General features: G+C 38.2%; 8 protein-coding genes across 21 annotated transcripts; 2 read left to right on the top strand and 6 right to left on the bottom strand.

Moving 5' to 3' along the window:
- Positions 1–33,857: 33,857 nt before the first annotated feature.
- Positions 33,858–35,481, bottom strand: LOC102693197 (growth arrest and DNA damage-inducible protein GADD45 gamma-like). The gene is made up of 4 exons (XM_006626827.3): positions 35,359–35,481; positions 34,999–35,100; positions 34,677–34,887; positions 33,858–34,560 (listed from the first exon to the last, which is right to left on the bottom strand). Exons 1-4 carry the CDS (start codon positions 35,409–35,411, stop codon positions 34,447–34,449), a joined length of 480 nt encoding a protein of 159 aa, XP_006626890.1. The 5' UTR covers positions 35,412–35,481; the 3' UTR covers positions 33,858–34,446.
- Positions 35,482–39,377: 3,896 nt separating this feature from the next.
- Positions 39,378–40,624, bottom strand: LOC102693673 (growth arrest and DNA damage-inducible protein GADD45 gamma-like). The gene is made up of 3 exons (XM_006626919.3): positions 40,463–40,624; positions 40,145–40,355; positions 39,378–40,023 (listed from the first exon to the last, which is right to left on the bottom strand). The coding sequence occupies exons 1-3, from the start codon at positions 40,561–40,563 to the stop codon at positions 39,910–39,912; spliced, it is 426 nt and encodes a 141-aa protein (XP_006626982.3). The 5' UTR covers positions 40,564–40,624; the 3' UTR covers positions 39,378–39,909.
- A 3,166-nt stretch (positions 40,625–43,790) lies between these two features.
- Positions 43,791–45,158, top strand: LOC102692997 (growth arrest and DNA damage-inducible protein GADD45 gamma-like). The gene is made up of 3 exons (XM_006626826.3): positions 43,791–44,074; positions 44,186–44,396; positions 44,517–45,158. Exons 1-3 carry the CDS (start codon positions 43,929–43,931, stop codon positions 44,628–44,630), a joined length of 471 nt encoding a protein of 156 aa, XP_006626889.3. The 5' UTR covers positions 43,791–43,928; the 3' UTR covers positions 44,631–45,158.
- A 636-nt stretch (positions 45,159–45,794) lies between these two features.
- Positions 45,795–56,142, bottom strand: creb3l3l (cAMP responsive element binding protein 3-like 3 like). Its single transcript, XM_069187215.1, has 10 exons — positions 56,014–56,142; positions 53,540–53,677; positions 52,851–53,169; positions 52,433–52,530; positions 51,489–51,581; positions 50,900–51,006; positions 49,662–49,730; positions 49,394–49,478; positions 47,822–47,915; positions 45,795–47,570 (listed from the first exon to the last, which is right to left on the bottom strand). The coding sequence occupies exons 2-10, from the start codon at positions 53,675–53,677 to the stop codon at positions 47,176–47,178; spliced, it is 1,398 nt and encodes a 465-aa protein (XP_069043316.1). The 5' UTR covers positions 56,014–56,142; the 3' UTR covers positions 45,795–47,175.
- Positions 56,143–58,841: 2,699 nt separating this feature from the next.
- On the bottom strand, positions 58,842–87,535 carry nim1ka (NIM1 serine/threonine protein kinase a). 9 transcript variants are annotated; one of them, XM_069187212.1, is made up of 8 exons: positions 87,343–87,535; positions 84,298–84,363; positions 84,146–84,199; positions 81,787–81,999; positions 70,488–71,044; positions 68,022–68,378; positions 63,517–63,785; positions 58,842–59,729 (listed from the first exon to the last, which is right to left on the bottom strand). In XM_069187212.1, exons 6-8 carry the CDS (start codon positions 68,311–68,313, stop codon positions 58,986–58,988), a joined length of 1,305 nt encoding a protein of 434 aa, XP_069043313.1. In that variant the 5' UTR covers positions 68,314–68,378; positions 70,488–71,044; positions 81,787–81,999; positions 84,146–84,199; positions 84,298–84,363; positions 87,343–87,535; the 3' UTR covers positions 58,842–58,985. The 9 variants fall into 9 exon arrangements, with proteins under 9 accessions (XP_069043313.1, XP_015221352.1, XP_015221368.1 ...); XM_015365866.2 differs by having other exon boundaries at positions 81,787–81,868; XM_015365882.2 differs by lacking the exon at positions 84,298–84,363 and having other exon boundaries at positions 70,488–70,587; positions 70,910–71,044.
- Positions 87,536–92,921: 5,386 nt separating this feature from the next.
- znf131 (zinc finger protein 131) lies at positions 92,922–109,325 on the bottom strand. Of its 4 annotated transcripts, XM_069187211.1 has the most exons (8): positions 109,232–109,325; positions 106,407–106,545; positions 101,549–101,650; positions 100,458–100,602; positions 96,323–97,005; positions 95,605–95,735; positions 93,811–94,080; positions 92,922–93,201 (listed from the first exon to the last, which is right to left on the bottom strand). In XM_069187211.1, exons 2-8 carry the CDS (start codon positions 106,528–106,530, stop codon positions 93,160–93,162), a joined length of 1,497 nt encoding a protein of 498 aa, XP_069043312.1. In that variant the 5' UTR covers positions 106,531–106,545; positions 109,232–109,325; the 3' UTR covers positions 92,922–93,159. The 4 variants fall into 4 exon arrangements, with proteins under 4 accessions (XP_069043312.1, XP_069043309.1, XP_069043310.1 ...); XM_069187208.1 differs by having other exon boundaries at positions 92,922–94,080; XM_069187209.1 differs by lacking the exon at positions 106,407–106,545 and having other exon boundaries at positions 92,922–94,080.
- A 7,164-nt stretch (positions 109,326–116,489) lies between these two features.
- Positions 116,490–123,233, top strand: selenop (selenoprotein P). The gene is made up of 6 exons (XM_015368034.2): positions 116,490–116,546; positions 118,666–118,857; positions 119,722–119,942; positions 120,506–120,718; positions 120,952–121,069; positions 121,240–123,233. The coding sequence occupies exons 3-6, from the start codon at positions 119,740–119,742 to the stop codon at positions 121,573–121,575; spliced, it is 870 nt and encodes a 289-aa protein (XP_015223520.2). The 5' UTR covers positions 116,490–116,546; positions 118,666–118,857; positions 119,722–119,739; the 3' UTR covers positions 121,576–123,233.
- On the bottom strand, positions 122,977–133,551 carry LOC107079996 (coiled-coil domain-containing protein 152). 3 transcript variants are annotated; one of them, XM_015368045.2, is made up of 9 exons: positions 133,450–133,551; positions 131,615–131,700; positions 130,457–130,562; positions 128,272–128,340; positions 128,050–128,114; positions 127,471–127,573; positions 124,294–124,421; positions 123,989–124,078; positions 122,977–123,547 (listed from the first exon to the last, which is right to left on the bottom strand). In XM_015368045.2, the coding sequence occupies exons 2-9, from the start codon at positions 131,675–131,677 to the stop codon at positions 123,425–123,427; spliced, it is 747 nt and encodes a 248-aa protein (XP_015223531.1). In that variant the 5' UTR covers positions 131,678–131,700; positions 133,450–133,551; the 3' UTR covers positions 122,977–123,424. The 3 variants fall into 3 exon arrangements, with proteins under 3 accessions (XP_015223531.1, XP_015223545.1, XP_015223554.1); XM_015368059.2 differs by lacking the exon at positions 131,615–131,700; XM_015368068.2 differs by lacking the exons at positions 127,471–127,573; positions 128,050–128,114.
- Positions 133,552–144,179: the final 10,628 nt, after the last annotated feature.

Below are 144,179 nucleotides of genomic sequence, written 5' to 3'. Positions count from 1 at the left end.
ACTCTTCTAAATCAGTATTCCCCTTTTTAGAGCTTATTTTTACTACTTGCATGCAAAAGCCTGTACTTGTCGACATTAAACAGTAAATGCCAGGTGCTTGCCAAGTCATGAGTTTTATCTAAATCTTTTTGAATTGCATTTGCTGCTTCTACAGTGTTTGATAAGCCTCTTCTTTTCGTATCATCTGCAACCTTGACTAATTTACTAACTATACCATAATCTAGATCATTGATATACATTTAGTTAGATCCGTTCCCTGTGGTATTCAGCTGATTAAATCAGCCAAATTAAACTTACCTCTTATTATCTGTATTTTCTGTTCTCTATTCATTAACCCATTCTCAATCCAAATACATGCATTTTCCTAAATGCCTACCATCGTTAATTTTTTATCTTTTATAAAGAACTTTATCAAATATTTTTTGAAAATCAAACTAGACTATATTATTTGCTTGTGTATGTCCATTACTGTTGTTGTTATTTCAAAGAAGTCTAATAGGTCTGTCAAGCAACACCTACAGTACTTTTTTTTAAATCCACATTGGCTGTTTCCTTGGATATTGTTTCCATATCTAATTTAGTTTGGCTAATTGTTTCTGTAACCTTACACATAATCAAAGTCAGACTTGGTCGCCAATGACTTGCATCAGTTTGGCCGTCATTCTTCTGAATCGCACTACTTTGTTATTTTGCCATGGTGACACAGTGGCATACCTGTGTTCAATTCTGGACCTAGGGTGCTATCTGCATTTACCTGGGTTTCCTCCAGGTGCTCCAGTTTCCTTCCACAGTCCAGAGACATAGCGGTCAGATCATTGGCCCTGGTGTGAGAGTGCATGTCTATGTGTGCCCTGAGATAGACTGGTGTCCCATTGAGGTTGCACCTGTTGCTTGCCAGGATAAGCTCTGGCTCCTCCACACTGGTGTATTGAATAAAGTGGGTAGGAAACAGACGGATGTAATTTTTCCAGCCTCTGGGTGCTTCCCATTTCTGGAGAGACCATGGCATCAAGGGATTCTGAATAACAGTTCCTTGTCCTTGAGAGATACAGTGCTGTCCAAAATTCAGGCGTGAGACTCGATCCTACTCCTTCTGAAGCCATTATGATCAACAACCTGCTCCTTACAGCAGTAGGTTATCATGTAGTTTAATTTGCACACTGCACTTACTAGCTGTTTGGCTTGTTGGTAATTTGCAGTCATTTTTAACATTCCAGAATCATATGATGCAGTAGTTTTATAAAAGAGGCAAAAAATCGATGAGCCAATATGGACAGACTTAATATTTTATCTGAAATCCCATATATATAGTCTAAAGTTGAATGTAAAAAATACAAGAAGAACGATATGAAGTGGTGTGGGAGAAATTCATTGCAAAAGAGTTGCGTAAATAAAGGCATTTTGATTTTTTCTCTTACTTTGGTGCAAGGGAATTTTACATTGTTGTTAAGTTATTTTCATAATTCACTACAAGCCTCACAAATATGAACATTCTGATGAAAATTTCCATCTCTGCCCGGATTACTTTTTACTGATAGAGAAAAGGCCTCTTGTGCTTTCTTGTATTGTGCTTTGTCTCCAGATAAACATTCCCACATTTACATGGCATGGAAAAAGAACATACGCACAATAATAATAGTTATATTGTAAATGATGGACAAAAGCCTGACCTCTGATACAAAGACAATGTACTGTAATAAAGGCATAGTGCTCAGCATAGCAGTCTTACATAAACTGATCAAAGACAGTAAGATTTTGTCTTGTTTTATATTCATGTCAAGGAAAAAACAACAAACAAATATTCTCAAACAATCAGTTATTCTTTCCTTTCTTAACTGTGCTTTGAGACGTATAAATAAGAATTTAATGATACTGAGTGAGTAACAAAGTGGATGTATTGTTTATTGTGCTTTCTCTTGTCCAATCTTTGTATCAGACACCTATCTGTATATATTATGGTACAATGTAATCCTATCAGAAGAATGTTTTCTTCTAACAAAGTCTTCATTCACTCACTGCTGTCAGTGAGGTTTTCCTGTGATGTCACTCTCTGAGGTACAGACAGGCAGAAGCACTTCAAGATAAGAGAAAGCACTCCTGAATCAATACAGGAACTTCACATCATTTGTATTCCAACGAAAGACTTTGTCAAAACAAAAATATGTTGTCTATCTGGCCTGTACTTCTAAACTGTATTTAGATTTCAAAGGTTTACATTAAGCATAATCAATTTCTAAAACTAATCCACACTCAATATTAACTGTATTTTAATCTTTATTCTACATGGGCTCACTCTTTTTATGGTAGTGGTTAAAAAAAAACTATAATTTTTCAGTTCCAGATGCCTGGCTTGTCCATCACTAATTTTTATAAAATGAAGTGAAAATCAATCTCTCTCTAACAGCTGCTGGTCTGCAACTGGTCATGTTGACAGTTCTTCTAAGGTTTAATTTACTATACATGGCTGTACCTGTTGCACTCAGATTTAAGATTTCAAGCGAGAGGCAGCTGCTACAGCTTTCAAGAAAACGGCCTTTCAGAAATTCTTAAAATTCTTCTTTGGCAGTCAACATGTGGCTTGTAATGTCAATGTTATTTGGGCACATGGAAGCTAATCAGCCATCTGCAGTGATTATTTGTTTGCAGAAGATCATGGGTTTTGTGTGTGGTGTGTGCGCTGGAAACTAAATAAAGTAAGTGCCTTTATGTTAGGAAAGCCTGGGGGCTTTCCCCATTTTATGGTGTGTTAGATGTTTGCTGCGCAGTTCAAAATAAAATTCTTGTGTCTTATATGAGAGACGTGACTTCCTGTGGAATGCATGTCAGAATTTCTAATGTGAGCTTTACTTAGTTTCTTCATCTTTCAGAAAACAAACACCAATTCACGTCTTTCAGTGCTATGTGTTGCCCTGTATGTGCACAGCTGGAATGAGAGTGTGGACTAGGACTCACCTCTCTGGCACTGTCTTCAAAAGAATCTGGATTTCCACAGAAAATAGGGGGATTTTGGTTTTTCAGGGCTGAAGCTTCTCAGAAGTGAAACTGAAGATCTGTCCTAGACCGTTTCAAAACAGACTTTTGTAAGTCCTTTTGAAGAGGTTGTTTTGAAAGTTCAGTGAAAAATGTTTTTTCCCTCACATATTCTATAAATGTATTTAATTGAACCCTTTGATTTTAGAGAGTATGCTGATTCATTTCAAAAGTATTCATCACAGTGTCTTAAATAAAAACTGAACCTTGATTATACTATCATTCTGCTAGTTGAATATATATTATCCCTATTATTATGTTTGTATTATTATACAAATTATGTATAGTGTTGCATCTTTTTGGCAAGAGAACTATGTAACTTATAGAAATGCTGGTATCTAAAAGTAGCGATAACAAAATTATATAACACTGAAGCATTCATATGTCTTCCTAAGAGAATCTGCCCTGTACATTGCTTAGAATACATCAAACTATTAGATATATGGAACAAATTAAAGGTTTATTCCATGCTGAAAATTGAAGAAGGGAAACAACGTTTCAGCTGTGGAGCCTTCTTCGGGTGTGAAGGGAGCAGAAATTTTATGTTTCCTTTCTTCTCTTTTCAACATGGAATAAACCTTTAACTTGTTCCTTTGCAGCCTACTCATGCTGATGCAGCTACCTACAACTATTAGATATATGTGCATGTACTATTGCTATATGTTTTCCAGCATGTATCCATTAATTATCAGAAACCTGCATATCCATGATAAAGGTCAAGGTCTATCAGGACCTCTCCTTGAAGCACAGGGCATGAGGTTGGACTACATCCTGAAGGGGACTCCAGTCCTTCACAGCATATCTTTGGAAGATGGGAGAAAACTGGAGCACGTTGAGAAAATCCATGTGAATCCTGTCTTCATTTCTTTCCCTTCTTTCATCTTCTTATCTATTGCTACTCCTTCTTCATTTTCACACATCATACCAACCACACCTTCATCTCCAGCAATGTATTTCATTTTCAACTCTTTCTTAACATGCATCCACCTATTCATTTTCTGCTGATCCCACAGGAGTCCACTGATATTTCCTTAAATCCCTTCTGTAGGTCCCTACTCCTCATTCACAGCCCTCGGTGCCCTGGAGCTCTTAATGCAGTATCCTGCCTAGGTACCACCAGCAAAAGGTCACCCTTCCCAAGTACAGCGCTATCTGTTGGGGTCGTCAGACTCCAACTTTCTCCCCCAAACAATTGAATTAACTGCAGCTGAGGCATACCAGACTGTCACTCCAGATACCTGTCTTCCTCCTGAACCCCTCTAGTACTTTCCCCCCTGCCTTTAGCACCCATTATCTAACCCTTCTACTTCCATAGGATTTCTGGGAATCGTCCTCAACTGTAATTCCTTCTCTTCTTTTTTATCGCAAGCAAAAGCTGACTGCATTTTCCAGTTTTCATCTCCTGGACCTTGCTTCTACTGTGAGGAATGATTGTCTTCTATCTGCAGAAGACCTCCAACTTTCATCGATACGTCAACATCTATAGACATTGGTGTTTATAATGTAGGAAAATGGTTCATGGTGCCCTGGTCATACAGTTTCTTTCAATTTCCTTTTTGCTTTGCAAACTATACCCTCTCATCATTGGACCTACTTTGGGGTTCCAATTGGAGCCAAAAATTCATTCTCATAGGACTGTATATCTATAGTATACATTGTCAATAGAGGGTGATCCTCACATAATGAAGTTACAAAATCTACCTGGGATACTATGTGCAACCAGTTCATAATTTGCAAAGGTCCAAGTAAAGGTTTATTCCATGCTAAAAAGAGAGGAAAAGCAACAATGTTTCGGCCGTGGAGCCTTTTTCAGATGTGAAAGAGAGGGAAATCAGCAGCTGATTAAACATGGGAGAACAAAAGCCGGGAATGGAGAGGAGGCAGGAGCAGGAGAGAAGCAAAGTGGACACTCAGGTGTTGTGAAGTCAAGAGAAGTGAAGAGAGGTGTGAAGTCAAAACCTGCAAAATTGCAAAATCCTGCAAAATTTCACACCACCTGAGTGTCTGTACTGCTTCTCTCCATGTTCTCCGATGCTTTATCAACTGCCAGTTTTCCTCTCTCACACACCTGAAAAAGGCTCCATAGATGAAACATTGTGTTTCTTTTCTTTTGTTTAAAAATGGAACAAACCTTTACTTGTTCTTTTGCAGCCTGTTCCTATGCAGCTACGTACTCAAATCAGTTCAGTTTGCACTGCTCATAATCCTAGCAACCAAATTGCTGACTTGCCTTGTCATCGCCAATTCCAGAAATCCCAAACCTTAGGAAGACGTTGTAGCACCTACAGGGATTCCTCTCTATTCATATATCCTGTTGCAGTACCTCACCCTCTCTACCACTATACCTCATAGCATTGCACACTAGAATTTCCACTCATAGTGGTCAGCCTGGAAATGTTGCCAAACTTTCCATTAGACCTTTCATATCCCATATGCTTCATTCAGTAGTTATGCACAAAAGGGTCCTATGCCAGCTAAAGCTGTTTTACCGCATAGCACTTTTCCAGTCGTTCCTTTCAGATCGATGCTGTTACGGAAGCCAGACTCCCGCGATGTGTGTAGTGAGGACCCTATGCAGACGGTATAATCCGGAAGTAACTGGAGAAGGACAAAAGGGAAAAGGCATTGAGAATCAGGACGGGATTACAGAAGCGTGACGACGGTTAACTGGTGCTCGGGGGGCGTGGCGCAGGCAAACAAGTCCAAACAGTCAAAGGGGGAATCTGGGGTGCAGTCCATGGTCCAGGTACCAGGTGAACAATCTAAAACAGACGAAGGTTAAAATCCGGAATGGGATCCGGAACAGGAACAACGACTTAAAACCAGGGTAATGAGGCCAGGCGCTCTGAGCCTTGGTCTCAGATGGTCAGGACACCAGGATGAAGCCTATGCTGTTGGGTCTCTCCTGGACCCGCTGGTAGGCGGGCTTCCGGGCATCCATCTTCCAATGCTGAGCCAGGAATAGTGAGAGCGCCAGGCTTAAATAATGACAGGCAAAACAGGGGGCATGTGCACATAATAAACCATGATACAAAAGGGTCAGAGCTCCCTTAAGAGGAGGGATGACGATCGTGACAGATGCAGCATTCCCTGCCACTTATCTAGGTATCCCTATAACTACAATAAAATCCATAGGATGCTTGACTTCCTAAGCCCACAAGGTTTGCATCATTTCCACTTAAAACATATGCACCAAAAAATATGCAATTGAAGGATTGTGTAACTGTGTTATATAAAGTTTCTCTTGAGCTAATGTCAGCCTCGCTCGTATGGTCAAGTTATGTCACTCTCTCAGCCAGGGGATCTAAGCCAATTAATCAACTAATCTAAATCATGCCACTACTCCACATTCTCCTCATTAATTAAGGTTTGGGCCAAAAATACTGAATATATCTTTGTCGCATCACTTGATCCTCCTAATAATGTTCAACTTTTCACCACACCGTAAAGACAAAAGTAAGGTATTTCCCTTAGATATTCGGTGATGACACCTTCTCATTTTTTCATTGCCTTTATTATCAGATTTCCCCATTAACACTGACACATCAATACTTGTTTTAATTAGTGGCAGATAATTTTTGACTGCACCAAGTGTAGCACAAATGTTTTGTAATATGTTCTTGCTACAATAGCGAGAAAAGCTTGATAAGAGTAATTGTGAGAACATTTATCTTTTGTGACAGTGTGAATAAGTGGCAGTGGGTTGTAGTCTTACCTTGTGAAACTTTGACTAATATGCCCGGAGAGTGTGGGGTTTTTGGGAATGTTCTGAAAGGTTTTATTTTTCTCATTTTCTACACATTAGTAGTTAGTCATCATGTTTTATCACAAAAGCTAACGATTTCTGATAAATGGCATGAAATGAGTTTTCGAACAAAAACATTTTTTAGACATAAAAGCATGAACCCCGTAACCTATTTTCTGTCTTAAATTAAGTAGTCAGAATGTCATTTCTTGTTCTCCTGTCTGATCAAATTCACAAATGTTTTGTTTAGGAAATATAAAAATAATATTGACCACACAAAAACATAATGTGACTGATTCTTTTCTCTTAAATTCACAAGGTCAGCTTTAACACTAATACTAATACCTATATATTTTTTTTTTTATTTGAAGCAAGAGCCAAGGACGTCAGAGAGGCTGTCTACAGCATCTGAGGGACAATGGAAGATTTAAGGTGGACATTTTCAAACTGAATTAGGCCATACCTTAGTGATTTTTTTTTCTGTCAACAGATAAATGCAGAGACTTAAAAGCTAAAAGTACCACTTTCATTTACTTATTAATTTTTAAGGTTCTTAGGTTGACGTGTGTGAATATGTTTGGCATAGTGAAGGTTCTAAAATATAAGCTATCGTCTACTGCAATTTATTAAAGGTGTATGAGAATTTCTTTAATGCACAAAAATATTTTGCTTTACACAGGTGTTTAGTTTTTCTCTGATCTTAGTTTTGACTATGTACAGGGACATTGACTGTAACACAAATTTACACTTAAAACTGAATAATACATTCTTTTTCTTCGGTATTTCCCAATTAATTTAACATTTAACAGTCTCTGTATTGCATTTCTGTGAATTTGATGGTTATTTTTCTCCAACTATCATCTTAGCCTCAAATAAGAGGCTGATCAAATTTTATCATATTGCATAGTACTACAGTATATGAAGGCTGAACTCAGTTCCCTTTTTGTTATAAAAGTTATATTGTTTAATTGCTGCTTTGTATGTGAGTCACTTGGAGACAGAAAGTACATTACAGTAGTGTTTTGCCCCTTCAAAAATAGAAAAAAAACTGACATTATCGCCGGGAATGCCCCCTCGCCACAAATATATCACAAATATATCATAATACAGTATATTTCATGTACTGTCATCCAACACATTATACTGAAATAAAGTACAAAAAAGGGCTTTATGTCTGAGTCTGATAGGGGAGGTTGAAAGAGAGCTCTGCTGTGGGAGTTTGTCTTTGCAATGATTGTAGCTGACTTGGAGAAGCGGTGTGGACATTTATGCTTCTGGACATTTATGCTTTGAATATGTGGGTTATGTCTGTAACAAATACTAAGTGCAATTTCAAGCACCATGGCTGCAAGCTTTAAAGCAATAAAATGTGAAAACTGATTAAGGAGTTTCAAAGCATATTCTACAGAAGTCTGTACTATTGCTTCATATATGTATTGTGGCAGTGATAATTTCTGGGGATACTACATCTGAATGTGATAGAAATGAAAAATTATATCCTAGCCAATTATAAAATTCCAGGCATATTTTTGGATTCCTTGCTTAATAACTTAATTCTAAAAATAAGATGCCCAATATAAAACTCCATAGGTGTCATTAGGACTAATTTTAGTTTCTATCTATTAATGCAAATAGCTTAAAGTGTTTCATATAATACATAAATAGACATTTTATCAAGAGTGGCATTCAGGATATGTAAATTAACAAGCATTGCCCTTTAAGCGTTTTGTGAAAAATGTCACTCAAGCTGTGAAGCATGTCAAGAAAGAAAACAAATTTACAGCTAAACTTTGCTATTTCGGGGCATCTATTTATATGAACATTGACTCAGTTGTCTACTATTTAAAGTGTGACAGGCATGGTTATCAATGTCATGTAACATTAGAAAAGCTTATTTAATATTTTATTGGAAAATGGGTACATACAGTACTAGTAATATTATAGAATCCTGTTTTTTGGCAGATTTAATTGTTTTTAAGACAAGATGGGGATTTATATTGTTATTGCAGGCAGGTCTTCATGATACTGTAAAAGTGGTTCATACTGGCAAAATACAAGCTAAGGAATCACAATTCTATGTTTTTAAAGATGTTTTCGTGCAGTTGTTTAGAGTTAATTCTTTGTTTGCATTCACAACACCATGCTGGTTTGAGGTAGATTGAGGCGTTATCTGTCTGCTACAGACTTAGAGCCCTGTTACCTTGTGTCTCGTGCATTGTTGTCACAAAGCACAAGACTCCTTCAACCTTGTCTGCCAAGGATTGCCAGCAACCACCAATGAGAAGAGGTCACTCACTGTGTTTATTAGCCAAAAAATATTTCCTTTAACATACAGTGAGATACACTTTTGTTTCATATTTGTCTGATACATTCATCAAAAGGCAAATTGCAGGGTTAAAGGCCTGACGCAAATATTTTATAGCCCCCTTTCTCTGGCGTCACATGCTACTGGCACTCTAACAAAATGAAATCTCCTACTCTTTCGTTTGAAATTTGTGCTCTGAACTTGACACTCCATATGTTGTCTACAATTCCTTTGTAGAGCCCATTGATATTAAAATACCACTTTTAGAAAATGTTATATTTGCAGCAAAATATCTTTTTTTTTTTGGTCAGATATTTCATCAACTCACTCCAGTTAGCTGCCCGTGGATTTGCTGGAGAAAGCTGGTGGTAGTGAATTCCTCGGCATCGCCCTGTGTTCTGTGTTCCACGGTTTCCTCCCCAGTCTCCACACACCCTGATGTGCTGAGAAAGAAACATTACTCCACTTCCATGAAATCCCCTCCTGGTTTCAGTGAAGAGGTTATGTGATTCCCATCAGCGGCATTGGAGGGTAATCAGGAGTATCTGGCTCTCCTACAACATCAGAAATATGTTCCTGACATAGGTCATCAACATTTGCCACTCAAATTACAATATCAGTATTCAAGCGAAAATGCAATCATGGGGACAAAGATTTAATCTCATACCATAATGTGCGTTTTTAGTGGTTTGTGACAATTTGCACATTTTTTAAATAATTATTGAAAACCTCAAGGGGTCAGAGGTCAAATGTCCAATAAAAATGAATTATGCCATTTCCTGAAGACTGTAAGAGGGCTTTGAGATTGTAGGTGGTGGCTTGGTGAACCTCAATTACAACGTGAGTGAGGAATTTGCAAGGGAATGCTTTTATAAAAGAGTTTGGGATCATCTGAACTTCCCCGGTAAAGGTTAAGGACACACAGAGTTAGTTTTTGTAACTTCTCCATCTTCTGCTGCTTGGCTAAACTTCAATGAATTCTGAGAACTTCATCTGATCCACACCCTGGTGGCATGGGAGATGAGGAAAAAATAATGTTTGGTTTAAAGGTATTTGGTTTTATAAGTTCAAAGAAGTCATTAAAGAAACATGAACAATTTGCCAACTCTTTCATTAGTGTTGAACGGTTCTAGTGTGAAAACAAAAATCACCTCCTAAAGAATCTGTATTTACCTATTGACTTGGTTATTTCATAAATGCATAATTAAAAATGTGGAAGGTGGTGTCAATATGATAAACATCTATGCCCATATTGCTGGTCATCACTGTAAATGAGAATCTATTCTCAGCTTCTCCAGTTAAACATTTTTTAGTAATACTAATGTGATGTATAGTATAAATCTGACCTTCAGTCTCTTCAGTCTAATTCACCACCAGGCCTCTCCTGATAAAGGCAATAGTGGCAATCTCTGTAATTAAATTTAGAACAACAGATATTTACCAATGCATAAATGTATTTTCACTTCTGTTTCACTGATTAGAGCTGCAGTGGTTGTTATCCATCTCACTATTCAAAGGAGTGTGTAACCACAGTGTTCTTGGCTAAATTCCATGCTGGGCTTACACAGTCTGAACTTTCTAAAATTCCCCCTGAATTAAGCAACTGAAGCGATTTATCACTTCTTTACCCAATCTGCTATGTCGCAGGACAGCTGGCATGCAATGGCTGTTGCACATCACTTCAATGGTGAATACAGTCTTAAACTATATTAATGCAAGGAGTTATTATTCTTTGAGTAGTTTTTTTATGGCACTCTTTTTTTTCATGGCTTGCATTCACTCACTCTCACATTAAGAGATGCCAGTTATCTGTGACAGAATGCCTTTGGATTGTGGGAGGAAACCAGAGCACCTGGAGAAAACCCATTTGAGCACTGGGGAAAGTGGTAATTAACCAGAATAATTCCAAACATTTAATTTCGGAAATAATTCCAAACATAGTAAATCAGGTTATTTTTGTGTTCAATTTAACCGAGTTAAAAAGTATGTCCTCCATTATTAATTTACAATAACCACTTGATTAAAAAAAAAATTATTTTCTTCTTTTGCATTTAGTCAATAAGCTGAATTGTTAATGTTTTATTACATAAGTATTTATATTGATAATAATTACTTAATTGATTACTTACATAGCGCTTTTCTGCACACTCCACTCAAAGTGTTTTACACGTGATGGGGACTCCCCTCCACCACTACCAATGTGCAGCCCCACCTGGATGATGCGACGTCAGCCATAGTGCGCCAGAACACTCACCACACACCAACTATCAATGGGGAGGAGAGCAGAGTGATGAAGCCAATTCAAAGAAGGGAACTAATAGGAGGCCATGCCTGGCAAAGGCCAGGGGGGGAATTTTGACCAGGATTCTAGTACTCCTATCCAGGTACCAGTCAGGCTCACACCTGCTTAGCTTCAGTGGGTTGCCAGGTGTAAGTTGCAGGGTGACATAGTTACTGGGCAGTATTATTGATATGCCTCAAATAAATGATAGAGCTATAACCAAGTTCTGTGTCTGTGAATAAAGGTTGCCTGCTATGTTCAGAATTATTTAAAAGATGACTCCAAATATGTCTTCAGTAAAACTGGAATTGGGGAAAATCCTTATCGTCCAGATCTTTTCTATCTGGCATTCTCAGATCCAGTCTTCTACCTTTCTTTACAGCTTTCTGGTATTTTTGCTCATAAGTGGATCTTTCTGAATTTACTTCTCTTCCTGTTAGGCCTTTTAAACACCTGGGTGTGCTTTCTGTTTAGCTCTTATTCTTTTCTTTTACTGGTCTGTAAAACAGTGTGACAATGCTAACATTGTGATAATGCTCGTCATGAATTAGTGGGAGAGCCGAAAACGGATAGCCAAGTTATTGAAGTTATGTGCACTCCATGTCAATGTATAATATATAACGTATAAATAATATCATTTACATGTAATCCACAAAATGTATTTTAAAAGCACCAAAACTGTTACTAGTATTGAATTTGCATTTTAAATCCTGCCATCAGTTTTGAGCAGTACCTCAAAGGCTTTTGGTTCAGTGCAGAGAAAGGCATTATTTCAATATGAAAAGGCAGCTACAATTTGTTGTCCTCACTAATAATGGGGCAGGAAAATAGACCTCCACCTCCTCCTGGGTATGGTTTTGCCGGGCTGCTATTTGTTTTGTGAATCATTGGTAAGGGGCTGTCTCACAGCCAGCATTGTGTCAGCAACAGATACAGATGGCCAGAGCTCACCTGCTCACAACCGCTTAAGCAGGGAAGTCTGCAACAGACAAAGGAAGACAGTGCCAAAAAAAGGCTGATAAGATCAGTCTGCCTCTCTGTGTGCCTCCCTCCTTACACGCTCTAGGAACACACCAAACTGCAGGAAACTCCTGTCTGCAATTGCCTGTTTTAGAAGCAGCCCCCAGAAATTAAAGAGCCCTTGGTGGAAGAGAAGGCCTGAGCTCCACAGAACCTCAGAATCTCAGAGACATTACTGATTACCAAACAAGTTTACAGGCAAAACAGGCTTTTTAAATGAGGAAAAAAAATCAAGACCCAAAAAGTACTTTTTTTCCAAAGTATTCTAATGTTATTGTTATTGTGCAAATGCAAATATCAACTCCTTGCCTTCAGGTTACTCTCACTGACCATATCACTTTATGGTAGATATTGACAATGATTGTCCCCATAATGGCGCAATTCTGTTTTTTTCATTTGTTTATGCAGTTTATGTTTGTTTCAGATGTTACACTTGATGTGGCATCTTTTAAATGTCAAATTACACTGCTGTCCGGGACATGTGAGCATTGTATTTTTCTTATTTTTATATTAATATTAATTATACCACTTCTTCCTCATCTGTGTCACTTATCAGTGAGACGAGCAGTCACAAGTATAGCATTTGTAATTATGAGAAACAAACTTTGTTTTACCATAAGCAATTATTATTTCAGTGTGATCATTATTGTATTTTCCATGTATTGCACATATTGTTGAGTTTAATTGAATTACACAAAAAATAATTGAAATGGATGTTCAAGATTTTACAATAAATGACTTTAACTGGGGAATTTAAAACAATGTTCTGAAGATGGTTTTGATGTTTTGTAGCATCTCCGTGCTAACCAGTTGGAATGGAAATTTGCAGTCTTCAGTGTTAATTTGAAAAACATTAGCAATCTCTGGATCTGTGAGTGTGACATTCTCCTGGACAATAAACCAGTGCCATATTCTAACAAACTCTCAATGCAAAGCAGTGTCAGTAATCCCAGTTCCCTCTAGTGGTGGTCAGCAATGTAGGCCTCACAAATTACACTACCATTCCTACATGAAGTGAATCAGTTTCTTAGTATAGTGATGACTTGAAATTGCATGCAGATGATCACAACGTGGTAAGGCCGTGAACTTGAGAGTACGGGCAAAATGTTGACTATTGCTTCTGCACATTTGCTTAACTATACAGAATTTGAAATGCGTTACACAACCATGCCATTAAGAACCTGAGGTAAGCACTCAAAGACAATTACAATAACACTTACTGGGTTTACGTGAAAGGCACGGATTTGCATGCTTGTAGTTTAATTCACAAAATACTTGCTGGAAATGTAAACGACACATAAAAGAGACAGGCCCATATGGTCCCTGCTTTAAAACCTTTGTGTTGTGATGGATGCATGCATGTAAATTGTTGTCTCTCTTAGGTCAAAATCTATCTAAAGCCAGCACTCAGCATCCTTCCTTTCAATTGCTGAGCAGTCACTTGGGCAAAGTGTGCCCTCTATACCCTTTTCACCTCCTCCCCACTACCCCCACCCCAGCCTCTACCTAACCCCATACACCCACTATTCTTTTTTTAACTGTTGTGTTTGTGAAAGGGACCGGCTCAAATTTCCTTTGCAGGAGCAGCTGTTGCTGGGCCAAGCCGGTCCTTTTCAGAGCACTGGGCCCCTTTTTGATGGAGCTCTCCTGCTTTCTTTGTCTCTGCCTTGGCAATAGCCCCCTCTCGCCGCTACCCTCTCCTGGCAAACCCCCCCCACCACTCCCCTGTGCCGCTGCTTCAGGAGTGAGGCTGCTCCTTTTGTCTGCGCGGCAGGCGAGTTCCACTCTAATTCAGGCATTGTTCAAGCCTCAAGCTGCTAGCACGTGCCTGCATCCCGCTAATCTTTTAATTTCACCCCAGGATGAGGCAGCTGTTAGTGACACAGTCATGGCACAGCTGTCGACCACAGCCCCCTGCCCAGGAGACCCTCTTATTCACCTAAAATAATGGAGCAGAGGGGAGGAGGTGAGAGCGGCGGAGCCACAGAATAGTTTTAACACAGACTATATTTCTGCAACAGTTGGTAACGCGTGCTCTGATATGCTCCTTAGGAAATTAGCACACTCCACTACAGGACGCACACATACATTGTACATTGGTCTAGGAAGTAGATTAATACAGGGGGTGTGCTAATAATGACATCCACCTCATACTGAATTATAGGGTATTATTTGTGCTTCACTGCATGGAAGTGCTCATCAAAGTATCGATTTGGTTTATGATACTTAGTTAACTATTTTAGTCGTCTCGAAAACTGCTCATTATATCTTCCTGACTATTTTAGCAGGCTGCAGACAAAACGATTCCTCATACGATACATATATGGAACTATGATGAATATGTGGTCAATTTGAAATATGTGTTTTATTTTATTTCCCTTCGGTATCTATTAACAAAGGCAAAGCTTTAAGACTCAGAATTAATGAAAACCTTTTAAAAACAGAATAGGAAACAAACCATTCGCACTTTTGAAACTTCATATGAATGTTTAGCTAAATGTCTTGTTTCCTTAAGAAACACCTGCTTAGACGACATGTTGTGACAAGCACACTGTCAAATAACGCTGTCAGAAAAGAAATTATGTGGGCTGCATGCAGCCAGACAGAGCAGTCCAGTGCGCTATTCTTTGTCATTGATATATCTTCTAGATAGCTGGAGTCCTTTTGATTGCGTTAGGCTCACCTGCCTAGTAATTTCCACAATTTGGAAGAAACACTACACTAAGGAGGAACATATGGCAAATGGCACACCTGACTTGTGCCTCGCACCTGCTGTGCGGCAAAGTTTATCTTCTCTAGTGTTACAGGCCAGGAGGCAAAAGTATTTTCACCTATGTCCCCCCGTACTGAATGCAGCCACGTGCCCAGACTGAGGCCCAGGCAGCTACATTTACATACGAATATCCGAGGAAGGAGGCACAAATGTGGGGAGTAATGGATTTACATGATAGAACAGTGCAAAGAGACCTGCTGACCTTTCTAGGATGACAGCAGGCCTGTATTTAATGAGCAATAAGCCAGAAGCTGCAGTAACCTGTGACCGCTTCTCCAAGGCATGCGCAAGTGACTTTAAAAATGCCTCTGTTTTACAGTGTAGAAAGGCAGTCATGACAAAAAGCCTAAGTTTGACAGAAATTAAACACCTTATTGTTATTCAGTGCAGACCTTGTGACTCAGATATGAATCAAATAGTACTACGCCATAGCTGTGTCATCGAAGAGCAGGTTCCAAGCCTTATTTAAACAGACAAGTGTTTTAAACCTTCTCCGACTTGTGCTTAAATCCAGTTAATATTGCCCATGCATTACTAGAAAGCTGCTTAGTGCTGGTTAGGGTCACAGCAGCCCAAGATATAAGCCCTGGAAGGGAAGCCAGTTCATAATAGGACACGCACAGAGTTAAATTAGAGACGCTGATCAACCTCAGCAGTCTGTCTCCACATAGCACGCACCTCAGTGCAGAATCAAGCCCAGTACCCCAAAGTTGGAGAGAAACAGAGAAGTCATGAAATCACATACCCCTATTATTATTTTCCTCTTCTGCTGCTATCATCATCGTCACCATGGACACAGGGGTCCATTTTCTGGGTGCCCCGAATCTTTATGAACTGGAATTTGTTGTTGTTATTTTGCTTGAGGGGATGGGGATTTCTGTTTTTTTTAAGTCTTATCAGAAGATAAACTGTATCTTTTAAACAATACGTGTGTCTGGTTGTGTCCTTTTTCAGATAAACTGCTCTGGGATGAATAGAGTTATCAATGGCTGCCCCAGGCAACAGCCTACACTCTGTCTAACCTAGACCCATCTGCCACAGTTTCTAGGGCATCTTTGCTGCCTGAATGGTGCCGGGGGCTTGAAAAGACAACTCAAGAGGTGGCCATGTGGCAGGCAGCCCTGCATGTGGGGAGGGGTGAGGGGTGCATAGATAATGAAATATTGTGACACTGCACTTAAAGCCCCAGCTAATCAAAGCAGCTGCTGGCTGGAGAGAACTATGCATCCTCTTATATCAATCAGTGCATTCCATCCAGCCTACTCTTCCATCACTAATTCAAGGGTGCCTCCATAATTTTATGCAGGGATTAAGGCCCTCCCTATTTGGGCTATTGTGATCCTTCAGGCAACAGGCAGGCCCTTTGTGTGGCCATTAGCATGCAACAATGGAAAGCTGAAAGGGTGAGCCGAAGTGAATGGAAGAATGAAAGTTGGCTTGTGCCAGGACTGCAGCCCACACCCCTCCGCCCTCCCTCCTGACTCATTGTGCGAGACAGCAGATGGAGAAGTGTGGCCTAGTTGCCGGGTAGAAATGTACCCAACTCAGGGGTTCTGTGGCTGTTGCTGGCTGTCTGGAGTTGGATTTTAATAACAAAGGACACCCAGACACCGTTGCATTGCTCAGCTTTTCATATGAGTTTCCTTTGAAGAAAATACCAGCTAGAAAAGCAGTGGAAATCTAAGGGTTAAGGGAGAGCTGCTGTGGCTAGGCCAATGGCCTAAACACAATCGCATCTATAGCCTTTAAGCAAATATTTAGTAAGCATGGTTTAATCCAGTACTGGTACTTTCAAAATAGTGTCCTAATGGGAATTTGCTGCTAAATATTTTACCATAGTTCATTCTAGCTAGATAATTAACTTTGAAACTTTTTCCTCCAACATAAAATAATCTGCATAACACATGTAATAGATTCTTATACAAACAGATGTTTCACATAAAAGAAAATAATCTTTTGTTTCCTTAAATGCTACACCAGTAAGAGTTAGGAAACAGAAGATCATTTAATCGCAGGATTATCATTGTCATTTAGCTAGAAGTACTGTATGTTTCATTATGTTGGAGTATTTTTTAGAATGAATAAGATATATTTTGAATTCCACTGTATAGATTTCACATTTATTGTATGTACAGTAAGCACATTGAAGGAAAAATATTAATGGAAAATTTGTATTCAGAAGGTACTAGTGGTACTTGAGAAAAGCACAAAAAATATATTCACATTGGCCCATTAATAAACGTACACGAAACACTCTCTGGATGTATTCTACTCTAAGCAATCGGAATGAACACAACGCCCAGCTAACTACAATTTGTGTAAATGAACGTCCTGAAAAATGACCTTGCTGATATGCAACTCTTCGGGGAGCTGGTAGAAGCTAGTCGCCTGAACAGTGTTGAGAATGTGAAAGTGTGAGTCACAACCTCATTGGACCTCTCTTTGGTGATTGGGTGAGTCAGTCCACATTCATCAGCAACAGCCACCTGCTGGGCCAATCACACATTGCAATTATAGTTGCTTAGCGTGTCTTTTAAATTTCAACATGGTGATAGACATAGTCTCAAAAACAGGATTAATTTGAGCTTGTTTGGATAGCGGTATGGTTTCTATGCAAGAGAGGGGGGAGTAAAGATAAACATCAGACAGTGTTCACTGAAGTTGTAAGACATGTTGCCAATACTTAATTTTATAATTTTATGGTATGTACTAAAGCTGAAATGTGTATTAGACACATGTGTCCAGAAAAATGCTATTCTTCCTTAATTCTTAATGTCATTGTGTACGCAACTGTACATAAATGCCTCCAGTAATGACATCATTTCAGGTTCGAGGGCTTCCAAGGTTGTTGTTGCTGAAAGGCAGTATGTGATGGTGGGACTTTGCTTTTGTTTTCCGTGTTTTTGTGAGAGACTCATTCAAGACAGCCTGTGCTGCAACGTCAGTGGCATGCAGGAGGAGGTGTCTGCTCTTAGTACTCAAGCGCTGTGTGCTAGAGAGGGCCAGTTGTAGTCGTCATGATTTTTTGTTGCTAAGTGAATCAGTCACTCGTCAGTTGGCATGACCGTTGCCTTCGGCCTTGCTGGCGGGGCTCAGGGTCATAGTCCAGTTTACTTCAAATGATGTAAGGATTGTGTCATACTATCATATTATTGAATTAGTTTTTATGTTCTGTTTAGAATATACTGTAAAAGCAAAGACGGCATTACTTTTCACTTGGTAGGGCACGTAGTTGTAGTAGTAGTAATAGTAATAATAATAATGCCTGGATAATGCGAAGGCAGCCATAGTGCGTCAGTATGCTCACCACACACTAGCTATCAGTGGGGAGGAGAAGAGAGTAATGAAGCCAATTCATAGGTGGGGATTGATTGGTAAAGGCCATGGTGAAACTTGGCCAGGGCACAACGATTAACATACGTACTCTTTTCGAGAAATGCCCTGGGATTTTTAATGACCACAGAGAGTCAGGAGCCCGGTTTGACAGAAACAGCGCCATTTTACAGTATAGTGTCCCCATCACTACACTGGGGTGTTAGGACTCATACAGACCAAAGGGTGAGCACCCCTACTGGCCCCACTAACACCACTAACCTTAGTTTTTCCCAAGAGGTCTCCCAGGTGATATAGTTGCTGCATAGTGTCAGAGAGGGGACGGTGGTGGCCATGAAAGCTGCTACTGAAGCAGTCAAAGTCTTATTTCAGGAGGTTGCACAGTTCGACTGTATTTTAGGGATCCTTAGGCAAAAAATTGAAAGGGAGACCACAGGTGAAAGGGGAAGGGTGAGGAGGTCATGTGGAGAGGTCAGGCGTGGGGGAGGGGATTTTAATTAACTAGGCAGCAGTGTGACTACCTGCGTGTCTGATCCCAGAAGCTTAACAAAGTTACAATATGGCTGGTTCTGAAAAGGGAGATCTCCCTTTCAGATGAGACACTAAACTGAAGTCCTCACGACTTGTTCATTCAAGATCCCGTGGCATGTTTTGAAAGAAACAGCTGTCAAATCAGGTGTTCTGGTTAAATTCCACTCTAGACTTGCACAATCTGCCCTATCCAAACTTCGCCCTTAATTGGTGAAGCATTGTTTGACTTCACAATTTGACCTGCTGTGTGGTGGGGCTGTTGGCACATAATGGCTACTACATGCCACTTAAGTTGGTGCTGCACTTCAGTGGTGGAAAAAGTGGTTCAATATACAGTGCTTTGGAACGCTCTGGGGTGAAATGTGCCATTGAAATACCATGAACCAATTTTCCTGTTGTATTTTGTTTAGGAAAAAACAAATCAATAAAAAACATTTTCACAAAAAATCCCACTCTACTGCTAATGAAAACAACAACATATAAATGCTATGATACAAATTGAGCCAGACAACCTTCTTAATGCCCATCACACTGTTGTTACCGTCAACAGCAACCAATCCTAATCTCAGTCACAGACCATTCTCTCCTCTGATTGGCTTTCCCCTCCAGCAACAGCCAGCTGTGCTACCATTCACATCAATGGAGACCGAGCAACACATACAAAACAAAAAGAGCTTATTTTGTTTTTCATCAAAAGCAGCCACAGAAAAACACAGACCTGTTTGTTTTGCACATATGAAAATTGATATCATGCACTCAATCTGGAGGCACTAAAAAAGGAAAAGATTATTCTCTTGTTGCTGAGGGCATTGTTTTGTTTGGGGTCAATGTGTTTTAACAGTAGGGATGTTAGCAAAGGGAGCCCAATATGTGTCTAGTAACCCCTGTGTAGACCCTCACTGATATGATTAATCTCTGCAATGCTTGATTTCTTATACGTAAGGATCTAATGCATAAAATAAAGAAGCACATGAATAGAATTGATTTCTTTATTGTGAAACATTTCAGACAAAAAAGGCATTTACTGGTGTGCTATGTTACATAAGCAAAAGTATATCTATTAGTTTCCTTCCAAAATCAGGTTTTACTGGATGAAATGCAAATATTCATTTCAGATGATGTTGCAGTTATACCATACTAAATGACATGCTGTATAATACAGTATTTCAGATGACGTTACAATTACAAACAGCTAACACAGATGAACATTTGAAACCGTGTATATTTCAAAATGCACAAGAACAGACACCAGTAACCTTTTATCTTTGTAAATGTTTGTTTCAGATCTCAGCTTTATTTACAGATGGGTTTTTTTTCTGTCCGGCCAGTGCAGGCTCCCTCTTGTTCTAGTTTCCCACTGTCCCAGAAGCACATGGTCTATTCCTCTGAAGTACAACATCATTTTTATTAGAGAAAATATCCCCCAAAAGATCATAAACATGTTATGATAAAAACACTGGGAAACCAGGAATGTTGTGCTTTCTGCGTTCTGAAAGTGTCCCACCAGCCTGTTGTTGTACAAAGGCATTAGCTGGGCTGTAGAGCAAAGTGCAGGCAAATAAATTGAGGATATTTACTAGACGTACACCAGTGGCACAGTAAAACAAAACACTGGGCTTCACTTACAGATAATTAAAATCAGAATCTGCTTTCTTTAAACATTTCATGTTCTGCAGAAAGGTTTGGATTTAAATAAACAGACAGACAGATCAATCTTATAATTCAAAAGATATTAGTTAGAATGCTGTTTTATGTTTGAGTTTTAAGGTTTTTGGAGCTCTGCGAATCCTAATACAGTATTAAAATATTAAATATTAATTGCATTCTGTGTATTATAGAAACTGCTGAACAACTTTTTCTTAACATACACTAGAATATTATGCACTACAGAAAATTTTCAGATTTAATCATTTTCACATTTGTTTTTAAATATTTACGTCATCAATCTTCAACAACCATATAATAAGACCTTACCTTCATATTAAGCACAAAGTTTGTTTCCAGATATGTAACTTCTGTAGATTATTGTTTATTCTCATGAAATTATTCATCAGGATCATAACTCTTATAGCTTTAAACAAAAAGGTAGTTACATTTTGGAAATCAATTACTACATCACTAGAAATCAATTCACTATATTTTTACAACCATATAATAAGTGTTTTCTTTTTATCCACAATTTATTTTTCATTTTTGGTTTAGTCAATCATTAAAATGCTTTTGAATTTTCTCAGATGCAGCTTACATATATGCATAAATTAAGAAATGAGTAAGCCTCATCTATTCTAAGACAAAAGCCTTGTGTCATGACAATATAGTCATATTTTACATGTTTCACTTATAAAAATTGCTTTAAGAGAATCAAGTGTGCAAATACAGTATTTCAAGAGATAACAAAAAGTGTTTTGAACAGTAGACCAAAACTAATAGACAAAAACAACTTAAATAGTTATACCTTTATACCTTTACCTAAAACTATCTTCTGATATAATCTGTCATTGTGGTGATTATTATCAAGAAAATATCTCTAAATGTTGTACATTTGTCAAAATTAACAAGGACTGTACATTATTCCACTACACAACACAATTTATTGGCATTTAGTTAGCTAAAATATAATTTGAGAAAATAGCATAAATTGTTGCAAAAGTCCTTTTGAGCCCTGACTTGTGTCATACACTGAAAAACATATTCCTTTTCAATATATTAAATGGATATTGTTCAAATATACAAATAGCAAGTCAGTACTACATTTCTTGCACATGCATAATCACTAATAAAATGTTGTCTTAGATTAAGAACGTGTTTTGAATATGTTATGAGGAGAATCTGTTCTCAGTAGGACAGCAAGTCCTCTCATCTATCCTTTTGTCCCCTTCATGTACTGAAAACAAGATGAAACGTTTCTCCCTTTTGACCACTGTGTACAGTGTTCTTAATCACATGTGCCCTGTTTGTGACAGAGTGTGTATGGCTGTTATTAAGTAGAGCAAAATGCTTAAGGATTTATCTGACTTGTAATACCCTGTAGTTTCAAAACAGAAAAATATGTAAGCAAACAAGGCATGGTCATCAGGAAACAGAAAGCATTGCTATATTCATTTCCACCTCATTCCAGTTTCACATTAACTTTGTAGGAGGGGTTCTGGGAAGGGGCTTGTTTTGGTTCATGTGCTGTTTACTCTGTGTACTTGTGATGGCTAATGGCAAAACATTCTTTGAAGAAGGGCAAAGAACACATGCTTTTTGCAGTGGCTTCTCCACTGACCACAAGCCAAATTGGAGGTCATTCAGTTCAAATGAATACTAGAAGCACAGAACCTACTGCATTTAACATGTCAGAGGAGCACATCTAGTTACAGAGAATTACACTTTATGTACCAAATAAGATAACAGTAAATTGTTTCTTTCCAAACTCTAAATTAATAGGTTTAAGATTATGGTGCATACAAGGAATAAATTATCTGAGGTGGGCAAACGGCTTATTAACTTGATATCAATTAATCTAAAACTACATTTAATGCAAAACTAATTATAATGTAGTTAATAAAAATTGTTTGAAACTTTATATTTAAAACAGAGGCAAGGTTTTGGTTTATAAATATTATCGATTTTTATTTCTTGTTTATATATTCAACGGCAGCTCTGTTTTTAGATGCCGCACACAGCTGAGAAACAACAGATGTTTTATTCATCTGTACTCTTAAACATGGATTACCAAGTGTTTACAAACACTTAGCAGCTTGGTAACTATTATGAACAGTTCTCCATTTCTAAACCTAAGGGGTGGCTGATCATTCTGAAAAAGTTCCTGGTATGAAACTGCACCCAGGGGTGGAGTTTCATCTTTCACACACAGCCCTAGTTAAGAAGCTTGACAACACATGCTCTCCAGAATTGTGGTGCTAACAACAAACAGCTGTCTTCAGACATGTGAAGCCAGAACCACCAACTCCTTTTGATTTTGTCATTTGTATCAAAGCCTTGATCACGTACTGATGCTGTAAGAAATATCGCTTTTTCTCAAATGGTCATTGGAGCATTTCTGAAAAAATGAATTTAGTCAATTTCATTGACATGCTAGATGGCTTCATGCCCTGTTAACTATGCACACTAAAATAACACTAATAATTAACCCCTTTAGACATATACAGGTTAACACAGGAACTAAGCAGTAAGGGAAACTCCTTTTTGCACGATTAAAATCTCCAGTCATTAATAGAGAGGATGTTACTGAAGTTAAAAAAAAATCTGTCTGCTCAGCATTGCATTGCAATGTATTAATGTAAGCCACGCTTTCCTATCCTTTACTTATCTCCCGTGAGAATTGGAGCACTTTGGTGTATTCGATGACATGCCTAAATAAACACGATATAAATGTAAGCTATTACGGGGGCCTTGCACATCCACAATGACATTCCACCTCTGACGCCAAGCTCCAGGCATATGATCCACAGGGGTACAGCATGCCCTCCTCCAACAGGCTTTCTCCCCAAATAGAAAAGATGACTTTGCCCATAACTGTCCGAGGATTAACACCATCTAAAACATGACTCACTGAGCTATCAAAACAGCAACAACAGCTGCAGCAAAACTCAGAAAGTAGATGCTGCCTCTTTTTTTAAAAAAAAGCCTCTGTGTACAGTATGTTTAAGGTTATTGGCTAAGCCAATAACAACTATTTGTTCACAACTATTTTATCACAGTGCATCCTTTTACCTGATTACCTGGCAAATTTATATTTCCAATTCCCTTAATTTTTCTAAAATCTGTTTGAAAGTAGAATGACTCAGGAAACCCCACTGCTGTAGGTGCAAAGCTTTGATACCCAAATCACCTAACAATCAGAAAGCTCTAGCCAGCCAATCTGGTCAATTATTTTTTCAGCATGCTTCTTAAACTGCACACTCAGAACTGACGTCCTGAGACCTGTGATGAAAAGAAACTCTCAGACAGCATGGTATTTGTTCCCTACAGGAATGGGGGAAAGTATGTGAAGCATGTGTGAGGCTTTTTACTGTGCTCCATATCAGGATTCACTTAACATTCCCTGCTCAATGCAAGTGTGATTCCAAGCCAGCATTTCAAACATCTTAAGCATGCAAAGGGACTGGAAGATACAGTACAATTGTGAATTTGTTCTGTTTTTCTGTACTTTGTTATAGAGTACAGAGTATTCTACTGTAGAAATTATTCTTGGATACTACAGTTATGTAAAAATGTTCTCTGAAGACGCCACACCATATCAACTGTGTTTTGTCATTATGTGATTTTTGTGCCACTATCTTAAAAGGAATTACATGCATTTGGAATGAATCCACATTCTTACCACTATTCACGCTATTTGTGCTTTAAGGTATTTTCTGTATCACCTGTTTTTGTTATTATAAGAAATGAAATTCATATGAAATTACTCATATGAAATTCAGTTCATTTTAACAACTGACATGATAAAGACAGATTTGTTGAGTTTAACAAGCAAGAAAATGTGCCTTTTTTATTATCCTATTTCCCTAGCATCTGGAAAAAACCTTTGAAAGCTTTGTGCTTAATCTATTGAAATACAACTTCAATATTATTTATATTAATATTAAAATGTTATAAAAATATTCAAATAGTATTTTTTAATTTTGTGTGTTTATTTCTTAAAAGTTAATTTCCACCACTCTAATAGCTTGGCATTTTATGATGCACTGTTCTTTAGGGGGCAGTGAAGTGTGTAGGTTGCTCAGCTTTTAAATGGTGGGTTGTGGGTTTACTATATGTCTGTGATACAGAGACTGCGGTTGTACTGTACCTTGAATGAGGTACTTTACCCTGCCTGCTCCAGTCAACCCAGCAGTATGAAATGGGGACTAAAATTTGTTGGTGGCAATACTGCGTTGGACTGGCGTCCGACCCAAGTGGGGAATCGTGAGCCCCCTGTTTACTTAACTCCACGGAACCCAGGATAAGGTCTAGCCCTAGGAGCAAAACTACCTACCTGCTTAGTCTGCAGTGTGTAATACATTAAAAGCAGGTTTTGGTCACATCTCTTTGTGCCAGAGGGACGTTTGTGAGGTGAAATGCAATTTGCACAGTACAGCTGTGTATAATTAAGTTAATGGAGAGCTTCGAAATAAACCAGGAAATTGAAAGAAATTGAAGGTGTGACATACAGTACTGTTCAAATAGGTCAGTAAAAAAAAACAAATGTTCCTCCAATGTAGTCCGCTACTAAAGGGAACATCTGATTAAAAATTGCCACAAAGATGCAAGAGTTAATGGCAGTATCTTCATTTTCATATTGCACTCAAAATCGTCTTTGCAAATAATACAATTGTATTATGCTCTTTACAAAGTTATAATTCATGGTCAAAGGAACAGGTAATTAAATGCTTATACCATAATGTTAAGAGTATTAGAAAGAGAATGCAAGAGATAGAAGTAATTATGATGTAACTGAAATCAAAACAACATGGATAACAGGAAGATGTGACAACTAAGACACTAGTGGATTCACAGCATTCCAAAGTGACAGAAAAAATGGAAGGTGGGCCCTGTACAGTATATCACAAAGAGAATTCAGGCACAGAACCATAACCTAGAAATTCTCAAAATCACTATGGGTCTGAACTATCAAAAATCATCCAATTGGAAAAGGAAAGGAAAGAAAGGAATATGCTATAGGACATGGAATTCAAACATGAATTACAATGAGATATTATATAATGAAATCAGAGATATATGTGTAAAGGAAACATGGTTTTCATGTCAGCAGTTAGGATGGGTGTTGGTGTTATCAATTTAAGATTGTGAAAAAATAATTTTTACATCCATAAAGTTAATGTAACGAACAGTTCTTTCCGGACCCTATGCGGACGACACAATCCGACGGAGTGGGGTAACACTAGGGAAACGTCATGCAGGAATATGGGGCAGAAGACAGGGGGGCGTGTCCAAGGTGCGCTGGTGTACGGGGGAGGTGTGGCCGAGGCGAACAATCCAAAAGTGTAATCCTTAGAGTATCCAAAACACACGAGTAAGTCCAAAACCAGGAGATCCATCAGAAGAAGGAATTAAAACCACGAAGGCCGGGTCGGAACCAGCAGACAAGGAACAGGAACAAGGGTTAAAACCTTAACGGGACCAGGCGCTTCCAGGTCCCGGACTCGCACGATATGGAAATCAGATGCAGAGCCCGGATGAGTGTCAGCACCTGGCTTTTAAGGTGGGCTGGGAATAGGGAACAGGTGCAGAGGATAAAGTCTTAGTGAAAGGGCTGGAGCACCCTTAAGGAGGGGGGACTATAATCGTGACAGTTAATACGTAAAGCGCTTAACTATAAAGAACAATGAAAAGGGTGGAGCGGTGGCTCTGTGGCTAAGGATCTGCGCCAGTGGCTGGAAGGTTGCAGGTTTGAATCCCGCGGCTAGCAGAGGAATCCTACTCTGTTGAGCCCCTGAGCAAGGCTCTTAACCCCATCTGCTCCAGGATGACTGTATAAATGGCTGACCCTGCACTCTGACCCCAAGCTTCTCTCTCCCTGTCTGTGTGCCTGTGTGTCTCATGGAGAGCAACCTGGGGTATTTGAAAAGACAAATTCGCAATGCAAGAAATTGTATATGGCCAATAACGTGATCTTATCTTATCTTATAAAACAGGAGTGTTGTCTTCATTGAGTGTACTGGGTTCTCCCATCCCACCTCAGCAACCTCAAGCACCTCAGGCCCTATCACCTGCTCTGCGCAAAGGGATTGTTGAAATTGTTGCTCGATTTTCTGTCAAATCATTCTGCTCTGCAGAACCTCCTTTGGTGTCATGGCATCACACGAAGGTTTGCCATGCACAAAAAAGATGAGAGCAAAGAATATATCGGTATGGTCCTGTAGAGCAGAAAGATCCTCCACAATTGTTTTAGTGATGGAATTTATTTTTAATATGGTATTCCATTTCTTAATTTTTTTGTCGTGGTGCAGAATGGAGTGCATGTAACACATCTTCATGTGCAAGCTTCCTGTATGAAAATCTCCACTTGTACTGTATGAAACTAAATTTAATTTTACACATCCTATCAGTCTTGCTAGCATGTGTAGCATTACACTTACTCTCTCACACCTATAGAAGGCTCAGTATCTGAAATGCTGTGTTTCTCCTTTCTTTATTTCAATCAGGAATTAACATGTACTTTCAGCCCTTACTTGTACCTTTTTACAGTAGTATTAAGCTGATGTATTTTTGATCTGCCCATTCTTATCTTGAGCTTGTCAAGATATACAGTTGACTCAAGCCCACAGTTAATTGTGCAAAGCAAGTAATTCTCCCTCTCTAATTGTGGTAAGTGGTATTCATAATCACTACATTGGTTGATTGTGGAATTTCCTCACTTCACTCATTTACTTCTTTTCATTTATCTGCTACATACATTTGTCTTAGAAGATAAATCATTGTTTTTATGCTGAGTGTAGCTGTGGTGAACACACAAGCTGCATGACTTTGTGTAGTGGTTTTCTTCCCTTTATTATATACATTTCTGGCATTGATTTGCACCAGTATGTCATGTTATACAGTAGTTATAGGGTTAAAAACATGAATGTGCAACAGAAGTTGTCAAAGTCAGATACTGCTTTGAAATACATATGACATATTGTTCTTTCACCTACCTGAATTGCTCACAGTGCACAGCAAAGAGTTCACATGTCACATTTTTATTTTTGGTTGTAACGTTGGCACAGTGGAACAGTGGTTAGCATTACTGTCTGGCAGCACTGGGGCCCCGAGTTAAATTCTGGATCTGGGGTGCTATCTGTGTGTGGAGTTTGTATGTTCTCCCCATGTTTGTGTGGGTTCCCCCCCTAAACAATACACAGGTACCCTACCTTGTGCCCATTGCTTGCCTGGATAGGTATTGGCACCCCTGCAACCCTGAATTGGAAGAAGCAACTTGAAGATGAAGATGAATGAATGGATTTTGGTGTTAATACCAAGGACCAGGAAAAGGAAAATTATTTAGAGCTCTTTATAAACTAAATTATAACATCAAATGTAAAAGGTAGTCAACATGAGCATTCAAACAGAACCAAAGAGTAAAAAGGAATCCAACTCAAGTATCCCAAATCCTCAAAGACATTAAGACATCGGGGCGGTGTGGTGGTTTTGTGGCTAAGAATCTGTCCCGTTTCGTGTCCCATGGCTAGCAGAGGAATCCTACTCTGTTGGGCCCCTGAGCAAGGCCCTTAAGCCCAACTACTCCAGGGATGCCATACAAATGGCTGACCCTGCCCTCTGACCCCAAGCTTCTCTCCCTGTCTGTGTGTCTCATGGAGAGCAAGTTGGGGTATGCAAAAAGACAAATTCCTAATACAAGAAATTGTATATGGCTAACAAGGTAATCTCTTACCTTATAACAAAGTTAAGCAAATGAGTTTCTTCAGAGTTAATAGTGAGACAAATTCACCAAAAGTAAAAAGAACTGGGAAGTGTATTAAAAAATGCATTTGATTTTTTTAACACAGTCTTATGAAATTCTAAAATTAGGTACCTAGACAGGTTGATCAGGAAATGATGAGCTCTTCAGACCACTAGTATCTAAATAACGTAGCTGGGACCAATGGCCTCCTCTTACGTTTTTATGTTCATTCTCTTGTTTGTGTCTGTATCCACTCACTAAAACTGAATCAATTTGTCATTTCCAGGTATTGTAAACAGGCCTTCCGATAAATTTCGTCATGCACATTATCTGAATCACAGCACAAAGCAAATGAATCCATTATAATTGTTCAATCATGTTACATAATGTAGATGTGGTACATATTCCAGAAAAAGAACATGCACCTGTTAGACCACTTATTCATGATTAAATACATTACATCCCATTTGAATATAGTGTATTTACTTTAGCTGGACTGATAATTGCAAATTGATTAACCCATGCAGTACGTCTGCATACTATATAGTGTTTCCATTGGCTATTTATCAGCCTGTTAGACAATTAATTATACAGTACTTAATTTTGTACTGAGAGGGACTGACCAAGAGAAAAAACTCCAGTTAAGCTGACATACCTGGACTCAGTTCTGAAAGTGCACAGTGTGTAATAAACTAAACAAAAATAAAAAATAAAGTTAGCAGCAGACAACACCAATTACTGAGTACAGTCCCCCTACCTGCAGGCAAGAATCATTTGAGTGTCACTAAAGTTTTTTTTTTAGAATCTGTTTCTGTTGCTTTTTACTATATTATCAGTTTAAAATGCATTTTGGCTAATTTCTTCAAAAGAAAAAATTGAATAAATGTCAGTGATCAGAGTATAACCATGAATTGCCAAACTGCATAAAGTGGATTATTTAAATATGCCTTAATCCTCACTATGTTATTTTTAAAGGGATTATAATTTTATACAGTAACATAAGATTGGCACTTATTTTAGCAGGGTGTGGTGTTATTTGCTGTCCCTACCCTTTCAGCAATCTCTTCCTGCAGTAAACCTTCAATGAAAGAAGCTTTATCCAAGCGCTAGGAAAAACTCCCCTGTAAAATGCAAACACTAACAACCATACTTAATCAGCTGACTTACTGGTTAAGAAAGTCAAGGTATTGATTATACAGGTTGATTGAGAGATGACTTGGGCTAAATATGTTTTTGTAAGTGACATACAGTAATTCATGAAATATGCACTTGAGACAACATTCCTTGAGCTTCATAATAGATCTCTTTATGTTAAATATAACCGAAATATATCTGGAATGCACTAGTCTGTGCGACTGAACATAGGTAAAAAGATAGGATTTCTATGATGACATACTTGATATATGCAGTATACAGTGCACAATCGCATTGATATCTACTGTAGAAGTCCAGACAACAGCATTCAATATCAGCATGAATTTTATGTCACAGATAATAGTTTGGAACATGTAAAGAGAGGAAATGATCACAAAAGGGGATTTGTTTCACAAGGTGTCAGAAAAGGATATTGGTGAGAGCTGAAGGCTGTTTGAGACATTGGGTCAAAATCACAGGAAACACAACAGCCTTTCCAACAGTAAAATGAGGTGCAATGAGAGTGAGTGAGTTACCTAATAGAATCAGTGTTGTCCTACCTTTACAAAAGGTAAACTCAGCATGATTTAATTAAAAGCACAGTAAAGCTGCAGTAAATGACAGTGAAATTGTGGTAAAATGTGAAAATGTCATAAAACAACATGACATAAGTTGGTATGAGCATGAGACCACTGCAAACCTTTCTTTCACTTACCATAGTAAATCAGTTTACAAAACTTTTGGAAGGGAATCAAAGTGTGTTAATTTGCTTTTAAGGAAATACGACCCTTTATACTAGAAAGAAAATGTGATCTTACTGTAGATGTAACTGTCACTGATTTCTTATGCCAACCATTTTTTGACATTTTTAGTACTTCTTTCTATTCATTGGTTTTCTAACTACTCTACCCAGTATAGGGTTGCAAGAGATCCGCAGCCTGTCCTGGCAAGCAATGGGTGCAAATCTGAATACACCCTGTACAAGATGCCAGTCCATTGCAGGGCAGTCACAGACACAAACACAGACACACATGCTCTCTCACATCTACAGCCAATTTTCCCAGAAGCCAATTACCTACCAGTAAGCCTTTGAACGTTTTGAGGAAACTGGAGCATGCAGCGGAAACCCATGCAAACAAGGGGAGAACATATGGACAGAGCTCCACTCCTCTCAATATTGTTTCCTTAATTATACAATGTACAGTATTATTCAACAAATACCCTTCTCCCAGAGTCTTTCGGTTCACAAAACAGAATAAGTTCGTATTACTTGTCTGTAGAGACTAGTAAGCATGTAATAGACTTTTCAGTTACTCTTACAACTTTCCGAGCCCATATTATTTGAACTTTTTTTATGAGCGTTGCTGGAAAGGTTGCTATTGATTCACACCCCTCAGGCTGTGTATGTTTTTATGGTTTTATTCTGATATCTCACAGCCCGTACAATGGAAAGGAAAGTCCCACGCATATTCCTTTCTTTCATCCCCTTCATTCGTATCAGCAAAGACTAATGGTTTGACAGATCTCCGATTTCTGATGTCGGAAGGAAGCTGAACATCACAAGGTTGCAGCGAAAATTAAGTAAGGGCAGGCAGACGTTTTCTGATGGTTGCTGTCGTTGAACACAAGTGGGATTTTTTGAAAGAGTCAGGTTGAGCATGTTTGTGTCTTGGGCAGGTAGTTAAAAGGAAACCATTTCAGTACCAGACTGCAGAGTACTGACTCTGAGCACAGCTGCTGTGAAATTTAGTGATACACTGAGAGATGCTTTCTTAGATACAGAACACCTCAGAAAAACCACAAAGTCAGTAGCAACAGCTGTTTTACACCAATTTCCTGCAAATTTAGCTTCCTGCGTCAGAAATCACTCTTGCTTCAATGTGCAGTGCGTACTCTCCTTTAGGTGTGTAACTTTTAATGAGTTTTAATGCAAATAGTGTCATACACCTTTATTTTGCTAAAGGCATGGAAAATGTAAAGCACTATTCCACAATACAAATTGAAATTATTCATGTGACACATACAGATTTCTTTTTAAAGAAATCTTGGGTCAGTTTCATAGGATCTAGGTTAAAATTAAGAATATTTTTTCTTCGACAAAAAGTCAGTCCTCATATTTGTTTCTGTAACTGGTCATTATGTCATGGATAAAGCCATGCTATATCAATGTTATTTTTTGTTGAGTTGAACACGAGTGATTTGTTCCTAATCCCTGAGGACGAAAAGCACTGTTTGCGCTTCAATATGGAAGCACATTTTTGCATAGATATAACAAGAATTACAAAAAACAGTTATTTTCCAAAATATTCCAAAAAGCACATTCTACTTTACCAATAAAACTTTTAAAATCAGTGTATTACATGTTCATATTGTAACTGATGATTCAGTATTTGCATCTGAAACTCTTCATCCTGGATGTTAACAGCACAGAATTTTTTTTCGATGTGGATATAATGAGAGTTTGCTGCTTGCAGGAAACCCCCACTGGTATGGCCTAGTTTCCAGTGAAGTGTATTCACCTCTGGTTCTGAGTAATAAACATTTTCAGTTTCCTTGCCTTTTTCCTAGATTTAACATTACTACATATACTAACTCTATATTAACTATTTGTATTACTAAAATACAGAACATTTTTTCTACTGTGTCTATTGTGGGGTGCTTTGAATTGAATTCAATTTGTATCACTCTTCAGTGGTATAACAAAATACACACTAATGACTATTTGTGACATCTCAGCACTACCTTTTCCCCACATTTTACTATATAATTTTGTATATGAGAACCCCAAACCTAGCATTTGATGTCAGACCCAGGGACTGTGAAATTGAATGTGTGTTGGGGTTATTCAAGTAGATAACAAACAGGCAAAGTTATGAAAGTAATCATACAGACATGTTCAAGTGGAGAACTGTGAGAGCATTCAAACAAAGGGACAAGCATGGGATAATTCCACACTAATTAGAAGAAATAATGTTTTGGCTGCTGAGTCCTCTTCAGGTTGAAGGGGACAAGAGAATTGCAGGGATGCAAAGCAAAAGAGAACAAAAGGTCAGAGCAAGTGAAAATGGGCACAGCAGGTGAGAAAGGATGTCCAGACAATTGGAAATCTGAGGGAGAGGTGTAAAAAGCAGAAATCCGTAAATGAATGGAGAGATTCTCAGAAGAAATTAGTCACTGAGAGTTGGTGTATGGTGTGATCCATGTTTAAGAATACTCTTAAGGATGGAAGGATGTCCTTTTGGACTGAGATTCCTGGAAACCATGTACAAGGGTAATGGCAGGTCACTGTCATTTGTGGCCAAGAGAGGTGAAGTGAGACCTGTGGAATTACATCCAAATAATGTGCAAGTCAGTTTAACCGCTATTATTAAGAAGTCAGAGTAAAGTGTTGACACAGAAACCATGACCTTCACTTTTTAAAAGCTTGCTAAAAACCTCACTACTGTGGTAAGAGAACAAGTGCCTTCTGGCACATACAACCACTTTTATCAATGATTTATCCTCGATGTACAGCATGCACTACAGCAACAGAAAAAAACTTCCAAGCTTCCAGGTCACATTACTGATCCTTTTTTAGGCTTGTAAAATAATTTGGTTTGCCTTCCATTGTAATGGTTCTTATAGGGTTCACCCTACCATGACTTTTCTCAAGCCAATGTAATTTGCAGCATTGAATTCTGTGAACTAAAAAAAAAAATACACCTCATTTTAAGTCATTTTCAACCATTTTTTAAAATGCACTTTCAACAAAAATAATTTTTCAGACAGCGCTGATCAGCTTAAAGGTTTCAATACTTTCAGAATAACTACCACTTTCCACTATTAGTGGGAGCCACTCAATACAAAACTTGTGCTTGCACATTTTCGTGTTCTCTAAGCAGCAGGTGATGAGTAAATTGTAGTAAATTATAACCTGCTTAGAGGAAGAAAGATTTAAGGAAATGTTTTTTTGCCAAATTTCCCCCCCAACGGTTCCCCTTAGCACAAAAGCCTCCTACTACAAAAGAGAAACTCATTCTGCATGCATCTCATTAGTTATGCAAGCTGTTGAAGTAAGCAGCTGGCGCATTGGCGGTGAGAGGTCAATTCTTCCTGAATAGAGAGCGTTAGCTTCTCTGCTGACTATTGTGCTCAGACCGCTCCTGAGCCAAACTCCATGCGTGTTTCTTTGTGTCAAACGTCCAGCATCAGCTGCGTGCCCCACATTGTTGCGTGATAAAGTGAGTCTACAATGTGTTTGCTAAACTGCTGCTGTTCAAAATCACCTTATGCGTTCTGAAGGCTGCAGAGATCATTTCACAACACACGACGCAATAGTACATTTAATCGTTTTATTGCGATGTTCACAAACATCCTGTAAAATTCACAGCCATACATTGAATAATTTGATCCATTACGAAACTGCGTACAAAAATATCTGCGTAATAGTTTTTTTTTTTTATATTATACCGATTCTGAAATACCTGTTCGGTTAAATCAGTCCGTTCCACATTTTTTAAAACTTGTTCTAGCTTCCAGTTTCTCTAAAAACGTTCAGTCTTTCATGCGAGTCTTTCAGTCCATTGCCGGTACTCTGCACAATGCACTTCCTCTTTGCATCCTTCGTCAAGCCTCCACACCATTCAAAAATTCAAGAGCTCTCCTCCGCTCTCCTCTGTGGTATACCAGGCCCCGCACTGCCAGTGAAGTTGGGGGCACCTTGGTACGAACCGTCCTCCTGCAGATCCCGTTGCACTTGATTCCTTGTCACCTCAAAGGACATTTTCTGTACGCCCGCCCATGCGACTTTCATCTGAGCCCTCAACAGGATAATCCACAGATCTCAGGAATATGTCGGGTCCCCCTCGTATTCCAGGTTATTAATGCACCAAAGGTTAAGCATCTTCAATTTCTGAAAAGTCCCAGTTCATCGCTCAGGGAGCGTAATTGCAGGCACCCACTCGTAAACGTTACGACTCTCCTCGCAAAACAAGCTCAGCTTCTCCAGAGCCGGGTCCTTCCATGAATCCAAGTTTGGGTTCTGTAATAGGAGCAAAACGAAGAGATGGTAATTAGAAAAAGTTTTTTTTTTTAAATCTGCATAGATTTTTAAAGCAAAGACGGACTGACGGACATCACTGAGGAGACTGTACGTACCGTGACGAGAATGCAGTGCGCATCTTGGGGTTCGCCTGACTCATCGCTCCCGACAATCTCAGCCAGTCGCTGGATGTCATTCACCCTCACGATGTTGATGTCGTTGTCGAAGCAGAAGGCCTGGATTAAGGTGAAGTGGATCTGCAGAGCGATGTCGCACTCGTACTCCTCATCGGTTGCCAGAACACAGAAAGCCACGCTGTCTGGGTCACTGCAAACATAAAAATTATAACGCAATTTAGGATTTGTTTGACTCAGCGGAACATAACAATAGAATAACTGGTCTATTACCGGGAGTTAAGACTATATTGATAATACTTACACATTCATTACTTTTGCAGACTCGTACACTCCCACTGTCAGGTTTTCTTGTTTCTTAGCGGAAACCAGGAGCTCTTCCAGGGCTGAGCCAGCACACATCATTCTGGAAATCAATAAAAATAATCACTTGTAAGAACCTTTTACTGAAGTTCGCAGGGAGCACGCAGCAAGTCTGGAAGCCTCTTTAAAAACGACCTCTAGTTTAACAGAATAAGCCACATTCTGCTCATGCAAGCACACCAAAGATGATAAAATGCATCGTCAGTAATATTCCGACTAATGCAATGTAGCAATTCCTGATTTTATACAAGGGACTAAAAACATCAACTTAATTAAATGAATTCATTTCGTTTATATTTACCTGTCACCGGCTTCAACTGTGTTCTCCTGTCCGTGAATTTCCTCAAGAGTCATAGTTATCCTATTATCCACTTTAGTCACCCGTAGAAGCACTCCACAGAAGAAGAGCTTTAGTCTGTGATCAGATGTAGCTGCGCTCCTCTTTTATAAGCAGCCGGCCGTGTTCTTCGGTGGTGGGCTGGCGGTACAACTGCAGTGCTCGCTGATTGGCTGAGAAGATAAAACGTATGTTAATGTCTTATAGTAATTATTGCGGCTCGTGTCTGGGCCCCACGTGGGGGCGGGATTACAATGCCCGAAGTCTGCTCCTTTTGTTATTTTGGTTACTGGGCAGACTGGAGCCTGCCTTTTTTTTTATTAAAAAAAAAAGATTAAAAGACTTCAAATGAAAGTGCGTTGCCACAAATTACTTTAATCACGAAGAGCAAGTTTGTAATCTGCAGGTGGCAGTTATAATCTTGTTTTCTGTAAAACAAGATATCCATGCGGAGTTTGCTTATTTTTTCCGCCAGTCAAAAGAAACAGCATTTTTAAAGTAGCTGTGATCACACGTCTGTCTCTGTCTTGCTTGGGCTATCAACAGAGAGAGAGAGTCTGTGGGGGTGGGGGGGTAATGGCAGATTGAGCACGGCACACGCCACTCCTTTGCATTTGTAAAGGCGACACAATGGCCAGACTTCGGCGTGTGGCGGTTTGGGGGTCTCAGCAGTTCACGCCATTCAGAATTGCTGCTGGGCTCCACCTGCCACTTGTATAGGATTTTCGACAAGGTGGGGGAGGTGGGCTGATCTCTGACCTGTCTTCTGCTATCTCCCCGATCTCGCTGTCACGTACCGCAGCAGATGTGCGTCCAGCTTCTGCAGCAGACACGAGTCTGCAGTCGCGTCTGAAACTTGCGCATTTCGATGAGCTCCGAAAGTTGAATAATTCAACACACCACGGTATGTTATTCTGACCGTGTTCAACTCTTTTTATTTTTACTTTGGCTTGAGAAAGAGCGCAGTTTCAAGACAAAGGCTCAATTTGTATTTTCCCTCTGTAGGCAACAGTGAAATATTTAAAAGTAGCTAAAACAAATTGATAAGAAAAACAACCAATACCATGTTCATGAGTCCTGAAATCCACACCTCAATAAGAAAAATAACTGCACTCAATTAATTATACATGCATAGTAGTCCGTTAATGACATGTTGTGAAATGCACGAATTGTTAATGTATTATGCACAAACTGTTATTCCCAATTTATGAAAACATTGGATATTTAAACCCCTCTCTTTAGTCAATTTATGAAATGCTTTTTTTCAAGCTTATCGTCTATTTGCAAACTTCAGAGCTGTATGAAACTGCAGTCGTGGCGCCACCTGCTGTTTATTTAAGTAGATTCCCGTGCTATGGAAACGACAAGAGACGCGTGCTCTTTCAGAGTCCCCCGAGTGGCTCGTGTACAGAAGGCCGCTCGCTGGGGTGCTCTGCAGCCACGAGACCCGTTAGCTGACTGCTGTCACAGGTTTCCTGGGAGAGTGAACAGCTGGGCAGCCCCTGTGTTATCGGTGTCCATTGCTGTGCTGAGACTCTTGGAGGCTCCACTCTGTCGATACGCTCTTTTAGCACAGTGGGCAGCCCGCGTGATAAAACTGCAAATGATTTGATAGCGCGTCAGACGCATGCACACCAGGGGTCTGTCGGGTGTTAGAATAGGGGCTTACTGGTTTAGGTAGGTAAGTAAGTCGTTCTGTGAATAGAGATCAAAAGCCCCTGTATACTTCATGTATCACAGATTAGCCTTGCAAATGTTATACACAAATAAGGTTTCAAAGGTTCTTTAATGTCTGATTGTATTTTAAAGTTACTTCCAAATTCTTAGTTACCTGCATTTTTCCTTGACATTTGTACATGTACTTTGTACCAATATTGAGTGTTAAAAAGGCAAAAGGGATAATTATATGTACCATTCCCTTTGATTAGTTTAATGAGCCTCCATCTGAGAAGTATCATTTAGAATCAGCATCTCAAATTTTAGCAGTTAATGTTTAAACCACACTTTGCTTTCGATATTCTCATAACCAAACCTTGAATCAATCAAATTTAAGATGATAGCTCACCAACAAGCCTTTTCTTTTATTGCTATAGTCCCAAAGTTGTACACCAAAGAACGAAGATTAGCAATGATTTGTCTGAAGCAACTCCTACATAAACTTGTATTATGGATAATTTTGTATAATTTCACAGTTTGCTTTCATGGTCCAATACCACATTATTAATAACCAAGAGTAACCTCCTTTTCTGTCTATTTCACATGCTGATTCCAAAATGCTAACATATGCATTTAGTTATCAAAGTGTTATAACTCAGAGGATGTTTTGTTGTTGGTGATGCTTGGAAAATATGAACAGTTGCAATTATCTAAAGCTCTTTCTGCAAATTGGGAATTGTGTTGGAAATTACACTTTGCAAAAATTGTCCATTTTGGATCGAATCAGTGTGACAGTAACTGATAATATGTTGAAGAACCAAATAATCTTTGCTTTAAAGCAGGGGTGCATAACTCCACTTCTTGGAGAACCTCACTAGCAATAAGTAGGCTTTCATCCCACGTAAAGTCTTAGCTTCATAATTGATCTACCTGGATCAATTTAACATCTCACAACTGAGACGTGAAAGCAATCATCTCACGCTAACAGAACATTTTGATAGAAAATGAGCTCTTGGAAGAATTAGTTGTGCGTTCCCTGACCGCTTCTGCCATCTAGTGGGAGTTTTTATTACTGAATTTATTTTTGTCCTCGATTACAGTAAAATGCACTGCTCAAATTGAATAGACATGTCTGAATAAGTACACGTTTACTTTCCTTTTTATGGTTCATTCATAAAATTGTACATCAACGTTTCCACATTGTAGCCAGATCTTTAAGATCTCAGAAGCCCACACTATGATGACCAGGGAAACTATGATGTAGAGGTTGAGTTCTTCGGATGAGATGTTACAATGAAGTCCTGAGTACTTTTTCGTTAAAGAAATAATGGCTGTGTCAGAACATAAGAGCTGTTACAAACAAAAGGAATAATTTAGTCACATATAGGCTGCTACAGGTCACCCAAACAGGAGCTGCACTTCAGGGGTGGAAGTGGTCATACGGTACATGCTACACAACAAAAGCAAATAGAGCTTTAAACAGAAAAGTAGTAGAAGGAATGATCCTAACTCCATCCACTTACTGACAACTATATCTTAATACCTCTATCATACCCTCCCTTGTTTTTACCTTGGGAGCAGCTCCCTAGCTCATTCCCCTCTATAGTGAGGGATGTTCTGTCAGCAGTTAGCCTGTTGTTCTCACAGTTAGGTAAATTATGTCAAACACACCTTCATCACAGTTCCATCTTTATGTTGCATTTATTAGGATCTGACCAAACTTCAATTATTGATTTATTAGAATAGTCCAACTGAAATTCAATTATGTATACTTCGAAGAGAAACCATTTTAAAATATGTAAATTGCATTTAAATGTGATTTTGAAATGACCTGATTTTAAGGGCTTTCAAAGGAAATAGTTCTCAGGTAAATTATGCTACTGATAAAGAATATTTTTAAATGGGAACTATTGTTCCTTTTATTTGAAAACATTTATAGTGCAAGATCAGTATTGTGTTGGCTAAAGAAAAATAATAAATGAAAGAAATGGTCTATTCACTGTGGCTGATAATAAATTCTCCAGAAAAAAGTGATGTTATATTTTCATATATCAGAACTAATGTCATTCTGAAAATAACACTCCCGCTGATCTTTTTAAGGAAAATATGTGCCAAGCCGTACAAACTGGGGTTATATTGCTAACATTTTTACAGGATTTGGACACACAAATCACATATTCAAGTGCACATATTGCAGTACACTCCCAAGTGGTATCCATACCTACTCAAGAGGAATCGTTGTCTGTATACCCTTTTTAATTTTAAATGGCCATGCAATAACGAAATTCATACGTTAATTAAATACTCATTGTTTATTACTGGTAAATTAAATACAGAAAAGCAGAATCGATATGTTCATCAATGTAAACAAAAACTGTAAAAAAAATTACAACATCGGTATCCGTGTCAAAAGCTTTAAAAGTCTTTTGTTCTCTTTTTCTTCCTTTCAGCAGTTCTCTGAACTTCTTCCCACACATGTGACGTGTTCTTATTGATTTTCTTCCTGTCTAGATACTGTGAGTACTGCTTTTGCATCACAAGTGTAGATCTTGGAAATTCACAAGCGATTGCTTTCCAAAATATTTTCAGAATCCATCAAGCACCTTATGTCCCTCAAAACATTCCACGCCACTGAAAAGCACTGGTTCGCCCCTCATGAAGCCAGTGAATCTTGGGTCATAGAGACAGGGACTGTCCGTCTTCTCCTCCTTCAGGTCTCTGGGTCTCCTGACCAGAGGTTCCTCTATTCCTCTCCAGGAACATCAAGGATTTCAGGAATTCCATGCATTGCACATGTATTCCTCCAGGATGATTATTCCTCTGAGATTAAGCATTTCCTTCTTGGTCTGTAAAATCTCTTCAGCTCTCACAGAGAGATACTGCAGGTACCCATTCATTTAACCTCTGGTTTTCTTCACAGAACAAGTTCAGTTTCTCTAGAGCAGGATCTTCCCATGAACTTTCAGTGGTGTTCTGTTATAAAACAAAAGACATAATGATTACTTTATTGCTCAGTAATGTGCTACATTGTGGTACTTGTTATCAATGAACACAGTGTTAAAGTTCATATACAGTAGTTGTAAGAGATACATACCGTGATGAGAATGCAGTGCGCATCTTGGGGTTCGCCTGACTCATCGCTCCCGACAATCTCAGCCAGTCGCTGGATGTCATTCACCCTCACGATGTTGATGTCGTTGTCGAAGCAGAAGGCCTGGATTAAGGTGAAGTGGATCTGCAGAGCGATGTCCCACTCGTACCCCTCATCGGTTGCCAGAACACAGAAAGCCACGCTGTCTGGGTCACTGGAAGAGAAAAATAAACCGAAATTTAACATTGCGTTTCTTTCCTGTTACATTATTGTACATTATATTATGTCTTACATAGGAAGTGTAGCATTAGATATACTTACTCATTCATAATTTGTGCGGACTCGTAGACACCAACTGTGAGGCGTTCCTCGTTTTTTGCGGAGATGAGAGCTTCTTCCAGGGATTTGCCTGCAGTCTGCATCTTGTAGTTTGTTGGACGACTTTTTGATAATACTGCTGCGACCAAGTATTGAAACAGTATCTTGTCCTACTCGCTGTGTAGTCTCTGGCTTTATAGTGAGCAGCTGCCTCTCTCTTTAGTAGGGAGGTCCCTGATTGGCTACAAGAGAATAAAAAGTTTTAGTGTGGCGCGTGTCAGAGCATCGAATGACCCGTGCAAAATTTATTACAAATCATTTCTATACAACAATTTACATGCGCGAGCCCTCAGCTAACACTTATTCTTCAATACCCCACAATTTTAGGAAAAATAATTTAACGTGGAAGATAAATATACCGGTTTTGTACCTCTGTTAGACCACTGTTCCGCAATATGCAGTGTTATGTCCCATGTCGTAATTATGTTTTTTGTATTCCTCATTTTAAAAAAATGTCATGTATGTACATCTTTTAAAAATATGCATAAAGAAGATTCCTTTTGTCAAACGCACAAAGAGAAGTTTCTTCTGCAACAGCAATAAGAAAAACTTGTTTTGATTAAGAAAATCTCTCCCCTTTATGATATAACCTGATGTGTTACGGCTTTAATCAAGAGTTATGGTGTGCAAATATAAAAAGTTAATCTGATTCTAATGTAAAATACGAAATCGACCATTTCGTATTATATTAGTCTGGTTCCTTGGGCGCAACGTTCCATTAAGACCTTCTTTCAAGAAAGGCTTTTACTTTAAGTAAGGTGAAGTTTTTTTTTTCTTTGTAGCAGATTGAAAGTGGCACGCGTTGCTTTGCATTTGTAAAGAGTGGCTAGACAATGGTCAGACTTCGGCGTGTGGCATCTGGAAGTTCGGACAATTGTTTTTTTTTTCTTCTCCAGATCTACATTGGTCCATCTGTCAATATGCTCCTTGTTCAATGTGCGTGGGGGTGGGTTGACGTTTTGTAATCTGTTATACCTCACACATAGGCAGCCGTCTAAAAGACCGCTCAATATTTCTGCATTTTCTTTTTGTTTATAATAGGTCGAATGTCTCAGTAGCACAGGGCTCAAATCAAATTAGAACACATACACGGAGTTCTGCTTTAAATTCCATTCGGTGGCTTAGGTCATACACTAAAACACAAACTTTTCAACACCGGACAACGCTGGCAAGGAATATACACTTTTTTTAATTAAAAGTGCATCCTATGAAAGAAGACGACGCGAAGATCTTAAGGAGGGCAACACTCTTAAACCAGAAATGTTCTAACATTGTGAATGAGTACTTTCCTTACAGTGTGCAATGAACGTGTTGACAAACGAGGCAGATTGTGCCGGGAGCACGCTGCTAATTTGCATTTGTAAAGAGATGCCAGATAACAGGCGGACTTCGGCATGTGGATCCCTACAATGGGATCCTTCTTTTTCATAGCAGCACTGGACCACCTGTCACTATGGCTATTTCGCTCAAATTGGGGGAGGGTCTTTGAGCCGGTTGAGTAGTCTTGAGCTTATTTTGCCTTATACATTAATATCTAGTTGCACGCGTCTCAACGAAAATGTTTTGAAAGCCCGACCTTCTAGTTTGTTGTCCTAATTTCTGCTATTGGTTTTACGCCTGCTTTTACCTGTGCAATTCATCTTGTCGAGATTACTGTGAACTGTGCAAACCTAGATCAAAAGCCATCACAGAAGTAGACGTCGAGGGACTGGTGCTGATAAACTAGACGAGTCATTAAGAAGATGGCTAGGCCGAAAACTCGCCGCCGCTGGAAACTACTGGTCCTTGTGGAAAGCAGCTCTTGAAATAATCCGCTTGATTGTTACATTGTGATTTGGGGATCTGATACGTGTTAGAAGTGGGTTGGGGGTTATTTAAAAGTTTAAAGCGACTTTTATCGGATGGCCTATAATGAACAGGCACGCGTTGTTCTGCATTTGAATAGATGTCATAAACAATGGTCAATTTTAGACGTGTGCCATCTGCAAGTCTGAACCTCTGCTTTTTTTTTTTCTTGGTCTTCATAGCGACACTGTCCCATCTGTTCCCTGGTAGCCTACCACTAAAGGTGAGGGGGGTGTCAGTTTTATCGTCCATCCTCATATCTATTATTCGCCCCAGGAATCCAACATCCAAATATTAAATATTAGGCATGCTCAAGTCCACCTATAAACTGTTGCGGAGTGAATAATAATCCAAAAGAAATACACACGCATCTATTTTGATCATCCTAATTGCTCATTCGAAACACAATACTTTAGTTAGAAAATATTAACTTTTTAATGTGCTAATGTACTTATTACTTAATGCACTTTGCACTATTTTGAAATCTTTGGAAATCTAATTTTTGCAAATTGTTTAACAGATTGTTATATTGTCTTCTTATCATGTTATCTGAACCTTAAGATAACGTGCCACAATTTAAACGTGTCGCTTAACTACTGGACTGCTATTGTTACTCTACTGTCGCTAGAACTGATTTGTAACTTTCTATCAAAATGCAATGCATTAGTCTTTAATCGTTTTTAAATTAAAAACCTAGATATGAAACACTATTACTATTTCACTGCAACAGATACGCATAGGATGCTAGCACTTATAATTAAGCAGTATTATCCGGCAAAATGAAGCAGATTGTGCCCGACACACGCCTTTAATTTCCATTTGTAAAGAAAGCTTTAACAATGGGAGGCATTTCTGACAGGGGGCTCGTACAAAGGAATCGTTTTACTCCTTCGCAAACTCCACCTGCTGCACCCATTTCTCCCCCTTTTTTGGAGAATCAAAGGTTCTTCCCTATATCTGTGTACTAAACACTTCTAATTACAGATTATCTGTAGTGCAATTATCACCACAACACTTGAAGTATCAAACTGCACAGCGGTTATGATAAGAGCAGTATCACAATCCCGACTAACTACTCTGAAGGAACTGTATTCTGCAGAATTAGCTTTTGTATCTACTAGTTACTGTTTTGTAACTAGACTTTTGTATGTCTAGTGCTACTTTAATGTTCCAGGTTTCAAACGGACTACATCTTAGATTAAATTAGACTAAAATTGAACGATAGAAGTGTCAAGTAAACGTATGTATGGAGAAGCTTTGAAACTCGGGGCAATTACTTTGCTTCCGAATCTCTCCGCATAGCGGCAAACAAAGGACCTTTGACAATACGTGTCTCCATGGAACCGGCACCCGGCCACGAGCCTGGGGGGACAATACTTCGTATTAGCATACCAATGCTTCACACGCGCAGCCAATGAGAGGGCGAGCTATTCATGAGTACGGGATTTGAGGATTTAAAAACGGAGGCCAGGACGTTCAGGATCATTCTCCGCTTGGATTTGCTTCCGAGGTTTACACATTTCACCTTTTTTTTTTGCAATTTACAATTACTGCAACTTGCATCATGACTCTTGAAGAGGTCCTTGTTCAGGAATGCACCGAGGCCAGGGTTCAGTCTCCTGGGAAGGCATTAAAGGACATTTTAGTTTCGGCAAAAGCGCAGAATTGTCTCACTGTTGGAGTCTACGAATCTGCAAAAGTTATGAATGTGTGAGTATTATTATCCATACTACATTTATTTTGATACTGTGCGAAGTGGGGGAAATTTCATGCGACATGCTGGCTAACAAAGTACTAATTATGATTTGTTTTAATTTGCAGTGACCCAGACAGCGTGGCTTTCTGTGTTCTGGCAACCGATGAGGGGTACGAGTGGGACATCGCTCTGCAGATCCACTTCACCTTAATCCAGGCCTTCTGCTTCGACAACGACATCAACATCGTGAGGGTGAATGACATCCAGCGACTGGCTGAGATTGTCGGGAGCGATGAGTCAGGCGAACCCCAAGATGCGCACTGCATTCTCGTCACGGTATGTATCTCTCGCAACTACATGAATTGTCAACAAATATCGTCCAACAAAAACAAATATCGTTGCGATCCATTCCCGAAAAGGATACTAATAGTGTTTTTTTTTCTTATTTTATAACAGAACTCAGCTGATAGCTCGTTTGAAGATCCTGCTCTAGAGAAGCTGAACTTGTTTTGCGAAGAAAGCAGGGGGTCCAACGAGTGGTTGCCTGCTGTATCTTTCCCAGAGCGCTGAATTGGGACTTGACGAGAGTCTTTGGAAGTGCTTACACTATGAGGAAAAATCATCCTGGAGTATATGGATGAAAAATCCAAATGAAGACCCAGTCAGGTTCTCAGAAGAGTCTGAGGAAGACCGGGACAAGATACCGAGGTCCTTGCGGTTAAGGAGGACGGGTTACAATAAGACGATACTCCTATGGGGCTGGAGTACCTGGACAAGAAAGACGAGTCTTCCAGTTGGGTGCAGAGTTAACAGGAAGAGAAGAAAGGAGTCAAGAGATAAAATACACAGAATGACTCAAATGTGAAAAATGTGCTTACGCGTCATTACGTATGTAATGTACTTTTCAATTTAGTAGCTAATTAGCTTGTTTGATTGTGTTTAATATGAAAGATCTTCAGTATTTAAATAAACCAATATAAGAAAGAAATCTTGGTGTTACTTTTTCCATGTAACTTCAACAAACGTAATTTGGTTTACAGTCCATCATGGTTACTTTTAGTTTGGATATAAATGTTTTCGATTGGTAATGTAAAATAAAAGTCCAACACATTTACGTTTTTGAAGGCCTCATATTCTAACGATCTTGATCTATTCAATAATTGTAATTTAAAAGCAAGATACACCAGGCCTTAAAAAAATTGTCAAGCGCTGTTCCCATTTTAGGCCTGCACCCGCTTTTACCGAGTGGAGGTTTTCTGTGCACATCGTTTATGAATTAGTGTTTTACAAAACTGTTTTATATTCGGCAAAGTACAGCGAGTTTCCAAAGTTTGCATAAATTTCCTGCTCACTGAGACCTTACTCTTTATCTTGCCTGCTCTCCGCACTGGTCATTAGCATTTGCAAAGGAAAGCACAATAGACTTTTCACGGGAGACATCTCCAGGTGCCTGCTGTTGTCCCCTTTATTAACCAAATGTCTTTACAACAGAACTGCTCCATCTGCCAGCTTCGTAGTGGGGAGGGGGGGTTACTTTCTCCAAGTAGAAGGATTCTTTTGAACGTCCAAAAGGACGAGCGCAACTACAAAAACTGTCATTGCATTGTCAACTTCGAAGTTAAGCAAACACAATTTAGGAGATTAAGAAAAAGTATTTACACGTGATAAAACCATGACACCCTACCGACAAAATAATCAATCGAATACACACTTCAGAATGGCCTGAGAAGTCTGTTGGTGTCCATTATGCTTTTATTAAAAAGATCGTGAAAACAAAACTGAACTCGATTACAATTAACAGACCAGTACAAGAATATCACAGCGGTAAGGTGCGCGAGGGAAAAAACGGAGAAACAGTTCTTTAACTGAAAAGAAGACTTTGTTACTTTTCTATACAAAATGCCACATAAAAACATTCACAAAAAATGCAATCGCTGATATTGCAGGTCATAGCATTTCGTCTCTTGATGTTTTATATATATATACACACCGGAAAACCAGCACAAATACATTTAGCAATAATATATCATTCTTCTCCTATATACAAATAAAAATGATCCAGCCTCTACCAAATGTTTCATATGTTGCATCTGCCAACAAGACTTTTAATACTCTTTAGTACTGGGAATGTTCTATGTTATTTCTAAATGTAAAAAACAGGTAAAATATACAAAAGTAAAAGCAACTTTCAGCGCTGAGAGTAAAAATCATGATCACCTGTAGTGTCTAAAGACATGAAAATCCATGAAAAAAGGAAACATTCTGCCTGTATTACTGTATAGCCAAAACATGGACTTCTTAACCAAACCTTTATTTGGGATTTGATGATGAAGATGTTGTTTTAATTATTTTTTGTAGATGCTGGAAATGTGTTACAACGTGTAGCAATGGGAATGCCAAGCTTTTGCTAAATTAACTCTCTAGGCATGCCTCCTATGGCACCTTTAATTGTCAGCAAACACATTTCCAATTAAAGAACTAGTCCTTCACAGTCAAAAACACTGTTTCTTCTTCCTCATTATCTTTATTGCTGAGGGCAGTTTGTTTAGTTCATCACATTTCTTTGACCGCATTTCCAAAGGATCTCTAACTCGGATGGGCTAAAGAAGTGAACTTTTCAAGCTTGAACACTATGAGGGGACCTGCAACTTTAATTTTGACTCAAGGAAAATCCTTAAGGGACCCGAGAAAGCCAGCCTGCTGGGCTTTTTACCGAAGCAATCCGAGTGCAGTACCTTGCTCATGAGTGCAATAGCAGTGCTCAGTCACAATCCTTCAGTTATAAGTTGAAAGCCCTAATCACCACTCTGCAATACTGCCCCAGTAAATAATAACCATGCTAACAAAAGCAAAAGGCTGAAATAACTAAGAGTTTTAAAATTCCCAAACTGGGAAAAGCATATATTTTATCATCACCGCTTCCCGCGATAAAAAAAAAATGTTTTGCAGGCATTTTTTCTACCTTAAAAAGACATTAAGGGATCACATTTCACATGTTCATGTCTTTGCAGAGACCATTATTTTCTAGATGTCACAATACACTTCAGGGCAGTGCATGGAACAGACAGTGCACAGTATTTTCCCCTTCTTCCTGGAAGGAAGCAGGGAAGATCCTCTACATTTCATCAGAGCGATGCTGCTGTATTATTACAGAAGTGCTTTTCCTGTCCATCCAGTCGTCTTTATTCACTGCAGGGCCTGTAGTCTGATAATCCCTTACTTCTCTTGCCGAGGCCTGGCGATTGTCCTGGCCGGCTGCGGGTGCGAGGTTGGTTTTACCCTGAGACGGGAAGTCGGAGGACGAGTTGCTGCTGACGGCAGATTCTGACTCGGCTTGATCTACTTTCTGATAATCTGGGGTGTGATTCTGGCCACCAGGCTTCAGCGTGGTCTTGATGTGTTCTATGCTGGGAAGGAAAACATCTTTGCTGTCCATGTCTTTAGCCCCTTCTCCATATTCCAACTTGTTCGTTTCCATGGAAGGAAGGGATCGAATATTTCTTGAAAGTACTGGGGAAAAAGAAGACCACAGAGTAATGCAATTTTAGATTTTTAGCATTGGCAAGTTTCCTAGAAATTACAAAGGGAGTCGAAGCGAGATACAGTTATGAGAACATAACAGAGTTTCAAGCACACTGTCTCATGGATCAGAGGCAGCCAAATTAGTTTGAGTTTGGACAGCATGAGAATGCCACGAGTTTTAAAAAACAAATCAGGCAATAAGTCTATATACAGAAATTACACTTAGGAAACAGAATTACCATTTGAAGAGATGTATAGATCCTTCTGGTTTCTACTGCTGCCAAACGGATTTACGCTTGGGAAGATAATCAAACAGAAGGACAACAGGAAGACCTGAGGAAAGAAATTCAACACTGTAGACTGCAGCAGCAAAAGACTAATATGCTGTGTGAACCTTAAAGATGGAGTTCAGACACCTCTTATTAATACAGTTACAAAGAAAATGTGATGTCAGCCGATTTCTAAAGCTCCTAACGTATTCTGATGGAAAAAAGAAACCCACCATTTTCTGGAATGAGAAGTACTTTCACAAAAAGTTGTCAATTTGTTTTAAGCCCTCTGACCAACAATACAGCTTGTGCAGTGAGGCATTGGAACTTGCCAATCACACGGAAGCTTGTTAGGTGCACTTTTATTGTTCCAACGAGGTCCAGGTGGAACAATGCCTGATCAGGTGACCTTTAAAAAGGCCTTAATTAAAAGCTTAGGTCACTACAAGAAAAAGGCCACACATCCCTTTTCTGTGCATTCCATAATGCCTCAAATGTTGCCAGAAGCAAAGGAGAGGGCCATTGGCATGCTGCAGGCAGGCATGTCATGTGCCAGCGTTGCCAGACACTATGGAGTAAGCCACTCCACTGTGTCAAGACTGCAGAGAAGGTTTCAGCAGACCGGCAGGACAGATGACCGTCCAAGATCCAGTCGCCCCCGTGTGACCACACCAGAGCAACACCGAAACACCAGACTGGTCCATCTGAGAGATCGTTTCAGATCTGTCATCTGTACTGCTGCTGAAACTAGCGGTAGACACAATGCCCGCATCTGTGACAGGACAGTGAGGCTCCATGTTGCTGGCCTTAGAGCAAGGCGACCTGTCAGAGGCCCTCTGCTCACACCTCCTAGATGTCACACCCGACTGGCTTGGGCAAGACAGAGGTTGCGATGGACTCGTCAGTACTGGCACCAGGTCCTCTTCCCGGATGAGTCACTCTTCAGCCTGTTCCACGCAGACCAGAGGGCCAGAGTGTGGAGGAGTAGGTGTTGTTTCCTTTTTCCCCATCAGTATATTTGCAATGTACTATTTTTCAAAGTCATAGGTTGTATACTTTCAAAAAAGCACAACACCTAGCTGAGAATAAAATTATTTAATAACAGTTACTATATTTGGTCAAATTCAAAAATCTTTACTGGATTCTTACTGGATAACCGTATGAAATCAACACACTGTTAGTGTAAAGTAAAGCAGTATATCTTGAACTTCAGTTATACATCTAACCTCCTTTGTACAGCAATACACCGTTTCCATATTTTCATCCTTGTTCTAACATTAAAAGCTAATGATATGGTTATTCTGTCAGGAAACCCATTTTCCAGTCATACCCCATTCAACCTTCCTGAACTCAAACATTATATACATTACCTGGCTTGTAAAAAGTAAAAAATCATGATTTCATTTTCTGGAAAAAAAAATGCTAATTTCTTTAAACCACCTGGAAAGTGGTTTCAGAACCTAGGGAAAACAGCACAGTCTATGATCTGAGTGGTGTGAGTTAATTACAGGGACAACAGAGGTACACGGAAAACCTACTCACCATGATGAAGGTACTGGTAGTTGTTGTCTTCATCGTGGTCTGTTTCATCAGTGACTGCAGCTTCCTCAACTGCTCTATCAGAGACCTGACGGCAGAGGACAATTTGATTATTCCCTGCAGTACTTCACATAAATACAAGAGCAGGTTTTCCGTGTCAAGTGTTGACTTCACTGGCTTTTCCTAATGGGATCAAAACACATAACCGAAGGTGTACGTCACGGTTTGAGGACAGATGTCTGAAGTGATGGCAAACAGACTGTTCCCTTACATATTTTGCTTCTGTAGCTGTTGCACCTTCTTCTGCAGTTCCTGGTTCTGGGCAGTGCAGGCTGCCACTCTGTGAGAAAAACAAAAATAAAATAAAATGTATTTGTGTATATGCACGCTTTCCATACTCAGTGCATCACAGTCAAAGTTTCTAACTTTGGTGAAGAGACTTGCCTTCATGGGTCTAATCCAAACGAGCAATTAATCCGAATGAACAATGATTGAAATGATAAAGGAGTATATCTAAAGGCAATGAAAACATTATTTAATGTCCTGTTATTTTCCATTTTCATACTACGAGTTATGCTAAAGAATTTTTAGCTACATTAAAGAACAGAGTTCATATCAATATCAATAAATCTGTTAAAAATTCAGTGCTATTCAATGATAGCTTTAATTTTGTCAGTTTGGCCATATATATATACACATCAATTCCTCATTTTACGAAAGAGGTAAATTCCTTGAAAGTTGTTAATCAAGAAAAAGTTCATTAAACAAAACTGAACCTCCCATTAATTAAAGACAATAATTAGAAATGTGACCTGAGACCATGTGTGCAATAATGCAATAACAGCAAAGGAAGTTATAAGTGCACACAAAGAAGGACTAATTTAAGCAAGCATTCAGTCTTTGACATCTACAAGTGAATATTCATTCGCTGGCAGAACCTGAAAACTAAGGTTTGGAGGCAGGTGACTAAGGAAGTAGGAAGGACAAGTAAGTTTCAGCTAAAAATCACAGAAATAGCTAAAGCTCTGAGGAGGCTACCGTAAATAACAAACAATGCAGGACAAAGGTGGCAAAAGGCAGAGCATGGGATGGTGAGCAGGGCAGGCACAAATAAGTGCCTTGGAGTGCTTTGGTTTTAGTGAAAATTAATGACAAAAAAAAAAGAGTATTCATTTTTCAGATGTGCTGATGCAAAACGTATTTGATGAAAGTATCTAAAAAAAAACTCAGAACTAGCGTCAATGAAAGAACCCAGGAATGAGATCAAAGAGGGCGGAACAGCACTATTGTCCTTCAAGCATATACAGTTCTGTGAATATAAGAAATCATAAATTTTTGTTTTGTTTCCTTTACATATAGATGCATATGGAATTTCATTAGCAGATACATTACTACTGCAGAAACATAAATAAATTGAAAATGACAGCGAAAATGATTCCTGCATTTAATGAACAACTGTCCTGTAACAAACTCAACATCACCAGAGGGGGCCTCTTCCTGTCTGCTTACCTGCTCTCTAAACCATCCACATACACCTTTTTCTTTTTACGGCTCTCCTGAGCAGACTGCTTGTTGCGGATCTTTCTTCTCACTCTTTTCAGAGTCCTTTCTTCAGCCTGAAGAAACATTACTGTTGTTTATTATTAGACACACTATATGCAAAATAAAAACAATATGTAATGTTTTTCTAGGATATAAATATCAGGATGAGCATTATTTTACATTCTGTTTGTAGGACGGAGCAGAAAACCTAGTATCTATTATATGATCAATTAAAAAAATGAAAAGTCTAGCAACACAATATTTAAGTTCATCAATTGCTGGTTATCTTTATATATACACATTAAGCATTCCAATTTTAAAATCTGTTTTTTTTTTCAAATAATCAATCAGCTCTGATATACAACCTTTAATGAGATCTACAATACATGCTACACACTGCTTTTATGTCTTATTTAAGCTACTCACACTTTATACTGAGATACAATTTTTCCCCTGTCAATTGAAGAAAAAAATGCTGACATGCAGATGCAAAATGAAGCTGTTTAAGGAAGTGCATTACTGTGTGAAACAAAGGGTGATGGCAAAACACAATGACCTTTGTCAGAGGCAAGAGAGTTGGTATCGTAACGCCTTCCTTCGCAAGGATTCTTTTCTCCTCATCTGTCAGGACGAGCTCTTTGAACTCAAGCTGCAAAAAAATATATATTATTCATCGATAAATGGAATATTCCTCTTTTCATGACGTCTTTCATAGTTTCCATAGCTGACTGTACCAAAAATGAAGTGAAGAAAAATTGGTCTGGAAAAAAAAAACAATTTATTGACAATGAAGTCAATAAAAAGAGGCTTGGGTTTCCAATCAAACTTGGAATATATTAGGTGAAAATAATGCTAAATGCACATTTAAAGGTATACAGCAATGGTTATTGCTAGGAGTGTTTATCCATGCTGTAGAAGACCTGCATTCAATAAAATTAACTTCACTCACATTATAAATGCCTTGCCATATAAATAGATCCCCAAGTCATCACCACGAATGAGAATTTATTCTCTATTGCCTTACTTGGTATAATAAAATAATTTTAAAAAATGCACCATCCTGAAGCATTATTGCTGTATTTTTCTGCATTAGACATTTGCTAATTGCACACACGAGGGCGCTAGAATGCGTAAAATGTAATAATTTATGTCGACTTGTTCTCCATTTACACAAATTTGATGGGATCATGTTGATACTGTACATTTCCATGCTTTTTACATTGCGTTTGAAAGCCACTACACAAGAACATTAAATAAAATACTCATGATCTCAAAATAAAACCTTTCAGCAACACATTGTAAATAATTTAAACCCATAGAGAAACTACACGTGATTACATGTAATTTATTATTTTTCCTTTTGGTTTCACTTGGTATTTATCATAGCAATTATTTTACTTCAGACTTCCCCCATCTCAAGGGGTTGAAATACACATACTGATGTTCAAGGCCTTGAACGAGAATGACTAACATAGGAAAGGGGAGGGATTTTAAACATACGTGGTTTGCACTGTTGGAATTCGAAGCATCTTCTATTGCAAGAGAAACAGGGTTTTCAGTAGAGCAGTCTTCTCCCACACACTCAGGGTCCCAGTCATCTGACAAGAAAAAAAAAACAAACACTCAGGGCAGGCAGTGCTGACTTCAACTGCCATTAAAAAAAAAGGTCAACAACTGCTAACCCAATAACCACAGGAAATACCAAGAGCGCAGTCAAACTGGGGCCACATTACCAATTACTTCACTCACTCTCAGCCTACATTACGAAGAATTTCCTCCTTGTCCTGCAATAACCCAATGGAGGTTTTCCCCATCAACTGGAATACTCAATCAGCAGTTTGCATAAAGATACATGGAAAATTACACTGGAAAAACTATGAGTACATACAACTTGGGCCCCGTCTAAATTTCTCCATACCTAAATCAATGAAGACATCGGTTTCAGGTATCTCAGACCGCACACTCTGCAGGGTGTCACTGCTGTCCTGGAGGTGTTGCAGGGAGTAGTTGTGGTCTGTCTGTATCACCTCACTTACAGCTTCAGCGTGGGACTCTGGGAGTTTAGGGCTAGGCGAAGGGCTGCTGTCACAGCCAGAGGGGCTGCTGTAGTTATTGTTATCCTCCGATATCCCACTGTCACTGCCCTGTGGGGACCAGGACTGGCAGGGGACCTTTTCATCTTCCAAGGGGCCAAAAAGTGAGCTCAGAAACTCTTCCGTTTCAAGATCATTAAGCATCTGTAAAGCAAATTATAACTCACGTTTCAAAAGTACCTAAAAAAGACCTGGAAAGAAAAAATCCCAACAATACAAGTTTTTTACAGATTACCTCAACGACAAATTAAAATCAGATTCTTTTCTTCTTTCAAGATTCCATTGCCTCAGGCAAGCAAAAGTTTTTAGCTTTCTTATCTAATCCACCTGCAGTCCCGTGACTATTTCTGCACTAACAGACAATGGAATGAAAGAAAATCACTTCTCCAAACTCTAGGTGCTGAAATGACTGAAATACGAAAACAAGATGTTCCAATACATATATATTTTGTTAAGTACACCACTGTTTATTTACCTATTAACTTTCAAAGAACAAACTTTCCATTAGACTTACGTCTTGTTCCGAAAGCCCACACTCAGCCATCCACTCCACCCCATCAGCAAAGGGATCGTCCACAGCATCGTTTCCTTGATGTAAGAACTCTCCGAAAAGATCTATGCTGTCCATTTCAAAGTCCTCATTGAAGGACATCTGCCAATGAAAGTATCCGTTAAGTCAACAGCTAGCTGACTAAAAGACTCCCCCTACCCCACACCCCACAAGACACCCCAGCAGAGCATAGCTCTGTTTAACAGATTCTCAAGACACACCACCTATGCGAGGTTGGAGCAAGATGCTGCCTCAGTGTAGAATCAGACTCTGTGTGTTCCTATACCACCTACTAAGTGTCTGAAGAAGGGAAAACAACTGTTTTTTTATTAGAAGAAGTCACCCTCATGCAGGCAATGAGATGAACTGTCTTATGTGCTTCAATTGCAGTGGATCTGCGCTGTTATAACTTGCGGCGCCTCCACTTACAGATGGAAAACAAAATCGGGTTTTGCTTGTCTGGAACCTCAAAGTCCATTCAGCTCAGGATACCATGCACGGATGCAGTGAGTAACAATATCAGGCACGGTTATTTATGCGGGTTCAATCCACACCATTTACTAAATGTCTATAAAATGTTTGTTTGTGCCCCAATCCATTAAGAACTATTTATACATTGGTGCTTAATGTAGAGTTCTTAATGGATTGGGGCCCCAAAACTTTTTGTTTGTTTGTTTGTTTGTTTGTTTGTTTAGACATTTACTCATGTCTATTAATTTGCTGATACCTTTATCCAAGGTGAGAAACATTCCAAATATTTAATCCAGCTCATCCAACCATTTCCTAAACACTTCATCCAGTACAGGCTCACAGGGGAGCTGAAGCCAATCCAGGCAAGCAGCTGACGCAAGGTAGGATACACCCTGGACGTCCTGGACGTCAGTCCATCGCAGGGCACACACAGATACCCCACATTCACATCCAGGCCAATTTTCTCAGAAGCTAGATAACCTACGACTATGTCTTCCAACTGTGGGAGGAAACCAGAGGACTCAAAGGAAACTCACATGAACACTAGGAAAACATACAAACTCCACACAGACATTATTATGTGAGGCAGCAATGCTAACTGCTGCTCTCCCATGTCACTGTTCCAAACGTTAACTGTTTAAAATATCGAGATTAAAGAGGCAGTAAAACAGGGTAGACGAGTATAATAAATAAGTACATTATACATTACAAAACAATAGCAGATGATAAAGCAATAGTTACAGATGAGATGAAGGATTACAACATAAAAAGCAGGCAGTGGCCATGACAGCTTACACATTGCCAAACTGAACTGTGACCGGGACAACCACACTCGCTACTGGCGAACGCAAACTGTGGGACGTTATGTATGTAGACATTATTAGAAAGAGAAAACTGAAGCAAATGGCAGCTTCACAAGTATACAAGTTCAAGACGGATGCAGGGGCAATACAAGCATAGTCTGCACGGTTTGGAACTGAGGTTCAACCCACAGTTCAGACATGTTGTCCCATTTAATTTTTGTGTTGCTTTTCTCTCTCGATGCCACTCCTCAAATTCCGAAAAAGTTTTCAATTTCTAAGGAAAAGGTCAGCGCTTTGTTTTACAACATGCCAATGGTTCACGGACCACCATTACCGTCACCTGTTCAGTGTGATTAGCAATGAAATAAGATGTCTCGTTGCTAGCTAGGCGGTGTCTCTTTCTGAAGGCATAATACTTAACAGCTAAAACACGATACTGTAGTTTAAAAATACTGATTCGATTCGTCACGCGTGCTCAAAAACATTGAAACTATTGAGTTACGAAAAAAATTAACTGAGCCTGGAAATCCCCACCCACTTTTCTCCAGTCACATGCTAACGAAAATGACATCATGTAAAAACGGGAATTAACAAAACACAAAGATGCTTGATTTGATATCACCTTAATACGCGGTTAAGCCAATAAAAAGTAAAACCTCGATTATTAGTTTGGCTATCAGTTTTACTGAAGATATATTTCGAATGTTTAGTGACACTGCCTCAGAGGTTGTTTTAAAAAGGGTTGTTAATGCCAGGGAACACAAAATCCTTTCTGAGAAAACAGATTTGTCAGCACTGCATAAGCACTGTACATATGATGTGTTCTGGGACACGCAGGGATAATACCACGCTTAATATAAATGCTATAATATAAACACTTTCTTGTTTAATTATTCTACAGCACAGTGCCACAGTAGAAACTTGCGTGAGATTACTAGATCCCCGTCTCGATTTTACACAACTAATTAACCCGTAACAGGGATCAATAATTTAGAACTTCAAATCAGTGTTTTAATTACGAAAAGCACTGAATTTATTATTTTTTTATTAATTGTCGCTGGAAATAGACTACATTTTCCTACTATATCAAGATGACAAAAACAAAAATAGTCAGGTAGTATCAATAAAATAGAATCATTGTTATAATAATAGCATCATTCTTACCTTTTCAGTGCTTAAACTCTTCAATTTCACATACACAAAATTCTACTCAGCTTTACGATGTACAGGAGGAGTTTCTTACTGAACTTCCTACAGACGCAGCTCTTGAAATCACCTTCCAACAAGACAGAAATGACGTCACAAGACCGAACAGTCAGCAAGCAACCAGCGTCCACTTGCGTGCAGTTATGGGATATGTAGTTTTCCTCTGGTAACACGGTTGAAACCAATTAAGTATAGCATTCCAAGATTAAATCACTTGAAATGTTGTCATCATTTAGTATTAAAATCCCGTGTTGTTTTACGTTTTTATGCAATCCAACTATTTAGTTTCTGTTTATCACAGTCTGTGTTAGAGCTTTAACAGAAGTAGAGCCCAGGCAAGGACACAAATTCAAACATCAATAGAAGGCCAAATGATAAGCTGAAGCAGTGCTTCAAATTCTTCAGCACACACTTGTTGTTGAATTTATTGTGTTATTTTATTATTCAGTCTTTCACCTGATTCTTCCTCTCCACCAGATGTCAATAAGGTTCTAGTTCTAGAGTTCCAATATCCCAGACATCATTGTTCTGGGCACATCTCCACTATGCTGACTGTAATTTGCCTAGGTATCTCAACTTGCCTTTTTGATAAGAATCCAAAACTGCCAGTTAATGTTGTTGTGATCTTTGGGACCAACCAGCTTCATAGAGAGCCCCGAAATCTGTGTATTTTTAATTCTTGACCACATTTGTTGTAAAAATGATTAGATTTTATGATGTAACACCTGTATAATTAATAAATACCTTTTTCTACCTAAAGATCTCTCTTAAGAACATAACAGAAAAAAAAACTTCCTGTTATTCACCTTTCTTGAAGCCATTGACTTGAGGAGAACACAGGCATTGTGTTACAGTTTGCTTTTGGATTATTTTTTTTAAATTGGATTTTCTCTCTTCCTCTCATTGTAGACCCAGTTCAAATATCATAACTCACTTCACCTAAAACGGTGGTTTGTAAGAATTCATATTATTTAATATTCTATGATATATTCTGTTGTCGTGGACATGCATAAAAAAGACATTTCTGTATGATGTAACTGCAGTGAAATATACAGTCAAAACCTGTATCAGGAGGTGAAACTAAAAATGGGAGTATAATATCTTCAGCTTGTCTGTGGCTTGTCTCTGAAAGTTGTTCCATTGTTAGAAGGACGTTTTGCCTGAATCTAAGAGTTTCAAATAAAGATTTCACAACCATTTAAAAGTTGTCTGTCGGCTGCACTCTGATGCCAACCATAAAAGTGGTTTCAGATAATTGGCCTTGGACTGTTGAAATGTTGCTATGCATCAGTACATAAGTGCTTTTGAGATTGCAAAACATATTAAATCCACAACAATAAAAACCACAGGAACAGTGTTCGGAGCAACAATTTGTGAAACTCACACAGCATTAAAGAAAATGTTATAACTGGAGCTGTTGTACATCACCCCCACTACAGTTCTATCCAAATTAATATCTTAGCTTGCACCCTTATTGATCACTTGAATAAAAAACATTAACGACAGCATCACACTATATATTAATATGCAAGCTGAACTTCACAAGTCATGAACGGAGTCATGCTTCAGGGAAACTCTGATGTCTAGACCATGCAAAACCAATAGGCTTTAAGGAAAATTAATCTTAAGCACACAAATTCAACCTGCGTTCATAGAGGACGCACAAAGGTACACATAACTGATTAGCAGGCTACATAAAACATCTAATGCTGAAATTAGATCATCTTGGTACAGATGTATTCAATGGAAAATATATTTAGCAATTTAGCAATTTCTTCAGCTCATTTTATGTGTGTAAATGGTACTCACATTTTGACTTACTGAACTAATTATTATCAATAGTTCAGGTTGGTAGCTGCGTTGGCATGCGTAGACTTATCAATTATTATCTTATTGAACAAAATATTTTTCAAGTGCATTTTGCAGGTACCTGTACCTAGATTATTATGTTATGTTACTTTCCTCCTGTCAGGGTTGACATCCTTCCTTTAGAGGGCGCACTAACCTTTCCTGAGATCTATGTTAGTCTGATATCTGTATTTGCACCTGGGGTGTATTGCATATTGACTTCTGTATATAAGCCTAGGGCATCCCTTGCTCAGGGCTCAGCTTTGGAATATGGATGTCCGAAGGCTCGCCTACTACCGGGCTATAAAGACACCTGAGGGCACAGGCCTTGCCACAGACATCCTGACCCTCTGAGCCCAGGGCCTGGAGAACCTGGCCCCGTGCCTCCCGGGATTGTTTATGTTTCCTACGTGTCTGGAAGGAAGGACTGGTCTGGAGTTATGGACTGTACCCTGACTTTCCCTGTGAATTCGCCTGGAACTAGATGCCTTGTTTAATCCCCTGAGCACCAGATCACTGAATTCTTGCACCATCAATAAACCTGACTGCGTTTTCCCGAAATCTGTCTCCTGCCTTTTCTGGGTAATGCCGCTCCACATAGGGTCCAAACTACAAACCTCCGTGACACCTCCAATTCACTAGATCCAAACTGCCATTGTGAAGTTCTCTTTATTTCACTAGATATAAGTGATGTTTGAACCACAGTCTCATTTTCAAATTTGTAAATAAACCCAAAATGTGATTAAATACCAAATGCACATGAGCAGATAGGGATATTTTAATCAAATAATGGGACTGAAATATACAGTTTTATTACTTGGCATTTTTTATGGGTAGGGTGTCCATAATGCCATTTTCATTGTGGCGGTCATGGCTTTGCTAACAGATCAGTAATTTTACACTGTTCTGAGGTCAGAACGCTAGAAAAAAAGAAACAATGAGATTTAAAGGCTGTGTTTATTCAGTTTTATATTACAAAACCATGAACTATTAAACAAAGCATCTGGAAAATTAACCACAGTAAACATTTCTTCCCCATCTCTCGCAAAATCCATTATTTAAGACACTCGGAGGCTGCGAGTCTATAAAATGGAGCACAGTTTGGATGTGTGCCGGATCTCTCGGTAAGGCTGGAGCCTCTCTTTCTTGGTTTCCCGGACAACGTGCGTGACCACAGGCATGCTGTCCACGGCTCTTCTCTTCTGCACCCGGTGCAGGAGGATCCGGTACACCCCAGTGATGGAGCTGCGGCAGTCCTTGCCCTGGTTGTTGCGGATGTGCTCTTCTGTGATGCCCAGGCTCTCCAGAGCCGCCTTCACCTCCGCTTCGTCCTCATCCAGCTCGGCAGGCTCGGCGAGGTACATGGGGTCCAGTTTGAAAGGCTCCATGGGATTGGGGAACTCCACAGACTGTAACCACTCACAGGCCATGATTTGGGCAATGGAGTGGCGGTCACTGGGCACAGGCTGCAAGATGCCCTTGATGAGTTTCTGGCATGACTCGGGCACATAGGGCGGGATGGTATAGTTCCCTTCCAGGATGCACTTCTTAAGCTTGGCTACGGTGTCGGCACGGAAAGGCATGGTGCCAGTCACCATAAAAAAGAGCAGGATGCCCAGTGCCCAAACGTCCACATAGCTTCCCACGTAGTTCTCATCTCTGAAGAGCTCGGGCGCCGCGTAAGGTGGTGAGCCACAGAAGGTGTTGAGAGTCTCCTCCTTCTTGCTGATTGTGCTGAAGCCAAAGTCACCCACTTTGACGCAGGTGTTACACGTGTAAAACACGTTCTCTGCCTTCAGGTCCCGATGGATGATGTTGCTGTCATGCTAAACATAGAGAACAAGAGTAAGAACAAAACGCCCTACTAAACAAATACAGAAAATATAATTACATTTATCATGGCGTTTATAGTCTGTAAGGAACAATTAATTTTCAAGAATACTGCACACTCCAATATTGAAGATATGGTATTAGTCATTAGATATAATAGCTAGAGGTTTTATAGCAGAAGACTATAAAGTTTGAATATCATATTTATAAATTAACATTATAAGCTTAGCTCTTGCTCCATGGACAAATCTTAGCAAGCAATTTTAAATGATTAGACATACAAATATTAACTTGAAGCATCCCATGTGTGCTTAATACTACATATACTTCACAGATTCTGAATAAAATCAAGAACACATGCAATGACTGTTTCTCCTTACTGGAGTTTAAAACTGTATTTCGGTCTTCCATCCCCAAGATGCCAATATAGCCACACTAAACCAAAAATAAGCGCTCATTAACAGGGATCCTATTCAATTACAGAAATCATCTGAATTAGCCATGCTTTTACTATAATGTGCTGTTCATACATTAGCAGGGCATGTGGGTACTGACATTACTCTACATCCCCGAGTTACAGTAGTAATATGTTTAATACTACAGTATTTCAGAGAATCTGTCAACAAATTCCTTCAATAAATGTTTTTGTTCACCAGGAACACACCAATTCCTTGAGAAGAGTAAAAAAGAAAGTATGAGACTGTTTGTGGAGCCTTCAGCTGCATGGATGCAAGAAGGTGAGACTTGAAATATGAGAGAAAGAGACAAAATGGGCAAAGCAAGAAAACAGATGTGAGAATGGCCAGGAGGCAGGTAAAAGGATATGCAAAGCTTAGAATCTGGGCTGTAAATTATGGGAACCCAGTTTAAGTATAATTTGGGCTTTTGACGTCTTTTTAGTATGTCCTTGTGAAAGGACACGGTCAGTGTAACCACATAATTTTAAATGTGAGATGCTATATCAAGCAGCACAGTGGCAGAGTGATGCTGGGACCCTGGGTTCTCTTCTGCACCCTGGCTGCTATCTGCATTGAGTTTGTCTTTTCTTCCCTTGTTAGTGTGGGTTTCCTCCCACAGGCCAGAGAAAGTCTGGTAGGTTAATTGGCCTCTGGAGGAACTGGCCATGGTGAGAGTGTGTGCTTGTTTTGTTTGTATCTGTGAGTGCCTTGTAAAGGACTGGCAGCCTGCCCTGTGCCCACTGCTAACTGGGATAACTCTGACTCCCCCGTGACACTGAATAAGAAGAAGCGTTTAGAAAATGGATGGATGGGTTAGAAAATGGGAGAGAAAGTAGGTGGGTGATCTAATCTTTTAGACGGAAGAGCTTTTATTAATAATTTTAAGACAGTATTTTATATATATTGAAATTGTTCATGAATTCATTTCTCAAAATATCTGCACCTGTGGCTGTGGAACCTTCTTCAGGTGTGTCTGTTGAAGGGTCAGGTGATATCAGGTCACATAAAAAAAAACTTTTACTTGTTCCTTAATTCCATACACAGTCTATTTAAACAGATCCTTTCCCTCACATGGAATTTCATTCCCTTTGAGTGCAACAGCTGTGCCTCCTTCTGCAGGTATTTCTGTAGTGAGGATAGTAGTTTCCGATGACCTGCCACTAGAGGGAGTTAAGGCCTCTATTGTTTGTGTCTGTTCAATTAAAAAAATGGAAGAGGGCTGCAGAGACACATTTTAATGTGAGATGGATTTAAACTATTTGGTATGTAAAGGGACTCACAATGGTTGGTTTATACTAGAGCAAATATTTGGTTTTTGGGAATGGAACATTTGGTTTAATAAAGGCTTCTGTGCACAATAATGTGCTGTCATTTGTGGTTTTCATGTGCGTAAGCCACATGAGTGGGAGACCTTCTGGAAAAGGCTCAAGATTACCCTAACCTTTACCAGGAATGCGTTGTTATGTAATAATGCATGGATCAGATATTATAAGAAGCTCCCAAATCCAAACTACAGAAAAGTGCAAGATGGCATAATAAAATAAGAATTTGTTGTGCACTGACTTCTCCTGCTATAATATGTTTCAAAAATGTCCCGATAGGTTTTTTTTTGGAATATGGAAGCATGTTTTTGGTGACCTCTGTGCTATGCACATCTTGTGCCAGTGTCTCCTATTTCTTCTGCAGCTTTATTATTTTGTTTTTTTAACATAAATGCATTCATGTAATCAGATCCTTGAGTCTTGTATCAGTCAGCCACTCGCTTACAATTGTCGCCCACAGTACTTTGCCCTCCAAGTTAGTCACAGTCTGCAAAATAATGAACTCAGTTTTATCTTCCTTGAGAATACACTGCATCAGCAACAGCAATCACTTTGCTGTATGGTAAACCATTCTTTCCCTTCAAAGTTTCTCTCAACTGTCCTGTTACTCTTAGTATGTAGCCTGTCTTAGATCCACCAGTTCTCAACCATGCGTCACAATCATCACAATCAGGGAGAGCAGATGTCTGAAGCTACAGTTCTGAAAGAGTGCTCTACAGCAGAGTACCATATTTCCCATTATGTTATACATGGCTCAGGAGGCAGATATACAGGTATAGGTGAAGTATAATCTTCTAGTTCAATTGCATTGCTCAGATAGTATTTAAAACAAACTTTTTTGTGCTTAAGCAATGCTTAAAACAATTGTGTCTGCTTCTGGCAAATTATTTGCCCAGATATCATTGGCGGGGTATGCAGTATATGGACATTACATGTCAAATGCATTGTGTGAGACAAATCCTGTCACCTTATTGAAAAGCACCTCAAGAGCAGTCACACCACCTGGTACCAAATAAACAGAGTGCAAATAAACTGCCTCTACTAATATAACAATTCATAGGCATTCAGTAGCCAATCAACATGCGCATAACTTCTTTTTACTGATTTTCTGTAAATTCACTCAATTTATTGAATTGCAATACATATCTCATCATCCCTTTTTCTTATCAGTCACAGATTCTGTGTTCTTCTGAATTATTGCTTACATTAGTTTAACTGCAGTGACTATAGGAAACCCTGGAGGACTGCAACTGAAATTGAAGGTTACAAATTCAATTTAATAACACACAGTAGCCTACCAATGACACCCAGTGGTCACAACCGTAGAGCCGGCTTTTGCACAATGCAAAAGCAGGCTTGTGCACACAGACCCTGCCTAAAGCGCATTGATAATCAATGAGCCTGTCTGTTCCAATCTGTATTACACTGGCTTTCTATTGATGTGGACCATGATTTGTATTCTGGATTAAGATTTTCCCTCAACATGGCTGACTAACAATGCAAATCATTTTACTTACCCACATGACTGCTTAATAGACAACATCACTAGACTAACCAGTTCTACAACGGAAATCTTTAAGTTATGTTACACAAATCTGTGTAGTTTTTAAATCGTGTTACGAACTATTTTGTTGCAAATAATTGTAAATGTTTCCCTTGAGCTATATATAAACAACGATATATACATTTTCGGGTGTGAAGAAAAAAGAATCATGTGGCTAAAGTACACTTCTCCCTGAAAGAGTGTGAATGATCTTTGACTTATGGGAAAACATCAGCTTTGACAAACAATTCCTGTTATCCTTAGAGGGAATGAAAAATAACATTGGAACCTGGAACCTTACATTAGACTAGAATATAGAGAAACTGTATTTCTATAAGCCTGTTATATTTATTGGTTTGACTGTGCATGCACAGTTGTTATGCTATGTTACACAGTTCGAGAACACAGTTCCATTAAGGAAGACGGGACAGATTCAGTGGAGAGATGCAGGCAGACTAACCATGTGTTTGACCGCAGAGAGGATCTGAGAGAAGACGATCCTGCTGTCGATGTCGGACAGCTTGCCCTCCATGTTAATCTTGGCAAAGAGCTCCCCTCCTCCTGCGTACTCCATGACGAGATGCAGCTTGGAAAGGGTCTCCACCACCTCGTAGAGCCGGATCACATTGGGATGGTGCAGCTTCTCCATACTGGAGATCTCCCTGGACAGCAGTCGTTGGGTCTTCTGATCCAGCTTCGTCTTGTCCAGGATTTTGATTGCTACTTTCTCTGGAAGAGATACAATGGGAAGGGGCCTCCTGAATCGAATCATGGGTAAAGCAGATCAAGCCATAGAAAAACATTACACACCAAGACCGATTCAAACCACAGACAAACTTCTTGGTCGGGGCTTTGTTGGGTGTGATGAATGTACCAAAGCAGCTTGTTGCAAGAATTGACTCCCTGTCGTAACTGAAGTTAACCAACAGGACATTGTGAGAAAAAAAAAAGAAGTACAATGAGACTTCTAAAAGGATGAAGGGAAGTCTTGGATGGTATAGATAACATATGGTAGGATAAGAAACTGAACAGACCAAAACCATCCAAAATATACAAGGATTTTCATTAGGCCAGAGATTATTCTGTTTTCCAGGTGTGAAGCGATCAGATAGCATTTGACTCCACTCCCCCCTGGAAGGGACACCAGCCTGTCACAGGGTCTACCTCCAGCATTGCTGGTTTCCATTCATACAGCTGGGTGGACTGGAGTAATTGGGTTGAGAATGAAATGGCCTTTAATTTACAGGAAGAAACACTATCTGGTAGGTTTACCAGTTTAGGGTTGTCAATATACTAAGGTCTATTAATGGTACTGTACTGACAGACAGAAGTCACAAAGCTTGGAGAGAACATACTGTAACAAAGTATTATAATAAACAACTTTCCTACATTTTCAGTAAATCAAATACACTACTGGTTTATAATATATGTGCCCTTGGTTTTCCTCACTCACACCTTCTGTGAACACAGAGGGGAATGGAACAGATGTCCCTTATTACATAACCCTTTAAGTTTCCCTAATGTGTTCTGAGAAGAGCTCCTAATTCTGTTGGTGATGTACCCATCATCAGTGCATTGTGAATCCCATGTCAATCTTATTAAAATAATCTTCATAATAACAGCTATCCCATTACACTCTGCAAGCTGCAAGGTTGCTGGGGGGGGGGTCTATATTTAGTCTTTATGTTGTAAGCCTTCTGAGGAGAGAACAGATCAATGCAGCATCAGTGAAGCAGTGAAGATGTGCAGGCCTGGATTAATGAATTTAATTTCATCTGCACGAAACCCACAATCTTTTTTTTCCTTTTCTATTTCCAGTTGTCTTTTAAACTGATATGTAGAGTGTCTAGAAATACATAGGTCACATGATCTGCCTTTACACTTTCTGAATATTTTGGAAAGCAGGAAAATTCGTTTCTGTCTCATGCAGTCAACTAGGGATTAATGACTTTGAGCTATACACTACAGATTTACTTTACAGAAGCAGAGATCTCTGGGTATTTCAGAGAGAAATTGCTCATTATACACATTTGAATCTACAATGCATACGGAAATAACATTGCTATATAATGTACTGTAACTTAATTTGTCTGTGAAAGTAAATTGAAGTTGTGTGGTGAAAGTGCTCACATGTATAAAAAAGACTTTGCTTTACTGGACATCGGCAGACAAAACAATTTAGAAAATGTGGACTTTCCCAACAGGGAAATGCATATACAGTATAATAAAACAAGGTACAAATAAATACAACATAAAAATTTGGGAATGTCAGAGGTGCCCTATAAGGGAAGGTCAACTGCTTACAATGGGTGTTGCTTGTGTTTCGTATGCTCTAGTGAAGTTTGTATTGTCATACATTTATGACAATTAAATAAAAACTTGTTTACTTATTATAAAAATTATAAAAAGAACAATTTTTTATTGACTGTGTTGATTGAGATGGTTAAAAATGAGTCAAAAGATCCTAAAAGCATATATAATATACTGAATGTATTTCTCATATAACTGTGCTTTTGGGCTGACGGGCTGACACACCTTCTTCTCTATTAATCCATTAAACTGGGGGTTTACTGTACTAATACTATAAAGGCCTGATATATAAAGAAACAGGATAACCCTACAGTTCCATTCCATACATTTCAAAATAGTTTAAAAAAAATCTTTTAAGGAAGACTTTATTAAAGCTTAATTTTGGATAATATAATCTTATTGAATATATTACCATAGACAATGGTGTGAAAGCTTTCTAAATATGTGAGAATCATAGTGAGTAAAATAGCATTTCTTTTTCACATCAGTTTTTAACCATTGTTTCAGCTTTCTACTGTACCAAAAACTACCTGCATGTTGTGAGTACAGTACTAGATGCATGTAATATTGTGTAAAAAAGCCATTTGAAGGTATGTACCAAGGGTAAAGAATGATAAATTATTAAAAAAAAACATTGAGATTAAATTTCTGTTCTTACCTATTAAGCACTTTTATCTAATGTATCCAATTTTAAACTTTTGCTGCATTAGTTATGTTTTCCAACTCCACCTCATCATTCAATCTACCAAGCTTCAGCAACGTTGCAGAGCTTTGTGTTTTGTTACGGAAATAGAATCTACACCAAACATTCAAATTTGATGGAGTATGTGGCTGTTCAAGTAATACAAAGGATACCTAAAACCAAAAACTATTTTTAACAATTAAGAGGAAAAATCAGAAATTAATACTGTCTTTCAGGGTAGAATGGGTTAGCTCTTTTACCTAAAATACTACATAAAATATTGTAACAATCCTTCTGCTCTATAAAGCATCTTTTAACAGTTCTGATACATGCTTTCCATAAATAAGGTTAAAAACAGTCATAGTGTATTCATAACCCCTACAAAACATAATAAAATAACATGAATGAAAGCCACATTGCAATATAACATTTGACAAAAATTATCAGGACCTCTATTACCAAATTGCAGAAGCTTTCAAAGTTCTTAATTGTGTCTTCCATCATTTTCACCTGACTTCTCTCTACCTGGACTTCTGCTCTTACACTTTCTCTTAAAAGTCCTCTTCATGAATACCTGTGTGTCTGTAATGTCATTTGCACAAATGTTTCTAAAGTATTCCTGCAAGTTGTTATATTGTGCAGTGTAGTGTTCATGGTGTTTTTTTGCAAAAAAACAACCATTAAATCAAAAGATCAACTCACCTGAATTAGAATATTCAGAGAAACTCATCTTTAGTGGCTTTAAATTTGCCAATAACTTTTGCATATATCCAAAAGGATGACATCAACTGGGGGGTTGGGAATTTGTGTCAGATGGGTGAGTCACCATGTGTGAATTCCACATCAGATTTTAAGTTTTGTTTATGCTCATTCAAATATAGCAGATTTACCATCTGCACTGGGACCACTACTCTCCCTAAAGTATATTAATGATCTAGATTTTGCTATAGTTATTGAACTAATCAGGTTTTTATAGATTATGACAAAATTGGAGAATTAGTGAACACCATAGCAGCAGGAAATAAAATTAAAAAATTAATCAAAGAACACATTGAAATTCAAGACAGGTCAAGGACTTGGCATATTACATTTGACGTAAAAAAGTGTAGAATATTGTAGGCATTTATGCAAAAACAAACTATAAATACACAACGGAAAACACGGGGCCAGAAGAGTTGTTTATGTTGCCACATTATTTACATCTTCTAGACAATGTGGGTAGGCAATGTAAAGACATACATTTAGGATACGTGCATAATGAGTAGAATTTAAATGGTGTTCTGTTAAAATTGTATAATGCAGTGTTATATACAGTAAATGTATATTGCAATACACTATAAGGCCTCATTTGAAATAGTGTGCACAATTGTGGTCACCATGCTACAGAATAGATATTGCTTGTCTCTGGAATCGGTTCAGAGGACAGCAACCTGATGCATTCCTGGACAAAGGATTGTCTTGCTCTGACACAGGCTGAAAGAACTGAGCCTTTCTAGTCTTGAGAGAAGATTACAAAGGTAACTGATTACAGAATTTAAAATGAAATAGCAGCAACTACACGCGAGGGCATTTCAAACCAAAAATCAGAGGAAGGATGTTACACAAAGGGTTGTGGGAGTGTGTAACAAGGCATGATGTTGTAGCTGATATCCTGGCTTCTTTAAAAAAACGAATGGATGAGTTAGCCATTTATCAACCAAATGGGCTAGACAGGCTGAATAGTCACCTTGTGTTAGCAACCTTTCTGATGTTCAAAATGTGCATACACCACTGTGCAATGTACAGAGCTGTTTTGAAAAGCACGTTTGATTAGTGTAATACCCAATTTGATAATATATTATTGTTATTTTGGGATGAAACATTATTTCACAGCATAGCAAGCTCTACAATGCCAGCCACTTTCTTCTCAACCCCAGACAGATGCAGGAGCAGTAGCCCTGTGTTGACGGGAGGGAGGGCAGCAAATCTCTTACCTTTGGTGAGGGAGTGGATGCCCAGTTTGACCTGGGAGAAATTGCCGCTGCCGATCTCGCCTCGCACCCTGTAGAAGCCGATCCTCTTGCCCAGGGTCAGCTCCTTGACCACCTTCTCGTCCTGGGACATGTCGAGGGTGAGCTTCTCGAAGGGAGTGAGCCGCCGGTGCTGCCCACCTTCCTCCTCGGCATAGCACTCAGTGCGGAGGTAGTCCTCAGCGCTGTCCTGCCGGCTCCAGCGCGCATACCGCTGGCTCCCCAAGCCCCCCCCATTCATGTACACCGCCGTCATGGTGCCGCACCCTTAACTCATGGCAGGGCTCCCGCAGGACAGCGCTAGGAGGGCTGCGATGGCAACTGCAAAGAGACCCGAGCAACAAGCCACCTTCAGCAAAATGGTCCTGCTTTTCTAAAAGGTTTCAGTTTTTCAAGCAGAAGTCTGTCAGGGAGGTCAAGTCAAGTATAAGGAAGGAGGAGAAGAAGAAAAAAAGAGAGGACTATGAAAGACCAACAGGCTTTGACCTTGCCTCTTCTACACAGGGCAACAATCAATTAAAAATGTTTTCAACTCTATCACCCTGTAACTCACTGGAGCTCAGCGGGAGTGAGCCTAGATGGGAGACCTCCTGGGAAAAATCAGGTCTTGGAAGAGGTCTTAGAGGGGCCGGTAGGAGGTGCTCGGCTCGCGGTCTGTGTGGATCCTAATGCCCCAGTATAGTGACAGGAACAGTATACTGTAAAAAGGTGCCGTCATTCGTAAAAACGTAAAACCGAGGACCTGACTCTCTGTGGTCATTAAAAATCCCAGGGCGTTTTTGGAAAAGAGTAGTTGTGTTACCCCTGCATCTTGGCTACACTACCTTCCCCCGAGCCTTTATCAGTCTTGACCTCCTAAAAGACCCCATGTAAAAACTGGCTTCTTTACTCTGTTCTTCTCCCCACTGATAGCTGATGTGTGGTGAGCGTTCACTATGGCTGCCATCGCATCATCCAGGTGGGGCTGCACATTGGTGGTGGTGGAGGGGAGTCCCCATTACCTGTAAAGCGCTTTGAGTGGAGTGTGCAGAATACATACATATAAATGTAATGAGTTATTCTTATTAAACAGTATAGCGCAGCATGGTAGTAGCATATGGTACTGCTACAGCCTGACAAGTTTTTGGGTCCTGGGTTCGAGTCAGACCAGAACACATTGCAGAGTACGGAGTTTCCATGTTCATGTGGATTTTCTCAGGGTGGTCTGGTATCCTCAAACCCTCCCCAGACTAAATCTACTAGTGTGTGTGCCCTGCAAAGTAGTGACATCAGGTCCATGCTGTGTTCCGGCTTTCTATCCTGTATTTCTGGGATAGTCTTTATGTTACTCAGGCCCAATGAGGAATATATGGCTTTCTGACAATAGATGGATGGATTAAACAGTAAGAAAAGAAAATCAATTAATTTATTTATAGAGCTCCTTGATAGACAGTGAAAGCAACACAATCTGAAGCAATCACAATCTCTTGTGACACACTACCAAAAAAGGAAAACAAATGGTCAAGCACACATTTCTGAGATATAAATATAAAATCGCATAGAACAGTAAAATGTCCATACCATAAAATAAGGTAATATGAGGAGTTCTTCAAGGACAACTGAATGTCCTGAACTCCATTAGGATATTTTTAATTCTAGGTAGAAATGAGAAGTCTGGTAACTCATCATACTTTTATCACAACGGGTACTTTAAAACATGCATCATAAGGCAAATAAAAATTTGTAGCAACAAGGATAACTTACATAAATTGCTTCAGTATTATGAATTATAGTATATTATCAAAGCTGAATTTTAGTTTGGACTTACAGTGAAATTCAAAATCCAAGATTTACCCAGATAAATTATTTAAAAAAATGAATGACATGCATTTAAAAATGAATGAACTGTTACATTGTTCCATTAATAAAGCAACAACAATAAAGGCAAGCTTTCAGAGTGAATAAACCAATCATTCCATATGATGCCCAGCTGTGCTGGATTTAAATGTATTATTAATTAATCATCCAAGCAGCTCAGTCTATTAATTTCAATGATTTGTGTTTCATATGCAGTGTTCTTTCATGCGTGCGGTTTGACGTTAAAACTGAGAGCTACTGTAGGAGAAGCCAGAACAAAAGATAGGATGTTCATTGCAGTTTACAGAAGCACAAAAGAACTATAGAGCTAAGGTAAGATTATTTGAATTCGTTGTGGCAATTATCTGATGTCAAAGTCATGTCCACACTGTGGATCAATCATTAATATTTCTTTCAAAAATAGCTTACAAAACATCTTAAAATTGACGGGTAAGCTTTTCAATTTCAGAGCAACACTTTTCATTTATTCTCATAAAAACCTTCCCTATGCAAAACATTGTGAAGGATAAATCCGTTAAAAAATTTTCAAGGTGAGTTCAATCCCTTTTGTCTTTGCATTTGTGTAAATCTTACCTTCATATACCTCTGCCATGTAGAAAAGAATTGCTCCAAAGTTCATCTCCTTGGCTTTCCACATGTCATAATTTTCCGAAGGCTCTTCAGTGTGGACAATCTAGGATATTGTAATTCATTTATTGCAATGGTATGCCATGAAAACAGAGTTTGCATTTAAGTAAAAGCCTTTAAAAAAAGGCTTAAAAGCGTCAGTTTAACCAAACAAAAGTTGTTGTTCTTGTCTCTCTCTTCTTGCCATTCTAAAGCCACACTTCAGCACATGGGAAGAGAGTTTCACGTTGCCTCTAGATTACTAGCATTTCCAGGTTTGGTTTAGTTGTAAATTAAAAAAGTGGCTCGGCGAAGTAAACTTTGACACAAGGCAAATCAAGGCAAACTGAAGGCTCCAGGTGAGTTGCCGGCTAGGAATTCCTACTAACAGTTCATGAATGCTGTCAAGGCTTTGGCCTTTTCATCCTCTGTCACCGTTTCTTGTTTGACCTGGGGTTCGGTATCTCCATCGTTGCTGACTCATGGCCTCTGCCGTGGCCACTCTGCTGGGATTCCCATTGTTCCTGTCGTCAGACACAAAGATAGGATTAAAGGGAACAGCTACGCATCTTAATCTGTTCCTTATTTAGGCTTCACTAAAGCCCTGAAGTTTGCGAAATGGAAAAGGGATTCCCCAGGCCAGTCAAAAGATCAAGAAGGAAATTCAAATACCTCCTCTTATCATTGTCAACATCTATCACATGAGTTCAGATTGCCTTAGTAACGATAAGAAAGCATCAAGTACAGAAACAATACCATTTTACAATATATGTCTTCAGGGCAAACTGATATAGAATTAATTAATAATAAGATGAAGTAAGAAAAAAAACTGTCTACATATCTTCATGCTAAAGTTCCCTAAAAACACATTAGCATATTTTATTATTAGCCTATTTTATTTAATCAGATTTTCATTGTAATATTATGCAACAGTTTTAATAAAGCTAAGCTTTCCATAGTTTTGCTTTTCTTTTTAAAATCAGGAATGCAAAAGCTGCCCTTAAAGAAGTGCTTCTTCCTTGTAAGGAAGGGATGGGATGAAGCATTTTGATGATATAATATGACATTTTATCCAGCAAAGCATATACTTTGCTGAACATTTGTTCTATTTTTCTTTTCATTCTTGTATTTTTTCTTGGGTAGAAATTATTTAAATAAAAAGACTGTGACTTTGAATGACCTAGACTTGGGGGTTAGTTCCCTGTTATGCAAAAGCTCCATGACATTTAGCTGTAACCCTGTACCACTAAACTCTCTTGGTATAATGCATGGAACACACTTGTTTTCTGCATTCCAAAATTATGAACCAATTATAAATCAGATTTATATGAGATGCAAAATAATGGGAGGGGTTTCTTGCATAAGTATAAGTCAGCACATGATACCTTTCAAATAGAAGGAGAAATTATTTTAATTTAACAAAATCAGTGTAATCAGTTTCTTGCCATGAAAGTAATTGCCTTCTTAACAGATTCACTCTTTCCAGTTTGGGATTTTTCTCTCATGAACAGTAGCGTTTAATTTTTTTAAAGTAGAGGAACAGAACAAATTCAGCCAGAACCTAAATGGTTTTCCTGAAAACACGGAATACATTTATTGCTGCACTTCTCTGTGTATCTTCACAATAGTCAAGCCCTCCTTTCCTCAGGTCTTCCAGAAAAAAAAAATCTTCAACTAGCTAGTTGGACTTCGCAGCTAGGATTGGTTTAAGCCACAAAGCACTTCTGAAGTGTGTACTGTCACTATGGCTGCAAAAACCTGATTGTAGTTACATAACTGACCTAAAAGCTTCTCTCACCACAGAGGAACAGCTACAATCACTGCCGGCTGGATGGATGAGCCATAATGTCATAAACAGAGTAAGACAATGATCTGCAGTTTGGCAAGCCTCGCTAAGACGCTGTCACAGCGGGATTAAGAACACAGAGTTCGCAATCAACTGGTTTGTGAAAAACAATCCTACCAGTACTAGACATAAAAGTATTAAAGGAAAGATTTTTTAAACTGAGTTTTTACATTTTTAAAGTTTTAAAAACACATTTTAATTCCATTTTTGGAAGGACAAATTAATATATCACAGAAATAGGTCTTCTAACTAGATACACATCCAAGTTCTAGCTCTGCGTGCAATTTAATTTTTTGAAACTGCTGTTGTAACTAAGGTCACTAACAGTCTTATTGCAGCTCACCTATTATCAACCATATTTTGATATAGACTATGACAGACATACCAAAGAAATTACTAACAATTGTGAATGTTGGCTCTTTGTGCTGAGAAAAGCTGTGTCATCCTGCTAAGAAAAATCTCTTTCAGGACCAACTGACTTTCCCGTGTTTAACTATTTCCCATTCTTAACTTTGCTTTGTTTGGAATCTGAAAAGGAAATTTACTTGTATATGTTTTTTTTTTCCCAAAAAGACAGCCTACTCATTTATTTTCCACAAATCATAGTTTATTTGCAAGTTTTTCCTTTGGGAAACATTGTTAATTATTGACATGATGTTACTTATTGTACTGCTTCGCACATCTCTTGTACAGAAAGCTACAGTGGGCAATTGGATTTTGTGCTACAGGGATATCTTATTAATCACTCAATCTCTACTGTACATTGGTAGCACCACTCATTGTTTTTGAGAAGGTATTTTGAGAAAATATTCCCTCGTGTGAAAAATAACAAAGAGAAACAGCCTATATTCAAAAGTAATTAACATTTTCCTGAAGATAATTAGTCTTGCAAGAGAAAAGGAGATCCCCTGTGGTATGTGGCTACATGCTGTAGGGCTTGTTACGGTTTGAATGTAAAAGGAAAGTATGCAAAAATATAAGAATATATTTAATACAAGACTAAAATATATAAAGTGCATAAGAAAACAATATAGGCTGAAGAAATTCCTAAATCTATAAATAGTTTTATTGTATCATTTTTCTATAATCATGTTCTTTACACAACGTAGACTAGGGAATAAGTTGAAAGGTTTTACATTCAAAGTAAAAATGATTTACATGTAAATCGAGGGATGGGTGAATTAAAGTGTCTTCAACAAAATTTATAAACATAAGAAAAATAACTGAATATATTTTCACAGCACTCTGTATGGGATTTTGTAAATCATGGAATCAAAACATTCATGTAGGGTCTTGTTACTACTTATACTTTTTGCCAGAGTTAGTTGATTAAAAAAAGTTTTAAGTAGTAACATTTCCTTTCTATTTTCCAAACCATCTATTTTAAAGCAAAAGAGAAACAGTAAATTCTAATAGAAAAAACAGAGAAGAACGACACAAAGAATCAGAAAACCCTTTCAGCGTATATGGTTCTCAAAAACCCGCGGACAAGCCATCCTTTCAGCCAACCCATTTATTAAAACCTAAAAGGTGAGAAGGGGGATACATTTGCAGGAGGGTGCACACGAACAGAGACGTTCTAATTTTGAAGCCATTTCAGACACCCGGCTAGGCTGTTTAAACACATATTTACACATACGAACAAGAGCCCTCAGAAGCGAAGCTCTAAAAAATGCTTTAATCAGATTTTCACTGGTGTTCAAAAGAAGGTGAGCACTTTAGGCTCCCAGTGGTGTCCAATGTACACTAGGAGTGCAAGCAGAGAGCCAGTGTTTGTCCTAATATCTGAGATATTCTTTTCTTAACCCTCTTTTAGGGCGAAGCCTCATCCATTAGAGATAACAGTAGGCCACAGTAAGAGAACTTGTTCTATAGCCCCCTCTTGGATCTCGGTGAAGACATAATTTAAGTATACTCGAGGGCTAACCTAATAATGTCTTGTCTTTTATAATGGAATTTCAGAAATGCTATTACCCGTGGTGTAAATAAACCTTTATGAGTAGGTTGTGAATAAAACTAATTTAATTATACAGCCATCATTGCCTTCTGTATAGTGACCTCTAGTGGCAGCTGCCCCATAGTCATAGTCCTTGGTCTCTGCCCACAATTATTATATACAGTGCCTTGCGAAAGTATTCGGCCCCCTTGAACTTTTCAACCTTTTGCCACATTTCAGGCTTCAAACATAAAGATATAAATTTTTTATTTTATGTGAAGAATCACCAACAAGTGGGACACAATTGTGAAGTGGAACGAAATCTATTGGATTTTTGAAACTTTTTTAACTAATAAAAAAATGAAAAGTGGGGCGTGCAAAATTATTCGGCCCCTTTACTTTCAGTGCAGCAAACTCACTCCAGAAGTTCAGCGAGGATCTCTGAATGATCCAATGTTGTCCTAAATGACTGATGGTGATAAATAGAATCCACCTGTGTGTAATCAAGTCTCTGTATAAATGCACCTGCTCTGTGATAGTCTCAAGGTTCTGTTGAAAGCCCAGAGAGCATCATGAAGACCAAGGAACACACCAGGCAGGTCCGTAATACTGTTGTGGAGAAGTTTAAAGCCGGATTTGGATACAAAAAGATTTCCCAAGCTTCAAACATCCCAAGGAGCACTGTGCAAGCGATCATCTTGAAATGGAAGGAGTATCAGACCACTGCAAATCTACCAAGACCTGGCCGTCCCTCTAAACTTTCAGCTCAGACAAGGAGAAGACTGATCAGAGATGCAGCCAAGAGGCCCATGATCACTCTGGATGAACTGCAGAGAACTACAGCTGAGGTGGGAGAGCCTGTCCATAGGACAACAATCAGTCTTACACTGCACAAATCTGGCCTTTATGGAAGAGTGGCAAGAAGAAAGCCATTTCTCAAAGATATCCATAAAAAGTCTCGTCTAAAGTTTGCCACAAGCCACCTGGGAGACACCCCAAACATGTGGAAGAAGGTGCTCTGGTCAGATGAAACCAAAATCGAACTTTTTGGCCACAATGCAAAACGATATGTTTGGCGTAAAAGCAACACAGCTCATCACCCTCAACACACCATCCCCACTGTCAAACATGGTGGTGGCAGCATCATGGTTTGGGCCTGCTTTTCTTCAGCAGGGACAGGGAAGATGGTTAAAATTGAGGGGAAGATGGATGCAGCCAAATACAGGACCATTCTGGATGAAAACCTGTTGGAGTCTGCAAAAGACCTGAAACTGGGACGGAGATTTATCTTCCAACAAGACAATGATCCCAAACATACAGCAAAATCTACAAAGGAATGGTTCACAAATAAACGTATCCAGGTGTTTGAATGGCCAAGTCAAAGTCCAGACCTGAATCCAATCGAGAATCTGTGGAAAGAGCTGAAAACTGCTGTTCACAAACGCTCTCCATCCAACCTCACTGAGCTCGAGCTGTTTTGCAAGGAAGAATGGGCAAGAATTTCAGTCTCTCGATGTGCAAAACTGATAGAGACATACCCCAAGCGACTTGCAGCTGTAATCGCAGCAAAAGTTGGCTCTACAAAGTATTAACGCAAGGGGGCCCAATAATTTTGCACGCCCCACTTTTCATTTTTTTATTAGTTAAAATAGTTTCAAAAATCCAATAGATTTCGTTTCACTTCACAATTGTGTCCCACTTGTTGGTGATTCTTCACATAAAATAAAAAATTTATATCTTTATGTTTGAAGCCTGAAATGTGGCAAAAGGTTGAAAAGTTCAAGGGGGCCGAATACTTTCGCAAGGCACTGTACATATATCCAAGGAAACCAAGTCAGCAAGGCTGCGGAAACAACTGCAATATGGGCAGTAATTCATTTTTGCTAAAGCAATTTTTTAAAACAGCTTCAAAACTTTTTACATTTATTTTCATAAATTAGGATTGATTAAATAAGGAAACCAGACTCCAAACAGTCAAAGAACAAGTTACCTCAATGTGTTTCAATCGCTAGAATCAAACTGAGCCAATGTCTGCTTCGCCACCTGTCTGTGGTTGTTTTCTGCCTTCAAAAGGGACAACAGTGCCTGAGGGTCATCACCCACTCAAGAAAGTGTATGTTCCCCATGTCCTAGCAAAAGGAGTGTGTATGGTGCAATACTCTTGGAAATGGCAGGGGAAGCCGACAAGATGAGCATTGACATAGACTTAAAAATACCCCGTCTACGAATGAGGGTGTTTGCCAATCTAATAGCTCTGATAGATACATGAAACCACCTATTATTGTCAATAAACTCAACACTATATTCATCTACCTAGGCTCTATCTGCTGCCCCTGATATGTTATCGCGAGGGAATGGTGTCGTTCCTGTATCAACTTTGATTTCTAACTTAATGGATTCATGTGTTTGCGGCACAGCGGATACAGTGTGGAAAAGTGACATACTGTATATGACAATTATATTAGCTAGAGCTGTAACTATTTTTATGTAAATGCTTTACCATGAGAATGCTTTAAAGTATTCATTGAAACATCTTTGTACTGTGTTAATCCATATAAGGCAGCATATGAAAATATGACAAATAGCCATATTTGAAAGATTTTGTCTATGGCTATATGTCCTTATGTTTAAATGCTTCATGCCAACAATCATTTTTAGTGAAATGAAATAATTCAGTCCTAGATGTAAGTTTTTATCAGTCTATCTCTTAACATTATGCTGACATAACTTTCAATGGTCATCTTCCACTTCAGTGTATATCATTCGTTTTACACTTGGTAGAGCCATTACATAAAATAGGCTCCAAATTTAGAATGAAACAAAGCATTCTTTTTAAATACTTCCTGAAACGTAGCTAAACAAAGCAAGGCTGGTTATAAATACCTGTTCTCAGCCTGACAAAGGCAAGTAATAAGTCATCAGACTTTGATAAAGATTGAATATTATGTCTTACAAACTGTATTCTGATTAATAAAAGAAATGTTTTATTTTATTCCATTGTGTTTATCAGACCCCTTTTCAAACTTTCAGCACTTTCACTGTCCTTTAATTATGCATTTGGCAGCAACTGTGTCGCACTGAATGAGCCCTTCCATCTGAAAAGCACTTGTATTAAACGTGAACAATATACAGTACATGGAGATTGACTGCTCTGAATTACTCTCAAGTGCTTTAAGGTATTAACTGAGAAGACGCATTCAAACAGCAAGGACCTCAAACAAATATCCAGCTTGCTGGCATCTTAACATTCAAGTGGTAGGCCTATCTCTCTGACACAGCAACACAATGCCCTTTTCAGACAGTTGGACTGAGGCAGCTTCCAACAGCTGCATCTGAAGCCCAGGGACATTATTAATTAGCTGACAAATGATCTGTGATCCAGATTAGAGATACTAATCCAACAGGTGTTGGTGGCAGTGTTAAAGCCCAAGAGCTAACTGACATACAAGCAGTGAAAAGCATATTATCAGTAGAGATTTACCTTTTTCAGCAGGGAAATTGGGCTCACTTGCCCATGGATACAACTTTATTAAAAAAGAAAAACGCTTTTCAATTTTTGGCAGTTTGTGCCTTCACTTTACATTTTTGTGGACATCTGTTCAACAGTTTCACGCTTAGTACATTACTATCCAATAACTAACTAGCAAGTGCTACTCCAATATAATTCCCAGAGAAACTATTCAATACTGTTTTAGGTACTACGTCTACCAAATATATTACAAGAACTCCATACTTGTAATGAGGATAACTTGTTATGCTATACTGTTACTGTAAGTAGGTTGTAAAATCCATTAAAAGCTAATGATAGAAACTATTCAATAAGCAGTTTAATTTGCTTTCTATCTTCCTTTCCTTCACACAAGTTTTTGAAATGTGGTTATTATTAACTATAGATGCAGCTTCCAATCTGACTTTACCATGAAGCCAAAGCTGTTCCTATACATCCATTTCCTAACTGCTTCTTCCAATTCCAGCTGACAGGACAGCCAGAGCCTATCCTGGCAAGCAATGGGCAAAAGGCAGGATACATCCTGGATGGAACGTCAGTCCATCACAGGACACACAAACACACAAACCAGTATACTACCAGTATATCTTTGGCAAAAATCCAGGGAGAACATACAAACTCCATACAGATAGCACCCCAGGAATTTAACCCAGGGTCCCAGCACTGCAAAAGCAGTAATTCTAACCACTGCCACTCTTGTTTATTTCAGTTGAATAGTATTAATAATACTGGAAACGTTTAACTAAATCTTAAAATGATTTGGGGGCATTGCCACTCTGTGTGCAATTAAAAATATACGTCAGAATACCATTAATTCTAGTACAAATCAAACTACATCCCATATCATCAGCATTAAATAGATAAACACTTTAACACTGATCAGTGTTGAATCTATTGTTAGCAATCATGCAACCAAAAATATGAAGTAATAATAAACATATGTCTGATCTGCAGCAGAAATTCTGGGACCAAGTGCTGAAATTAAAATCTTGTGAGAAGTTAGAAATATTGGAGCTATTTCTGTTTCTATGTTGTCACTTGAAGCCCATGAGAAAAATCATGAGGATGATTTGTGATGTGTTTTTTCCATCTCTGTAGCATTCCCAGAGAGGGAAAGATTTGTTTATCTTTGGTTAAGGTGTGTTTATCTATTTAACAGCAAATTGCCTTGTTTTGTTTATCTGATGTTGTAAAATTCAGATATGTGTTTATTTCATCAAGATAACCCTGAAACTCTATTGCTTTACCAACTGGGGTTCATACCAAGGTACTCAAAAGCCTTCACAATGTCTAATCTTGGACCATGTGCAAACTGCTTCTTTAGCATATAATTCCTGTACTATGTAATCACATTGCCTGCCTGTGAAACTTAGGGTAGATTTTAAAATTTATGTGCTTGCATGCATATCTCAGAATGGTTTAGCTTAGGGTTACCTTAAAGCTTTATTGCATAAATACAGTTAGACATTTAATCTGACATCTACAGACTAAAGTCTTCTTATTCTACCGAAGGCAGGGCTCTGCACATTGGGAATGAGAGCCTTCTAGAGCTGTATGATTGAGTATTTCAATGCCCAGATGCATTAGAGACACTGTGACAGAACATTTGATTAAACAACGTGATTAATAATATATTTGCGCAACAGCTTTAAATGTATTATTTTGTTTTATTTCATGTGGTCATTTTCCTTTATTTTTTTACTTTTTTTATATTATTATACATGTACTATGGTTCAGCACTTTGAGTATTTAAAAAAAAACATTTATAGCTAAGAACACTATTTCTGAAGGCAAGGAAATGTATCTGCGCATATTTAGTAAATACTAAATAATTTCTCAGACCAGAGGCCACTGCACTTTGATTTGAGAAACAACTTCGTTCTAATCTCAAAACTGAATGATTGTACCCCATGAGCATTTCGGATTCCCATGAAGGGAAAAATACAATGACAATAATATTCCCAAAGTAACTGGGGTGAAAAAGAAATGCATCACTATACAATGGCTGCGTGCACTGAATGTGGTATTCCGATTTCTTACACAAACTCTCCACCCACACAGAGTTTAGATGTAGTCACGGAAGGAATGATCTCAACGTGTGCAACTGAGCACGAAGCCTTTTAGATGCAAAATCTAGTCAAACATGACAAATTTGTTGTTTTTTTAAAATTCACTTCCATTTAGTCAAGGTCTTAGCTGTTGTATTTACTTTCACATCTGTCTGTGTGAGCATATTATTTTTGCTATATTGTCTTATAAATCAGTAAGTTGGACAGCTTGACTTATGTCTTATAAGTTAGTGTGACAGAACAGTTTTTTGCCATGTTGTTGTAATGGAATTAATATTTACTCTATTGTCTATTTCTAGAAGCAATCTAGAATCTAGACCTAGATCATTTCTCTGCAAAGCAATCACCTTTGCATAGTAGATATAATATTTATTAATTACATGCAGCAATTATGTTTGCATTTACAGGAGCCTTTTAAGCATTAACTCAAAATTTCCCATTCATCCAGAAGTTCACATTCTGATGGTATCCTGGAGACCCATAAACCAGGATACTGTAAGAAACTGAAAGACAAATTGAGACTGTAAAACAAATTCCTATTAACAACTCCATAATAAGGAGAGGGCACAGCTGTGGAACAGCAATAACAACGACACAATTTCAAATCATCCGCAGCAAATGACATTTAAGAAAAGTAGAAGCGTCACCACTGGCAAAACTGTAACGCTTTATTCCATAAATCTGACAACTTCTAAATCAAGCAGGGTTCCTAAATACCTGCCCAATTAGAGCCTCATTGAAAGCAGCCTTCAATTAGGGCATTGACACTTATTTGTGCTAATTCTGCTCTCTCACTGAGTGCCCTATTTAAAGGCTGCCTGAAAAAATCAAAGGGATGTCCTCATGAATACCCAGTTTACTCTAACCTTCAAACACTTCACATGTGTTTGTTGCAGTTTCAGAAATGAATTCTGTTCCACTGATCTCTGTGCTGAAAAACCTGGTTCAGAGAAAGGAAGAGTTTTACATTATAAAGCAGGCTGGTATGCTGATTTCTCCTGCTCACAAATACTGTAATGTTTCTTCTTCATTCTGCATAAACAGTTAGCCTTTGAGACAAGCAGCACCATCTTTTTGATGAACATATTTCCTGTTACATAATGGTTCAACTACGTGTCTTTTAATCTCTCATCAATGTAGACAGCTCTGCTCATCTTACACCTGAGTTTTTTCCACTTTTAATAAACATTCTTACCGGTAGTTTACTGAAGGGATAAGACAATTGACAGTTTGGTGGACAGTGTGAGTTCCCTTTCAGCCCATGACGTATGTATATAAGTATGGAACAAACTTAAGCAAAAGCACGTCAATTATAACGATACAGATTTAGAAGTCAAAGGTCCCTTGCTTCCATTTCCTCTTACTGTTGCTGAAAGTATATACTAGCTGGGCACAATGCAGGTATCAAAAAATATATAACATGTGTACCTTTATAATTTTGTCCATAAAACCTTGATTTGGTTTTAAATAGTGCATATTGTGCATGTGCAATTTAGTATTGTTATCCACAGTACCTCAGGACCAAATGTTTTTCAACATTTCTAATTTTTCTCATTTCAAAAGGTTCCCCTTTTTTCCCAAGACTCCTTTTCAGCACCAGATCCTCCCTGGCTACCTTGATAACTATTTAAACACCATGTATTACGTTCCCTTAGTAGACTGGACATATACAAATTGGAGATATAGCATGACAACACACTTGTTTTGTTTTTGGAAGTATCAATTCCCGTTATGACGATAAAAGGGAATGAAGCAGAAAAATATGGCTATATGGATAAGAACCAAAAAAGAGATTTGGCAAACTCCCCCTAGAAAATGAAATTCACCTTTCCATATCCACTGGGATATTTCATTTGGTTAATAAGCAACAAGACATGACCGAGAAAAAATGAACTTTCTTTACTCACCAGCTCCAGGCAGTGTTTGATCTCCTCTGGAGAACAGAGAACCAGGCTGGTCTCTTGGCATTACTGTACTTCCCATACAGCTCTGAAATGGAATGAAAACCCAGCTCTCAGATAAAATCCTCGTTTCGAGTCCCCCTTCCCAGTCCTCCTTCTTTTTTCCAACAAGTCAGCAGGAAAACACGCGCAGAAGAAAAGCTGCTCTTCAAAAAAAAACTGTAAAAGAACAAAACAGAAAAGAAACCTTAGGAAGACTTGCGTGGCTGTTTAATTAGGGACAGCACTCTTTGGCTCCCTGGTGCGAGATGCATAGAGAATGAATATGCAAAGAAGCACCATCTCCGCAACCGCTGAAGCAGTTGTGGGATGTGAGTGGCACGGCTCTCCTGGAGAGTGAGAGGAGCCTCCTTACAGGACTCTCTCACAGCAGAGCCCTGTGACACAAAGCTCCCCTGTGTTTGTTAATTGAGCCGCGCAGGATGGAAATAAAGAATAGGACTGGAAAAGAAAAACCACTGAGGCTCAGCACAATAGCTCAGGCTGAGGGACAAGCAAGCAGCCTACTGAGGAATCAGCGAGCGTGCACGCTTGTGAAAGACGACTCTATTCCCTTTTCATTCATATCCCTGTGCATTAATGCTGCTCCTAACAATTTCCAACCAGCCCCTGTTTTCAAAACTACAAACCCACATCGTGATTTTGGTTTTTTTTTTACGGCCTTTCTTGACTGTTTATCCTTTTTCCTGCTTAGGTTTTGCATTCCTCAGGACATGATGAAGCGGCATCAAGCTGCAAACTGCCATCAGATTTTGCCATCTTCACAGAAATATTCAACTCCTACCTGCGATGCAAACTTAAGGAACAGTCTGTTCTTTAAACCATAATGAGTAGTAAATAAATGTACTCATTTTGCATGTTGTCAGAATGATCATAAACCCAACTTATATATGTCCAGTTTTCTTTGCTAGTTCTTCAAAATTCAGTTGAATTTGTCTATCTTTACAACTCCTAAATACTTCTGATATCTTTACATTAGCTGAAACATTTTTCAAAGCAAGCAAAGGAGTAGTTCCTATGATTCTATGAAAATAAATCATACTCTGTAATGGCTTGATACAGTTGAAGCCTTCAGGATGTAACAGTAAATCTTAAAAGTCACTATCCAGATTGATAAGCCCTGGCAGAAAGCACTTGGGTGACATGTACTGTAGCTGCAGCAACTGTATGTACCAACAGCCCCACTGCACAGCAGGTCAGGTGGGTAATTGAGATATTACTTCAACAAGGGAATTACAGCGGAAATTCAGATTAGCTGATTTAGCTTTAACACTACATCTTACCATGCCATGGGATCTATAACAGCCCAGAACCTCAAAACCTAAGTTTACCATTTCATCCAAAAGGACACTGAAATATCTGGGATGTTGAAAGTTTCTGCCACTCTTCTGTTCCAACACCTTAATTTGTAATATCACAGCGCTGATCCATCAGAGTTTGTATCTCACTTTGTAACTGCTGCTAGAAAACTGGAATGTCCTGCTGCTGTAGAAGAATGTGACAGCTCATGTTCACAGGCCAAATCAGCACAGGCAACAATTCTTCGCCGAGGGTCTGAATAATTCACCCTACAGTGGTGGATCCAGATTTGACCTCCAGTGTCTACATATCATTACAGTTAAAGTGTGCACCATACAGTTAATAGTTTCAATTCTAGAAGTATGCCCCATGTAAGTGGTTTAAGTAGCTGTTGAAAGACTTTACATTTTAGGGAACTGCTATCTTTGATGGTATCTGGAAAAAAAAATCACTATTCGACGATGTTTGATGTTGATGACATCTTTACCTCAGCTTTCCCTAATAGAAACACATCTCATGATATGATTTGAGTGATTTTTATTGGGTCTTTGTAGTTAAGTTTAACTTACAATGCTCTTTCACTATTTCAGCAAAACAAGCTTTTGAAAACACATAAAAAGCAAACAGAAATGAAAAGTACAGGACAAGAAAACTGGAAGGATGCTGTGCTTTTTCCAAGGTGAGAAGTTACACTGGCTCAATGCTATAGACCTCCCCCACATCACATCTTCCACAAAGAATAGTTTGCTAAAATACTTTTAACGGCTCCAGTAGGAAGTAGAAACACACACAACCAGCAGGAGATGATAGAGCAAATAGTGATTTACTAAATGGATGCAGATAGTAAAAAAGGTTTCTAACAGTATTAGAGATTCTCCTTTAACAGAGCTTTCATGCACATATTTAATCAGTAATGGTTACACTAGGTCAGCACCTGTGCTTTGAATTGTAAGGTTCTACAGTTAATTAATCTCTAAATGAATTCTAAAGTTAATTATTCTCTTACATCGGCAGCGGAACTTTTGATGTGGCAGCCAAGGCCTGGGATTTCCTGCAGTTTCTAAGTGGAACAAATGAAAAAAAGAAAAAAAGGGATCAGCATGAACTATTTGTCCTTTCTTAAGAAGTATATTACAACACCAAAATTAAAAGCCTTACCTTTGCTTAACTGTAGCCAGACTGCGATTTTCAAAGCCAACATGTACTCTCCACCAGCAACCAAAACTATCACAGGTACCAAGCAACAGAAGAAATTATCAGCTGTGTCTCCCTTTTCTAAAAGGACAATCAGTTTTTATAACCCTTTGGGATTTACAAAGGCCAAGTACACTGAACATTCTGCCATGGTTACCAGAAACCAGTCAATAAGGCGCTGTGTGAACAAATGCCGCAGAACTTCGAGGGAAGAAAGTTCTACTCTCTAGCTGAAACAGCCTTTTTTAAGAAAATGAGGATTGACAAGGTGAGCTGCCTCCTGTGAAATGATGAAAAACACGAGCCAAACGATGTCAGGGCTACAATTCTTTTGACCTATTTTAACTTCACATATCAGACCTGGGAGAGTTCATCTTGCATTTGTGCATTTTTTCTTTGTGGTTGGTTTTGAATTTGAACTACTGTCAATCTAACCCACATGTATTAATTTAATATCTGGTGGGGAAAATGCTATTGCTCATATTTGATGTTGTTACCAACTTACTGTATATTAAGAGAAAGAGAGAGGAAGCATACAGTATGTGTACATTCATGGTCAACATTTTGAAACTTGATCTTTAAACAATAATGGACAAAAACCTTTTAGGTTGCATTAAATGTCCCATTTGTTTTTTGAAACTGAAAATAAAAGATCCTTATGTAATGAAAATAATACAATATCAGTGTTGTTTTCTTAGATAAAAACAGGAATTATCTGGGTACAGCAGTAAAATAACATGGATACGGTCCATTCTGTAACATTACAAGTATCAATTTATCTATGAAAATGGACATGATGTCAGAATACAAAGCCTGTTAACTGTATAATGATGTCATTTAATAGCAAAAAGATAAATTAAAGCTGTTCTTCCAATGTTCTGTTCTGTCCAATGACAAGCCTTAAGAAAGGTCAATAAAGTGAAATGTCAAATGTTTAATCAATAAAGGGTATTTGGAGAGAAGTAATAGTGTTTGAGCAATTTTACATGTGTTTACCAATATTTTCAAATATTACTCACTGCAGCTGAAAGCACATTTCTCTGAGCTAAGAGGTTTACTCCAGTACTATAGCACTGCTTTTCATGCTTACCACAATAAAAAAGGGGGTTTTGGGTTTGAATGGTTTCTTCGTGACTGGAGTTTAGGTGAATAAATCATGCATTGCTGGTTGCAAATGAGAAAAAGAAAACTCCGGGCTCACAGGATCACAGATTTGCAGGCTTGTTGTGCGTGAGAAAGCATCAACAGATTTGCACGAAATAACCAAACAGTTTAGTTTCTCATTTCCTCTTTGGCATAAAAGTAGCTTTGAAGTAAGGGAATAATTAATGTGATATAAAGAAGCTTGAAAATACATTGCATATTAAAATTAATTAATAAATTAATTACTATAAGCATTAACACTAACAACTCTGGGTGGCATGATGGTGCATTGGTTAGCATTCCTGCTTCACAGTACTGAAGCCCTGGGCCCAGTCCCTGGGGTGCTACTGTATTTGCATTGAGTTCGCATGTTCTCCTACTTGTTCTTCCGGGTGTTCCAGTTTCTTACCCACAGTCCAAAGATGCTACACTTGATCTTAGCCGTATATTTCAGTGGTTTCTTGTGCAGCTAAAACCAATGCTGTTTCTGTTCTTAGGACTGGAACATTTTAGATATTTTTCCTTCGTAACTCCTGTGTGTTTTTCTTTGTTCTTTAGTTTTCTATTTTTTCAATGATTAATCTTCCTAGTCAATATACAGTATTATACCCCTGTTTTGTATTCGATAGTCCTTCAGATACTAACCAGCATTTCTTTGACTTTTTAATCTTATGTTGTAATCTGAGTAATGGATATAAAAATGTTGAATTCATGGTATGTATTATACTATAGCCCGATTCTATTCTCTTCTTTTGATTAGTGTATTAGTTACTGTTATCTGCATCTGAGCAATGTGGCCTAAATATCAGTTGCACTCTGATTTATCTAATCACTTGATATTAGTAATTTCCTGGATAATAATGTTAAAATGAACCTTTTGTGCTAGGGCACAGGCTTTTCCCACCACTTTTATTAAAAAGTAAACACACTTTTGACTACAAACCTTATTCTGCCAAAAGAAAAATCCTGTTCTCACTTTCCTTTTCACAATTGCAATTATCTCCTTCATTCCCTTGGTACAGTATGTGTTTGTGTTTACTTTTACATCTTTGATTTCTACTCTGATATTTTTACCCTTTCTCTGCTAACTATCACTTTGCAGATTTTTAATATCTAATTACATGTGCACTTTATTAATTTGAACCATTTTTGTGTTTGTTTTGGGTATTATCCTTAGAAAACTCATATCACCATAGGCAGTTGGCAGATATTTTATATTCTATCCAGTGTTTGTTGGGGTCATCATAGGGCTGCATGAGGTAAGAGAGCAGAGGTTTTACAAATCTAGACTTGCCACACTCTTATTTTTCTCCTAGCTGAAAAATATTGAGAAGTCCAACATTATTGCTATTCGAGGTGTGTGCAACTACTGGAAATCTAGATTTGTAACCCATCTCTTTTCGGCAATCAAGAACGTCTCAGCATCTTAACTCACGTCTACGTTCGGATGGACAGTAACCACAACCTGCAACTGCATCATTTATTCGGTAAATGAATGTATTCGAATATCGGTAATTTACCGAAAACATCGCCACTGCACACAAAAAGCAAAGCTTGGAAGACTGCGCAACCTTCACTTCGTGTATGTTAAGTATGACCTAGAACAGCTTCGATGCGGAGATTGCAATGTCTGCTCGGTGACATGTAACGTAGAGATGTAACGCTACCTATTTCACTGGCAACTCAAACCGTCGTCTGGCTTGATCCCGCAGTTTATTTCCAACAATTACATTTGCATTATCATGTATATTGAAAAATTACGATCCCTCCCTGTATCGTCAGGGTTGTTTTCGATTGGCTTCGCCTAAGGTTATTTTCAGATAGATAACAGTACATCTTGCATGGCATGGAAATAAAATGTCTTACCTTACCGAGTTGAAATTTGTGTACCAAGAAAAATGAAGACCATTAAAGTCACACGCTGCGCACCATTTACTTTTTTGTGAATGAGGTTTATATACATATTTGCTTCAACAGCCTTTTACCATTTGACAAATTTGTTATCTGACACTGCGTTGCTAGACAGTAACCGAATGGCTGTGAATCAGTAAGTGAATGACAACCAAGCTAACATATCACACATTACAGGGGGCTGGGCTTCTTTTCTGTCGCCAGCGGAAACACAGAACTACAGTAATACCTACGAGACGTTACAGTATGATAAAAAGAAATAGTCATTTCAAGTGCATACAGCTGGAATAAATGTAGTGCACTTTGAAATGGTGAACAGCGGTCGTAGATATGAGTGACACGTCAAAACAAAGAAAAGGGTTATACACTGGAAAAATACTTTAAATATCTCTCTCAGATGATAGATCCTAGTCTCGCTTGTTGGAGCTTTCCAAGGTTCTGACACGCTCTGATAGTAGCATCAAATAGCCAGTGTGGGAATAGTTAAATATATAACCTGCCTACTCTGACTCACTGTTGTACGCTGTATTAATTGCAGAGTAGATAATAGAAGGGGTTTTTGTTCCACTGAAATATTCTTTGTCTTGATTAGAACAATTGAAGTGTGGTCCATTTCCACGTTTATAGAGCATTTTAGACAGAGCCGAGAGTGAGTGGGATGGTCTTTTAAGAAGTAAAGCCTGAACTAACCGATTCAAATTACTTTTGTTTTGGTGCATTTAGCCATGAAACCTGCAACAGCAGATAGTCTATGGATTTGTACTGAACTATCACAATACTATGTAGCATAATTAAATAACATAATTGAGAAATTCGTTTCCGTCTCTGTAGGAATGCTTGTAAAAAGTAACTTTATATAGGCACCTGAAATGCCTTTATTTGAAAACATAGTGATGATGTTTAAGGTTGTACGCGTATAGCATCTTGGATCCTTTGTTTTTGTGATTTAGTTTTTAAAAATACTTTTTTATTATGACGCACTGTATTTGCTTAACCCTCTATTTGTAACAATATGTATGTGTATGAATTTGTACTCACCTATCACAATACTGTGCAACATAATTAAAGTGCTCCTTCACCAAGCAACATTTCTGTGCCACAAATTCATAATATACAATATTTGCCAAGAATGTGCTTTAGAATTGAGTATGCTTCAAGTGCTTTTATAGAAAAAAATTAGTTACACATTTCATAATGCCTGTCTTTTTGTAATGAGAAAATATCGTCTTTGCTGTTGCAATGGTTATTATCATTATCATGCCTGAACAAATATTGCTCAAATACAAATTTAGGTTCATTTCACACGTCCCTTTCTAGAAATACAATTCTGTTCACAAATTGCGTTTACAAAGATTAATTAGTCCTAATTTGAAAGTAGACTAATTTATTTTGAATGAATTACTATTTCCAAAAAGCTAACAAACCAAATTCTTTTAAAATCATCAGTGTTCATTTCAAATCACTCCAGATATGCATTTAATTAAAAATCCAGTGGTTATCAGAAAAATAAACTCTTAAACAGGAGCAAAGAATCCTTATATGTGATTAATCAAATATTTAAGATTGATCGGTGACTACTTTTCATTGCTATGGAGATAATAGCAAGGGCCTAGAACACAAACACAGCCCTAATATATAATATATAATATTATATAATATTAATATACATTTTCCTCATAACGTATTGGAAAACAATTACAATTGTTTTATAAATTACAAATTGATACTTAATTGATTTGACATACAGCATTTGTGTTAGAAACATTTACTTTACAGAGACATTGATATATCTGTAAAACCTTTTTTCCTAAATAAAGCACAATATAGCAAAGGACAATGAGAGAAGCTGAATAATAATGAAAAGAATAAATCAATGAAAGCTTAAAGGATCCTTGTTACATTACTTCAGGTGGGTAGTGTTGATAAAGGGGAATTCAGGAAACATGGTAGTGGGAAAAATGCACAGTTCACCTCAGCCAGGGCGCCTGGAAAGGGCTGAGGAGTGAGAAACACAGCCAAGTTGACAGTTTGACTGGGTTAAAAACAAACTGCAATGTTAACCTGACTTGTGATGCCCTAGTGGAGTGCCAATGACAGTATATTCATAGAAATTAGCTTTTATCTTATGATATTAAACTAATTTCAAATCACAAATGAAGGAAGTGGTTCATTTTTTAGCTATATATATGATTATTGCTTGTTTCAATGCCAAAGAATGCAGAAACTCACACATGCATATAGGAAAGGACCCACTTCTTCCGCCATGGATGTGTAGTACGTACAGTACATGGATGACCCAAAGCACCACCAACCCCATTACACAACAGGTCAGGTGGAGAAGTGAGAATTTACTTCAACAAATAAATGAGGCATGACATTTTAGGGAAACTGAAAAGTGCAAGCCCAAGTGTAATTCCCACAGAATACCAAGGTTTACATACCTACCTTAAGGGTGGGTTCACATCCCTATCTTACAAACACAGTGACAAGGGGTCATTAATTAGCAAGTACTAGGAACAGTATCAGTTTAAAGTATCATTTAAAATTGCCGGTTCAAATCCCACAGCCAGCAGAGGAATCCTACTCCATTGGGCTCCTGAGCAAGGCCCTTAACCCCAGCTGCTCCAGGGGCACTGTACAATGGCTGACCCTGCGCTCTGTCCCCAGGCTCTCTCCCTGTCTGTGTGTCTCATGGAGAGCAAGCTGGGGTATGCGAAAAGACAAATTCCTAATGCAAGAAACTGTAAAGCGTTATTAAAGTGCTGTTATAATAATAATAATTTATTATTATTATTACTATTCAAAAGATTCCTACAGCACGGAGTCCCATTCACCACACTGAGATACTCATTTTTAAATAGTGCCACCTAGAGGTCCTACTTACAGAAGCAACAAAGTCATCCCAATACTGACCAGGTTCAGCCTTGCTTAGCTTCTCAGATCTACTGTGATCAGGGTAATACTGCTTTTTGAGTTGAGCATGATTGAAGGCAAATGAAGCCTAGACAGCTGTCAGTAGAGAATTTTGTGAAAAACAGAACTTTTCTTTTCATTATGAAGTTATTAAGTTAAGCGTACCCTACAGACTGAAATTGACCTGTTGGAATATGGCAATAAAATCAGTTAATCAATGTTCAATGGTAACCATCATCATCCTTACATGCATTGCAGTATAATACTTTCAATTTAGGTTTTCCTGCACACACATACAGTGGTGTGAAAAATTGTTTGCCCCCTTCCTGATTTCTTATTTTTTTGCATGTTTGTCACACTGAAATGTTTCAGATCATCAAACAAATTGAAATATTAGACAAAGATAACACAAGTTAACACAAAATGCAGTTTTTAAAGGTTTTTATTATTAAGGGAAAAAAATCCAAACCTACATGGCCCTGTGTGAAACATATCTCAACTGTGGTTTATCACATCTTTGGAAAGCTGAGTTCAATTTCTCTAGCCACACCCAGGCCTGATTACTGCCACACCTGTTCTCAATCAAGAAATCACTTAAATAGGACCTGCCTGACAAAGTGAAGTAGACCAAAAGATCTTCAAAAGCTAGACATCATGCTGTGATCCAAAGAAATTCAGGAACAAATGAGAAACAGAGTAATTGAGATTTATCAGTCTGGAAAAGGTTATAAAGCCATTTCTTAAGCTTTGGGACTCCAGCGAACCACAGTGAGAGCCATTATCCACAAATGGCAAAAACATGGAACAGTGGTGAACCTTCCCAGGAGTGGCCGGCCGACCAAAATTACCCCAAGAGCGCAGCGACGTCTCATCCAAGAGGTCAAAAAAACCCCACAACAACATCCAAAGAACTGCAGGCTTCACTTGCCTCAGTTAAGGTCAGTGTTCATGATTCCACCAGAAGAAAGAGACTGGGCAAAAATGGCCTGCATGGCAGTGTTCCAAGACAAACACTACTACTGAGCAAAAAGAACATAAAGGCTCGTCTCAGTTTTGCCAGAAAACATCTTGATGATCCCCAAGACTTTTGGAAAAATACTCTGTGGACTGACGAGACAAAAGTTGAACTTTTTGGAAGGTGTGTGACCCATTACATCTGGCTTAAAAGTAACGCAGCATTTCAGAAAAGGAACATCATACCAACAGTAAAATATGGTGGTGGTAGTGTGATGGTCTGGGGCTGTTTTGCTGCTTCAGGACCTGGAAGACTTGCTGTGGTAAATGGAACCATGAATTCTGCTGTCTACCAAAAAATCCTGAAGGAGAATGTCCAGCCATCTGTTCGTGACCTCAAGCTAAAGCGCACTTGGGTTCTGCAGCAGGACAATGATCCAAAACACACCAGCAAGTCCACCTCTGAATAGCTTAAGAAAAACAAAATGAAGACTTTGGAGTGGCCTAGTCAAAGTCCTGACCTGAATCCGATTGAGATGTTGTGGCATGACCTTAAAAAAGCGGTTAAGGCTCGAACACCCTCCAATGTGGTTGAATTACAACAATTCTGCAAAGATGAGTGGGCCAAAATTCCTCCACAGCGCTGTAAATGACTCATTGGCCGTTATCGCAAACGTTTGATTGCAGTTGTTGCTGCTAAGGGTGGCCCAACCAGTTATTAGGTTTAGTTGGCAATCACTTTTTCACACAGGGCCATGTAGGTTTGGATTTTTTTCCCCTTAATAATAAAAACCTTCATTTAAAAACTGCATTTTGTGTTTACTTGTGTTATCTTTGTCTAATATTTCAATTTGTTTGATGATCTGAAACATTTCAGTGTGACAAACATGCAAAAAAATAAGAAATCAGGAAGGGGGCAAACGCTTTTTCACACCACTGTTTGTTTTAGGACAATAAATATGGCTTTGGCGTTTAAGAAATGCTTTGTTGAGAAACTTACATTTAAAGTTATTAACTGAAGTTCAGGGGGGATAACAACGACAAGTCAATCACACACTAGCTGTTTGAGGAAATTAGCTATATACACATGTATCAAGCACAAGTTCTTTGCATTTATTTCAAGCAACCCTCCTCTACCCACATCTTCTCGGTTTCCTCTCTGAATGGGGGATAGTTATGTACTAACCAACTAGGTTAAGCCAGACTTATCCCACCTAGGATCTCAAACATCCTCTAATTAAATTTTTGGATGTTGTTGTCCCCAGTGAAATTAATGTTAACATTCTGCACTGTAAGTCACCCTGGACAAGGGAATCAGACTAGCAAATAATAAACAATAATATAAACTAGGTCACACTGTTTCTACGTGCTTTGCTCTTTTTACACCATATTTTATAGCTCCTACTCCTAAAACAGGTGTTTTACCATTTTCAATAGATCAATAACATTTCTTGATTATACTTTAATTGCACTTCTAGAAAAGAATGAAAAAGTCATATATAATATTAAAGCATGCAGCTGTGACCTATCATACCAAAACAATACAAAAACTAAAAGAAAGGCCTTTTTGTGGATAAGCAGTGGATAAACAGTTTCTGTTGATTTTGTGGCCTTGTTTTAAGTGATTGTTGTGATCTTGTGTCTTAAAGATCTGACCAAACAACAAGTTTAAAAACAAAGAAAAATGTTTTTAATTGCAACAGACAGCTTTACAAATGAGTAAAAAAAACATACCATGTAGCTGACATATACATATTTTTCATAGAAAGCATTTATTAACTTCATCTGTCATACATTACCAACATCAGACTTTCAGAGTTCACAGAGAATTTCACGGTAAGATTAAAATTGATGGTTTCTTCGGGGAGGCCCATTGGGAGGATACATCAAATTCCTTCAAACATCTTACTGGCAAAGCGCAATCACTTCTCTGCTCTGTACCAAGACCTAAAAAAGGCAGATGACACCATTTCTTCATTCAGTGGGAAACGATGGAAAAGTGAAGGGGTGTGGTCGATAAGCTATTAAACTTAAAAACACATTCAAAGATAATTTCTCCTCCAAAGATGTACGTTAAGTAGCAAGTAAATCCTGTCTGAAAATAAATATCCTAAATATTATTTATATTTATATTTGAAACTGTCAATTATTAAACCAACAAGTTTTCTCAGTAGGCAATTCATGGTTTATCGATATTCACTGTGGTGAAAGGAGTCAGTGGATTGTTATTGCCTTCCCGAAAAAGAAATACCAAGGGCTAACATGGTTCTTTTCTTATACTTCTACTGCTTGCACTTCACTAATCTCTGTCTCTTCTACGTGTATTTCCACCTGCTCCTGCTCCTCAGGGACCTCTGTGTCCTGCACAGTCTGTTCCAGGTAGTGCTGTACAGCACTGCCAGAGATCTGTTCCACTTTGAACTGCAGCTGCTGTCCCGGGTCTGGCTCGCTTCCCCGCGGCTCCTCGGGGGCTACAGTCACTTCCTCAGCCTCTTCGCCGTGCCGGAGGTCGACCCCTGCTTCGACCTTCCCCTGCTCGCCCTCGACGGTCTCCACCTGCACTGCCTCCACGACGTGGCCGGCCTCCATCTGCTCCGGCTCCACCTGCACCTCCTCCAGCAGGGCCTCGGAGGCCCCCGGCTCGGCGATCACCACCTCCGTCACCACCTTCTCGTGAATGGCGTGGAAGTCACGCAGGTGGACGCGCATGTCGTTCGGCTGGGTGAACCAGACGTCACACAGCGTGCAGTGGTTGGGCTTCTCCCCGGTGTGGATCACCAGGTGGTCCTTGAACTGCTCCCAGCTGTTGAACACACTGCTGCACACCTGGAAGAGAGGAGACATGAGAGTAAGGCTGGAAGGAGATGACCAGACCGTTACTGTTGATGGATGACGTTGGACGTTTTCTTGGCTGTCTGCTGCTAACAGAAATGTATTTCAATGCAATTCCCTTACGGGGATGAACTTGGGAGAAGAGGCAAACTAGAACCTTCTGTTCTGTGTTTACTTGCCTAGATTTCATGTTAGACCAAGATTTACTCCGACTAAGATTTACAATGGAATCATTGCAGGAAATATGCTCTACAAAAGCCTATGAAAAGCTGCAGTACAGTTCTAAGGAAGAATAATATTGCATTAAACATTTACTTTGCCATTTTTCAAAACCTCCATTACAAGAAACTCAAAACGGCAGTTAGCAATTAATATAAGGGCACTGGGGAAAAATACTTCCCACCGACAGCTACATTTTCTTGTCAATATTCTGCAGTTTATAATACCACTTCCAACAACTTTGTGCAGCAGAAATGTGTTTAACTGAGTAGGAGAATGAGATTTTCCAATGATTTTACTGTGACAGTTTAATTCACAGCAGGGCCATCAGCTGTTTATTAAACTGTTAAATATTTGAAATGATACAAGTATTTCAAAACAAAGCCAATAACCTTGTGTTCTCAAATACATTTTAAAAACATTTTTTCCCAAAATATGTGTATTTTATTTAAGTCTCTATCAGCCGATTTAACTATTATTAATTAAGTTTTAAAACAATTCTGTAAGCAATACTATATTCTGATCTTTATTTCAGTTTATTTTATGTACCTTGTCTTTGTGTAATGTGCCCTGTAGCAATTAAGTGCTTAAAATATATACATGTAAATTGCAGTTTTTAAATGCATATTATTATAGTTTCCATATTTTTACATTGAAGTACTTTATATGAAGTCTTGCCTACTTTTTAGAAATATATACAGTATATGTGTGCACAAAATATCATAATAAATTACTAACTTTTTATATTTGTTTCATTCAAAAGGGAAAACCAATGTGAAACAAAAGAAACAGAAACTATACCAGACTGGAGTTTCCATTATATCACAGAGAGATAATCTTATCCTCCACAGTGCCACCAATTACTGTGGCCTGCCGATCCACGAAAGACGTATTGCTCTCATACAAGGAGAGACAGTGGTACCAACACAATCTGATGTTTCACATCCATAGCAGTGACACGCTAATAGTTTTCTAGTGAGAAGCAAAAATGAAAGTAATCAGGAAGAATGAAATAAACACTAAAAGGAAGCAAACCTATTCAGATGTCAACTTATTTTAGTCCTTTTCTGGCATATTGGCAACCTTATCGCTTCCCAATATAGCTCCATTTTATTTACTTTATCATACATCATATGAACACTGAAAAGAAACCAAGGGAATTTAAAATGCAATGTAGTGAATGCAGTGTCATGTATCCAAAACTCTTAGCACCATCCATCCAGCTATGGGCAAGTGCACAAGTGTTTGGTGGCTGCAGACTTAAATGTTTTAAAAAAATATGTTTTTGACAATAAGTACCTGGCATTCGTAGAGCTTCTTTCGTCCTTTTTTTGCACCAACACCATTTTGACAGGCAGCCATATGGCACTTTAATGTACTATTCCTGGCAAAACGTTCATGGCAGTCTGGACATTCAAATGGTTTTTCACCTAGAAAACACAGTTATGGCATAATTGTCAGTGGTGTACTCTGTTCAACCTAGAAAAGAACAACATGAAACATTTTGTCATTTGCCCATCAAGAAGACAAATTCTTTGAGGCATGCCCATGAAATGCAGCAGTCTTATCACAATAAGTGACAACTAAGCCGGACACAATTCCAAACTACAAATCCTCTTCCAAATTTCAGCAGCACGTCTATGAATCAACTTGAAGGAAACTAATTAGAACACTCCATATTCTCCTGATATAAACACCTAGAACATTAACAGGGTTTTATCTCTGCCAGAGACTTCAGATAACTGCATCAAACAAAAGTATAAATCTTAAAATGATTTAATCTGGTGTTCAAATTCAAATATCAGCTCAGACTTCATCAGTGAACGAAACCCAAATTTTAAAATCTTTGTTTTTCTGCTCTGCAAAAACTATTAAAAACATTCCGAAGCCCCCCTGAAAACGTTCATTTGCACTGAAGCTCAAGCATGTACTGCTACTGTTGAAAGCCAGGCGACTTGAATTATACTTTCTTCAGCGAACTCCTCTCATCTCCAGCAGCAAGAGAAGCCGGTCTCACCTGTGTGTTTCCTCAGATGTTCCTTGAAATGGCCGAAGTGGTCGAACTGCTTCTCGCAGTACTCGCAGACGTGCATCTTCTTCTGGGGCCGCTGGCGGCGGGACTGTTCGGCCTCGAAGTGGTTGCAGTTAAGGTGCTGCTTCAGGGCGCTTTCGCGGGTGTAGGTCTTGTTGCAGTGCGGGCACACGAAAGGCTTGTCCGAGTGGACCTTCATGTGCTGCTTCAGGTGGTAGAAGAGCTTGAAGGAGCGGTCGCACTTGTCGCACCGGAAGAGGTTGTTGAGGTGGGAGATCTGCACTTCCACCACTTCTATGTTCTCCAGAGATTTAGGGGTAGGTGCATCTTCTTGTGCGACGACTTCGACGTCTTTTTTCACTATATGGAGCGTCTGCTCTCCTTGCTGGTATTTGCTGGTAATGTCAGCCAGCAGGGCTAGTGCAGAATCATCAGAGGAGGCCTGGGAACCCTTGACACCTTTTCCCATGTCCACCACTTCCTCTATGCCCCCTTCCTCCAGTTCGATGGTGCTGCCAGCAAACTCCACTTCGATTTCCACTGGCTCGGTCTCCACGGAGGGCAGAGTCTCTGTGATGACATTCGAAGTCTCCGCTATCTTCCTCTTTTTGGCCTTATTCCTACTCGCTGACTCCTGCACCTCGGTGTATGGAGGGCTGCTGTTTGTCCTTGGAAGTACAGATAACAGTCATTAAAAAAAAAATCTTGGTAAGCACACCGATGTCTTTGAAATCTTTAAATTGACAGCTGCAAAATGTGCTGTTATTTATAAAGACAATTTACAATGAGAACACCGTGAATCCCGAGATATCTTATTGGTTCAGATTGCTGAATGCTAACTAAGGTTAATCCTAAACATTCAAGGATTACAAGGAATCCCGTCATGCTGATAAATGTAATTCTGAGTGCTGCTGTCCACTGTGCTTTATGTATTCCCTCAATATCATGCTCAGCAGAATGCAATTATGCTCATTTGGATTGTAATTCATATACACAAAGTTATAAATTAATCTGGGATTTTGTAAAAAAGTCCGGTCACCGGTACTTCCGCCTGAGAATTAACTGAGGGACTGAAAAAGAGTATCACAAAAATATCTCTTCATCATCACCTTAACTGCTTTGAGACTAAGAGGTGGCAGACAGATTTGCTTTTAGTACAGTAATCCCCTGCTAACTATGCATTTATCAAATAAACATTTCAGTACCCATATATACTTGCTTGTCTACAGCGACCCATTGTACTTAATTATACACAAACTGATCTATATAATATATATGTCCTCTCATTACCTCTTGGAAAAATTACTTTCTGTTCAAGGTCTATTCCACAAATTATTCTATCCTGCTTTTTTATGACATAATCTTTGCACAAATAATGTAGGACACTACAAGGGTAAAAAACTCTGATGTGCTGAATTTGCATTTTCTAATTTGCATTCTCAAGACTTAGGCTATAACATTAAAAAGTTCATATTGTATGGAGAGGTAGCACTTTTATGGTCAAAATTCCAATTTGTTTTAAAGTTTTCTTCATCTTTAGCAAAACAGCTTTTGAAAATGTGGTAGAAGGTTCCCATGACTTATACTGTTTTCACTTTAATCAGTCTTAAAAGTAAAAAGGAGAACCTCTGTTCCACTTTTTAACATAGTACATTTTTCTTGCACTAATTTGTGTGCTTTATTTACACACAAGGAACCCGACCAATCTTCCTTTATCTTCTTTTGCTTATAACACTTCTACTGAGCTACATCCCTCTGGGTTGCAGTCAACACAATCTAGCATCCTTCTGTTATACTTTCTTCCAATTACTGAAGCCATAATTTACAGTGGTTGTCTTGTCATTTCGACCATATCTGAGTCATGGAAAAAAATATGGAAAACAGAATAATCTATCACCTACCACACTATATTCTGTTCAAGGGAGCATCTCAGCCAGTTCTGACTAAAACATCAAAAATTCCCAATTAAATCCTTATTTTGTGAATATGCTTTAAATTGAATTGTTTTTAGCTTTCAGGTATTGAATGTGACGGGTACAGTATGTGAAATATTAGAAAGTCCGGAAAGTCTTCTCTGGTATGTTTCTTCCGAACTTTCCTCTTATTTGGTCCCTATGTCCTTGTCAATCTGAGCAGCCAACAGGACTTGAGTTTCCCGAATATAGAATCAAATTTTGGGCAACTGCTGAAAAGTTATGAATTGATGAGTGATGATTCATCATAGAGATCATAAGTTTTACTAGAGTTCATAACATTTATTGTATATGTAAGTATATAATATTATTATTAATGCTTAAGTGAGCTGTTCATTCTCCTTATGTATTGTTTCCTAGACAGTGGGCATTTTGAAATTGTTTCACACCTTTCATCATCACTGCAGGATTGATAGTCACATTACAACCCATGCCCTCTACGGAAATCAGCTTCTCAAACATCTTGAAGTTCAGGAGAGGAAAATCCTTCAATATTCACAGTCTTAGTGACCAGCTGAGCTTTCTCCAGAGGCTCACCCATCAAGTATATATCTATGAGCTCACTGACAACGACCAAACCATTGAGGTTTACGTTGACTTATATGTTATGAAATCATATTATTTTTAGATACCCAGTCATTCTTCACTTGTTCTTCCCACTCTGAATTTTAACTCATTGAAACAAGTTGCTGTCTGTAGTCAGAGCTCATAAAATCTAGAAAAAAAGAATGCTGCAGTCGCAGAATGCAGAACTGGGTTGCATTAATGCTCACACTGTGAGAAAAGTCCCCAAAATAAGATCCTACGTTGAAAACCTTGAAAGAAGATGTTTTCATAAACATTCCAGATTGATTACATTCTCTGCAACCCACATGTGTGAATTATTCTGAAGTAATTTTAATTAGATGGTTTACTTCAGGAAAACATACAGTAAAGCACAGTTGGCTACGGTGATTTGTCTGTTATTTTAAAAACAAAATGGTTGCTCTAGTGATACAACATCTTATAATTACCAATTACCAATAATAATCAGAGACTGGTCAGAAATGCTAAATATGCTGAGCTCCAGAAAAAATGTGAAACCATGGAACGTCTATTTTCTTAAATATTTAAAAAATCTCATTCCATGATATGTCAGGACAAAGTGGAGTATGAATACCAACAGTGCATTAGAAACATACTGCCAAAAACTATTAAAAAAACTGTTTAGTCCAAAACCAGTATGTAATACACAGAGATCGATTACAAATTGTAACCACAGATATAATACAAAAACATTCTGAGATCTCCATGGAGAAAAGTAAAAATAAACTACTTTGCATTAGCTAACACACTGTCTGGCAGATATTTTAGCCATCTGGCTTTTGAATTCAAAACTTAACTTACTACTGAGAAAAAAAATAATTCTGGCTTCCTTACTTTAACATGCAGATGGCACTATGAAAGAATACAGGGGACTTTTTCTAACTGCGGATTAATAAGTGCCTCTGACACCACCTTTTACAATTTCCACCTTTTCTCTCACCTGTCTGAAGTGTCTAGCTGTGCCTCATTCAATCGTCTCCATGTATAGAGTTGTTAAATCTGACCAAATGATCCTCATAGCTTTGAGATGCATTTACTTTCAATTCAGAATGGTATCCAGTACAGCTTTTTTAATGACCTTGTCTGCCACAGCACATTATGAGTAAGCAGGTCACTAATATAGTACCATATTTTATACTGATAGTTACTGACATATTTTCATATGGATCACGGAAAAGTGGCTGAAATCCACTATGCTATTTCACACTGTTCTAATAACTAGATTCAGGACAGTTTCAATTTTACATTTCCAGTATTGTTTCAAGGATAGGTCAACAGAAGGTGTTGAGTTGCTGGAAAGAAAAAAGCCACAAACAATAAAAGAAGAATACAAAAAAACATCTTTGCACGAATTGTGTTTATTTGAAATGTGATCACGTCTGGGTCCTGCCCCAGATACTTATTTAAGCAGTATTACTCTTGCAGTACATAGGATTTAGTTATGTCTGTGATCTGAATTTTTTAAAGACCTCAGTGGAATAAAATTTTCAAGAACAAAACCCTTTAGCTCCAAGCTTCAAAGCCACCAACGTTTGGAATTCGGAGAGTATAGTTTCTCATACCTGCTGTTAAGAGCTTTGATTGCTTCTTGCATTTGTAGGTATTCAGCTGCTTTCCACACATCATTGACCTCTTCATGTCCATTCACCGCAAGTTTCGCAGTGTAGGTGAATTCAATCAAGTGGCGGAAGGCCAAGTTACTAACTCCTGTAAGAGGACACGACGGTAAATTATTTAACGTCAATTGCCAGTGCTCCTGTGCACTTAATTCTCGGCGACTCAAAAGGAGGATTTATTTCCACTTCATTAATAATGGTCTGAAGGGCTGGAATACCAACAGGCTTGTGTTATTGTACTATATAGCCACATTATATTTAATATATTTTGATCTTTAAAATCAAACTTGGAATGAGGAAGTGTTTTAAAAATATATGGTCAATCTAGACCAAATTATTATGTAACCCTATGCAATTACAGTGTTACACTTAAAAAGCAGAACTTCTATCCCAGTATTTCACTGAAGAGCTGAAGTTTACATTAAAGTGTTTTAATGATACTTATTATATATTATACAACTGAAAACCCTGCAGAATAAGGGGTTTCAGCCACATTACAGAAATCATTACCCATGGGAGAGCCTTCTGTATTTCCACCTTTTCAACATCTGTTGATTGCTCTCCATGGGTGACAAGGCGATATGATATAGAAAATATAAGTTTAGCTTTCCAAATTATTCCTTTACCATGCAAGGATTCAAATAAAAATGATGAACCTGAAATGGACTTTCCCAAATGTAAGCAAATGAATGAGGAAAATGTAATTAGAACGAAACACAAAACATCAAGGTATTTTTTAAATACAAATGAAGTGCACAACATAAATGGAAGTAGTTCAGGTGGGTAGCTGCATCAGCATGCGTAGGCTGCAAAGGAACAAGTAATAGGTTTAGGTGTCACCTGAAGAAGGCTCCACGGCCAAAATGTTGTGTTCTCTTTCTTCTTTTTTTCAGCATGGAATAAACCTATTACTTGTTCCTTTGCAATATAAATGGAATGTCATGTTAACTGAACTGGTCAAGTAGCAATTGCGATAGAAAGTTACAGTACTTTACAAGTTTGTGGGGTTTTTTATGAATGACCTAAGAAATACCCACCTTCAATTTCCACTAAAGGCTCCATCTTGAAATCCTGGAAGAATTTGTAGAAGAACTGACTGCAGGCAGCAAGCACAGCTTTATGGGCCCTGAACTGATGTCCTGCAGATGGAGGAGAAACACAGAAGAAACAAGGAATATCATTACCTTTCATTATGTTAAAAAGAGAGACAAACTTCAAATGTAAAAAAACATCAAATCGGAATAAGTAAGCTGTAATGCTGTAAACTATACATTTCCTATTGATAATAATTCCTTATACTTATATAGAGCAGTTCTTTTCTGGACACTCCACTCAAAGCGCTTTAAGGTAATGGGGACTCCCCTCCACTGCCACCTGGATGTGCAATGTGCAGCCCCACCTGGATGATGTGATGGCAGCCACAGTACGCCAGAACGCACACCACACACCACACAACTTTCAGTGGGGGGGAACAGAGCGATAAAGCCAAATCTTAGATGGGGATTATCAGGAGGCTATGTTTGGTAAAGGCTGGGGGAACTTTGACCAGGACACCGCAGTTAACACCCATACTCTATTAGAGAAACGCCCTGGGATTTTTAATGAACAAGGAGAGTTAGTACTTTGATTCTACATCTCATCAGAAGAACAGTGCCTTTTTTACAGTATAGTGTTCCTATCACTTTAATGAGGCATTAGGACCCACATAGATCGTAGGATGACAATGAGAACAATATTAGTAAATTACTTAAATAGCTCATTGAAAGAAGGCTGGCATGCTCAGTGAAACAAACCATTTATAAGTGGAAAGTATAAGCAGAAAATGCCAGAGGAGAATGTGCATATAAGTACTTACTAGTGGGAGAAAAGGACAATACTCCTCCCAGAGATCATTTTTGCTTCAATTTCTATCTCATTCGCGTAATTTGACAGATCTATTATTTATAAGTTTCACTTTAACAAAATCTGCAATGAAGAAAAATAATTTCAACAGAATCACACAACGAAGACCACTGCTCTTGTGAGACCTCACGTCAGTACTGGAATGGGATGTGACAATTCCGAGGATGGTCTTGGCATCACACTGGATCCCTCCCTCTCCTGCCCTCTGTCCTCACCCTTCGGAATCGGCCTTTGTCTCACAAACTATTCTACACAACCTCGAGCGGGGGGGGGGGCACTACCCTGGACGACCACAAGCATCACTTCCTCCTGGCTGACCTCCCTGCTTCTACTGGTATTCCCTCTCCCATTCGACAGTTTCGCACTCTCCGCTAGCTCCTTCTCCCGGTTTCTGTCCACATCAGGGTTCTCATTCCAGCTTATTGCCAGGCTCCTGCCTCCAGTATCTCATCTCTTGCTATAAGCCCTTTCATCCTCTTTGGTCCTCCACAGCTAACTATGGAAGCCAAGTCTTTCCCTTGCAGTTCCTTTCACCTTTCGCCCTCTGGTGGTGGGACTAGCCACTTGCAGTTATCAGGAATGCACCCTTAGTGAGATCTCAATACTTAACCATTCAGATTCCACTTGTAATAATAATGTAATAATAATGTTTCTTTATTAGCCCTATACAATTTCTTGCATTAGGAATGCGTCTTTTCGCATACCCCAGCTTTTCTCCATGGAGACACAGAGACAGGGAGAGAAGCTTGGGGTCAGAGCGCAGGGTCTGCCATTGTACGGCGCCCCTGGAGCAGTTAGGGTTAAGGGCCTTGCTCAGGGGCCCAACGGAGTAGGATTCCTCTGCCGGCCGTGGGATTTGAACCGGCAACCTTCCAGTCACTATACAGTAATATACTAATACACTATACAGGCGCAGATCCTTAGCTACAGAGCCACCGCTCCGCCCTATATCCACTGTTATAGTATATCCACTGTATATCCACTGTTGTGCTTCAGCCTCAACACACAGTAACTATATTGTCCAATTTCACTTGTTATACTTTATTTACTGTATAGTTCCCTCCATTCCATGAAATATAGTTCTGCGTTCCTACTTATTCTCCTGAACAGAATTCCTCTAATTCAACCTCAAATAAAAATGGGTCACAGTGAAGTGGGGAAAAATAGTTTTAAACTTTTCACCCTCCAGGAATCACCCAGAAGCATTCAGCAGGCATTCTTGTGGCCTGAAGTCAACAGATTTCTGAGGCTAAGCAAGGCTGTAGCTGGTCAACACAGTGGTGGAAGGAAAGAAACAGGGCTGCTAGTGTAAGTGATGGTGCACCAGCAGGTGGCGCTCTTCTTCGTGCACCAGGTGGTATCCAGGGATGCTGTATGTCAGATGAGGCCAAGATCCTATGGAATAGCTCTCAAGAGTAGGGGGTATTAACCCCATAGTCCTGGCTAAATTTCACAACTGGATTAACACAATCTGACCTCCATACATTAACCCCTAAATCAAATGAAGAAATGTTTTTTTTTCCCCTGATCAGCTGTGCAGTGGGATAGCTAAAAATGTACAAAAGGAATATTGCTTGAATAAATAAAAATTTCTTTCAGCAGTACAACAGTCCAAGAACTATCAATAATATTCTTATAATAATATCATACTATCAATAGTATCATCCAGGTGGATGCTGCACATTGGTGGTGGTGGAGGGGAGTCCCCATTACCTATAAAGCGCTTTGAGTGACGTGTCCAGAAAAGCGCTATATAAGTGTAAGCAATTATAATTATAATTATAATAAACACAGGACACTAATAAGAAATTACTAGACCAGGTATGTCACCTACACATTTGCTGTGGTAGGCCAGATTGGATTTAAATGTACATCTATTAGGCTATACATACTGAAATACTATGTACAAACTTTACATTGTATTATTTATGTTTTGCATTTTATGTTTATTTTTACAACAAAATGCTTTCCTTTAAAATACAACTAGCAGTCTTTGCATCTTCATTAGAAGTCAGTTCAGCAAAATCTTCTCACTTCACTTTAAGTACGTATTTTTTTTAGCATTATTAACTGTAGAAATTAAAGTATCATTGCCGTGATGATTGCAAACTACCTAAATCTGTGTTCTGTGGAAAACAGCTTTATTGGGACATCTTGTTTAATAACTAATGAAAATAAAGGAGCAACCACATACACTCACGCCTGTTATATCAACATTTGATTTAGGCAAATTGTACTGCAAGGAAACAAGTATTTGAATTCCTGAGTTTTCTTGGGTGATCCCACTTGCTTAGCAATATTTATTTAATCGTTGAACATCCTCCTTAGTTTTAACATCACGTGGGCAAAACATGTTGCTAGAGGTTCAGCCTGATATTCAGAAAAGCAAAGCATTACCTTCAATGTAGCAGCACTGTACACACGCTCTTGCATATTTACATATGATAACAGATGAGGGGGGAGAGGTGTTTGGATTGATCAAATTAGTCACAACTACTGAAGGTCCTGAGACCAGCTTGCTATGCAAACATATGAAAGAGTGAATTAGATTTAAAAAGATTTCGATAAAACTCAAGACCCGACTTAGCTAGAGGAGACTACCTATGAAAATGATGTAGGTGTTTATGTTGAGACATCATCAACATCAAAGGATGATTTATTTAAATTGTATAATGCTCTTGTAAGGCCTCATTTACATTAAAGTGTACAATTTGAATTGCCTAGGAATAGAAAACAGAAGACATTTCTTTGGCCTATGGGTTATGGGAGTGTGGATCAAGCTGCCCAGCCATTTTGTAGAAACTCTGACTTTTCTCAAGAAACAGCTGGATGAGATCCGTGGAGCAATTACCTATTAACTATTAAATAGACTAGATGAGCCGAATTAAATCCTCTCATTTGTAACCAGTATGCTCTTATGGAGGAAGTTAAAGGTTGATTCCCTGCTGAAAAGAGAAGAAAGGAAACACAACGTTTCAACAGATCTCTTCACAGTGACCTGTTCCAAGATAAGGCTTTCTAACCACCTCCTATTCCTTTACAGATGTCAGTGTTACAATATCATTCTTAAAGGCTTTCACCTGAAATTTAACACTTTTTCCTTTGACTATGACACCACCCAGAGTAACAGAGACTTCTACAACAATTTTCTCAGAAACTAAAGCCGACACCCGAAGAAGGCTCCACAGCCGAAACGTTGTGTTTCCTTTCTTCTCTTTTCAGCATGGAATAAACCTTTAACTTGTGCCTTTGCAGCCTACGCATGCTGACGCAGCTCCCTACTTGTTCTTATGGAGGCTGATCTGGAATCAAGTCAGAGGAGAGCAATAAGGGTAACCTAAAAGGATTGCATTCAAAATTTTAAAAAGGAACTGATAAAACCAAAAATGAAATAAAGAACCAGAGGACAAAACTCTAAACTGAGGGGAAATGCATTTCAGACTGACACCGCCTCTTCCCACAAAGGGTTGTGGGAGTTTGGAAGAAGCTACACAGCCACATTGTTGGAGCTGATACACCAGCTTCTTTCAAGAAACAGCAGGGGACTATGCTTAGATCATTCAATTACTATAACCAAACAACTTAGATTGGCCGAACATTGTCCTCCTGTATGTAAACTTTGTTATCTTATTTCCTCCTGACTAGGAATTCTGGCCTTCATTTCCTGCTGACAACAGAGATACCACCTTTTCTTCCCTTTAATTTACAGTGTTAACTTATGGAAATACACATGTTCACAATAAACCCTCTGTTCCCCATTAAAAGACAGAGAGGATTTCCACATACAGCACCTTGGACCTACTTTCTTTAAAGGTTCATGAAACTCAGGATCACCCTTGAGGAATTTCATAAAATGCTACCTGAAGTCTACTTCAAATTGAGGTATAGGGTAACAGTTGCATTGGTTGCTCAGTGAGCAGGCCTACGAAATTAAAATTGTGAACAAATCAGATGCAAAAGAACGTTCACATAAAGGTCAAGTACACTGCATACCATCCACAATCAGGGTGATGTCAGTGAACTGGTCCAGTTGCCGCTGTTCATTGAGCCTGTCCAGCATAACCTTGTAGTGATCTGGAAATTCACTCCCATACTCTACCACCTCTTCTTCAGACATGATTGAGTACTCTCCCTGGAGAGAAAACAAAATAAATTAGAAATGGCACTTCTCTCGCTAATGTTAGCAGTGTCCCGGTTTCCATTTATCGGAAACCGGTCCCAGCGAACTACTGAAAGAGTGTAGAAGATAGAACAGTATGCAGTCTCGATATGGTCGGAACAAAAGGTGCATCGATTAAATCAATGTCTGCACGCTATATGTACTGCCACAGTGTTGCACAATGGGGCTGTGGCTAGCATATCTGCCTCGCAGCTCTAGGGCCCTGGGTTCTGTTCCTAGAGTGCTATCTGCGTGGAGTTTGTATGTGCTCTTCGCAGTTGCATATCTTTTCTCCTACAGTCCAAAGACATACTGGTAGGTAAAGTGGCTTCTGGGACAATTGACCCTGTGGTGAATGTGTGTGTCTGTGTGCCTCCTGCAATGCAATGGCGTCCCATCCAGGGTGTAACCTGCCCTGCCCCCTCTGCTTGCCAAGATAGTCTCTGGGATCCCCCACGACCCTGTATTGTATAAAGCAGCTAGAAAACAGATAGATGGATTTTATCTATTGTCATATATGTTGCCTATATGGGCAGCAAGAGGAGACCTCAGTTATTTTGAAAAAGGTTGTTGAGGTGCATTTTGCAGGCGCTTCAGTGACCCTGAAAGCTCAACCTGCTGATGTTTCACAAGCAGCAGTGTCTAAGGTGATGTCAGCATGGAGCTCTGAGGGAAAGACATCAGCAAAGTGCACCAGCGGCCAGAAGCACACACTCCAGGATTGTGGATCCTGGCGCGAGCAGCCATTTTCAGCAAAACCACTCAACCCAAATCTCCACAGAGTGGGAAACCACAGTCAAGTTGGACAGCACAAACTGCTCATCACAGTTGGCCATTCACATTTGCAAATCCAGTGGTGCAAAGAGCACAAGCAAGGGCCGTGGAGAGAGCTGATATGACGAGGTGAATCATTCTTCACTATGTTCGCAACAAATGGACAAGTGCACATTTGGTGCCAATCTAAAGATCTGTACAGATCTTGGCTCGAGTGATTCTGTAATGCTGTAAGATGAACTCTCCTAGCATGATTTTGGTCCACTCATTCCCTTAGGGGGCAAGGTCAATACTTATCTCTGCTTAACGGCAGCTTAATGCTTGAATGTAGCAGCACTGTGAAGTTCACTGGTTTACAATATTTATATATAATAACGAACAAGGGGTGTTGAAATGTAAAAAAAAATGATTTATCAAATTAATCAAAACTAGGTCCTGAAATCAGCTTGCTATGCAAGCCTATGAAGCAGCAATCGAAATTCTAAAAATTGAAGATATAGCAATTCAAAGCTGGGCAAACACCTGGCTCTGACAAGTGATTTTACCTGTGGCAAGTAGTACAAACAAACCATGAATACAAACTAGGAAACACTTAGCTGGAGGAGACGATGATGGTTTAGTCGTTAATGTCGTCACGTCACATGATTTACATCTAGACAAAGTTCACAATTTAAATAATAATGTTTGATTAAAACTGTATAATGCACTCGTAAGGTTTCATTTAGAGTAAAGTGTATAATTTTCATCACTAAGTTATAGAATACAACGTTTACATTATCTGGGAAAATAGGTTGCGTTTTTAAAGTATAATGCCCCACAGTAAGATAAGGCCCTTGTCGCACTCTAATTGCTGTAGCTGTAAGGTTTATAGAATAAATTATTTTGTGCTGGTGGGCTCAAAATCCTGGACTGAGCTTATTCGTGTTTTTATTAAAGCAGTTTCTTTAACGTGCTACGTAACAGCTGAGTTTCCCCATCCAATTCCCCCATTTAATGTATAACTCCAGGATTCAGCATATCGCTCTCGTGGAAAGAAAAGACATATTTTGAGAAAATAAGACTCCTTACAGTGCCAGATGTATTTGATATATTTTTAGAGAAACAGCGGTAACTTGTACATTATATATTGTTGTGCACAAACCGTACACGAATCCCGTGATAAAACTGAAAGCGAGATATTTGCAACTTCTCTGAAGGTTATTTGTACCAACGTAAGATATGTCCCGTCACCTAAAATCGTTGCATAATATTTTCACCACATATTATCAGTAAAACACCCACATGCAGAAATCCGCATTTAAAGAAATCTTGCACTCGCAGGAATGGAAAACGTAACTTTGAAGACGGCTTCAACACCGGCTCGTCCACAAGTTCAAACACATCTGATCAAGCGCACAGTCAATCAAACTATCATCCAACCACAATTGCCAAACCAGGAGGAACCGCGGCCAGTCTGCCTCACATTGTCCAATCACAGTGTTCAGAGGTGTCGCGAATGTACAAAAACGACCAATCGGAGCGTGAGTGGGCGGTTCACACACTGCAGAGCTTCAGCGAGGACTTGGAGCGGAAGGCCCTTTACCGTTCTCCAGAACAGTGAATTAAAAACACTGATAACACTAAATGGAGTAAAGTATTATTATCTGAATAAGACCAGCGCGTATCAATATCGGAATCTTTACACGTTACTGGAGATCGAAGGGTAATAAGCGGTAACATTACGCTATATTTGCATTGTAGGCCTGTTGACGAGCTCACTGTTTGTTGTTTGACCACCTACATTACGTCATCAAATCGCGCATTAAAAATCTTCTTTTTAACGGGCATATTGTCACATAAACCGGTCTCACTTGAGTTCACTCACATAACAGATCGGTAGGCTCACCTCTCGTTAGGTTCCAGTGCTTTTCGCAAATGTTTTTGGTGCTAATTCTCCCCCAGCACTCCCTCTGCCTCTTCCCTGCCGAGCCACAGAAAAAGGGCGGTCGCTTCTCTGTAGGGCCTCGGCTTCCCAGGAGCCTTAGCGAAACAGAGGAGAGAGGGAGCTGATTGGTGTTGCTGGGCAACCGCAGCTCAGCCTTGCTTCAGCTGTCAACTATACTGTACAGCATTATTGCAGCATTTTTAAAAGCTACAGTTTTCAAGCTTCAGCTGATACATGCTTCAAAAACACTGGCAGATACCGGTAGAATTCAGAGGTTATTAACCGAAAAAGTTAAATGAAACTTTTCAGAGACATCTTGAAATTATTGGACTACTTCACAAGTAGTCTAATACATTTGTGTACATTTTGAAAAATGTTCCTTTTCTGACTAAAAAAGCATAAACTCTTAAACTGTCAATTTTAAAGATAGGACATTTAGTTTGTGGTTACACTAGCTGCTAAGAACAGCTAATGGTGTGATTCTTATCCCATTTCTTAATAAGATATATTGCCTATATATTTTGGGTTTTAGTAACTGTCTTACTTTTACTTTATTGTTGCAACTAACAATGGTTTAGAATAAATTCTAAAGTTTACAGAACCATTTGTCTGCTTTTCTGGAGGAAAATGCTTCCATACAGTAGTTACTGTATTGGGTGGTGTTCAGCATGACAATACCCCAAGACAGGTAGCCAGTGCAACTAAGTAATTTATAAAGAGAAAAAATTGAACATCTTAATCATTTTCAAAGATTAATCTCAGTAATAATGAAAATCTTAAAAGCATGATTTAATTACAGAAAGCAATGTAAAAGCTTGCAAGGTGAAATGCAGCAGCCAGGCTAGCAAAATATAACATATTATATACTGAACATCAAAAGTTACTTGTCACCTTTTTCTGTGCTGTATGTATTGTTTAGAAAAATAAAAGTAGACATCTGGATATTGATTAAAGGCATTTGGTGTCATTTAACATGAGTGACTTTGACTTGCATCAGCGCTAAAAACACAAACAGAAAGTTGATGGGGCGAAGCTGATTAGGTGATTTGACTTGTTGAACGACAAGCCTAGTCAAAATCAGAAGAACACAGAAAGGAACCAGTCTGCCCTGCTTATCAAGGAAACAACGCCTTAATGCTATCAGTAGGTTGGAGCAGTACCTCAGCAGGACTCACCAGCAGTGCATTCAAGTCCTCTAGCAATGAATCAAGGAGTTGTGTGATCACCCTGACTGTCCTGACAGACCTCAGACATTCTGGATGATGGCTAAATATTATGCACAACCAACCAATTGACATGGAAGTCAAAATGTGATGGCTGATGGCAACCCTACTGCAAAGCACAATGTGAATAAAGTCCACAAACCTCAGTTGCTGCACTCTCTGTGGCTTCATCCTAACGTGACAACATTGCAGGAGATGTTCTTATCTTGCTCATGGAACACAGGCTTTTTGGGAGTTGAGATATAGATGGTTATGCCATGGATGCCACAAATGCTAGACATAAGCTCCAGTGAAAGGAAGTTTGTAAGACAGTTTACAAAAGAGAGGTTCTTCTAGTCCATTTGATAGTAACTAATTGAGGATATCATCCATTTTTTCTTGAATGAAGCCAGGGTATCGACCTGGATAATAGCTGAGTATTTCGTTCCCAGAACTCCCTTGTGAGTTGAACTGGGGATGATGTCTGGCATTTAGGGCTCAGAGAGCAGTGAACAGGTACGGTACATGCTTGTCTAAGCTTTACGAGAGGACAAGAAAATGTACACAAGAAAATATCTGAGACCTGATGCAAAGCATGCATTACAGATATGTATCCAACATATAATAGCCTGTAACTTTCACAGTGGATGATGACAAATTTTGAATTTTACTCTTGTCGTGTCTGTTCATGAAAAAGAATTGCATATGATACAAAAAATGTTATCATTTTCCTGATTGCAGCTTTGTGAATGTGTTGCTTTTGTGAATGATGTTTCTTTTCATGTTCATTATATCTAGACTATAGCTCTTGGCTGCTAGGTTAATGGTGATGGCATGTGACATTTTTATTTTAAATCCCTTCATTTCTGTCATATTCTGATTTATTCTGGCTACATAATATATATTAACTGGTCACTGGCCCACATTTTTTTTATTCCTAGTTCCTGTACTTCACATTGTTTTTACTTAACTTGTTATTAAAAATAACAGATAAATCTTTTTATTCTCTGGGCTACTGTTTAATCATTCCTTGTTGAACGTACCACTACTTAATTTATTGGATTTAAACAGTCATTTTCATCCCAAAGAATCTGAAAACTGTACTTATAGGAGGCAGCTTCATCCACCATTAACAATTAGTTAAGCAGTTCAGTTAAGGTGGAACTTCAGATTGTACAGAGAGTGAAGTAACAACCCAGCTCTCTTGATCTTATGAAAGTGCCATAGGACCTTTAGTCACCAAATCAGCAGGACCTTAGTGACAGTGTTGTACAGTATGTTAGTGTTGTGTTTTACTTTGCTTAGAATGCTGAATAATCATCCATCATAGTTAAACATTTCTAGTCAGGATTATTCATTTGGAAGGACAAAGGAGAGAGCTCTATCATCTTTGTTCAGATACTGATCCATGTCAATAGTTTTTCACCTTTCAAGGTCTAGCTTAACCCCATATGCACTAGTTATTCTAAAAGTGGAATTGAAGAGAAAACAAGACAACAACATTATTTGTTTTCCGAAATAAACAATATACTGTAAATGATTCCTAATCAACTTGGGTGGGGAATTGTTTATTTGTTTCTGTTAATGTGTGGAATGACATCAAATGATACGACAAAACAATCATAAATCCTGGAGGAAAGTAATTTAGTGCCACCTGCAGATGAATTATCTGACATCTTGGAACTACTGACTGTAAACTCAAGGACCATGACAAAAATGTTACAAAATGCATTCCTTTATTTGTAAACCAAAGCTTCCAAATAGGTATACAAATTATACAGATATCAGGAGTCTGCATTTAACATTGTAAAGAAGGGGAGCAAACCCAGCTGTTCATTAAGAGCCTTATGTGTTATAATCACACTTAGAAGGATATGTGTTTGAGGTGAATCACCATTCAGAACCATCTCCTGACGTGATATACAGTAATTTACAGTGATTGTTCCGTGTTCTAATATGTATTGAAGAGCTTTATAAAATAATAGAAATAATACTTTTACATTATTTCTAATGCAGTATTACCTTCCATGATCAGCTCAAGGTATTTTTGCAGTAAAAAATAAACAAAAAAGACATACAGTATAGAAAGAGTAATATAATAAATGATAAAGAAGCTAAAGCTAGAGTTTAAAACATGACTTTAAGATAGGATTTGAAAGTGCTGACATCATTCCACAGCCCTGTAGAAACAGAACAGAAAGCAGTCTCTTGGTGTTTATAGCCTCGCTTTGAGAACTAATAAGAGGCCAGAGTCCAAAGAGCACACTTGCTGTTCAAGTGCATAGGGAGATAACAGTTCATTGATACAGTCAGGAACCTCAGTCTTAAAGGTGAGCAACAGTATTTTGACTTTCATTCTGAAATCCACAGAAGAGGTGAATTCCAAGGAAGATAAAAAAGCTGATTTATGCAAATGAATTTTAGTTTGATTTATGAGCTGTATAGCTGAGGTATGAACATGCCTCAGCATGTTAAGAACACATTTTTAGACACTATTAATGCAAGGCTTGTATCAAAGAGGACACCACGATTCGATCGTTAAGATTAGTAAGTGGACTTAATACAGGACCACCGATAGTAAACTAAGATTGGAACATTTGTAGATGTAGAACATTTGTATATTTTCTATCAGGAAGACAGAATTTAAACAACATAACAAAACAGTTCCCATAATAATAGAAAACCCAATCTATTCAGCAACATGGCATGATCAACAGTATCAAAGGCTGCACCATGGTCAAGTAGGATAAAACTATAGTCAGCAATTCAAAGGTGCTCATTAATAATCCTTAAAGCTGTTTCTAAAGTCCGCATTGATCTGAATCCAGATTGAAATGGCACATTACGTTTGGATTCAGATAATTGAGCTTGTAACTGAACAAACCTATTGTAGAATTTTGTTTCAAACATGGTAAGTTATATACTGGATGAAAATTATGAGAAAGGCTGGAGACTGGCTTCTTAACAGAAAGATAAGCACTGCTGTTTAAGAACAGAGGGAACAATTCCATATTCTAAAGATTCATTGAGGATATGTGTGACACCTGGAATCCAAAGAACACTGGCTGGGTTTCATTCTAGTGATCATTAAGTGCAAAAATAGATACTCCATGAGAGTCTACAAGGTACAATGCACTAAACTTGAGAATACATATTTTGTCTTCTATAATAATTACAACGAGATACAATCAGAATCAAGATGTTATCAAGTTTAGATCCAAGAACCTCAGAATAATTTCAGTAGACTGTAGACTCTTCAAGATTGCTATTCTTAATTGTAAGACATTTATTTTAGAAATGAAAGTTCTAGCTTTACAAAAAACTGGCTTCAGACTTATCGGTTGGATTTCAAACCGCAGTTGTTTTTTTTCCCCTTACTTATTATGACTTTTTATGATAAAGTTAAAACGGTTTTCTGTGGATTTAGCTTTAGTAAAGGTTTTGTTGTTCTTTGTCAAAGTAGTTGTCTCGGGTTACAGATTAACACACCTATGTCACATGTATCAGCTGATTCCTGTGGTAAACACTTTGACAAAGTGCTTTTTACTTATCTCTGCAGTTCTAAAAATAAAACACAGATACTGCAGAAGAATTAACATTTTTCTTTGCCAGGCAATGTAATTTTCAGTTAAAAGGCTTTTATTACAATATTCTGTCCCGATGTATATGTTTATACAAACACTAGGGTTTAAGGCATCCAAAGACTGAGGATTTCTCTGTTGCTCTCCAAGTTAACACAAAAAGGTATAACTGTATATCGAGCAAAAATGAAGATTTATCCAACAAACCCAGCTTTACTTCAGCAGCCCTAAATAAGTTCAGATGGAAATATTTATTATGAACATAATGGTTTGTCTCCCAGCAATCAAAGTGGTTTAACTTGATTTCGGTGCAAATATTATTTGGCCCTGTAAGTGCCTTCAGTTAGATATTGAATTTCAAACCATGCCTCATAGTATAAGATATATCATGCCAACCATAAAGAACAAGGAGCTGTTGAAACAAGTCAGGGATAAATTGTTTGGTACAGAAACACAGATAAGTAAAAGAGTACAAGAAACAGAAGAGTTTGTCCTACAAGGCAATTATACAACACAAGAGTACGAGTGGCAGAATTATGTTATGGGGATGTTAATCATCAGCAGGGAGTGAGACACTTGCTAGGTGTTAGGGTTGAGGGAAAAATGGATGTTACTAAGTACAGATGAATCCAAAAGGAAAATCGGCTTAAGTAAAGGATCTAAAATTGGGTTGAAAATTCACATTTTAAAAGAACAATGACACAAAGCACAAGGTCAAAGTCACACTGACAAGATTAATAAGTAGAGAGTGAATGTGAAAATCCTAACCTGAACCCAACAGAAAAGTGGTGGAAAGCCTAGAAGATAGTAGTCAACCATCAACCAGCTTGTGTGACCTGTAGCAGTTTTGTGGGGAATAACAGGCCAGAAAATCCATCAAATGTCTATATCTGAAAAGACTCATGGCAGTAATTGCTGCCGCAATACTTTCTTCCAAGTACTGATATTTATGTGGCAGAAAACTTAAGCAATCAGTAAGTTTTAATTTGTATATTTTCTGTAAATGGTTTGCCGATACAGTGTTGAAGAAAAAAAAATAATTTGAAAAAAGCTTGTGAACATTATTTGCAATGTGTCACAATAGAACACTATGGGTAAAAGGTAAATATTTTTTGGCACTGTATGTACTATATACAAAATAATACAACTTACACAATAATTGTCATTTACAAACAGGTAGAAACTCATACTATGTAAGTACAAAAAGATGATTTATTAAATGAGATCCAAGGCACAGATAATAAGCCATCATATTGCTACAAACAAAAACGTTTCTATGAGAGCAGAGTGCAGGAATGCAGTCTGTTTTTCAGGGGTCATCTGAAAAAGAACAGCTTATTAAATGATAGGATGGGTGAAATGGGAGAGAGACTGAATAACAGTCAGAAAGAGCAAAGGCCATAAAGGAGATAAGCATAACAGAGAGGACCAGAATGATCATCTCAGGATGAGAGAATAGATTTGAAAACGATGTAATCAAGAGAGGATTATGGGAAATCAAAGCACAGGAAATCAGTCCCCAAAACAATGGAAGGCTGAATGCAACATAATAGCCAGAAGAGTCAATAAGGGAGACCACAAACAAAGGGACGTTCAGAACATAAACAGCACAAGAGAAACAAATAACTTTAATTTTTTTAACACAAATGTATGGGATACATTCCAGTAATAAGCACATATATTATATTACTTCAATTTAAAGTTTATTTCAATTTCAATTTAGGCTTATTGAGTGTCTGAGTAGTATGGAAATGACCAAACAGTATATTAAGATTAAGTTTTTAGTATCTAAGTGTTTAATGAATAACAAAAGAACAGGTAAATATTTGATCGTGTCCCACTAAAGAACGAAAACGGCCTGGTTTCAATCAGTATCTGTGAAAGACTTTGCTCAGAGAATTGAGTCTGATCTTCAACAATCAGCAGACTACTCCACTGAAACTAGGGAACCGGTAAGTTAAAGGACAGGTCATGCACTGCATGGCCAAAGTTTTACCAGGCCATACAAGAACATCTGTATGATATATCTATGTAATTTATTGAGACTACAGTCATTAGATTATGAGAAATTCAAGGAAGCAACAACCCACGTGTCGGCAGAATGACTGAAATTTGCCATCTGGTTGGAAATTGTTTGCATGCTCAGAGGCCGTTAAGAGGTAACACGTTTACAGCTGAGGGAGAAAATCACTGCTTTATGTGGGTCAGAGAACATCTGAGAGTGGTGGTGTTTTTCATATGTTGATAAATTCTGTTTTCTATCAGACCACCTTGAGGTGAGTTATATCGTCTGTTGTGTTTTTCACAACTAAAAGTACAGCTGGGGAGAAATATTATTTAACACAACAATGTCCAAAGTGTAGATTATGGACAGCCTTACTGCTCAGTGATACATTGACAGAGTTCTTGAATCAACAAGTTTTTTTTTCAGGTTTTGCAAGCCAGTCTGAAATTGTCTCTTTTCCAGCAGGATTATACAAAACCAAACAGAAGGTAAGATAAAAAGAACATCACCATATAGGTTTCACAGTTCACAGTCAGGGAATTAGAGTTAGGGTCTAGTTGGTAAAAAAATAAAAGCTGGCTTATTAAGCTTTATATTATATATATGATATTAATGACTCATATGTGATTCTCATTGGATGTACAGGTTGGTAAATACAGACAATATCATACAATTTTAAGTGTCATGTTGAAATTTATGCTCTGTTTTGCTTTAATTATAGGCCATGAGTAACTCACCCAGGTAGCCTATGTGGTAACTTCACCACAGGTAACTGTGCCGAAGTGAACTTCAAGATAGTTGGGAAAATAAACATCCTATCTAGTGTGGATTCAGATATTCTGAATTTGGTCATTCATTTATTAATATGATTTGTACTTCATACAAAACCCCAAAAGTATGTGTTCAGATCTAGACTGTAATATAGCTCGACAGGGAGGCCCACTGTCACCTCTGTTGTGCTTAATCTGGAGTAATAACACAGGCTTTCTAATCCAGATCTAATAGATCGAAACATTCTATTTCATTTTATAGTGATCACATAGTCTTGATTCTTTCTGATATTTATGTCCCAATTGTTTTAGATATTCTGATAATTATGGTAAGTGCTTGTGATATGAAACAAATTGTGCACCATTACAAGTTCTCTCCCCCCTATTTTTGTTATTTTGTTATATCCCCCTAATATCCCTATTCAGTTAGACCTTTCAGGTTTTATTCATTTAATCATTAGTATTTTCCCCATTACACGTTACACTGCATGGTAGAATATCCATTTTATAAATGTCTATACTACTCTTTACTTAATGAAGATGACAATACTGCTGTGGACTTTCACATAGTCTTGTGATAAGAGTCTTACTGTAGCTGAAATCTCTGTCATGTGAGGCTAGGAGAACAGCAAGAATCCTTACATAGGTATATTAACTTGCTAATATTAAAGAAAAATGTACGCCTAAATTACATTGCTTATCTTTAAAGTACTGTCTTTAATTGACAAAATATTAAAATATCTCCCTTCCCTTTAGTTTTGTTCCTGTTAGCTTTATTTTCCCTTTCCCTTTTTTCTCTTTCCTTTTTATTTTTGTTATTCTTTGTATATTTGTATTATTATTTCCTATTCCAATATTAGATCTAAATATATAATATCACAACAAAAAATATCTGTCACCGTTCTTGCATGTTGTACAAAGGTGCTATCCTGACAGGTTAAAGTCGTTAACAAAATAAACCCAACAGACTTCTTTAAGATAAGCAGTGATATACAAACCAAATGACAGGAGTGGAAACTAAGGGAAAGTTCTTTTAAGACTGGCAACAGGAGGCACTTCTTTACGCAAAGAATTGTGAGAGTCTGGATCACTATACCCAACCCTATTGTTGATGATGATGCTCTAACGTCTGGACAAGTTCCTTAGATCAATCAGCATCCAAACAAACTAAATGGGCTCAATACCTGTCTCTCCTTTGTAACCTTATCTTATTATGTTCTCAATTACCACATCATATACCACCTTTTATAGACCGATAATCTATATGTAGTGAACTTTTGAACTTCTATGTGAAATATGTTCTCATGGACCAAGACAGTGCTTTCCAGTGGGTGCTACAGTGTCTTAGTGTGACTGCCAATAACTCCAATAAATTAGTATATTATTGCACTGTTTTCACAAAACAGTTTAGGAACACTTCAAGGAAGATGTTTGGGAGAAAAAGATGACTTTCTCATTTAGGGTGGGTGAATTTGTTTACCTTAGGTTTGCCTAGATAAGGATACATACTTTAATTGTTCCTCCATAATGAAAACACTTTTCCTCTCAAAATCTGCCATCCTTAGAACCATAGCTTTTAAAATCAATTGCACTGGATTAAAGGACTAGGTTTAAATAGACTAGAAGCACCCAGCACGTTATAGTGGGTTATTAATTGGTTAAGTTTTTCTAAGTGCTACGAGCCCCCTTTCTCCATTTCCTCTCTGTGAAAAACAAAAATATGAAGACACAGCAGTTTCTAGCAGGAATGTAAATTTCTGCATCAGAAAAGTGAAACATAAATGTGGTTGGTTGTGCTAGTTCTGCTTTATACATGTGTTTTTGTTAATGTTTGCAGAAATCCACCAGTGTATCTGCAGAAAAGAAGAACAGATTGTATGTCTTCCAATGCCTACAGAGGAGTGACTGAACTTTGCCCTATATCCAGACTTGGAAAAACAAGTGGGGTATAAATGGGGGGAGCAGTAGGAGGGATTGTTTTTCTTGAGAAGAAGACAGGACGAGACTGAAGTGCAGACTTCCAGAGAAGGTAAGAAAAATGCAAATATATGAATGTTTTATTTTTACCATTAGGTTCAAACAAAATAAGAGTGTGAGGGTAATTAGCACAGCCTTATGTTCTGGAATGTGTGAACAGCTGTCAGAGACATGGTTTTTAGTATTTTAAGGTCTCTGGTTTATTTCAAAGATTTGCATTGATACATTTTATTTACTTTGTAATACACCATTTAGAGATTTTGGACAGACTATAAGACAAGTGGCATTTACAGATAATTATTTTTAAAAATCTTATTAAATAATATCTCATTTTAAAATGTTTTATGGAAAAGCTATTTAAAAGAATTTACACTGCAAAACGATTTTTTTCATTTCTTCAGAGTGAATCAAATAGTATTTGAAAAAGATTTTCATGAATCTAAAATGAATTCTATTTCTCTAAAATATGTTTAAAAAAACAACTATTAAACGCTGTGTTTTAATTTCCACGGCATTTTTCTGATGAAAATATAATTCCCCAAGATTTTCTTAATGTTTCAAGTTCATTTCTACAGCAAAAGAAGTTTGAATCATGCGAACCTCATTTTTTAGCAAAAGAACAGAAGTAAAACATGTGTTTCATAATGCAGCAACCAAACAGTATAAAATGGTCTTATTTCCTACAGATCACAGAAGTGCCAGGGCACTTTAACTTAAAAATAAAACAACGAATCAAAAGCATGTCAAAATTCAATCTTGAAGTTAACTGTGATTTTTCGTGGGGGGTAACCTAAATATCTATTAGCTCCTAAAGGTAAATCATATCGCATTTCGAAATGAAATCTTTCTGTAGGCAGCAGGAGCCTCTGAGTCAGGCAATTGAACTAACGAATTTCTCCTCCTCCGCTGGGCGAAGCCGATCGCGCCCAGAGCCATGTGGACGGGGCTCAGCCTGGTCCTCGCGGTCGCCCTGCTGCCTGTCGGCGGGGCGGAGAGCGAGGGCGGAGGCGGCCGCTGTAAGACCCCGCCAGAATGGGCCGTCGGAAACGAGCAGCCCATGACGGACTCGGCGGGGAGGGTGACAGTGGTGGCCCTTCTTCAGGCTAGCTGACTTTTCTGTTTGGTGCAGGCATCCAGGTACACTGATGTGCAATGAACAAGACGCCAGTACAAATAATCACGTTTTTGACTTTTCTAACACATTGTTCTGATCAAAATAATCGTTTAAGCTAAATTATCTTGTTCAAAAGTAAGGAATGCTATGAATTAAGTCATGATGCAAATGTATTTTTCCTCTCTGGTTTAAATATGTCTAAGTGTAATAACATTCACAACTTCTTTACAAATCACTATAGCATACAGGGTTGTGTATAGATATGCATACATAACTATTTGTCTTCTATTGGAAGACTCAGGATTGCTAATGTGGTAGTGTGCATTTTCTTTATAAAATCATTTTAAAACATATCCTTGCAGTACATCACCTAACAATGAATAACTAGCTTTGTGGCTTGCAAAATCAGGTTTGAACTATATCCCCTGCAAGTCTCCATCACAATATTAAGATGCAAGATTTTTATTACTCATGATAGCCATGCACTACAAGTTCTTTTTAGCTGTTTAGCCAAATTAAGCATGATTTTTAATGGGGGGCTCAGAAGTTACATTGTTATTAATTACAGCCTAATTTTCTTGAACAGATTGGATGTTCTGCGCCTCAGACTTGAGCAGCAGGGTCTGGTGAACATCTCCTACGTGGTTGTTAACCACCAGGGAGAACAGTCTCACCGCCTGTATCCGGTCCTCAAAAAGAAGATGTCACAGAAAATCAGGGTGTATGACCAGGACCCACTTCAGGAAGATGTTTGGAAGATCCTGTCTGGAGAAAAAGATGACTTTCTCATTTATGACAGGTGCATTTGTTTGTCTTAGGTTTTTCTAGATAAGGATACATCCAATAGTTGTACCTCCATAATGAGAACACTTTTCCTCTCGATGTCCATCATTTTTAGGAGTATACCTATGAATCCAATTGTACTGTATTTAAGGGTTAGGCCTATTTTACTCTTTGCATAGTTTTTTTTGTAATGGTTGTTTCAACAACCATTTTCAACTGGAATGGGAAATTTCTCTTTTTCACTGACAGGTGTGGCAGTCTGACACATCATCTTGGGCTGCCATATTCCATGCTGACTATGTCATATGTGGAGGATGCCATCAGAGACACGTACTGCAAGGATATCTGTGGAAACTGTTCATTAGAGGTATCTATTTATACACCAAACGCCAATAGGATGTTTTTCAATTTCACATTTTGGTACCTTCTAAAGGAACATACTTTACTTAATAAACAATTCCTAGAGGATCACCATTCATGAATTTATGCCAAATGAAACACCAGACCTTAGTCTTTATTAATTTAAATCTCTTGTAGAGCTCATCCTTACCTGTAACATGCAACAGCACTGTGAAGCCTGAAGGGAAGCCAGAAGATAAACCTGAAGAGGCTCCTGAAAGCCATGGCCATCCTCATGCTCATGGTCATGGTCACCATCACAGTGAAGAGGGCCGTCAGAGCCACAGAAGGCATTCAAGTCATGGGCATCACCATGGCCATGGCAGGCATCATCATGGCTCACAGCAGGAGTTCAACAATGGCCAAACACAAAGGCACTCACAGACACATCAGCAGCAGCAGTTAATTAAGAACCCAAGCCTTCTATCCCAACAGGAGGTTGTGGACTTCCCCCTCCGTATAGAGTGGCCATGAAAGAAAGGGGCAGCCAAGTGAAAACATCAGTACAGCTGAGAATGGAAAGAAGGGTCTTCTGACCTACTTTCCTCCAGCTGATGCTGACACTGTCGCCAGCTGTTTGGCGGCGAGGGATGAGACCAGGCAGCTTTCTGACACTGTGAGGAAAAGCCTCCAGCTTCCTGCCAGTGACAGGGCCTGCAGGGCGGGAATCACGTCAGGGAAACCTGACAGTGACGCTCGTCCTCCAAAGCCTGACGTCTGCCGTCAGCAGCTGGTCAGCCAGAGCAGTCCTGAACTTGACCCCAAGGCAATGAGAGGTGAATATGACAGGAGCAGTAAGCAGTTTCTCTTTCCTACTGCACTGCCCTGGGAATAACATCACACTGATAAAGGGAGTTCTATAAAGCAAGCCAGTTGTGTACATTGTTGCTACCATCAGCATTCAATTCATTAAGATTACCAACCTGTCTGGCAGAACGTGAGATCAACAATAATTATAGAACACCTTTATCTTAACCATCCTACCTTAGAGGACTACGTTCTCATTTGATTATTACCAACTAGTATTAAATTGACTGCTTTTTATTTGTGGTTAGGGCATGTTGATGCATTTTTCAACTATATGCTCTTTTTGCCTAAATGATGACAGGTGCAGAAACTAAGCACTAGGGGTACCTGTTTGAAGCCAGGCAATGAAGAGTGGAGGAACAATGCAAATGACATACTAATCAAACCCACTTTGTAAGCACAGAATCTGCGTAACAACATTATAAAACTATATAAAAGAAGAGTTGTGCTATAAATTGTGTAGTGTAGGTAACCATCTTAAATTTTGTGAAGAGATGAGAACATCAAAAAGTTAAAAGGGATCAAAGAACTTATTTTACACTTTGTGGACAATGTAATACTACAGTACCTTCCTAAATAGAATAATGAAAAGAAGGCAATTATGTGAACAGTTTAAAAAGCGATAATGGTCACTACCTCTAACATTTTGTAAATTTTTAATAGGTTCTTTTAAAACCTTCCAAGTCTAACACCCTACTAGTTTAAGATAAAAAAGAGCTCTTTAAAATATACAAAGTGATTATAAAAGCTTTTTTTTTCTTCAAAGTAAAATTTGATTTCCATGTGGCACAAATTTTGCATTGAGGCAAATTTCATATTATCGTTTTTGATATATCGTGGTAGAGCAAAAAACAATTAACAGCTTAACCCTGGAGTTCAAACAATGTTAGTGTAGTTGAAGCTAGTCGAATCGCACATTTCAGAAAACAGGAGGGAACAAAAACAGGAATTTATAGGTGTGTGATCAGGCTGGCTTAAAATATAGCTTATCTAGTATGCAAAAACTATTTTAAAAAAGCCAAAGATTTTTTTTGTTAATTTCAATGTATTAACAACTTAAACAGTCTGTGAAATCACAATTTTGTTTTATTAAAGTAATCAAAAGAATGTTAAGAAAGACAATGAGTTAAAAGTTAAGAAATGGATGTGTTGTTTGATAGCATGTTCCTTACTTAATGACAGTGTCTAGGAAAACAAACCTCCTAGATACTTGATAACATGTATGGCAAATGCTATCAATCATGAAAGCTGAAAAGTTAACCAATATTGACTGAACAAGTAATGCTTGTTATGAATGTTTCAAATAAATCTTATTTTTAATACAGCACACTGCTTATTCTACGTTTTTAAATACCTTTCTACAATAAATAACATATTTTCAATAAACTGTGCCAACATGCTATAACTGAGGTATCACCAGGAATATCTTCAGCATTACATTCTGGAATTATTTAATACCATTGGAGCATAAAACTTTAACTCATATTTTTTTTTTGCAGTCTTAGAGATAATTCTGCTAAAACTTCCTTCTTTTTGGGTGGGAGTCATGGGTACATCCAAGCTGCTGTTCCATCTCTCTGACAGCACGACGTAAGGTTTCAATCTCTCTGTTTTTCTCCTCTTCTATGAACTGCAGCTTCTATGAAATTGATAAAAATATGCCTCTTCTGACGTTATATGCCGTTATTATGCGACGTTCTACGCAATCCATAATTTTTCATAGTGATTGAAATAAGTAATGATGTCAGACACCTAAGGCATCATTTTTAATTAAACATCATCCTGTGACAAAAGTGTGACAAGACTGTGACAAAATCCATATCATTTTAATGGGAGACATCTCTTCTCTGCTGCTCTGTATTTACATCATAGATCCACCCATGCAGCCATAATAAAAAAGCAGATTTACTGGATTGCAACCTGGAGCACATAAAGTGCAAGGCAGGACCAGACACATCTGCACCTAGACACCCTGTCTAGGGAGAAACAAATTAAGCTAGGCAGCATTACTTAATGATAATGCTTGAAAAGCAAAAGGTATAGATTTACAATAGTGTACAGTAGGAGGCTCACAACTTACCCTTTTAAAAACGTTTTGCAGTAGATTGGAAGGATCTTGCTGCTGTGTTTTCACTGAAGTGCTCTGTATTCTTGCCATCTTTGCGCTGAACTGAATTATAAAGTAAAAGTAGTTTTACACAGACTATTGGCCGGACTGGTGACTATGTCCTTCTTCGTATGGAGTAATCCTTATCATAGTGGGACTCAAGCATGATAAAACATAAAAGGCTTCAGATGCACAACTGTCTTGAGCATAAAAAGCCTAAACAATGCACATATAAATATTCAAACAAATACCAACAGACTGTGTAAAAAGCATTTTACCTCCATTTGAAGTTTAATAATTTCACTCTGTTTTTCTCGTTCTTGATCCCGTAATTTCTTTTTCAGTTCTTGAATGTCTCCTTCTTTCCTCTCAATTATGTCTTTCAGCTCTGACTCTTTAAGTTCCACTATAGAAAGGTAAAAAGCAAGAGAATATTATATACTGCTGGTTAGTACACAATTCAGTGACAAAACAAAAGTACTGACTTCACTGACATTATGACAGATTTGTTCTGTAACTTAAGTGGTAAAATAAAGGAGTTTTACAAAGCTTTACACATACGTTTCATTAACACCATTCTTATTGCTATTGAAGAAGCATAAACTAGAATTATATCAGTCTCTTGGAATTACAACAGTAATTTAATTTATATGAATTCTTCTAATTAAACCTATTAAAAAAGTTTCCGTCGTTTAAAATGACTATAACAACACCTAAACCTTTTCCCACTGACATGTGAGGGTTCTAAAAATTAATAGTAACTAATAATGTTATCATATCATCTACACTTTATTTAAAGCAATTAAATAAAAAATGTACATATACACATTTATTGAGATGAGTGGGAAATTATAATATTGTAACATATGGACAGAGTAGACAAAATATTAACAACTGAGATTTTTAAGTAGAGATTATCTAAACCTTTGTACTTTTTACTCAAGATAAAAGATGTACTCAAGGTGAGATATTAAACTGAGGTCCTGACTACTTAGTACAAGTCCTTTGGTTAAGTCATTGAGCTGTCTTGATTACTGATTACTGAAACTTGTAGGAGCAGGATTTGCTAACCCCAGTGTCCTGATCTTTCACTTCAGGGATGCTCAGTATGACCAACTAAATTTCCCCCTTCAACTATTGCAATAATTTCTCACTTCTTTCTCCCACCATTTCTCACTGGCACAAAATGGCTACTGCACATCCCCAGGATGGATACTGCACTACAGAGGTGTTTGAAGGTGCTTCTTTCTACACTGTCTTGAAAAAGTATTCAATCCCTTGCAAAGTATTCATACTGTCTTGTTTAAAAACTTGCAGTCATGCTATTCTGAAGCAACAATTAATATTTGTTATGTACACAACATACTCCACACATTAAAAACAAAAACCAAAAAGGAAAAAATAGATAATTATTATGAAAGAAAAATGGAAAAGTCTGAAGATTGCTTCAGTTCTCAAACCCTTTTCTGTGGAACACCTAAATTAATTCAAGTGCACAAAATTCTCTTAATGAGCCACACAGTTAGCTGAGTGGCCTCTGTGTGAAAAAACAGTGGTTCTCATATTTCATGATAAAAACCCAACTTTGTTAAGAGCTTCAGTCAGGTAGTGAATTTCAAGCAAAGATTCAACCCTGGAGTATAAATAAGCTTTCAAAGAAAGTCGGGGATAATGTCACTGTAAACTAGAAATTGGGAAAAGGATACAAAAACAAACCTGTCAGCACAGTCACACAATCATCAAATCATTTTCTTGATATTAACCCATACACTGCCTATGTCAGGCCTTCCCTCCAAACAGAGTAGCCATGGATACTGGTGATGGATGCCACTGCAAAGCCAACGGCAATTTTTTAGGAGCTACAGAGTTAAATGCCTGCTGTGAGTGAAAATTGTGTTAACAATTCCCCAAACACAGAGCTGGCTTATATTTTAAATCCGACTCAAAACCCACAAATAACATGCAACAAAGCATTTAAGAGATGCTGCAAACCCATGGCAAAAGGCTATGTGGTCCAATCTGGAATTTTTTGGTGAAACTGCAAAGCATTACTTTTGGTGGAAAACCACTAAAGGGCGTCACCTACTCAACACAATTCCTATAGTCAAGCATGGTGGAAGCAGCATGTGGGGATACGTCTCCTCAGTGATCTAAGGCAAAAGCTATGCTTACGTGGTTTATGAATAAGAAAGTGAATATCCCTGAGTAGCCCAGGCAAAGTCCTGTTTTGACATCTAGTGAGAATCTGTAGGAAACTGTGAAACCTGGTGTCCACAAGTGATATATGATCAATTTGAGAGAGCTTAAGCAAACCTACCAAGAAGAATGGACAACAAATGTATCAAGCAGGTATGCAATATATAGTTGGTAGAGATTTACTAGCAGCTATAATTGCAGCCAGAGATTCTTCCACCAAAGTTTTGAATTCATGGGAGTGAATGCTTGAGCAACTGGCATATTTCTGTTTTTTCTCTTCAGTTTCTGCTGACATGTACTGTAACTGTAACTTATCTTAACCTTTGAAGTTTTCAGTTTGTGCATTCAGGTTTTGAATAAAACTGTTAGTTTAAAAAATGTATATACATCATTTTACGATTTCAGAAAATGGACACCATTTAAGAAGTTATCTGAATAATTTGGCAAGACACTGTAAATGAAGGTCTTTGGGGTGAAAAGAACTGTACTGTACTAACTAAGCAATTATTGTCTACATTCATTTTACATAAAATTCAGTAGTTAAAGTAACAGTCATGAGCCACCTTTTTTTCAAAAGTTTTTTTGGAAGTGAATAGACTGCCATATAGAATCCCTTTCCTACTACAGCTCAGGTAATTCTAAACCTATTACAACACAGCAATTCTTTGCTTTCTGAAATTATGAAACACGTGCAATTGTAGTCTTTCCTTTCCTTTAACCCAAAAGGGAGATTGTTATAATGCTAATATTTTCTGATTATTTTTAATAGTCCAAGTCTTAATCTATCACAGTGGTGTAAATAGCTTTCAGTTACGGTAACTAAACCATGAATGGGCCAGGTGGGTTCAGTAGTTGAGAGCCTTAAAGGGTAAGTATCTTATTAAAAAGAATTTCTGAAACTTTCGAAATAGAGAATACCTAGTTACAGGCAGACAGTTCTACTATGAGAATTGGGAGGGCTTAAGTATTCCCACATTAAAAGCAAAAATGCAAGCATGAGAGCCAACCTCCATGATATACAAGTTACTCCTAACAACAAATATCCCAAAGAAATGAAGCTGGCACCACTAATGACCATAAAAATGAAAATAACGTTATTTTCTAATTCCATTTCCTACCAAAATATTAACAGCTAAACACAGAACAGGACATACAGATTTTACATTGATAGGGAATTCCAGTTGCCTCTAGAAAGAACATTAGACATGATTGGCAGCACAGCCTTTTTATCTACGCAACTGTGAAACATTTTTATTTACACTTCCTCTTCATATCCTGCTGTGCCTCAGTCATCTCAACCTTGTGATCCTCCTTTATGGCTTTCATCTGCATTGTTAGCCTCTCGACATGAGTAGTATGTTCCTGTTTTAAAAACCCAAATTCAGATGGGTTTGGAAACAAATTTAATAGATACAAAATGCATCACTGTTCAAAGTCACAAAAAAATAAAGTACGCCTAAGTCTGGCATTTTTTTTACTGACATAAAAATGACAATAAAATGTGATCTATCCATCACAGTAATGTAAACAATACTGGATCTTTTCAGTACAATACCATAAGGTGTTTAATCTACAGCTACAAATGTTTATTGCAAATTATTGCCATGAATTGAATTTTTTTTTGTCTTATAATAAAGGTCCAAAACCAGTGCATAAACAGGAGAAAAACAGCAAGTATTAAAGATTAAACAGCAAATATTAAATATTAGTACTACTTTACAATGAAAATAAGTCTACTGTATTGATCTGAACTGACTATTAAGTGACTTTACAACCACATGGATATGTAACAAAATAAGAACAAAGTATACTAGTGAAAGAATATTAATGTTTTTCACCTGATCTTTTGCTTTATTTTTTTCTTCACAGGCATGGATGACCCTTTTTAATTCTTTATTTTCATCTGAAAGGGTACATGATCACCAGAAGTGATAAATGATTAGATAAGAGGAAACCAAATGAAAAAGAAAAACAACAAAATGTTACAAAGTCTACAGATGTGTACAAAGAGAACATTTCTATCATAAAACTGGTTTAAAAAAACTCTGCTCTATCCTTACCTTGCAGGTAACTCAGGTGCTGTATTGTTTCCTGAAGTCCATTAATTGTGGCTTGAAACGTAGCGCTCTCTGAAAGAAAAAAATGCATGAATATGAAAATTACTGCTTAACATTGGGAAAAGAAAGCATTCACATCAGAATATTTTTCTCAGCAAAACTAATATTAAAATAGTCTGACATTAGCATGACAAAGAAACAAGTGAAGGTGAATGTCACACTGAAAACATGAAAGAAGAAAAAATGCTACATGTTGGCTGTGAAATCTGATGGGGAGGATGAGGAATTAGACAGAAATACAAAGAAAAGCGAGATAAAATAAGATTTTATTGTCCCCTGAGGAAATTTTTTTATGGACACCCATGGAGGCCGAGAAGACAGAAGAAAAAAATGTGAGAGTCGGTAGAGTGATGTAAACAGAGGCTAAATGGATGGAATTCTGGTTGATGAATTGCAGGGTGAAAGGCAATAAGCAATAAATAAATGGAAAGATTTTAAAAGAATTTAGTTAATTGTTTACTGACAGGAGAACCAGGTTGGAAGATATTTTTGGTTTCTGATTCCTTTCGAGTGAAGGTGGAATATGTAAGCTGCAGTTGATTACCCAGTGAAAGCTTGGAAAATGTTCATTCCTGTTCATGATAAGACATAAAAAAACACTGATCTGATGTTTCAGGATAGTGTTATTTCCTGCTTTTAAAATGTTAGCCCCTTGATAATCTACTTTATATCCACCAGAGGGAGGCAAAAGTACACTGTGTTAATAGTAGTAAAGGGAACCTCTCATTTAAGTGATTATGGTAATTCTCTGCATTGTGGTATTCATAAAAAGTGGTGACTTAGTCAAAGCTGCTACAGCTTATATAACTACATTATATTGGTAAAATATTATCAGATCTAATCATGAACAAATGTTATGTCAAGGAGTGCACAACATCCCTTCAGGAGGGTACATCATTTTAGATCCAAGATCATGTTTTGAGTGCAATTTTTATTTTTTATTTTACTGTAATTGGAGTAATTATGTAAAGTAATTCTGTCCAAATTGTTTGAACTTTCACTTTAGATTAGATATCAATGTAAAAATGCTCCAATAATTTAATATCACAAGTTATTACAAGTTATCACTTGATACTTGTTATCACAAGCATCTATTAAATATGTGGATTATAGTATAAAAATACAGTAAATATACTAGATATATAACACTGTCAGCTTTATAGTATAAAACATGGTACAACCAGTAACCATTCTTCATTCTTCATTAAGCTTCTGAAATGTTTGAAGTAATTTGCTTGTGCAAATATAGTAAGATTATGACCATTTCAAGGATGAGGTGCAAGGCTCTTTACTGACATTATCAATAAATTCCTTTTCTAAAACAATTTCCTAGCCTACCCGCAAAACTGATCATGCTGTATAACACAGAGGAAGAGAAGTCTCCAGACTTTCTAGACAATCTGATTGAGGTATAAACATGTTAAAGACAAATCTATTATGTGGGTTAGACCTGATGCAGTATTTGCTATTGCATTACATCAGGACCTGTGATCATTTAGTCCCAGTTCACTTTAAATTTTACATTTTAAATATTTTGATTAGCATGGCTCCATAACTACATGACACAGTAAACAAACAGCCTCCGAATCCGACTGTTTTTTAAGATATGGAGATATACAAAAAGAAAAATGGATAGGAATAGGTTTTATGACTGCAATGGCCATAAACCAGGGATAAAAGTAAAAGTGGAAAAAACAGTGGATATAAGTAAAAGAGGAGAAGAGCAACATCCATGTTACTGTCAAGGAAGTATGAAGGATCTGTATATATTTTACACTCGTCACACACTTTACACTTTACAGGCGTTAATAGCAATTCAGGGAAACACAAAGTATGGAAATTACAAAGACACCATGAAAAAGCAATTAAACCATTTTGTAACTGCTTCATCCAATAAAGGGTTGCAGGGAAGACGGAGCCTATCCCAGCAAGCAACGGGCACAGGGCAGGCTACGCCCTGGATTGGACGTCAATCCTTCTCAGGGCAGACACAGTCACACCAGGGCCAGTTTTTCCAGAAGTCAATTAGCCTACCAGTAGGTCTTTGGACTATGGGAGGAAGCCGGAAGTCCCAAAGAAAAACCAGGTCAACGAAAACAAAAATGCTTGCACATGTAAACTCACTTACCTTCCTTCATGTAATTTTCTTTACTCTGTGCTAATTTCAGAATTCTGCTGGTTTCATCCAACTTTATTTCTAACATATTGTTCTTCCCCCGTAGTGCAGCTATTTTCTGGACAAATACATAATATGTTTTTATTAATTGTATTGTTAAACAATTACATAGAGATATCAGGGATACCTTAAATGGCTAATGCATCCCTCTACTCGGGTATTCTGATCAGGTGTTTGACCAGCTAATTCATACACTAGTTGTTTTGCTTAAAAATCAGGACAACATCATCAGTATAACTAGCAAATTTGTTTTAGGCACAACAAAATATCTGTATTATGTCAGATCCATAAATCTATTTAATATTGTGCCTCTTAAATACACACTATTCAGAATGTCCTCATGAGAATCCAAACTACATTGGACACTTGGACTAATACAGATCACTCACATGATTATTCTGCATCTGCAACAAATTTAATCAGGGAAACAAAAAACAAGGACCATATCAGTGTATTCTGGTAAAAGTTCTTGCTGCCAAAAATGAGGCTTGGCTCACTTCCTGCACCTCAATTCAAATTTCATTTTGCATAATTGATTGAAATCAAATTCCAATTCAAGTTCACTTTCAAATAATAATTTCATTTAAATTGATAAAACCGACTTTCCTACGTTCACTCACATTTGAACAGTTACGGAGGCACCACTCATCTTCGGGACATGCACAGTAATTGAACTTGCTCTTGACAGACTGTGCCATTACTTGTTGAGTTATATATTTATTTTCTCAACTAAGATAATGTAAAGTGACATAAATTGGGTAGTGTAATGTATACTCATATTGTATATTGCTGGAAATGCAAATGGAATTTTAATCTCCAAGCCCTCTCCAAGATTACATAAAAGCTTCTCAGTGGTTTTCTTTTGCTGTCATATAGGCATCTTTCTGCCTTACAACTGCAAATGCTTATTAAAAGCAATTAAAGGCAACATTACTGCTGTTTAGATCACAGGCAAAGAACAACCCAGAACAAAAAATACAACTATCCAGTATTCAATCCCACTGTGAAGGTTAAATTTATCTCTGAACTACATACAGAAAAAAATCAGTATAATTACACCTTGAAAAAAGCATTTTAATACTGTACATTTTACTTATCTTTTTAACCTACCTGCTCAAGAAGAGAGAAACTGTCGATAAGCTTGTCAAGATTCACAGAATTACCCTTCAGCATTTTGCCTGCAATAGCACTGATAACTTAAAAAGATAAAACCAGTTTTGAAAAATGTGGTCAGTATATTTTCTCTTACAGAAAGGAAGCTCATTTTAAAAAGAAAATGTAAACTAGGCAGTATTTTGAGAATTTTGATTCAAATGTCACAGACAGCCCAAGCCTCGTTATCACTCCCGGGATTCTTCCCCATTCCTACAGCCTCCTTTTAAGGGATAGAAAACCTCCTGGAAAATTCCTGTATAATCCTAGCCCCACCCATCTTGCACACATCCATCCCATACACAAGGAATTCTGCCTGGTGATTAATATATATTTACAGGGGAATTCCAAAATCCCATCAGCCCATTTCCTAAACGTTTTTTCCAATTCAGGGTCAAAGGGGAGAAGTAGCCTATCCTGACAAGAAACGGGCAAAAGGCAGAAGACACCCTGGATGGGACGCCAGTCTATTGCGGGGTAGACAGACAAAAACACAGTCGGGCAATAACTGACAGACCGGCACACCTAGAGTTATTTTTTCACTATTAACCTACCAGTACGTTTTTGAACCATGGGAGAAAAAAGGAGCATCTGGAGAAAACCAACCCAAACACGGGCAGAACATACAAACCCCACACTGATGGCACCCCAGTTATGGAACTAAACCCAAGGCACATATGCTATCCATTGCACCACCTCTTGAAAATCCGGTTTCCTGAAAATGCATTAAAACCAATTCAAACAGGAGCGGAGTGCCTGCATGAGGAAGTCCACCCTCTCACAAAGAACTCCCTGCAAAGCTGCATGCGTTTGAGCTGAAATAGGATGTTTGGTGGTGCTGCCTCACAGCTCTTGGTCCTGGATTTTAATTCCGGATTGAAGTGGAATCTGATGGACTTTGCATCTCCTGACTGTGTCCGGATGAGTTTTCTCCAGGTGACTGGTTTCCTCACACTAAGGCTTTAATGGCTAAACTTTCTGACATCTCTAAATTTTCCCCATGTGCATGTGTGTCTGCTAGGCGATGGATTTTGATGGGTGTAGTCCTACTTTGTGCCCTATGTTTCTTGGACAGGCCTGTGTTCAGCGTATTTGTGATAATAAGTGGATGATATATGGACAAAAGTCCAACAATCATCTAACATGGGCTGTCTATCTTCACTTGTTACACTGAGTTGTATACACACAATTAATTTTCCCCCTTCAGTTATCATGTACACAGGACTTAGTTCTCTTTTTATATCTTAAAACTATAATTGTAAACAAGAAAAGGCTAGATTTTCCCGTGTGATAAACATTCGACTACACTTCAAAACACACTTCTCTCACCTACTGTATATCAGCAAATCCAAATGGGCGGTACTGTTAGATTTTAAATTACAACAGCTGCTTTTGCTTATCGTAAGTGGTATATCCTAACTTCCCCATTAATTTTATTTGTAATACACAGCGTAGCGCAGGCGCTTTTAGCGCTACGTCAGGAAGGGGAGGTGAATCTCCTAGGGTCACAAACCAGTTTCATAACGGGAAAGAGTGCTGTCTTAATCAACGCAAGTGTCTTCAGTCCAATATACTGCATTTGAGAGTCCAAACTAATGTTTGTGGAACTTGAATGTGTTAGTAAGGTTAAGTGTCATAAATATCAATATCTAGAAAATCAAAATCTGGCGGCCACTATCTACTGTTCATTCGTCTTCTTCGCATATCCACGCTGTTCTTGGGGTCTTACAATACATATCCCAGCTGTTTTATAAAACAATATATTTAAATTTTCCTGTATTCTCATTACATACCTACTATGTATAGCTTGTGCTATGAGCAATATCTCTTCCCCAGTTCATCACCGACCAGCCGTCAGCCTCGGCTCTGCGCTTGCGCACCAAACGTGCCTCACCTGTCAGGAAAAGAAACGCCACCACTGCGTTTCTTTAAATTTGGAGAAGGAGAGAATATACTAATCAAACTGTTTCATTCTGAAGTATTTCTCTTTCTCCTGATGTGAGTTGCACTGGAGATTGCCAAATATACATTTTAATTCATGTAGTAACTAATCTTAACGGGGTTTGTAGTCAATATTAACGGTATTAAAATGCGTTTTATATACAGTACAACTACCTGAACTGTGATCTTGTCAAAAAGCAAGAATGGATAGGCCTTGATTAGTCTTCATGTCACTAGGTGGCACCGTGGTATCTTGACTGTAATCCCAATCCCCACACACACACAATATTTTAGTTGTGATCATCTAAAATCTATGGGTGACAGAAAAAAAATAGTTTATCTAAAATGTCTAGAACCTTTAAATATAGGTTTTATTTATATAAATATGGCGATAAAACATTTATGATTTTTATAGAATTCCTTTTGTATCATTGCACAAAAACATGTTGGTTATAAAACCTGGCCTCCCTGATGTCCCCCATCTTTAATTCAAGTTAAAAGTCCTCCATCTTCTTCATGCTTTCCCTTTCATAGCTCGTCTATCAGGGGCAAATGTTTAAGAAGTTCATTATGTTGTATCTGCTTAGCTAGATTAGAAGCTTTACTACCTGATTGGGCAATCAACTGGATGGCGCAGTGGTTAGCACTGCTGCCTGTGTTCAATTCTTGGGGTGCTGTCTGCATGGAGTTGGTGCTGTATGTTCTCTCTGTGTACGCAAAGGTTTTCTTCAGATGCTCCAGTTTTCTCCCACAGTCCAAACACATGGAGGGTTAATTGGTTTATGGGAAAACTGGCCCTGATGTGAATGTGTGCTTGTTTGTTTGTTTGTTTGTTTGTTTGTTTGTTTGTTTGTTTGTTTCGGTGTGCGCCCTGTAATGAGCTGGTGTCCTGTCCAGGGTGTACTCTGGCTTGTGCCTGTTGCTTGCTAGGATAGGGTCCAGCTCCCCCATGACCTTGTATTGGATAAAACGGTTAGAAAATATATGGATTTGGTTCTGAGAAAACCCTTCTTTCTTCCAATGTCTCGATACCTCGTTGCAGACCCAGGATGAACAGATATACATTCTGAATGTCACACTATTTTATCGATGAAATCAGAGTCCTGTTGGCTCACAGCCTCCACATTTCTTTAATCTGACTCAGTGATCTCTCTTCAATAAATAACTGTCTGTCTGACATGTGCTTTCAAAGAACATTCTGTTACCTGACTGTGCAGCTGAAGCATGTTTTCAGGGTTGTGCAGTTCCACATTCAATAGGTCAAAGTTTTATTTTTTTGGTGACCATAAATTATGTTGTATAATTTGAGTATTCTCAATGCTGCAATAAAGACATATCAATGGGCACTTTCCATTAAAAATAAAGTAGGGATTCATTTACAATACACTTATTGGAAGAAGCAGTTATTAACAGTCACAATACATTATAATTTGGAATCTCTAACAAATGTATTGTCTCAAAAAAACAATTTCAAATCTTGTCCTGGTATACAAAAGCTGACATTTTCTTATGTAAAACAGCATTGAGCAAAATGTTAAACAGTAATTCATTAAGAGTGTAGAAATGTAATAACATATGTATTGTCTATTTTACTTAGATGACATCTATTATTATGTATTTGCAAATTCTTACAAATATGAATTTATCAAAACTTTGAAAATGTGTGCAAAACAATGTTTAACATTGTAAAACTAGATTCTAAGAAAACCTTAAGCTTTTCTGAAAGGGGAAAAATTACATTTAGTAAAACAAGTGTTCTTCAGTATAAACACATTTGTTGACCTTAAAATCTGGACTGCATTTTCATTTGGAGACATAACTGACTGTACAGGGTATTTCAATTTTTGCTAAGTGTAGTTTACGGGATTGAGAACAAAATATCTACTTTCAATAAACATCCATGTGGGAGCAATTTTTGATGAGTTCATAACATTTGGAAGGCAAAAAGTATGGCCAAGTCAAATCAATGCCCGGGCTAGAAAATTTGATTAGGTATAAAAGAGTGACATATTATTGGAAATGATCTATGATCTTTGTACTCTTTAGCTGTCCCAGGATGTCTGTTTTATTTGTTTTCATGATAACCACAACACTTTTTAGAAGAAAAACAATATTGGATTCCTAGTAGTTTTATTTAGAAAGTACTGCATTCAATCCGTTTGCTTGCTTTAATCATCTTAAACTTAATTGGTTTGGTTTACTGATTGACTAGTTGCAGCTTTGGTCTCTCTGGAGGGAAAATGCTGAGAATATGGGTCAGTTTGGGAGCAGGAAAGGAGAGACAGCCTCTGCTACCCTCCAGATCTTTCCTATATGTTCTGATTAGACTGGATCCCTTCTCCATCCATCCATTTTCTCACTGCTTTTAGCTAGTACAGGAACATGGGAAAGCAAGAACCTGTCCCAGCAAGGCCAGATGCACCCTGGACAGGATGCCAGTCTATCACAGGGTACACAAAGACACAAACACGCACACTCTCACACCAGGGCCAGTTTTCCCATAAGCCAAGTAACACAGTAGTATGTCTTTTGGACTTTGGGAGGAAACCAGAGCACCCAGTGGAAAGTGTAAACAAACATACAAACTCCCCCAGGTGTGGAATTGAACCCAGGAACCCAGCAGAACAAGGCAGCAGTGCTAACCACTTCCTGGCTTTGAGCCTGTGTGAGACTTTTGTAGCCAGTTCACACATAGAGAACTCACACTTGCACGTACACTTTGCTGAAACTGACCATGTTAGGTTTTCTGGAAGAAAGAACCAGGAAAGAAGAACCTGTTACTGTATGCTACTGTGGGAATATGAAACATGCTACACCTACTGTACACATGGGGGCTAGGGGGGTCATTGAATAGTTGAAGTATTTCTGACTATACGTAAAGTTTGAACTTTTCATCCTTATCCTGTTATTTTATTTCACTGTGTAATTGCTAAAAAAGAGTCATTGCAGATTGCATTAAAATTTGGGTGACTTAGAGGTGATGGGATGTACTGTATTTCATGGCTAAATATGAACATAGTATTGCTTCATTGCCTGCACTTATGATTAATTTTTAACCCATAGCATATTGGTGTCTGCTTAAAGATAGAAACGTTTGGAATACCCAACTTTTTACCCAAGATTTATATGATTTTTTTTCTCATGTGTTCATTAATGAAGAAATAGAAATGTATTTTCTTTGTGCTATGTGGAGAACCATAGTACTTAATACGCTGATAGATTTAACAACAATAAATGAACACTTAAGTCTAAAACACAGATTATTTAACCTTACTACCGAGGAACGACACTGGTAAAAGCCTAGCAAAAATAGTTAAAATAGTAAAATTGCAGATGTATGATATAAATATGTAAGAACAAAAGCATTGGTATTAATAGGAATTATGGTATGGATATAAAAATGAGTTTGATGACATGGGTTATAAAAGTTAACCAAAACTTCATATTCTGGTAATAATATTTATACAATAGTTCTTGAGAATATCAAAAAATATACAGTGCCCTCCATAGTACATTATTCATCAAACCCTGCCCTTTATTACATTATACTATATGACTGTATTGATGCCACCATCTGCTCTAGCACTCAGTCCTATCTCTTTATTACTATTATAGCACTTAACCAACTTGCATCCATCTCTCAAATTCACTGTTAATGATCCATCACTCTTCCTATTCTGGACATACTGTAAGTCTTTCATTAACTTGACAGGACAGAAAATGTGTGTGTATGTCTGTGTTACAGATCCTCAGATTCACTCAGGTACTTTATACTTAAAACTGTTTTCCATTGTCACAGTTCCTCAGAGTGTGATGTTTATACAGCAACAAGACTGACTTTCAAGCCCTTAAAATGTGGCCTTTTTTCATTGAGAGGGGATATTGTTTGCACTGTGTTGGCAGAGCTCTCACCCGTGTTAAAAATAGCCTTTGTAACATCAGCCCTAGAATGGAATTTCCACATCCAGAACCACATTCAACTATTCTTTCCTTTCCTTTATTTCACCCTTTTCTCTTCCTGATGTCATCAAACGAAATGTATCAATTGTACAGGTTGACTTGAAAACTGGACCATTTAGACCCACCAATCATCTTGTACCACCTACCACTAAGTCCTTGCAAGCTTTTTGTCCACATGCACCATCCACACCAGATCCCCACGAGTTCCAAACTTGAATTAGTAGTAGAGTGCAGTACATGTGCACTGGAATTCTTATTCACGCTGAACTCTCAGGACCTACACAGTACAACAGACGACACAGTGCAACAGACAACAGCACACAATGTAGACAGTACATTACACAATGGAACATGATAAATAGTAACAACCAGAAACCATAAATATGTGGTGGTGAACAATAAATATGTGGTAGTGAAAAAGTCCATGCAAAAAGTGCATAAAGCAGAGGTGCATTAAGTTCTGAGGCAGCATGTGCATATCTTTTACGCCCAAAATAGGACATAATACAAAAATAAACAACATAACCCAGAGTTACATGAGGACGGAAAATACACACTACTATGTTGAAATGGAAGCTGATGTATTACCTGCAAATGCATATCCATCAGCAATCATATACCTGGCTCTTCTGGCCATTTCAAGATCACTCAGAGGAATTTATTGCGCTTTGAACACTACCGTGAAAGCTCATACACTTCCTTCTATAGTGTGCAAAGCTTAGTCCCTGGCCCACAGCCATGACTCTGCTCTTTTACACCTTGCTGTGGTGTAGCTCTTGTAATCCCCTCCTTTGGCAGTGCATCATTGTTGCCACAGGCATCACCTAGCAGCAGATGTTTCAGCAGGAGCTCCTGTTGAAGTGAATACACTGCACATGGTTCCCCGTCTTGTTGACTTAATTAAAATCTCGTCCAATTCAGAACAGGGCTTTATATAAAATAGTGTTCTTCCCGAATTGCGTTTAAAACAGACACCCAGGGAGGCCCTGGGTCTTTGGATAGACACCTTTTCTTCCCATTGTCTTGCTGTCGGCTTGCTCTTCGGACCAAACATATACTGAAAAATATGTTGAAACACATTTTATTATTTTTAAATAAGATGCTGTATGAAGTAGAAATGTGGTTTTAACAAGGTATATGATCGCTGTACCTCCATTTAAAGATTTTCTCAACATTATGGAACATACATGTCTGTATGTTACTTCAGGTCATAAAAGTGTAGTGTATATGATCTAATTGTGCTATATGTACAGTTTGTACCCAGCTTGTACCCAGCAGGGACTAACATTGTTCAAGCGCAGTGGGTTAAGTCACGAAAATAGTTCACATGAAATGGGCACTGCTGCTTAGAACAAAAGTGCAAAACAAGTACATGTTTTTTAGGGACAAGGTATTCATAAGCACTATGTACACTTTGCAATGATGAGTCTTAAATGTACCACTTTAAGATATTGTACTGTGAATAATAAGCAACTCTAAGAACTATTTTACATGCAATGCACATCCAAACAGATCACTCTCATTATCTATTTGCCCAGTTGAATGAGTTCTTCTATTAAAAACAGGAGATGCTGTCCTGCTGTTTTCTAATACAACTAAATCGAAAGCTGAATTGTTCAATGTAAAGGTCAACACGTAAGTGGAGGCAATAACGGAGCCCCTAATTGCCCTGAATAAGAAAGACAGAGGTAGAGACTTATGTGTAATTGCCTGTATGTCCTCAAAACCTGTTTTTAAGAGCCTGCTCCTCTAATTTAATAAGTTTCACACTGTGTTGCTGAGTATATCGGCCTCTGCCTAATGACAACTCTTCTTTCCCAGTCACCATTTCATGACATGAAACTATCAGCTTAGTAAGGTAAATACAAGGTTGCCAATTTAATGTTATTCCACACATTTGTGGATTTCCACTCCTGTTTGCTTCACTGCACTGAGAACAGAGTTGACCTTTCTAGATCTTTCTTTTTTTTCCCTCTTCACTGCCGTTTTAATCCAAACATCCTAGCAAACCTTTCAAGTAGATGTTTTTGATGATGTGAGGCTTATACAATTTAAGAAACTACAGGGGACGCCAGAGGCAAGATATTTAGCTTCAGAGACATTGCTTACTACAATATGCAATTCTGTCCATTTTATCTTCATATACTGTATGCTGTCAATACAGAAACAATCCCATTCAAATGTATTCAATGTTAGGAATTAAAAGCAGAATAGAAAGCAGAAAACAAAGACAGAAATAATGGAACAGTGGTGCTGTAATGTAGTACAGTTAAACAGGAGCAGTTCATGCAGAACCTTACTAGACTCTATTTTAATATCACAAATTGACTTAAGAATTTAGGGATCCCTCTCTAGGATAAAGATTTTATTGTAGGTTATCCAATGGACAGAATTTGGACTACAAAGATATCCAACATACTGTATAGCTTTTTGGTGTACTGGGAGTTTGTATAAAGAATATCATATTTAGGAATGTAAAGAAATAGAATAAAATAAGTCAGAGAAACCAAATGGTTTCCTGTTGCTTATTATGTGGATCTGATTAACTGAAAGTTAAAGATTTGTTTTTCATAAAGCATCATTTGCAATGGTTTTCAAGTATCTAATATAAATTCGGGGACTCTGTGATATTTAAGAAGGAATGTTTTTTCAACTACAAACACTAATATATAATAATGCTTCTGCACTAAATTCACGTAACCATGGATATGTTTTTAAATGCCTTTTAATTGTGCTTGTATTCTCTCCCGATTACTAATGGTTAGAAAATGGATTACTAATATACAGAAACAGGTGGGCTGAATATTATTTCTAACTGATATCAAGAAATAAATGAAATAAGCTCCTCTTCAGTGTTTGTCTAAAATGTTGGTAGTTTGCACATCCAAGGAGAAACTGAAACCGTGACAAAATTTACTTTTGGCATTTAAAACTTAGAAAACTGTAGTTTCTGTAGAATAGTATGAATATGAACCAAAACACTCCCATTAAATTCTTGTCAGTACACTAAAAATGCTTAAAAAATAGGTCGGTATCTGAAGTCAGTACAATTTTTACACGCAGATCATTGCAGAACAATGAAAAAAAATTACCTACAATGTATATTGCAGAAAGACATTAGATGAAAAATCACTATTATAAGAGAGCATTGTGGTATTATTCAATAGTTATTGTATAACTACAAAACTGTATTATTTTTTTGACAATATAATTTCATTATTACAATATAGCATTCCACTGTTTCATAAACATGCTATATGTGAAAATATATTTAACTTCTGTGGCAGCACAGTGACACAATGGTCAGTATTGCTTCAACATGTCCCTGTTGAAAAAAGTGGTTAGAAAATGGATGGACAGACACTTCTTAACCATTCCACATGTTTACAAGTCATAGTAGTCATAATAAGCCATTATAAATCATTATATTATGTTGAAGATGCCATTCCACTTTCATTATTTTTTCAGAGATGCTGAGTTCGTTTGTGACACACACAAACTGAAGTTGTGGTTAGGGTTCTGCACTGGAGCGCTGTGAGTTCAAATCCCAGATTTGACAGTGTTGCTGTACCCCTGAGTGAGGTACTTCACTCCACTATAGTCTTGTTGTATAAATGGCAGCTTTCCAGTTTGTCATTGGTAATGAGCTCTCAATTTACTTACATGGTGCAACTGATTGAATTTCCACTAGAAGCCCTACAAAAATGGCCACAGATCCTTTCATGTCAACATACATCACCTGCTGAACATAAATCACATATTCATTGAGTGGTAGCTTCATGTTGGGCTTGTATAACATGGTTATCTTATTGAATATTAATGAAATAACAAATAACTTATTCTTCTTAATGGTAAAATTAATTATTTCACTGTGTCTCATACCATAGTACTGTGTGTAATGTGGAAATTTCAATTTTACATACAGTGATAGGTGATAAGAAGCAAAAATTACAATTAAAATTTGTAACATTTTTTTTCAAATATGAGTAGAATCTTTCATAATGCACATGACATTTGACTAATAGTTTCTTGAAATATGAAATACCATGGATTTGTATACATACCAAACATATACTCTATGAGAGCCTTAAACCTCAGTGTGTTTTGATCATACAGTATGTAACTTTCATGGAATTTCTTATGGAAAATGTTACAATCATATGACTTGATTTATTCGGTTTTGTTTTCTTAGAAAAGCAGAAAGATTTTATAAATTCAATAAAAGTTTTTGCCAGTTTTTATGACTAATCTTGATATAGTCAGGTAACTTTGGCTTGGGCATAAATTGCAAAATTCTAGTGAGGTAGGTCAACATGCATAGGCTGCAAAGGAACAAGTTACAGGTTTATTCCATGCTGATAAGAGAAGAAAAGAAACACAACGTTTCAGCTGTGGGGCCTTCTTCGGGTGTCAATGCTCGGGTATTTAAACCTGAAGAAGGCTCCGCAGCCAAAATGTTGTGTTTCTTCTCTTTTTAGCATGGAATAAACCTTAACCTGCATCTTAATTCTAGTGAGGGTTTTGCTGCATCTGGTGAAAATCATGAAGGATACTGACCGTGATCCAGGTGCGAGGGGGACTGCAGGCGAACAAGTTCAGTGGGAGTCCAAAAGGGAAAAACAGCGCAATCCAAAGACCAGGTAGCCGGGAGATCAATCCAAGGCGAAGACAGAGAGAAGGGATTCAAGAACATGGAAAATAAAACCATAAAGGAGCAAGGCGCTCCAAGCCGCGGACTCAGATGGTTAGGATGCCTGGTGAAAAGGCCTTGTCCTAAGGCTTCTCCTGAGCCCGGTGGATAGGCGGGCCTTCAGACATCCGTATTCCAAAACTGAGCCCAGAGCTTAGGAGGAAAATAGCTTATATAGTAATGGGTTAAACAGGAGACAGGTGCATGTAATAATGAAACTAATAATAAAAGGTCGGTGCGCCACTGTGACAGTGTGATGGTAAGGCTAGGAGTGTCTATTAGCTACAGTACTCACTTGTGTTGACTGATGGCAACCTGCCTACACATAACATGTTATGTTGCCTCACATGTTGCCTGTCCTGCAGGCTCATCCTGCCTTGACAACATTCCAGAAGGACAATGCCAGTCCTGAAGGAGCTTGTGTGATAATGGCTGTCTAGCGTGTATGCAAAAGGAATTTTGTCTGATTTAGTCCATAGATGTGTCAGAATTCCTAAGCATCAGTCTTCACGGAGAGGCTATTGATCATTGCCAAATCTAAAACAACATAGCATATTCAGTTTTGTAATCTGACTAAGGTTTTGGTTGTCCTTCAGTTGGCCAGGATGTCCCTGGTTTTGCAGCAGGAACACTTGGAGTCGGCAGAGAACAGTGCTGTCACTGAGTGCAGAATCAGCCTTTCAAACTTATCTTGATTCTCATCTACCTACTGCTGTCCAGAACAGGGGCTGTGGGACTCACAGTGGGAGACATCGGGCACATTTCAGATGATGGAGTACAGGGTTTTCATTCCTCTATACGGCAGTCATAATTTTTGGATTTTAAATTCTGGTTGTGTATAGGGAGAAAATAACTGGAAATTGCAATTTTATGTTTAAGAAACAATAACCACCAACAGACCTACATCAGACTTAACATAGTGATCCAATTACATACAGCTAAACACAGCTTTCCAAATGTAATTACATGTACATTGTATATCCCTTGAGATTCAACACCATATTACTTTAGTCAATTATTAAATGATTTTATTAAATGTATTACATTTGCATATATTTTATGAATTACAGACAAATTCGACTTATGTGGTTTTATTCAAAAACCGTGCGGTCTATTGCAATAAAAAGGGTTTAAATATATAAAATAAAGTCAAATTATAGTTTAAAAAGCAGATCCTGACACTAACGTGTCCGGGGATCAAATTGAAGTTAAATAATAAACTTCCCACAAGTTATAGATTGTTCCATTGTTTTTCCTGGCACACTATAGTTTCAGATTAAAAGAACAGGAAACAACTTAAAATACATAAACATTTATTTATGAAAACCTGCCAGACAGCACAAAATACATACATATTTATTTATGAAAACGTGCCAGACATAGCACAAAGTACATTTACTACAGTTTGCAAACATTTGCATTAACTGTGAGTAACTATACCCAGCTTTTTTAGCCAAGACTGCCACTGATACCAACAGTATCCAAAAGAGACACTTTCTGTATAAGGAAGATAAAAAACATTCCTGTAAAAAGAAAGGTGCTATCTAGGTCAAAACTGCTCTCTAAAGCAATGCTAAACTGCAGGGAGCACTTCTCCATTTATCAAATAAATCCATCAACATCCAACAAATTGCTTTGTGGATAACTTGAAAAAGAAATTATGACATTAAAATAACACAAGCCTATATTTAGAAATTGAATTGACTTGAAGACAGTGTTGGACATCTGGCCTGTAAAGTGCAATACAGTTCAGTATATGAGGCCTACTGTGCCACTGCTTCTGAAGTCCCCATTTTCTGTATTGAACTGAGTGGTAATCAACACGTTTAGTGGTCCTACCACAATCTATATACATTTACTTGTAAAGGTATTCACTCCCTCACATTTTTCTCAATTAAGAATGGTGTACAGTATATACATGTGAACATCTGA

Source organism: Lepisosteus oculatus, chromosome 3 (genome assembly GCF_040954835.1).
Source record: "Lepisosteus oculatus isolate fLepOcu1 chromosome 3, fLepOcu1.hap2, whole genome shotgun sequence".
Lineage (NCBI taxonomy): Eukaryota > Metazoa > Chordata > Actinopteri > Semionotiformes > Lepisosteidae > Lepisosteus > Lepisosteus oculatus.
The sequence above is the reverse complement of the archived record's forward strand: the minus strand, read 5'-3'. Positions and strand labels throughout refer to the sequence as shown.

Coding starts and splice junctions, on each gene's coding strand:
- LOC102693197 (XM_006626827.3), bottom strand. CDS start 35,411: ATGACTCTTGAGGAAATTCACGGACAGGAGAACACAGTTGAAGCCGGT. Junction 35,101..35,358: donor ACAGTTGAAGCCGGTGACAG/GTAAATATAAAC, acceptor ATTGATTTCCAG/AATGATGTGTGCTGGCTCAG. Junction 34,888..34,998: donor TCTGCAAAAGTAATGAATGT/GTAAGTATTATC, acceptor TTATGTTTGCAG/TGACCCAGACAGCGTGGCTT.
- LOC102693673 (XM_006626919.3), bottom strand. CDS start 40,563: ATGCAGACTGCAGGCAAATCCCTGGAAGAAGCTCTCATCTCCGCAAAA. Junction 40,356..40,462: donor TCCGCACAAATTATGAATGA/GTAAGTATATCT, acceptor TTTCTCTTCCAG/TGACCCAGACAGCGTGGCTT. Junction 40,024..40,144: donor CGCACTGCATTCTCATCACG/GTATGTATCTCT, acceptor GTTTTATAACAG/AACACCACTGAAAGTTCATG.
- LOC102692997 (XM_006626826.3), top strand. CDS start 43,929: ATGACTCTTGAAGAGGTCCTTGTTCAGGAATGCACCGAGGCCAGGGTT. Junction 44,075..44,185: donor TCTGCAAAAGTTATGAATGT/GTGAGTATTATT, acceptor TTTAATTTGCAG/TGACCCAGACAGCGTGGCTT. Junction 44,397..44,516: donor CGCACTGCATTCTCGTCACG/GTATGTATCTCT, acceptor ATTTTATAACAG/AACTCAGCTGATAGCTCGTT.
- creb3l3l (XM_069187215.1), bottom strand. CDS start 53,677: ATGTCCTTCAATGAGGACTTTGAAATGGACAGCATAGATCTTTTCGGA. Junction 51,582..52,432: donor ATTCCAACAGTGCAAACCAC/GTATGTTTAAAA, acceptor ATTTTTTTGCAG/CTTGAGTTCAAAGAGCTCGT. Junction 47,916..49,393: donor CTACCAGTACCTTCATCATG/GTGAGTAGGTTT, acceptor TTCTTTCCTCAG/GTCTTCCTGTTGTCCTTCTG.
- nim1ka (XM_069187212.1), bottom strand. CDS start 68,313: ATGACGGCGGTGTACATGAATGGGGGGGGCTTGGGGAGCCAGCGGTAT. Junction 63,786..68,021: donor CATCCACTCCCTCACCAAAG/GTAAGAGATTTG, acceptor TATCTCTTCCAG/AGAAAGTAGCAATCAAAATC. Junction 59,730..63,516: donor TCTCTGCGGTCAAACACATG/GTTAGTCTGCCT, acceptor CTCTATGTTTAG/CATGACAGCAACATCATCCA.
- znf131 (XM_069187208.1), bottom strand. CDS start 106,530: ATGTCTGAAGAAGAGGTGGTAGAGTATGGGAGTGAATTTCCAGATCAC. Junction 101,651..106,406: donor CATCACCCTGATTGTGGATG/GTATGCAGTGTA, acceptor CTCCATCTGCAG/GACATCAGTTCAGGGCCCAT. Junction 97,006..100,457: donor ATCAAAGCTCTTAACAGCAG/GTATGAGAAACT, acceptor TGTACTTCCAAG/GACAAACAGCAGCCCTCCAT.
- LOC107079996 (XM_015368045.2), bottom strand. CDS start 131,677: ATGCTGAAGGGTAATTCTGTGAATCTTGACAAGCTTATCGACAGTTTC. Junction 124,422..127,470: donor GCAGGATATGAAGAGGAAGT/GTAAATAAAAAT, acceptor ACCTTTCTATAG/TGGAACTTAAAGAGTCAGAG. Junction 124,079..124,293: donor TTATTAAACTTCAAATGGAG/GTAAAATGCTTT, acceptor TTTATAATTCAG/TTCAGCGCAAAGATGGCAAG.